Below are 144,179 nucleotides of genomic sequence, written 5' to 3'. Positions count from 1 at the left end.
ATCTTCTTCAGAAGTAGAGGTATTGGTGTACTTTACATAGATACATAGAAAATAGGTGCAGGAGTAGGCCATTCGGCCCTTCGAGCCTGCACCGCCATTCAATATGATCATGGCTGATCATCCAACTCAGTATCCCATACCTGCCTTCTCTCCATACCCCCTGATCCCTTTAGCCACAAGGGCCACATTTAACTCCCTCTTAAATATAGCCAATGAACTGGCCTCAACTACCCTCTGTGGCAGAGAGTTCCAGAGATTCACCACTCTCTGTGTGAAAAATGTTCTTCTCATCTCGGTCTTAAAGGATTTCCCCCTTATCCTTAAGCTGTGACCCCTTGTCCTGGACTTCCCCAACATCGGGAACAATCTTCCTGCATCTAGCCTGTCCAACCCCTTAAGAAATTTGTAAGTTTCTATAAGATCCCCCCTCAATCTCCTAAATTCTAGCGAGTACAAGCCAAATCTAACCAGTCTTTCCTCATATTAAACCACTTTCCAAATGTGCTGCTATCCCATCTTTAATAACTGATTCTAGCAGTTTCCCCACTACCGATGTTAGACTAACTGGTCTGTAATTCCCCGTGTTGAAAAATTATCACTAATTGATCCACTATTTCTGGAGCTACTTTCTTTAAGTACTCTGGGGTGCAGCCTATCTGGCCCTGGGGATTTATCGGCCTTTAATCCATTCAATTTACCCAACACCACTTCCCGACTAACCTGGATTTCACTCAGTTCCTCCATCTCCTTTGACCCGCCGTCCCCTGCTATTTCCGGCAGATTATTTATGTCTTCCTTAGTGAAGACGGAACCAAAGTATAGAATATAGTATGAGTATAGAAGTTGGGATGTAATGTTAAAATTGTACAAGGCAATGGTGAGGCCAATTCTGGAGTATGGTGTACAATTTTGGTCGCCTAATTATAGGAAGGATGTCAACAAAATAGAGAGAGTACAGAGGAGATTTACTAGAATGTTGCCTGGGTTTCAGCAACTGAGTTACAGAGAAAGGTTGAACAAGTTAGGGCTTTATTCTTTGGAGCGCAGAAGGTTAAGGGGGGACTTGATAGAGGTTTTTAAAATGATGAGAGGGATAGACAGAGTTGACGTGGAAAAGCTTTTCCCACTGAGAGTAGGGAAGATTCAAACAAGGGGACATGACTTGAGAATTAAGGGACTGAAGTTTAGGGGTAACATGAGGGGGAACTTCTTTACTCAGAGAGTGGTAGCTATGTGGAATGAGCTTCCAGTGAAGGTGGTGGAGGCAGGTTCGTTTTTATCATTTAAAAATAAATTGGATAGTTATATGGATGGGAAAGGAATGGAGGGTTATGGTCTGAGCGCAGGTATATGGGACTAGGGGAGATTATGTGTTCGGCACGGACTAGAGGGGTCGAGATGGCCTGTTTCCGTGCTGTAATTGTTATATGGTTATATGGTTAAAGTAGTTATTCAATTGGTCCGCCATATCCTTGTTCCCCATGATCAATTCACCTGTTTCTGACTGCAAGGGACCTACATTTGTTTTAACTAATCTCTTTCTCTTCACATATCTATAAAAACTTTTGCAAGTCAGTTTTTATGTTCCCTGCCAGTTTTCTTTCATAATCTATTTTCCCTTTCCTAATTTTATGTTCCCTGCCCTTTGTCTGCTGGTCTCTGAATTTCTCCCAGTCCTCTGGTAGGCTGCTTTTTCTGGCTAATTTGTACGCTTCATCTTTTGCTTTGATACTATCCCTGATTTCCCTTATTATCCACGGATGCACTACCTTCCCTGATTTATTCTTTTGCCAAACTGGGATGAACAATTTTTGTAGTTCATCCATGCAGTCTTTAAATGCCTTCCATTGCTTTCTTGGACATTTCTTCGATGTGGCTGGTCCAGGACAAATTGCTGGTAATATTTATTCCTAAGAACTTGAAACTACATCACTACTTCAGCACCATCAATGTATACAAGGGTATGTGTGCTGCTTTGCTTCCTGAAGTCGATGACAATCTCATGGCACCATGTTACGAGGTTCTCAATCTCCTTCTTGTATTCCGCCTTGTCATTATTTGATATCCAGCCCAGTACGGTTGTATCATCTGCAAATTTGTACTGGTTGCAATCACGGTCTGGTTCGGTCACCCGAACGCCAGAAAAGGAGGCGGCTACAGAAACTCGTCCACCAATTGAAGGGATCTATCGGAGACGCTGGTTCCAGGATCTTGATCACTGCACCACATTGGCCATAATCCGGCCTCAGCAACCATGGACTTTGCTTTGGTTGCGCTACCTATTTTAGTTGTGCACTATTATAACATGGCTACGTAGTATTACTGGTTAGTACTTTAGTGTATTACTGATCATTGTTATGGAGATCAGGTAGGTTCAGCGGACTAAGCGAAGGTATTCTGCGAAATGATCACCCAGTCTGTGTTTGGTCTCGCCGATGTATAAGAGACGACATCTTGAACAATAGATACAGTAGAAGAGGTTGGAGGAGGTGCAAGTGAACCTCTGCTTAACCTGAATGGACATGTAGGGGTCCCTGGACAGAGTCAAGGGAGGAGGAATAGCGACAGATGTTGTATCTTCTGCGGTTGCAGGGGAAGGTATCTGGGGAGGGGGTGGTTTGGGTGGGAAGGGATGAGTTAACCAGGGAGTTGCGGAGGGAACGGTCTCTGCGGAAGGCGGAAAGGGGTGGAGATGGGAAATGTGGCTAGTGGTGGAATCCAGTTGGAGGTGGCTGAAAATTCGGAGGATTATGTATTGTATGCGATGGCCGATGGGGTGGAAGGTAAGGACTAGGAGGACTCTATCTCTGTTGCAACTAGGGGAGGGGGAACAAGGGTGGAGCTGTGGGGTATCGAGGAGACATGAGTGAGGGCCTTATCTATGATGGGAGAGGGGACCCCCCGTTCCCTAAAGAATTAGGACATCTCGAATGTCCTAGTATGGAACACCTCATCTCGGGCGCAGATGCGGCGGAGACAGAGGAATTGGGAGTAGGGAATAGAGTCTTTGCAAGAAGCAGGAACAGGTGACTGGAACACAGCTTGTTGCATGTTAAAATACAGATGCTGCAAGAACACCTGGTGTGCTAATCTATTCCATCAAAGCTCCACTACAAATATTGCATGAATAAATGCATGCTTCTTTTTTTGTGCTTGTAATGACATTGGCAGAAAACAGATTCAGTTTTTTTTTTGTACAATTCGCAATGCCTTAGTAGTTATAAAAAAAGTCCAAATGGAGGGTATTCTAGCCCAAATCAAGAGGACTGTAGTTAAACATAGGAGCAGCATTAGGCCATCCGAGTCTATATTGCCATACAATACTGGCTGATCCATCTTTCCCTCTCAACCCCATTCTCCTGCCTTCTTCCCTTAACCTTTGACACTCCTACTAATCAAGAATCTGTCAATCTCTGCTTTGAAAATACCCAATTACCTGGCCTCCACAGCTGTCTCTGGCAATGAATTCTACAGATTCACCACCCTCTGACTAAAGAAATTCCTCCTCATCTCAAAGGTCAAAGGTCTTTTATTGTCACGTGTACCAATTAAGGTACAGTGATATTCGTATTCGTATTACCATACAGCTTGCTGCCCAATGCACTCAACAGTGTGGGAGGAACTAAGTCTAAGTAAGTCATACAAAAAAAAGCAACAAGACACACAACTACATAAAAGTTAACATACACATCCACCACAGCGCATTCCACATTCCTCACTGACCATAAAGTCTAATCTTCTTCCCCATTTTCCTCCCGCAGTCAAACCATACGTTGGGGCGATCGAAGCTCCCGCGTCAGGGCAGTTGAAGCTCGCAAAGTAGGTCTCTAACCAGAGACAGCGAGCCCCACAATGTTAAAGACAGCAGGCTCAAGCCGTTGGAGCTCAAAGGTCGATCCCTGGCAAAGGGATTGCCAGCTCACGATGTTTAGATCCCGCAGGCTCCCGTGGTAGGAGCTCCCGAAGTCAGTCTCCAGCAAAGGCCTCTAGCACAATGTTAGGCCGCAATGCGGTCGGAGATATGATACGGAAATAGATCACATCTTCGTCGAGGTAAGAGATGAAAAAATCTCTTACCTTGATCTCTTACCAAAATCTTGGCTGTTTTTCCAAGACAGTGTGAAGAGTAGATGGATGCAGAGGTGGGAAGTCTTACCTGTGTGATGGACTGGGCTACATCTACAACTTTCTGGTGTATCTGTAGAGGTTTGTGGAGAGATGCCTAATTTCCTCAGGAAATAGAAACATCGGTGTGCCTTATTGTTTATCGTAACAATACGTTTGGTCCATGACAGATCATTGGTAATATTAATGCCACGAATGCTCATTTGAGTATGAAGTTCACCATACTTCCTGAAGTCAATAACTAGCTCCTTCATCTTGTTGACATTGAAGAAGTTATTGTCCTGACTCATGTCCCGACCCGAAACGTCACACGTTCCTCCTATCCAGAGATGCTGCCTGTCCCTCTGAGTTACTCCAGCTTTTTGTGCCTATCTTCGGTTTAATCCAGCATCTGCAGTTCCTTCCTACACAACATGTCACTAAGTTCTTATCTCATTCCTGTACTCTGTCTCGCCATTGCATTGCCTGCATAGTTGTAGATGGAATTAGAGTTGAAGTTGGCTGTGCAGTCGTGACTGTCTAGGCAGTACAGTAGGGGACTGAGAATGTACGAGGTGTTGTTACCTGTCCTCACTGACTGAGGACTGTAGGTCAGAAAGTCGAGGGTCAAGTGGCATACAGAGCCAATTACCAGGTCTAGGAATTTGAAGATGAGTTTGGATGGGATTATGGTGTTGAAGGAGAGCTATGGTTGATAAATAAGAGTACAGCGTAGGAATCCTTGGTGTCTAGGTGCTCCGGAGATTACTTTAGGGCCAGGGAGATGGTGTCTGCTGTGGATCTGTTGTGAAGTTAAACAATCTACAATGGATCAAGTCTGGCTGGGAGGTTGATGTTAATGTGCTCCACCACCATCTCTCGAAGCACTTCATGATGGTGGGTGCCAGAGCTACTGGACAATAATCATTAAGGCATAGACACATAACTCAGCGGGACAGGCAGCATCTCTGGAGAGAAGGAATTGGTGACTTTTCGTGCCGAGACCCTTCTTCAGAATCATTAGGGCATGCTACCCTTATAATGTTTGGCACCGGGATGATAGTGGTCTTTTTGAAGGGGGTGGTGACCTCAGAATTTAATGTTAAAGGCAGCTGATCTTACATCTGCCAAAGTAACAGTTGGTACCCGAGACTATCGGGGCAGGTGGCATTCTACCACCGACCTTCAGTTCAAAGCGGGCATAGAATGGATTGTGTTCATTGGGGAAGGACCCATTGGTGCCACCGATACAGCCAATCTTCACTTGGCAGCCCGTTGTAGTGCATAAGCCCTGCCACAATCTATGGGTATCCATGCCATTGCCTCAAGACTCCAGCTTAGTCTGGAATTTCCTCTCCGTATTCTTAATGGCTCTGTGAAGGTCGTTGATAGATTTTTTAAACAGCTCTGGATCTTTTGACTTGAATTACTAACTGGTAGTGTATAATGAACCATTTTACATAAATGAATGGAATGCGAGGAATCTTTGTCAGCATACGTTTGAGCTAGAGTACGAAGGTTTTCACCAATGTTCTGGACACTGCCTACCCTCAACCCTTTTTAAGGGAATTTACAGTGCATTAATTGGCTGTCATGTTCCTGGTTTACAAAGCAATGTCACTATCGATGTACCCAGACTATTGTAAGTTTCTTTGGCACATCTTTAAGAAAATATTACATAAATGCAAAGTCAATGTGAATGTGGGTCAGATGAGGAAGCAACTTTTCCTCTTGGATTAAGAATAAATGACAATTCAGACGGATCAATCTGCTTTGGCAGTTTAAGCTTCCAATGGTAACTATTCCCTGCACCGAAAGCCCTCCTTGCGACACTGTAGCAGTGATCTCTTGTATTCACCAAGTTCAAAGAGATCTTTTGGTTATTCATGAAGATAATGTATGTAAATTTATTTTCTTGGAAAATGGGTTAGCTCAAAGTCATGGGAATGCAAGGTCTGCGAAAACAAAAATATTTGGCCAGTAGCAAACCTGACAAATACTTGATTGGAGGTACACAAAATTGCTGGGGAAACTCAGCGGGTGCAGCAGCATCTATGGAGCGAAGGAAATAGGCGACGTTTCGGGCCGAAACGTCGCCTATTTCCTTCGCTCCATAGATGCTGCTGCACCCGCTGAGTTTCCCCAGCAATTTTGTGTACCTTCGATATTCCAGCATCTGCAGTTCCCTTTTGAAATACTTGATTGGTATGGGTGTCAAGAGATCTGGGGAGAAGGCAGGAGAATGGAATTACCCAACCTGGCCAGTATCAAACCTGACAAATTCTTGATTGGTATGGGTGTCAAGAGATCTGGGGAGAAGGCAGGAGAATGGAATTGAGGGACAAAGATGGATCAGCCACGATTGAATGGCGGAACAGACTTTATGGGCCGAATGGCCTAATTCTGCTCCTATATAACTTATTTAGCACAAAATGCTGGAGTAACTCAACGGGACAGGCAGCATCTCTGGATAGAAGGAATCGGTGACATTTCATCTGAAGAAGGGTCTCAACCTGAAACGTCACCCATTCCTTCTATCCAGAGATGCTGCTTGTCCCGCTGAGTTACTGCAACATTTTGTGTCTATTTTCATTTTAAACCAGCATCTGCAGTTCCTTCCCATAACTTATTTGGCAAATGGGAAAGTCACCACTATAAAACCCAGTCGGCATGGATGAGTCAGGCGGAAAGGTCAGCTTCCGCGCTACAGCAGTCTAAAAAAGGGTCCTGAAACAACAGCTATCCATGACCTCCAGAGATGTTGCCTGATCCTGAGTTACTACAGTACATTTTTGCAAACCAGCATCTACAGTTCATTGCGCCGGTATGACTCGACATTTGAAATGCAACATTATCAGTATAAACAGAAAACATCTTCATCCACAGATGCTGCGTGACTCACTGAGTTCCTCCAACACCTTGCGTTTTGCTCAGCATTGATCACTTCGGATGTTAGGGGTCATGGGGAGAAGGCAGGAGAATGGGGTTGAGAGGGAAAGATAGATCAGCCATGATTGCACTTGATGGGCTTGTGCACAGATACAGGATACCGGTATCTAACATGAACTTAGTTACATACCGGTATCAGCAGTCTATTGCATCTCCATGTCAAGGGCAAGGGCAAAGCAGATGGGGTCGGAAAACATAGGATGGTGCAGCCAATCGACTTCATAAGTGAAGAGGAAAGAATTCGGCCATTCGGCCCATCGAGTCTACACCACCATTCACTCATGGCTGATCTATCTTTCACTCTCAACCCCATTCTCCTGCCTTCTCCCCATAACCCCTGACACCAGTATTGATCAACCCGTACTTCTCCCTCCCTCTACCACGGCATCGCCCCAGCCCCAGCCCCGGCTCTCACCTATTGGTCGCTGAAGGCCGAGGGCCTGCAACACCGCGGTCTCCACAGCGGCCCAGGAGCTCGATAACCGCCGCAGCCGCAACATCACCAGCATCGTCGCCGCCATTGCAGGGAGTCGGGACACTGCGCATGCGCTACCGTGGAGCCAGCTACTGCCCCACCGGAACTACATATCCCAGCGTCACCCGCGCGCGTTTACCGCATGGGACGAGCGCAGTCCCGGCCGGATGTTGTAGTTATGTCGCATCCGTGATTGGGCGGGGGGGTGGAGGTGAACAGGATGTGACGCAGCCCCAGAGCTGAGCGACCGTTGTTTCCCATCGCTCCAGAAGCGTGAGCGTGAGAGCGAGCGAGCGGCGGGAAGATGGCGGACCGCGGGTACAGCTTCTCGCTCACCACCTTCAGGTAAGCGGCGCTGGTGCTGCAGCCCTCAGTAGCACGGAGACCGGGTGTGACCGCGGTGTTTGTGCAGCTGCTCACATCTACAGTCTGGATGGACTGCGGCTTCTTCACCTGGTGCAAAGTGCAGCGTCACTGGTGCTCCTAGCGCCCTGGGCCTTGCCGTCTAAACCACACTCTGTAATGGGGTACAGGCTTAGTTTCGCTTTCGCTATGGAGACGGCACTGGTGGGGTTCAAACAGTTTTCAAAGAAAAATCAAGTCCCCGATTTGTGTGCGTTTCGTCATACATTGGCGAAACATTTTGAAATTGTCCAGATTCACTTTCTCTATTCCCGTCTGCAGATGGATCTCGGCCCGAAACGTCACTCATTCCTTCTCTCCAGAGATACAATACAAATTTATTGTCATTTGAACCTCAAAAGAAGTTCAAACGAAATTTGGTTTCTGCAGTCATACAACAAGAAAAGAACCAAGACACACAGCCAACACAGTTTATACAAACATCCATCACAGTGAATCCCCTTCTACAATACAATACAGTATTTATTACATGTCATTTGAACCTCAGTGAGGCTCAAACGAAACTCCGTTTCCACAGCCATACAAATAAAGACAATTTCCTACAGACATACACACAATTCAACTTACAGAAACATCCATCACAGTGAACCTCCTCCTCACTGATGGAAGGCAAAGTCTTTTATCTCCACTGTTCTCCATTTCCCCCCCGATGTCGAAGGCGGGTGATGATAAGTCCCACGGCCATTTTAGGCCGTGCCGGGCGATGTATGGCCCCGCTCCCGGTCTAAATGTCACAAAGTTGGAGCCCCCGTCGGGCGCTGGAATGTCCCGCGGCCATTAAGCCGCGCCGGGTCGTTCCAACCCCGCGACACGGGCTGGAGAAGTTGCGTTGCGGGAGCTCCGAAAAGCGGTCTCACCCGGACCCGCGAGCTCCCGATATCCCGACAGTCCACAGAAGCTGCGTTGCTGGAGCCTCCGAGCTTCAGAGTCGGACCGCAGCAGGGAACCACCACCGCCCCCCACGCTCCGAGGCCGGCCAGATGGTAATTCCGCAGGCTCCGTGACTGGAGCCCCCAAGTCGTTCCGGTTTGAGGCCGCTCCACGGTGCTAGGCCCCAACGACAACGGAGACCCGACAGGGAAAAGGTCGGGTCTCCAGTGCAGGGAAGATATTTTTTTTAAGTTTCCCCCTCCCCCCACATATACACAGTTAAAAACACTATTAAAAACACGAACAACTACATTTAACTAGACAAAAAAAAAAAAAAAAGACATACAGGCTGTAGGGGCCGCTGCAACAGGTGGGTCGCGCCGCCACACGATCAGGATATCTGACATTGTTCTCATTGTGATGGAAGGCAAAGTCTTATCTCTCCCCTGTGTTCCATTTCTTCTCCCGATGTTAAAGACTCCGACGGGCGATGGCAAGTCCCGCGGCCATTAAGATGCTACCTGTCCCGCTGAGTTACTCCAGCATTTTGCATCCACATTCTCTATTCCCGTGTTTTTTTTTCCGTAGGGTGTGTGACAACTTAAAGTACCGTTAAATTTAGCGTATGCTGCTAAAGTTCTGGACCATTGATCCAAGAGGTGTACGTGTATAATTATGAGCCTTACATTTAATTAATGCACCATTCAAAAGTAAAAATAAGCTAGTGTCAATAACAGCAATCTAAAAGTAGAGAGGAAGGAACATTTTTGATTCACTAATGTCATTTACGGTAGGAAAATGTACATGTCTTTGGTAATTCCAGGTCTACTAATGTATTGGTATTAGTTTATTATTAAACTACGGCCGCTCTTCGCCCTCTCTCTCCCTGTGCAGCCGCACTGTCACAGGCTGGGGTTTGGCAGCGCCCACACATATGGGGCCGGGCGGAGTGGGGTGCAGCTCCGGGCAGTGGACAAACGGGACCATAAACCTGGCAATGTCCCCGTCAGCTGCAGCAGAGTTGGGGACAGTTTGGTCCCTCCGCCCATCCAGAGTCACTGACCGCGCTCCACCGGCACCAGACCCCAACCCCCGGACCCCGACCCACACACGACACGGGGCAATTCACCCCGACACCCACCACCACATGGGGTGATTCAACCCCCCGACCCACACATGGGGTGATTCACCCCCCCAGACCCCGACCCACACACGACATACGAGGTGATTCGACCCCCACACGACACACGGGGTGATTCGACTCCCACGTAGGGGAACAGATGGCCCGTGGTCTGCGAGTGTGGAACCAGTCAGTGTGGAGTCCGGTTGCTGGGACAGAAGCCATAGTAAGCTGGCCCGCTGCACTGGCAGCCATAGTTAATGCTTACCTGACGTTCACCGCTTGTTCTCCAGAAGGCATTGCGTGGCAACAGTACGGGTCACGGGTCATGGCCTTGACTGCCGTGCAACCTCCCTATTGAAATAGTGGTAAAAGGTTGGTTTGTGTACTATCCAGACAAATATCACAAGTGTAGAATCATACTATACGTGAGTGCTAGAGGTGGTGCAAAGGGGGAAAAATACGCAGTATAGAGAAAGTGCACAATAAATAAAAAGTCCCAATGAAGTATGGTGGGAATACATAGCTTGCATATGAAAGCTTTTTTACCTTCTGCCCAACAGGAAAAGGGAGAAGAATGTGCTGCAGGCTGGGGTCCTTGATTTTTAGCTTTTTTTGAGGCAGAGTGAACTGTAGATAGTGTGGGGGGTGGGTGGGAGGCTGGCATGTATGGTGTATTGGGATCAGTCACAATTCTGCAATTTCTTGCGGTCTTGGGCAGAGCAATTGCCTCGCCAAGCTGTGGCATTTCCTAAGAATAATTTGAGATATGCTGAGGAATTAGAGGTGTTGATGTGCTTTGTTGGTTAAATTGGTGATGTTTACAAAAGGAACTTGAGGCTGACCATTTCAGCACCACTGATGTGTACTAAACCCTGTTTCCAAAAGTTGATGACCAGGTCCTTTTTTGCTGACACTAAGGGAGCAATAACTTTCTGGCGAGGATGCGACTTTCTCCAAGTCGCATCCTCACCCCCATCCTCGCGGCCTACCACTGGATCGGAGAGGCCTTTCCTACAGGGGAAACATCCCTCACAGTGGGAAACTTTGATTCTGCTGTGTGGGAATGTTTTATGTTGAACTCTATCGTGTGTTGTGTTCTTTATTTTTATTGTATGGCTTTATGGTGATCACATTTCACTGTGCCAACTGGCACATGTGACAAATAAATGTATCTTGTATCTTGTGATGGCTCAGCATCTGATCCACCAGGCAATGTTTCCCATGCTCACTTTGCCCCGGATCCTACATTTGATTTCCATTCACCAGGTTCTCTGGAATATTTATCATACTGTGTAACACTGAAGAAAAATTAATTTAATTGGTGGGGTGTTAATAGAGATAACATCTAAAGGTCCAGAATATTTGCCAGTCTAGCACCACCCAAGTCCCAAGTGTGCTGGATTTTAGTTTATATCGGACTTGAAAAGGGAAATTTGCAAGGAAACTTGGGAAATAAATAAATTTTGGATTCACCTATACTAATTTATACTTTATCTCGTAGTCCTTCAGGCAAACTTGTCCAGATTGAGTATGCTTTGGCAGCTGTAGCCGCAGGAGCTCCAGCGGTTGGAATTAAAGGTATGGACAGTAATATGACCTTTTTAACAACTTCAGGTTTACAGCAACTGTAAATGGATTTTGTTTTCTTATTTTTGATTCTTAACTGGGAAACAGGGCATTAATCTGATAGAACATACTAATGTACAGCACTGGAACAGGTTCTTTGGCCCACAATGTTAGTTGAACATGATGCCAAGCTTAACTGGTCTCATAAAGTTGCACATGACCCATTTATCCTCCATTCTCCACGTGGGGACTATTAGTGAGAAGCATTAGGAGCCATTCCCCCATGGATAGACACAACCGTGTACCTATCTAAATGCCTCTTAAACACCACTAGTATCTGCCCCCACCACCACCCCTGGCAGCGCGTTCCAGGCACGTTTCCACCTGCTGTGTAAGAAAAAATGTGCCCGCACATCTTTAAACTTTGAAGCGTTTATTTTAAAGTCATACCCTCTGGTCTTTACCATTTCCTCCTTTTGAAAATAATTCTGAAGTTCTACCCTATCCTAATTTTATATAGTTCTATCAGATCTCCCCCCAGCCTCCGACACTAGAGAAAACAATCCAAGGTTGTCAAACATCTCCGTATAGCTCACACCCCCTAATTCAGGCACTATGTTATCTTTATAGCTGATACCCTGTAATTGAGGCACACCCATGTCACTCCACTGTTGAAGCATTTTAGATGCTGAGTTTTAAAACGGCTGATTCTCTGGTTGCACTGTCCTGTGTTGCAGTTGTACTTTCAAATCCAATGCAGTGAGAATTTTACATCAACTGGTTTGAGTTGTATAGTGTTGAAACTATTGTCCAAAAAACATTAGAGTAGGTCCTCAAGGTGCTATACAAATAAACTTGCCTTGCCTTGCCTTACATTTAAAAATTAATTTGCTGAGATGTTCAGCGGGCATGAATGGTGCTAAATGCAAATGGATTTGTTCTATTGAAATGCAACTATCTACCGACATGCTCACAGTATTGGCATATCAAGTGTGTATGTATAAGACTTCTTAGCATTTATTTCTACAATTCTCTCCATTTTTTTCTCAAATTCTTAGCATCCAATGGTGTAGTTTTGGCAACAGAGAAGAAACAGAAATCTATTCTTTATGATGAACAGAGTGTGCACAAAGTGGAGCCGATCACAAAGCACATAGGAATGGTGTATAGTGGCATGGGCCCTGACTACAGGTAGGTGACACAAATCAGTAAATAAGAATGTACACAAAAATGCTGGAGAAACTCAGCGGGTGCAACAGCATCTATGGAGCGAAGGAAATAGGTGACGTTTTGGGCCGAAACCCTTCTTCAGACTGATAGGGGGTGGGGGGGGAGAAGGAAGGAAAAAGGGAGGAGGAGGAGCCCGAGGGCGGGGGGATGGGAGGAGACAGCTCGAGGGTTAAGGAAGGGGAGGAGACAGCAAGGGCTAGCAAAATTGGGAGAATTCAATGTTCATGCCCCCGGACGCAGCTACCCAGGCGGAATATGAGGTGTTGTTCCTCCAATTTCCGGTGTTGCTCACTCTGGCAATGGAGGAGACCCAGGACAGAGAGGTCGGATTGGGAATGGGAGGGGGAGTTGAAGTGCTGAGCCACCGGGAGTTCAGGTAGGTTCTTGCGGACTGAGCGGAGGTGTTCGGCGAAACGATCGCCCAACCTCCGCTTTGTCTCACCGATGTAAATCAGCTGGCATCTAGAGCAGCGGATGCAGTAGATGAGGTTGGAGGAGATACAGGTGAACCTTTGTCGCACCTGGAACGACTGCTTGGGTCCTTGAATGGAGTCGATGGGGGAGGTAAAGGGACAGGTGTTGCATTTCTTGCGGTTGCAAGAAATTGCTTATTTTTATGGAAAATAAGCAATCCATAGCTTTAATGGAAGACCATATAATAATAATGTTTACATGGCTTCCTAGAACAGTAAACTAATTTACTAAGTTATCTGAGATAAAGAATAAGAATGTTCTGGTCCTCTTGATGGATTCTAGAACAGTAGTTTTGGATTTCATGGTTTTGGATATTTCCATTACACTGACCAAAGAAAAGTGCTGTCACCAGCAGTTGCATGGTGATAAGACGTAGCAAGCAGACAGCTCATTTCAATATCATTAAAATGTAGTGTACAAGCTAGTGCTATCCTGAGACATTTATGTTTTTAGAGCAAATAACTGATATCTGTAGAATTTGCAGGTTCAATCACCGAATTGCTGTAGTTAAAAGACTGGACTAAATATGTGACTACAAATGTTTTATTTTATTAAAAGTCTTTGCTGAGAGGTATTTGCACAACATTTGAAATAGAGGCTATTTATTGAATGGATATGCACAGAAATATCTGGCTCAAGGCAATAACTGGATTTTTTTCTCTGAAGCAGTGTTGGCAGATGTCTAGTGTGTACAGCATCTGTCTGGCGTTCCCCAATCAGTTTTGGTTAAATTCTTCTCTCGGGTCCCAGGTTCTTGGGAATGATGATTCAGTTGTCGTATCCTTGCAGGAAGAACTCTTGATAACATTGAGTTACTTAGGTCGTGTTATGGTTGGTCAGTAATAAGGATCACAGTCTGTATTAAATGAAGGAGTAAACACAAAGGGCCGAGTGATCTATTCCTGCTCTTTTTCATGTTTAAGGTCTTGCAACTGTTGCACACAGGTCCTGAAACGGAAGTAAAATCCCTTGGACTGGTTACTCCTGGACTGTGTGGAGGACAGTTGATGCAGGCTGATGTGTAAATGGAATGGTGTGCATTATACTGAGAATTGGGAAATGTAAATTTATATATTTTTTGTATAAATTAATATTTTTATGGAAAATAAGCAATCCATAGCTTTAATGGAAGACCATATAATAATAATATTTACATGGCTTCCTAGAACAGTAAAATAATTTACTAAGTTATCTGAGATAAAGATTCAGAGAAGCCTAAGTTAGGGAATATGATTGCTTGTACAATGTCCTTACTGGGACTTCCTAATTATTATCTAAGGATAATGGATTATATGCGAGGAACAGCTGTAGATCCATACAAGCTATTTTAATTTGCTAACTCTGAGTTTACATTCCCTACAGGGTATTGATTCGCCGGGCTCGTAAGTTGGCACAACAGTACTACCTGATATATCAAGAGCCCATCCCCACGGCTCAGTTAGTACAGAGGGTGGCTTCTGTTATGCAGGAATACACACAGTCTGGGTAAGTCAGTGATTATGGCTATCCATATGCTCAAAGCAGATTACAATTGGTCACTAGAAGCATGAATCCACACTGGGTTTACTAACTTCCCTGATGGAATCTGTGCTTGTTGCTCGGAGAAATACATTCAAAATCTGCAGCCTTCTAAGGACTCAATGTGCTCTGACCATTGCCAATGAGATGAAAGCAGAAGTAGCCCATTTAAGGTGTACTATCTTTCAGTAAAATGGATGACCTTTTATCCTAGTGCCACTCTTCTGCATATACCGAGTGAGGCTCGAAGGCTGCCATGGGAGCATAATTTACTGTATTTCCCGGCAATGAAGACGCACCCCAATTTAAGTTGCTAAATTTGAAAAAAGGATTGCGGGACAGGATCAAGGGTTTGGTTTAGTCCAGAGATCGGCAACATTGCCTGCGTGCCCCGGGACTGTCTGCAGCTCCCAGATCCCTTGCGTCCACGGAACTGGCTACAGTTCCCAGATCACTGGAGTCCCTGGGACTAGCTGCAGTTCCCAGGTCACCTACGAGCCCCAGGACTGGCTGTAACGCCCAGGTCGCCTGCCCCGGGACTGGCTGTAGCGCCCAGGTCGACTGCCCAGGGAGTACCCGCCAACCACTACCTCCACCAGTTGCGCCTGTGCTGAAGGACACCTTGGCTGGCGGGCCGGCAGAAGGCGCTGCGGTGGCTGCTGGTTCAGCTGTCCGGTCCCGGTGGCTGCTCGCAGCTACTTCCCTCCCCAGCCACAATGTGGTGGCTCTGTGCCCGGAGCTTCACGGCAGTGGTGAGTGTGTGAGCTGCTGGCATGATCCCCGACCCCCTTCTTCTCAACGCTCCTGCCCCTCCCCGCAACCTCTGGCGGCCCAGTCAATTTGTGCTGCCCAGGCCGTACTGACCCGGGCCAGACTCCCCACGTACTGTGGAAGGAACTCTTCTTCCTTCCCCCTCCCCCCCCCCCCAGCGGCACAGTCCGTTTACAGCCGCTTCCCACTTTACAACAGCTTCCCATCAGCTGCCAGCAATGAGGGATAGACTTGGCTATCCCTCAGTACAGCAACATCGTTCTTGATGTTGCTGTACTGAGGGATAACCAAGTCTATCTTTCTTGGCTAACAACCTAACCTTCGGCCCCCAAGCCTCAGGTAAATTTTCGTGCTTTATTTTTGGGTGGAAAAATAGCGTCTTCATTGCCAGGAAATACGGTTTAAAAAAAAATTCTGATTGGAAAAAATTGCAGCTTAATACTTTTCAGTATCGCTAACCTTTTTTGAGGTTGTGCCTCCTGATTCTAGTAGGGCAACATCAATTCTGCATCTACACTGAAGCTATATGTAAGAAGTTTTCATGTTTCAATGAGATTACTTCTCATTCCTTCAAACTATAGAAAGTATAGAGTCAAGAGCTGCACAGCACAAAAATAGACCATTCGAACCACCTTGTCCATACAGACCAAGTTGCCATTCTATTTACTTGCATTTGGCCCATGGCCTTCTTACCCCTTCATATCCAAATGTCTTTTGAAAGTTGTAATTGTATCTGCCTCTCTGGTGGCTCATTCCAAATATGCCTACACTGAGTGAAAATGTTGCTCCCGAGTTCTCTTAGATGATCAAAAACATACAGCTGCATTATGATGTCCCAATATTTGTGCCAAATACTCATCAAAGTGAAGGCAAGTGTGCCAGATGTTACCTTCACCACACTGCCCACCTGATTTACCATTTCTATGGAATTGTGCAACTGCACTCTAAGATCTCTTTGTTTTCCAACACTCTCCAGTGATTTTGTAAACTAGCATCTGCAATTCCTTATTTCTAATGTTTTGAGACATTGAGAGAATATTGGCTTATTGGTGAGATTGACCTGTGAATTGTCACTTCAAGTACTCAAAATGTCCTCCTTTGTATTGATTGCAAGGCCTGTCTCCTGAGCATTAATGCTCATGTGTTTACTTTTAGTGGAGTCCGTCCATTTGGAGTGTCACTATTAATTGCTGGTTGGGATGAGAAAAGGCCATATTTGTTTCAGTCGGATCCATCTGTAAGTATTTTGTTTTCAATCTGATGCTTTTAATAAACTATAATTTCCATTACAACCAGTCTTTATTAAAGCTGCATTATTTGTATAAATAGCAAATGTATTTTACAACAACTTCCCCTAGAAATTATTGTATATTTAGTAAGAATTCAACATTTAAACATTGGTTTTCTGGAATGGTGTAGATTCTACTGCAGACTTTTGATTTTGGATCTTTAGTGCAGAATAAGACTAGCACAAACCTTCAACATTCTGCTAGAAGTGAGATGATAGAGGATGGTTAAGCCATTAGACTAGGGTCTCTTTTATCTTGCAGTTTCATCCCACGCTGATGTAATGAAAGCTTGGTATCCATAATTGCCACAACACCATATGAAAAGTTTAGTCTCATTTCCTTTTAAACTTCGGTATCAAACTCATAATTGGCTCATTATCTCGGGGAGAAACCAGACGCATCATCCATTGCAAAAGAACTGCAGATGTTGGAAACCTGAAATTAAAAAGTGACTCTTAGAAATGTTCATCAGGTCAGACAGCATTTGTACAGATGGAAACGGTGTTCATATTTCTGCAAATTAAATAATGTCAAAGAAAATCTAAGTGCTTGATTTTTTGCAAAGCTTAAAATAAAATCTCAGCTACAAATATGTAGTCTATATAGTCCATAATAGTTCATATCAGCATAATTAAAGTAAATATTTGTTCAAAATTCCAATTAGAGCAAGAATGTTTTGGGACATTTGTTGATACAGTTAAAAATCAAACATGAGAGAAGGGGAGAGTTGGTGATACTGAAAAGCATGTCTAATTACCAAGATAAACCAAAGGACCAAAATGGTGATCCTGCCAATGAAGAGGGGTAGTGAGGGCAAGTTAATTGTAGCTGATGAGAAAAGGAGAGTGAAAAGGTAAACAATCATGGAACTGAGATGTAGAGTGTTGTAGTTAATGCAAATATAAAGTTTGCCAAAGCTGAAAATACCAATAGGTCAAGCAGCATTTGTGGAGAGAGGAAAAACAGATTGATCTCGTGGCCACTTCTGATGAAAGGCCATCAACTTGTAACATTAACTGTTTTTCTCTGTTTTTTTAAAGTTTCTGCTTTCTATTTTCCCAAAAGGGTGCTTACTTTGCATGGAAGGCAACAGCCATGGGAAAGAATTATGTCAATGGAAAAACCTTCCTTGAAAAGAGGTAAAATAGCAATTTCATTTCATTTTGAATGTCCACATTGTGAAATGAGAGTGGGTGGGGAGGTGGAGGAATTGGGGCCAGGCAAACTGGAAAAATACCTCAAGATTCAAGTTGACAGTTTTTCTGGAGGCACAAGAGACAGCAGATGTTACAAACTGTTGGAGTAACAGTGAGTCATGCAGTATCTAGAGGCAGCGGGATGGTCAACATTTCGGGTCTGGTCTCTTCATCAGCACTGAGTGGCGAGGGACAGTACTCATAAAGACGAAGGGAGAATTAAAGCAGGGGCTGGCAGGTGGTGACGAGGATGGATGTTGAGCTGATGGAGCCAGATTGGGAGAGGAGAGCATGGAGTAGGAAGATGTGGTTAGTGGGTGATATGTAGAAATTCGTAAGGAAAGGAAACATGGGGAGCAAATGGAGCCAGGTGGTGGGTGGGTGGATGGATGGAGTTAAAGACAGTGGCTGAAATGTACTGTGGAGATACCCAAGGCTGCAAATGCAGGAATCTGGACTCTGCAGGTGATAAATGGAACCAGATAAGAGGGGTGATTTAAAAAAAATTAAAATCTCAGCGACTATGAGCTGAGCCAGCATTTAATTGGTGTGGGCTACTGCTTTGAACCTTTGCCGTCATTAATGTGTATCAATGCCAACAATGTTATTGGGGAGAAAGTACCGATGTTTTAAAAGCACCAATATATATATATATATATATATATTTATTTAGAATATATGTATATGGCTTGCAGGACAACTTCAAGGGTGGAGGTTGTGTGTTTGGAAGGTGCTGTTTATGAAGTTTTGGTGAGTTAGAAACATGGAAAAATAGGTGCAGATGTAGGCCATTCAGCCCTTCAAGCCAGCACCACCATTCAATATGATCATAGCTGATCATCTAAAATCAGTACCCTGTTAAAGTTGTTGCAGTGCATTTTGTAGGTGCATAATCTATTAGTACGGTCCATCAGTGGTGGAGTAAGTAAATGGTTGCGGATGGGCTGCGTACCAAGCAGACTACTATGTGGTGAGAAGCTTCTTGAGTGTTGAAGCTGTACTTATTCAGGCAAATGGAGAGAGAGTATTCCATCACAGTCTACACTTGTGCTGTTTAGATGTTGTAGAAGCTTTAGGGAGTTAGGCTATGAGTTACCCACTGCGGGATTTATCACCTCCGAGCCACATAGTAAACATGGCTCGTACAGTTTACAGTCAATGATGACCCATTGGATATTGATAGTGGGGGTTGAATGATGGTAATGCTGTTGATTGGCAAGGGGTGACAGCTGCTGGATATCGCCATTGCTTGGCACATCTCATGCTTGAATGGTACTTTCCCCAAACATCCCAGTCCTGGATACTGTTCCGGTCTTGCAGCATTTACTTGTGGATTGGTTCATTATCTAAGGAGTTGCAAATGATGCTGAACATTGTACAATTAGCAAGCATCTCCACTTCTGACCTTACGATTGAAAGAAGGTAATGATGAAGCAGCTGAAGATAGTTTGACTTGGGATACTGCCACAAAGAACTCCTGCAGATTATTGACCACCAATCACCACAACAATCTTCCTTTGTGCTAGGATTCCAGCCAGCAGAGCATTTTCCCCCTGATACCTATTGACTCCAGTTTAGTCAAAGCTCCTTAATGTCAGACTGGATCAAACAGTGCCTTGATGTCAAGGGCATATATTCTTGCTTCACTTCTGGAGTTCAGCTCTTTTGTCCATCTTTGGCCCAAGGCTGTTAGGAGCTGAGTGAGTTTGATGAAACAACCTTTCTGTGAATGGTTGTTGATGGAAATGATGAAGGGTGATGCACTGGATGTGGAGACTGAACATAGAATAGTACAGCACACGAACGGACCCTTCGGTCCACAATGTTTGTGCCGAATAAGTTACTGAGGTACCCTGAAAAGCTTTTGTTGCGTGCTATCCAGTCAGTGGAAAGACAATACATGATTAATGTTCCCTGTATTTCCATGTGCCTATCCTAAAGCCTCTTAAACACAACTATTGTATCTATCTATCTCGCAATAAAAGCAATCTTACTATATGCCTTCTTTACCGCCCTATCTACTTGTGTTGCCACCTTTACTGAGCTATGAACTTTGATCCATGAAATGAGAGGGTGAGACCAGGATGACCCACTGCACATTAATGCTATTAAGGGTCATGCCATTAACTTTGTATCTGTCTTTACATTCAATCTCCTAAAGTGCAACACATTGCACTTGCTCAGGTTAAACTCCATTTGCCGTTTCTCCACTCATTTCTGCAGCTGATCTATCTGTATCTTCTGACAACATTCCTCACTGTCTGCAACTCTTCCAATTTTGGTGTAGCCAGCAAACTTACTCATCAACCCATCTATATTTACGTCTGAAGAAGGGTCTCGACTTGCTGCGTACAAAGCAGTGCTGGCTATCCCTAATTAGCCCATTCTCTTCCAAATGGGACTAAATCTTAACTCAAAGAATTCTATCCACTAGCTTCCCTGCCACTGAGGCGAAGCTTATATAGTTCCCTGGATTCTCTCTGCTTCCTTTCAAAAACAAATAAATAACATTGGCCACTCTCCAGTCATCCGGCTTATGCCTAGAGAAGAAACAAAGATCCTCATCAAGGTCCCTGCAATCTCATCTCTTGCCTCTTTCAATAACCTGGGACAGATCCCAAGGGGCCCTGGAGACTTAATGTTCTTCAAGAGCCTCAACACCCCCTCCCCCTCGATCACAAACTGCCTTAGCATATTTGTACTCACTGACCTTGCTGTCCTCCTTGGTGCGTACAGATGCAAAGTGCTTTATTTAGTACTTTGCGTACATTCTCTGACTACAAGCATAAATTCCCGCCTTTAGCAGTCCTACCTCCCTGGTCTCCCTCTTATTTTTAACGTGTATAAAAAGTTTTGGGATTTTCCTTAAAGCTGAGATTATAATTGAACCATGCCTATTGCCATGTCAATCCACTTTCACTTGCGTGTTTACAACTTTTTTCAGAAAAGGTAATTATGCATTTTTGGAACTTTGCTTTGCTAATAAAATATAATAACTCTGGTGGTTGACAAATTTCTGGTCTCTTGAGATGTTAATATTAGGTGGTGATTATTTTTGTGTTTTTTCTTAAAATGGTCCACAATATATTGTGGATTTGAGCTTGGAACAAATTTTTTTTAAGCAATTATAAGTTTTTCTAAACTTTACAAATTGTTAAATGGATAATATTCTTCCAGGAGAAAAATCATTTAATGGACTTTGTGACTGTAGGTACAATGAAGATCTTGAACTTGAAGATGCCATTCATACAGCAATCTTAACGCTAAAGGTCAGACATCTTGACATTTACTGTCAATGTTAATAAAAGTTTTAACTCAAATTATTTGTATTGAGCATGCAGTACGATGCACTTACAGCCTGAAATATTTCTTTCATGAACAGGAGAGCTTTGAAGGCCAGATGACGGAAGATAATATAGAAGTTGGAATTTGCGATGAGGCAGGATTTCGCAGGCTCGCTCCAGCAGAAGTCAAAGACTATCTAGCCACAATAGTTTAACAAACAATAATTTTTTTTAATTTGGAAAAAATTTGGTCAGCCACTAATTACAATTTAACTTTTTATTCAATTCATCTGATTTGACAATGGTCAAAGTCGGTGCCGTGTAAAGCTGTAGCATGGGAAACTGATAGATCTCATTTTAGAAATGAAAGCAGATTTGCCATGGTCTGTTCATTTTTTTTGTTATGTGTATAAACAAAACAATTTATACATTTTATTGTCTATATTTCCACAATTTCACAATGCAGAATTTTTCTTAGGAAGGCCGCGGCTTTCAATCGGACACGTTCTGGTATTAGATTTATCTTTTGTAGGGTTTCATTAACACCATTTTTTGTAGCACGTTTTTTAAAATATGAGAAATTGTTAATGAACCCACATTGTTGTGCAAGATCAAAGGGGTCTGTGGATTAATCACTTGACTTCATAGTATATTCTTGCACTGAAATAGCTTTAACTGTTTTGATCCATGGGAGTGTTTGGGAATGGTCAGTAATCACCTATATCATTTTGCATTCATGTTGAACAATGACCATGTAAATTTCCTCTTCATTATATATTGACATCTGAATTATAATCTTTGGTCTAATTCTGTCCTGACTTCTGAATTTTCTGTGCAGTTGTCATTATTGCATACAGCATCACCTGTTGCTTGCTGGTAGCATTCTTGAAACAGATCATTTTTATTTGTTGGTTGATGCACTATACAATTTAATCCAAACTAGCATTCCAATGTAATATAAATGATCTACTGTACGATTAACAATACCATCTTTGAGATGTGTCTTTACATCACATTGACTACTGTTTTGATCCTGGATGTCGAGTTTTCCTATACTATAACTTAATTTGTGAAATTTACAATGAGCAAGGCCCACTTCATGCGAGTGGAAACACGAGTAGAACGGTTTAAGATAAACATGCCGAAAGCAAAAGGGGTAGTTAACAGGAAGACATTTTAAGAAAAAAGTAAATTTTATGCGCTGATATGATGCTAAACTTCATCCATGAATAATATAGATTTCAAAGAACCGTAGTCAAAACTCAACTCTTCACTCTCCATTCCAGCAGACCAATTATATGTTATATTGAGTTTTTTTAGGCCACCATTTAAGGTTTAACTTCTTGGTTCATTTGTATCACTTCAGTAATGACTGCAGAAATTAACTTTACAATAAAGAAGAGGGGTTATGTTATTCTGCAATTATTTTTGTACAGCTTGATTTCATAGAATCAAGGCAATTTATAGCTGTTTGGTACATGCAAGCCAAAAATAATTATTAGGTTAATCCATCTTTCCAATTTGCAAATCTGCACCTTATACGTTGGGCACTTCATGTTCAGATCCCAGTTTTATCTTTAAATATCATCAGTGTTTCTGCCTCCAAGTGATGGGTGGGCACAAAAATTCTCAACCTAATGTGTGTTCCATGGTTATTGATCCTGCTGCTAAGGGAAATAATTTCCGTTTTATATTTTTCCCTTGGCCTCAGTTGTTCCAAAGAAAACACCAAGAGTCTAGCCAATTTCTCTGAATTAAAAATTCTCCAAACCTGGCTCTGCACCCTATCTCATGCAATCATATCCGATCATGCAGTGGACAAAACTACGCAAAGAGCTTCAGGTACAGCTGATCTTATCTGTTCTAAAGTTCAAGTCTTGCATCTCTGCCCTTGCATTTGATGCTCAATAATGGCACGTCTTAAATCAACTTATTTCTGCAATTTGTGATGGCAATGTATTTAAAGTAATTTCTCCAACATTATTTGTGTTTTCATGTAAGCTTTAGTGAGAAGTCATTTGAAAATTCTGATATACAAACTTTAAATTTTCTACCACTCATGTCTTCTCAACTCTCCATTAAAAGGTTTGAAAATTAAGCAAACTAAATTTAGTTGATGCAAACATTCTTGTTTATGTGAAACATTTTTGTTCATTTTATTAATGTATTTATACTCTTAATCTCCCAAATGTATCTTGTTAGAAAATGTTGATAGCCCCTCAATATCCATGATTTAGTATTTTCCCAAACTTTTGTTTAATTTATTGCCCTGATAACCTTTTGTTGCATGCTGTCCAGTCAAGGAAAAGACTATACATGATTACTAGAGCCAGGATGTTTAGGCGCGAAAAATCTCTGAAATAGGCAGGCAAAAAGGCATAATAAAATTACAAAAAAGGCACGAAAAAGACATTTATTGACAAAAAAGGCATGAAAGGCATTTATTTCCACCACCAAAATATGGTTAATAATGATAATTATAAAGGCATACTACATTAAATGACCAAAGTTGCCTGGTTGCACATAACTACCTATATTTTTTCAAATTATCTGGTGTTAAACTATGCCGTCTGTCAGACAGAATATCCTACAGTTGTGAAAAACGTCTTTCTACCCCAGCTGAGGTCACTGGTGAATACCTGAAACAAGCTACAAACTCTACATTTATGTCGATATCTTGTGCATTGCAACTACCTTTGAGAACTTTAGCTATGTTTTGTATTTCTTCAAGATCTTTGTTAGCTAAAATCACCCTCTCAAACTTTCCTTGTATGTCTTCACCTACATCGCCAGGAACTTTAAGTGCAAAGTACAAGTGAAGATGTAAACAACTGATCAATAGTTCAGCTCTTTGATTTCTCCAATACGATGTCAAGAAATACTCCTTTGATGGATGACCTGCCTCCAGTGTACCAATGAGCACATTGGCAACGGATCTCCCCACAGCATCAGTTATCTTGTCTATTGAGATCCATATTTTGGTGCATGCAACTTCATCTCTAATTTTCTGCACAACAATGTTGAAGTTGCTGTCAAAATATTTTTTCCGTAATGATGACTCACTTGGTATATGTTCTTCTGTATTTCCCTAAAAAACCTCTGAGATTTGTTTGTCAATTTCCAGTGGAATTCCAGCATCAATGAATGCGTTGCACAGATCACTCAAACTCAGATTTGCGATTGGAGCCAGCAGTAAATGTTAACCACATAACAATTACAGCACGGAAACAGGCCATCTCGGCCCTTCTGGTCCGCGCCGAACACTTATTCTCCCCTAGTCCCATCTACCTGCACTCAGGCCATAACCCTCCATTCCTTTCCCGTCCATATACCTATCCAATTTATTTTTAAATGATAAAATCGAACCTGCCGCCACCACTTCCACTGGAAGCTCATTCCACACAGCCACCACTCTCTGAGTAAAGAAGTTCCCCCTCATGTTACCCCTAAACTTCTGTCCCTTAATTCTCAAATCATGTCCTCTTGTTTGAATCTTCCCTACTCTCAATGGAAAAAGCTTATCCACGTCAAATCTGTCTATCCTTCTCATCATTTTAAAGACCTCTATCAAGTCTCCCCCCCCCCCCCTAACTGTCTGCGCTCCAAAGAATAAAGACCTAACTTGTTCAACCTTTCTCTGTAACTTAGTTGCTGAAACCCAGGCAACATTCTAGTAAATCTCTACTCTTTTTTTTGGAAGTATGAATTTGTATTTGTAGTATTCTATTTCCTTTTTTTTTTATTAGAAGTACGGTAAATTACAATAACACACAACACATATATCTTAATACATTTTTTGTACCGCTTCATTTTTTTTTTTTTAAAGCTTTAAGAAAAAGATAGAAGTAAGGAAAGTAAAGAAGGTGCACAAGAGTTGTGAAGTGCAGGAGAGTGTTGGGAAAAGAAAGCCCCTTAGAAAAGAAGTTAGAGAAGGAAGTAAAGTAAGAAAGTAGACCCTAGAAAAGAAAGAAAAAGAAAGTAAGGACAATCGCTCTATTATAACATTAAACTCCGCAGAAAGACTACCAACCAAGTCTGTTTTTGTTGTTTTATCTCCCAATGCTAGGTCCTGATACCATTTATTTATTTATTTATTTTTAAAATTACTATTGCACCTCATGCTTGTAATAGGTCCATAAACGTAGACCACGTCTTTTGGAATTGGTTTGCTTTATCTGCTAAGAGGAATCTCATCTCTTCCAGATGTAATGTTTCAAACATATTTGATATCCACATTTTTATTGTTGGTGTGGGCGCATTTTTCCAGAATTTAAGTATGAGCTTTTTTCCCATTATTAGCCCGTAATTGAGTAAATTCTTCTGATACACGTTTAATTCAGGGATACCTTCCGATATCCCAAAAATGATCCATTCTGGTTTTGGTACCAGTTTTATTTTAATTAATTTTGAAAAAATATCAAATATTCCATGCCAGAATTTTTGGATTTTTGTACAAAAAACAAAAGAGTGCGCTATGGTAGCTTCTTGACACAGACATTTATCACAGATTGGTGAAACATTAGGAAAGATTTTATTTTATTTAGTTTTTGAATAGTATAGTCTATGTAATGTTTTGAATTGGATAAGCGTATGTCGTACATTGATCGAGCATTTATGCACCTGTAGTAAATGTTTATCCCAGCTCTCTTTTGAAATTTTTATAGCTAATTCTTGTTCCCAGTCTCTTCTAATTCCATCTGTTGTGGGTATTCTATTTCCATCAGAACCTTTCAAACATTTCTCCATGGTTGATTCTCTGAGAAAATATTGTTAGAGGTAAGGAATTGCAGATAATTACTTTGTAAATATTTCAAGGACGGCACAGTGATGCAGATGGTAGAGCTCTTGTTGCACAACTCTGAGCAACAATAAACTTGAGTTTATTGTCGCGTGTACAGAGATACAGTTTAGTTTAGAGATACGGCGTGGATACAAGCCCTTTGGCCCAGCGTCCGTGCCGACCAGCGATTCCCACACAATAGCGCTATTGTACATACACCAGGGGCAATTTACATTTGTACCAAGCAAATTAACCTACAAACTTGTACGTCTTTGGAGTATGGGAGGAAACCTATGCGGGCACAGGGAGATCGTACAAACTTCATACAGACAGCGCCTGTAGTCTGGATCAAACCCAGGTTTCTGGCGCTGTAAGGCAGCAACTACTGCACTCAGTGAAACATTTTTCTTTGTGGCGTGCTAGCCAGTCAGCAGAAAGACTGCATGATTACGATCAATCTGTCCGCAATGTATAGATACATGGTAAAGGGAATAATGTTATGTGGAAAATAAAGTTATGACTTTTGATCTAAAGTAAGGGGGCCTAAACTTACTTTAGAACAGAATACATCCGGTGTGGTCTCTGCAAGGCACCCACGTGATTACTACTGTTTAGATTCTAATCTCTTTCAGAGCTCCCTGAGACCTGCTTGGAGGAGAACACCAATTTGTCATCCTATGTTGTTGCTGTTTAACAGCCTTCATGGCCCCAAAGATTGCACCTATCCGGATGGGACTTGTCCCGGACAAACAACGTCCCCGCAAATGAGCCACCTGCAGCGGCCCACTGCGCAAAGTGCAAAAGCTGCACTCGAGCCAGGTCATCGTCTGCGAGACCTGTGCTAACATCCTCTTCCACCCAAACCAGCGAAGAGGAGTTGAGACCAATGAGATTACCACCTGAAATCATGCCTTGCAGATACCCGGTCCGGCGAGCCAGAGCCAAGAGGATCGGGAAATCAGCAAAGGAAGACAAAGAGGATGCGAACACGTCATCCCTGGAAGGCCAGGATCACAGTGAAAACATCCAAACCCAAACCTTCTACAGCCGGCTATTCAAGACCTCTGGCACAGAGAAGGAAAAGGAGACGACAACCGTCAGTAAGCCCACAGAAACAAGAACCACCGATGACAGTAACTATTACGAAAATGTAATCATACAGAAATCAAAGGACAATAACAAGCCACAACCAGTAATTATTCACTACCCAGTGGATGGACTATTTTGCTCAAAATGCGACGAAATCTACCACACAGTCGGATTATTCAGGACACACCTGAATAAGAAACACCAAATTAAAAGCTTCCTCACTGTATGTGGGAAGTGCAATAAAAAAGGAGAATTCCACGCCATTACATGCCACTACGCCAAATGTAAGGGTCCACCACCACCCATCACAGAAGGCGTTTTCCCCTGCGAAGGATGTGTACTACGGTTCACCACACCTAGGGGTCTCAGCCAGCATGAGAGGCACAAACATCCAGCAATAAGAAACAAGAAAAGGATAGCAGCAGCTAATCCTCCGAAAAACCCCCGGCAAAGCTCCGTCTGGTCGGATGAGGAAATAAAAATGCTTATCGACCTGGAAAAACGATTCCAAGGGGCCCGATTCATCAACGTCGCGATAAGCGAAGTTATGTCATCAAAGACCAATAAACAGATCTCAGACAAGCGAAGGGATCCGAACATCAGAAGGCTGGCGGCTGAAATCGAGGCCCAGAGCAGGAACATCCCCGAAGAAACGGGCAACGAAACGGAACCTGAGCCTGAAGCTGAGACTGAAGAGTTGGCCGCGTCCGAGCAGGGACACACCAAAACCACTGCCCGACCAAGGGAAAAGACGCATGGACCCCCAAAACATCGAGATCTAGCGGAACAGATCACCAAGGCAGAGGAACTACTGGGCGATGCACACAACAAAGATCGGTGCATCGAGATGGTCGAACAAATCACGGAAGGTTTGATCGATAAGTTCTCTCCAAAGCCTCATAAAAACAAGGGTCAGAAGGCGGGCAGCAATAAAAAAGAGCACAGAGTTGCAAACCACCCAAACTTGGGTGCAAGAAAACGATGGGCCGCAAAAAAACAGAAATACAAAACCACTCAGATCCTGTATCAAAAGGACCGAAGGAGACTGGCACGTCAAATCATGGGCGCGCCAGCCGCATCAAGCTGCCCTCTCAGAAGGGAGGAACTGGAGAATTGCTTTCGAGCAAAACTATCACAACCGAATAACAAAGCCAATATCAGCAAAATGGCACCGTATAATGGCACCACAAACATAAACCGGCTAATGGAAGCCATTGAGCTTGAAGAGGTCGAAATGGCGATAAGCGAGATAAACGAGAAAAGTGCAGCGGGACTGGACGGGATGAAGGTGGAACACCTGGAAAACATCATTGGTCAGGATGTGACAGTGATACCTCGCCTCTTCTCTCTATGGCAGAAATTGGCATTCGTACCAATAGCCCTGAAAAGGAGTCGGACGGTGCTAATTCCTAAAACGGAGGATGCAGAACTCCTCAAAAACATCGATAACTGGAGGCCCATCACAATCGGGCCGATGTTGCTCCGGCTCTTCACAAAGATCATCGCGAAGAGACTGTCGGAAGCAGTAACGCTTAACCCTCGCCAGAAGGGATTTATAGCGGCCACCCCAGGATGCAATGAAAACATCGCGATCCTAGAAAATATGAAGGGGGCAAAGAGCAACAGGAAGGAATTGGCGGTAGTCTTTGTAGACCTGGCAAAGGCATTCGACTCGATCGGTCACAAAATGCTCACAGTCGGACTCAAGAGGATGGGTATACAGAACAGGTTCATTCACCTAGTGCAGAGTCTCTATACCGGCAACACAACGGTCATAGAGGGTGATAGGACCGCAACAGAGCCCATACCCATTAAAAGGGGAGTCAAACAAGGCGACCCACTCTCACCACTGTTATTCAACATTACAATGGACCCACTGATATGCACATTGGAACAGGCACAGATGGGTGTCACGCTAACACAGAAGAACAGGAGAATCAGCTGTTCTTCGCTCGCATTTGCAGACGACATAGCAATCCTCAGTGACTCCTATGCAGGAATGACGGCCAATTTGAAAATCCTGCAGAACTTTTGCCAAAACACAGGTCTACAGATAAATACCAAAAAAACGGCCGGCTTCCACTGTAGACCATACAGGAAAACGTTCCTCTACAACACCCGGGAAAAGTGGAAGATCAATGGTGAACCGGTGAACCACATCGAACCGGGCGAGCTCGAGAAATATCTGGGAGCGCGAATAGACCCATGGGCAGGAGTAACTGAGGACAACTGGTCGGGAAAACTGAACACGTGGATTACGAGTCTGAGAGAGGCACAACTCAAGCCGACTCAGCAACTCGAAATCCTAAAAACACACATGATTCCGAGGATTTACTTCCACCTTATCCTCACGGAAGCATCGCAAAACACTGTCATAAAACTGGACAATATCATTAAGAAGGCAGTGAAAGAAATCCTACATCTTCCTGCTGACACAACAGATGGAATATTATATTCCAAAAACAAGGACGGGGGCCTCGGATTACCAAAACTCGAGGTGCAAATTCCATCTGCCATTATACGGAAGCTCGAGTCCCTGGAAAAATCAGATGATGCAGTCATCTCGGCATCGTTCCAGTTCCGAGGCAATAACAACGTGGAGCACATTAACAAACTGAGAAACCTCAAAGTGCTCAGAGAAATTGAAGAATTTCTCGAACCCGCCGAATCGAATAACAACGAGGAGGCGAGCCTCTCAACCATTGGTGAAATGGAAGACAGTCTACTCGGAACTGAAGGAAACGCCAAACCCGTAAACAAATATGCGGAATGGCGCAAATGGGAGTTCGAAAAATGGACCAAGCTTTTGGCCCAGGGCCCCGGTATCCACTACTACAAAAACGACCCGACATCCAACACATGGCTGTACGGACATCATAAGATGAAACAGTCTCTCTTCATTAAAAGACTGCTACTGAGGTGCAACTTATACCCCACAAGGTGCACCATTTCATACGGCCGCCCCAACATGGCCAAACTGTGCAGAAGGTGTGCAATGGCCAACGAAACATTGGCACACATCTCAGGACAATGTCTCGCAGTCAAAAACGCACGGATTAAGCGCCATAATAAGATCTTGGACAAACTGAAGGCGCAGGTTGCTAAACACGGATGGGCTGTACACATCGAACCGAGGTTCAGAACGGAGGACGGAAGATTATGGAAGCCCGACTTGATCTTTGTCAAAGGGCAGGAAGTGGCAGTGGTCGATGTGACAGTGAGGTACGAGAGCAACAATATGGAACTGGAGCGTGCGTGGAAGGAGAAGACCGAGAAATATGAGCATCTGAGGGGACAGATTGCGGAAGTGACGAAAGGGACGACAATCAAATTCTTTGGATTCGTTATGGGTGCTCGTGGGAAATGGCACGCTTGGAACGACACCCTAATGGAATACCTGAAGATCGACAAATACAAATCCTTTGCAAAAAATTTGGCGGATCTCACCATTGCCCTTACATTGGACATTTTGAGAATCTTTAATGATCAGTAATGGGCATACTGTCGGAACCATAAAAACCCTAACCCCAACCCTAACACTAACAGTTGGAGGGCACAATGACACATCAGATGATGTTACAAAGACGGCTACATGGACAAACACACTAGCCACTAGCCTCTCGAATGGTCGGCTCAGTTCCGTCACCCTTGCGGTGGTGGTCTTCCATGCTTGGTGAGCGATAAATTTCCAAATTGTCATATTCATACTGACTCATCACGATCGAGTCAGCTATAAGATCGAGCCTACCCAGACTGCGGGCCCAATCCTTGGTCCTGTGGTTTTCGCTACTAGTAGGAGTTTCTCCGTGGACGAGCCACGTAAAGACTAGAAAAATACACTTGTTTAATGGGGGCTCCCCAAGAGTGTTACCAGGTAGCCAAATGCCTCGTCATCTAATTAGTGACGCGCATGAATGGATGAACGAGATTCCCACTGTCCCTACCTACTATCTAGCGAAACCACAGCCAAGGGAACGGGCCTCTGGTTTCACAATGTGGTGTAATTATTCAATGACATCCTTAATCCTTGAACCATTTTTCACACTTGCCTGGCTTTGTCTGTCCCCGCCCCACTGCAACGCTACAATCAGTCTGAAGAAGGGTCCCTCCCGATCTGAAACGTCGCCTAAACACATCCTCCGGAAATGCTGCTCACCTGCTGAGTTACTCCAGCCCTTTGTCTTTTTACGATAATGTATCGGCCCAGAGTCACTTCTATGGCCACAGCTGTCTGTCTTTCCCCTTGTTGATTAATTTTCCATAAACATGGCAGTATCAGTTGTCGTCCTGTCCTCGTGTGAAACTGACCCCTATGTGGTTTCGCTCTCCCGCCTGTCTGAAGTCTGATGAGGAACAAACAGCATCCAGCCAAATAAGGAATTTGACACCATGTTTGTGAGGAAATAATTTTCAATTCAGGAATCAGTAAATAATACTGAATAAAAAAAAAAGGATGACATTTCACTGGTGAATTGTTTCTTATGTAAAAGGGCTTAGAAACTTCAATGGTGAGTTATGGAGCGAGGTGCTGCTATAATGTGTCTTAAATAAGTAAATAACAACAGATTCTGCAAACTAAATCCAGCTCGGTATTGCATTAAAAACACAAGTTGCTGGAGTTACTCAGTGGGTCTGGCAACATAGATTCATTGAGTAATACAGAGTGGAAACAGGCCCTTCACCCCAACTTGCCCACACCGGCCAACATATCCCAGCTGAGCTACACTAGTCCCACCTGCCTGTGTTTGGTCCATATCCTTCCAAACCTTCACGATAAAATACATCAAAGTCAGCATGGTTTTGTGAAGGGAAGATCCTGCCTGACAAATCTGCTGGAGTTCTTTGAGGAAGTTAATGGCAGAGCAGACAGAGGGGAGGCTGTAGATGTTGTTTACCTGGATTTACAGAAGGCTTTCGGTAAGGAGCTGCACGTCAGGCTCCTAGGGAAGATGACAGCCCATGGTATTAAAGGGAAGATACTAGCTCGGTGAGACCAAGCGTAGGTTGGGCGACCGTTTCGCCGAACACCTCCGCTCAGCCCGCCTTAACCTACCTTACCTCCCGGTGGCTCAGCACTTCAACTCCCCCTCCCATTCCCAATCCGACCTCTCTGTCCTGGGTCTCCTCCATTGCCAGAGTGAGCAACAGCGGAAATTGGAGGAACAGCACCTCATATTCCGTCTGGGGTCCTTGCGCCCTTATGGCATCAACATTGAATTCCCCCAATTTGGCTAGCCTGTGCTGTCCCCTCCCCTTCCTTCACCCTCTAGCTGTCTCCTCCCACCCTCCCATCCGCCCGCCCTCGGGCTCCTCCTCCTCCCCTTTTTCCTTCTTTCTTTCCCCACCCCCCATCAGTCTGAAGAAGGGTTTCGGCCCGAAACGTCGCCTATTTCCTTCGCTCCATAGATGCTGCTGCACCCGCTGAGTTCCTCCAGCAATTTTGTGTAGCTTGGATAGCAGGTCGGTTGGATGGCGGAAGGCAAAGAGTTGCAATAAAAGGTGCTTTTCAGGTTGGCTTCCAGTGACTAGTGGAGTTCCGCCAGGGTCAGTGCTGGGGCAGCTTCTCCACGTTGTATATTAATGATTTGGATGAGGGGATTGAAGGCTTTATGGCCCTGTTTGCAGATTGTATACATTGTTTATGCAAGCAAAGAATCTCAAATGTGCCAATAAAGTATTCCTATTCCTAGATGATGCTAAGGTAGGTGGATGGGCAGGCAATGTAGTGGGTCGTGCATTTTCCTACTAACAATAAAGGTGTAGATTATTTTCTAAATGGAGAGAGAATCCAGAAATTGGAGGTGCAAAGGGACTTGGTGCAGGGCTCCCAAAAAGTTAATTTGCAAGTTGAATCAGTAGTAAGGAAGGCAAAATTCAATTTGTATCAAGAGGACTAGAATACATAAACATGTAATGCTGACGCTCTATAAGGCGCTGGTCAGGCCGCATTTGGACTACTTGTCTGAGGAAGGATGTGCTGGCTCTGGAGAAGGTCCAGAGGAGGTTTACAAGATGATTCCAGGAATGAGTGGGTTAGCATTTGATGAATGTTTGACAGCACTGGGCCTCTACTCGCTGGTGTTTAGAAGCTTGAGGGGGGGAACCTCATTGAAACTTACAGGATAATGAAAGGCATAGATAGAGTGGATGTGGAAAGGATGTTTCCACTGGTGGAAGACTAGGACCAGAGGTCATAGCCTCAAATTAAAACTTGACTTGAAACATGTTCCCAATGTTGGGGGAGTCCAAAACCAGGGGCCTTCAGCCTCAGAGGGAGGCTGGTTCTCTGGATGCTTTCAAGAGAGTTAGATAGAGCTCTTAGGGATAGTGGAGTTAAGGGATATGGAGAGAAGGCAGGAAAGGGGTGCTGATTGTGGATGATCACATTGAAACATAGAAAATAGGTGCAGGAGTAGGCCATTCGGCCCTTCAAGCCTGCACCGCTTGAATGGCGGTGCTGGCTCGAAGGGCCAAATGGCCTGCTCCTGCACCTATTGTCTATTATATGTGGAGAGAACGGCATCCCCGGTTGTCCATGCCTGTGCCGCCATTCCTTTCTTGAGATACTGGCTGGCTGCCTGTCCCGCTTATTGCTCCAGCACTTCGTGTTTTGCTCAGGATTCCATCAATAGCAAAAGTTCATAAACTGCTGGAGTAACTCAGCGGGTCAGGCAGCCAACATCAGGGGTGGGAGGGTGGACATCCGGAGATGCCATTCCCTCCACGGTTGCTGCAGAACTGTGCCCATGCCCGTGCCGCTGAGTTGTACCTGCTCTGTGCTCAGCGGCTGCAGGGTGCATGCCCCGCTGGGTTGCACCAGCACTGGGGTGCATGTCCCGCTGGGTTGCTGCAGGGTGGGCTGCACCAGCCCTGTGCTGCGCTGTGTTGAGCGGCTGCAGGCGCCGCGGTGCAGGAGAGATCTTTGGTCCCCGGAGCGCGTGACGCCCGTCGCCATGGAGACGCGCCGCTTGGATTGTACACGGAGAGCGGGCGCGCCCAACGGCCCAGGAGCCGCCTCACACACACAACACGACACAACACACAGTGTCCACACACACCACAACACACCACAACACACGCCTTGGCCAGCGGTACCTGCACTGGAGGGAATAGGCGCACACACACACCGGTAAGCTATTGTCTACATTGGATTGGAATTACATGGATATGACGGGTTTGGAGGGATATGGACCAAACGCGGGCAGGTGGGACTGGTGTATGTAGAGGGGACATTGTGGGTCAGTCAGTGTGGGCAAGTTGGGCCGAAGGGCCTGTAAAACTCTATGACTCTCCAAGAGAGAAGCCATCCACTATGGGGGAGACGAAATATGTAGGAAGGAGCTGGTTCAAACCAAATATAGATACAAAATGCTGGAGTAACTCAGCGGGACAAGCAGCATCTCTGCAGAAAAGGAATGCGTGAAGATTCAGGGGGGAAGGTGACAAGGAGGCATGCAATCAGTAAAATAATCAGTAGGGCAGTGAAACTACTATGTGAGAGATACAGAGAGAGAGGGAAAGCAAGGGTTTCTTGAAGTTCGATAAATTAATATTCATGCCGTTGGGTTTTAAGCTGCCAAAGTGAAATTTGAAATGCTGTTCCTCCAATTTGCGTTGGGCCTCACTCTGAAACAATCCACAGTTGGAAATAACTAAACCTAAATGTGGGCAAGTAATAACACAGCTGAATCTGTGGCGAGGCCACAATCACAAAGCTATGGGCAGCTTTGCTCAAACTTACAAAATTCTTAAGGGGTTGAACAGGCTAGATGCAGGAAGATTGTTCCCGATGTTGGGGAAGTCCAGAACAAGGGGTCACAGTTTAAGGATAAGGGGGAAATCTTTTAGGACCGAGATGAGGAAAACATTTTTTACACAGAGAGTGGTGAATCTCTGGAATTCTCTGCCACAGAAGGTAGTTGAGGCCAGTTCATTGGCTATATTTAAGAGGGAGTTAGATGTGGCCCTTGTGGCTAAAGGGATCAGGGGGTGTGGCGAGAAGGCAGGTACAGGATACTGAGTTGGATGATCAGCCATGATCATATTGAATGGCGGTGCAGGCTCGAAGGGCCGAATGGCCTACTCCTGCACCTATGTTTCTATCTGAGTTGAGGGATACACTGGTACTGCTGAGGTTCATTCAGAAAAGGTATATTAGATTGATTCCTTCGATGAAGAAGTGCTCTGTGATTAAAAAAAAGTTGAGGAAATATGAGAGGCATAGATAGGGTAGACAGTCAGAACCTTTTTCCCAGGATGGAAAAATGAAATATTAGACGGAATAGTTTTAAGGTGAGGGGAACAAAGTTTAAATAAGATGTGTTGGACAAATTGCAACTTATTGGACGATGAGTGCTTGGAGTGCACTGCTGGGGTTGGTGGTTGAGGCAGGTACGATAGTGGGATTTAAGAGACCTTTGGATGGGCATGTGCATATGCAGGTACTGAAGGGTTATATGGATTATGTGCAGACAGGGATCTTGGCATCTGGTTCGGCACAGGTATTATGAGCCGAAGGGCCTGTTCTTGTGCTGAACTCTTCTATGTAGATTGGTTTGCTGGCTTTATCACCCAACCCTTGTTGAGCCTAATCGTCACAGGTTCCTGAGTAAGAACATGACATCTAGTCTATACTGTAGCGATGTGTATGGAGATGGGTGATTACACCAATCCTGGCTTGAATGTTCCTTCCACACAGGTGACGGAGGTGTAGGCATGCTGTAGGGACCAGTGGTTCTTGACTTGACTGGAGATTTGCTTTTTCTGTTTGCTGCCTCCATTCTAGCTTCCACATATGAACGTGCACCATTCTGTATTCTGTGAGGCATCCGTTAGTTGTTCCCAGTAGTGTGTGTCAAAGCTGGAACTCCTCAGGGATATTCTGAGAGAGTGTTTGAATTTGTTTTTCGATCCGCCACATAATTCTATGTCCTCCTCAATCACCTCTCTATAAAGTAGCATTTGTAGAATTCAGTCATCAGATATCCTGACCCACATGCCCTGTCCATCAGGTCTGTGAGTCTTTCAGCAATACGCTGGTGGTTTGGCTGGGAGAAAAGCTGTGTATCTGGAGTCATGTCTTACCACTTGATATTGTAATCGCCTCATGAGGCCCGGATAGAGTGAATGTGGAGATGTATCCACTAGTGGGAGAGTCTAGGACCAGAGGCCATAGCTTCAGAATAAAAGGACATACTTTTAGAAAGGCGATGAGAAGAAATTTCTTTAATCAGAGAGTGGTGAAACTGTGAAATTCATTGCCACAAGAGGCTGTGGAGGCTAAGTCAATGTGGTTTGAGTCGTCTTCTTAAATTGCCTCTGCCCTTGTGGTGAAGGCAGTGATGTTCGGCAGGGTTTAGACCAAATGATGACAAAAGGCCAGCAATATATTTCCATGGATAGGACAGGTTGAGAGGGATCTGGGCCAAACATAGGCAGGTGGGAGTAGTATGGATGGGACATGTTGGTCGGTGTGGGCAAGTTGGGCTGGAGGGCTTCTTTCCATTCTGTATGGAAAGATATAGAATGTTCCATTCTATGACTCTTGGAGGGGAACTTGCAGGTGGAAATGTTCCCAGGTGTCAGCTGCCTTTATCCTTCCTGGTGGTGGTTTCCACAGGTTTGGGATATATGTGCAAGTAACTGCAGTGCCTTTTATGGATGGCAAAGTTTAGGATGGTTAAAGGAGTGTCAATTAAATGGGCCATGTTGTCCTGGAGAGCATCTCGCTTCTTGAGGTGTTAGTGGTGTACTCATTAGGTCAGGTTCATTTGCCCATTCCAGCTCCAATCTCTTTTTCCCTTTTATAAATATGTATGGAAACCAGCTAATAGTTTACACAATACAGCTAAATAAATGTATGCAATGATACGTATGCAAGTCAAATTCATGGATACGTAAATAAATAATATACACTCTGGAAGTGAATAACTGTACAGCAACAAGAAATATGAATTCCAGAGATGAATAACTGTATACAGTGTTTAACAATAGAAGTAAATAACCACAATAACATAATGAATACTTTGTAACTTTGACCGCCCTATTTCTTGATTTGTGCAGGTGTCAGAGGTTATGGGGAGAGGAGAATGGGGTTAGGAGGGAGAGATTGATCAGCCATGATTGAATGGCGGAGTATACTTGATGGGCCAAAGTCTTCTCCTATCACTTATGACCTATATGTGGTGACTCTCCTTGTGTACAGTATGCAAAACAAAGAATTGTACTGTGACATGTCACGTGTTATTAAAGTATCAATCACTCATTACAATTATAAGCAGTATATTTGATGGAGATAAATATGTGCACTGGCAAACAATTATACTCATTAGAAATATTAAATATGTATAATACTAAACAATGGGGGTATATTGCCAATTACATGAGTATGTTGGAGACAACCAAATGTAAATATTGATAAATAATATGTACACTGGAGATATTTTTCCCTTCATTCTATCTTGTTTGAACTGATTGTATCTATGTATGGTATATCTGGCCTGTTTGAATAGCATGCAAATCAAAACCTTTCACTGTACCTCAGTACATAGAAAATAGGTGCAAGAGGAGGCCATTTGGCCCTTCGAGCCAGCACCGCCATTCATTGTGATCATGGCTGATTGTCCACAATCAGCAACCCATGTCTGCCTTATCCCCATACCCCTTGATTCCACTAGCCCCTAGAGCCCCATCTAACTCTCTTTTAAATTCATCCCGTGAATCGGCCTCCATTGCCTCCTGTGGCAGGGAATTACACAAATTCACAAATCTCTGGGTGAAAACTTTTTTCCTCATCTCAGTTTTAAATGGCCTCCCCTTTATTCTTAGACTATTGCCCCTGGTTCTGGGCTCCGCCAACATTGGGAACATTTTTCCTGCATCTAGCTTGTCCAGTCCTTTTATAATTTTATATGTTTCTATAAGATATCCTCTCATCCTTCCAAATTCTAGTGAATACAAGTTCAGTCTTTCCAATCTTTCCTCATATGACAGTCCCGTCATCCCGGGGATTAACCTTGTGAACCTACGCTGCACTCCCTCAATAGCAAGGATGTCCTTCCTCAAATTGGGAGACCAAAACTACACACAATACTCCAGGTGTGGTCTCACCAGGGCCCTGTACAACTGCAGAAGGACGTCTTTACTCCTATACTCAAATCTTCTCGTTATGAAGGTCAACATGCTTTAAGCTTTCTTCACTGCCTGCTGTACCTGCATGTTAAACCTAAACTTAAGATAACAATGGAGGTCAATGTAATCATGCATGGAGGAGAATTGGGGCAGGGCAACATTTAGGTTGGTTAAGAAATATATGTTCTAGGGAAAAATAAATGCAGTGGACAACAAATGTAAATAAATTAAACATGACTCAATTGATAACGTGTACAGATATATGTAATATCGACAAGAGAAACATAATTGTGGAGAATGGTAAGAAATAAAACTAAATGCATAGATATAAGAAAAAAACTATTGACAACTAAACATATTGAAATGGTAAGAGTGTTAAGATACAATGGTTGCATTTTGTTCTAGAAACATCTAGCCTGATGCACCAGCACACCTAGCTGCATTTTGAAGGTGTAATCATATCTAATAATTAGGGAAATAAAATGTTAAAGAAAAAAATATGTAGAATAGGAAACTATAGATAAATAAATTAAAATAGGAATTATATGAACTTCGATTACCTATAAATATTTATTTAAAATATTCTCAAAGAATTAATTGAATAATATATTTAGAGAAGAATATTGAAATATAGAGATATGCACATGAGCATAATAATGTTTAAACACAAATTATAATTTTATATCAAAGAATCCAACATTATACGTCTGAAGAAGGGTCTCGACCCGAAACGTCACCCGTTCCTTCTCTCCAGAGATGCTGCCTGTCCCCCTGAATTGCTCCAGCATTTTGTGTTTATCTTCGGCAAATATCCAGCATTTGCAGTTCCTTCCTATAACTATTACACATGATTGTTGCCAACAAATAGTATGTGCTGTGCTATACTTTAAGAACATCATAATTAAGAGAGCACAGATAGGCCATCTAGTTCTTTGCACTTGCTCCATCATTTACTGTTTATGATCATGGCTGATCTTCTGCCTCACCTGTATTTCCCTGAACTACATGTGTGGGGAACATGGGGGAACATTTTCACTTTGAGGGTGATGGATACAAGGAACAAGCTATCCTAGGAGGGAGATGAGGCAGATACTTCAACAGCATTTAAAAGGCACTTGGACAGGTAGATGGATAGGAAATATTTGGAGGGATGTGGACCAAACACATGCATTTGGGTTGGCTTAAATGGGGCATCTTTGTCAGCACGGAGACTTTGAACTGAAGAGCCAGTTTCCGTGCTGTATGACTGACTCTATAAGACCTTTCATGATAAATGCTCTGCTGACACTTATTTTTGCTGAAGACAAGGGCATATGAGAATTCTGTGCACAATGCAAATCAGTAGTTTTTCATTTTTAAATTATTTGTTGTTTGTATCTAAAAATCTGAATGGTTAGCCATCCATCCCTAAAGACCAACCACTGCCCTAGGTATATAGACGATGGACAGAACTAGAAAAATGTTAAAGAAAAGTTTTCACATAAACATAACAGAAAGGAAATCACTCTTTCAGTTCAGTGATGTTTATTTTACATATCGTGTTTTCATCATCATCAAACATCTGAAAATAATTTTACAGCAAATAACACATTGCTTGTACATTGTTGCTCATATTTATGCCAGACTAAAATAATTTGTATCCAAATTATATATACAAAATAAATACATTAATATTAAGTAATTTTTTTAAAAAACATTGAAACAATGTATGTAAAAATCAAGAAAATTATTTGCCATCAAATTAACTGATAGTAAACATTCCAGAGCACCAACAGAAACTTAAAAGTTGCTGAGCAAGTTTGATCTTTGCGTTCCGATCCTTTAAGTATTAAATAACTTCCCTCCTTATCATTAAAGCAGATTCCACTAATTAAATGGCTACGTGAATTTTCAAAATAAATTCTGCAAATTTCACTTTTACTTCCTCCCCCAAAATAATACTTTTACTTTTGTTCTCTAGAGCTCCTTGCAAGAAACAAACAAATGTCTTCCTCTAGTCAGTTTAGTGACTGTGGTAAGTCATTTCCATGATGTTCCAATTATGTTAAGTTAAATTTAAAAATTGGATTTTGTGAAATGGACTGCATTTGATTTTAGTTTTCCTGTTTTGAATCTGAGATCCTATGGTGACACAATTAAGAAGTGATTCAAAGTTTGCATGCTAATACAGGTGCACAACCTTTTATCCGGAGTTCCGGAAACCGAAAAACTCCGAAAACCGGCCATTTTTTCCAGGATGTCGTCTGCACACCAAAGCTCGCGTTTGGCGCCAAACTTGACCTGAAACGACCCACGGTCAACCCAGGTCTGTACTACTGTAGCGGCTGCCTCCTCCCCCGAGACCGGGGAGACACTTAAACATCTGTAAATCATTGCTTAAATGTTAGTCAGTTAGTTTGGAGGGCTTTTATGTGAAGGGGGAAACTTTAATTCTTAGTCCCCTACCTGGTTGGAGAGGCGGGGAGCGGTCAATGTCTTACCGGGTCGCCGTGCAGTAAGCTCCGGAGCGCTGTGGCCGCCAACTCCCAGCGGGGGCTGCGGGCGTGCGGGGGCTGCGGGCGTCCGGCCGCGGGCGGCGCCGGTTGTAGCTCCGACCCCGGCAACTCTACCCCTGGCTGCGCAGCGCTCCAAATCCAGCGCCGCCCGCGGCCGGACGCCCGCAGCCCCAGCTCCGCGATGTTGTGTGTCGGCGGCCACAGCGCTCTGGAGCTTACCGAACGGCGACCCGGTGCGGCATTGCCCGCTCCCCGCTGGTATCCCAGCGCTGCGACGCCGCAGACTCCCAACATCGCGGAGATGGGGCTGCGGGCGGCGCTGGATTTGGAGCGCCGCGCAGCCAGGGGTAGAGTTGCCGGGGTCGGAGCTCCAACCGGCGCCGCCCGCGGCCGGACGCCCGCAGCCCCAGCTCCGCGATGTTGGGAGTCGGCGGCCATAGCGCTCCGGAGCTTACTGCACGGCGACCCGGTAAGGCATTGCCTGCTCCCCGCCTCTCCGACCAGGTAGGGGACTAAGAATGAAAGTTTCCCCCTTCAACCCCCCCCATAAAATCCCTCCAAAATAACTGACTAACATTTATGCAATGATTTACAATGATTCCCCGGTCTCCGGGGAGGAGGCAGCCGCTCCAGACTTTTCAAGCCGCCCGCGCTACCTACCTAATCTACGCTAAAAATCTTCCATTCGGAAATCCGAAAAATTCCGAAATCTGACAAGTGTGTGGTCCCAAGGCTTTCGGATAAAAGGTTGTGCACCTGTAGTAGGATTTCTTAATGCTGTTGTGCATTTTGAATTATAGTGGAACTAAAACACGTATGTGCCCAAGCTATACCTGCCTCTTTGTAGACTACGTCGAGCAATCTTTGTTCGAGGCGTACCAGGACCTTATCCCCAAACTCTACCATGGGCACGTGCATGGGCCCAAGCTATGCCTGCCTCTTTGTAGGGTACGTCAAACAATCATTGTTCGAGGCGTACCAGGGCCCTATCCCCAAATTCTACCTCCGCTGCATCGACGACTGCGTTAGTGCTACCTCCTGCACCCACACATAACTAACTGACTTCATCCATTTCATCACTAAATTCCATCCGGCACTCAATTATACCTGGACCATTTCCGACATTTCCCTACCATTTCTAGACCTCGCTATCTCCATTGCAGGTGATAGACTACTGACCGACATCCACTATAAACCCGTTGACTCCCATGGCTATCTGGACTACACTTCTTCCCACACTGCTTCCTGTAAGGACTCCATCCCCAACTCCCAATTCCTCCGTCTACGCCGCATCTGTACCCAGGATGAGGTGTTCCACACCAGGGCATCGGAGATGTCCTCATTCTTCAGGGAACGATGGTACCCCTCTTCTACTATAGATAAGGCTCACACCAGGGTCTCTTCTATACCCCGTAACTCTGCTCTCACTCCCCATCCCCCCACTCGTAACAAGGGCAGAGTCCCCCTTGTCCTCACCTTCCACCATACCAGCCGTCACATACAACATATAATCCTCCAATATTTTTGCCACCTCCAACAGGATCCCACCACTGGCCACATCTTCCCAGCTCCTCCCCTGTCTGCTTTCCGCAGAGACCGCTCCCTCCGTAACTCCCTGGTCAATTCGTCCCTTCCCACCCAAACCACCCCCTCTCCTGGCACTTTCCCTTGCAACCGCAGGAAATGCTACACTTGTCGCTTTACCTCCCCCCCTTGACTCCATTCAAGGACCCAAGCAGTCTTTCCAGGTGTGGCAGAGGTTCACCTGCACCTCCTCCAACCTCATCTATTGCATCCACTGCTCTAGATGTCAGCTGCTCTACATCGGTGAGACCAAGCGTAGGCTTGGCGATCGCTTCGCCCAACACCTCCGCTCGGTCCGCAATAACCAACCTGTTCTCCCGGTTGCTCAGCACTTCAACTCCCCCTCCCATTCCGAATCCAACCTTTCTGTCCTGGGCCTCCTCCATGGCCAGAGTGAGGCCCACCGTAAATTGGAGGAGCAGCACCTCATATTTTGCTTGGGCAGTTTACACCCCAGCGGTATGCACATTGACTTCTCCAATTTCAGGTAGTCCCTGCTTTCTCCTCCTCTTCTCAACTCTCCCTCAGCCCACTGTCTCTGCCTCTTCCTTTCTTCTTCGTGCCTTCACCAGCCTCAAATCAGTCTGAAGAAGGGTCTCGACCTGAAATGTTGCCTATTTCCTTTGTTCCATAGATGCTGCCTCACCTGCTGAGTTTCTCCAGCATTTTTGTCTACCTAATATTAGCAGGAAATGTCTTTCTGTGGGTTACTTTTCTGTTATCTGTTGTGGCATCAATGATTGCAGATTGTTAAGTTCGGATTTATCTTTCCAGTCCATGTACCTGCTTTTAAATGTTACTAGACTAAGTGGGACCCGTTGGTCCGTGTCATGCAGGAGGCTTGGTCCCCCAACTCAATATTCCACCACTCACCCATAGCCCACAACTGCACAGACGCAGCTCATTTCCCCTCATCCTTAGCACTCTCTCCCCCTCCTCTTCACCCTACCTCTTCTTTCCCCTCTCCTCCTCCTCTCCCCAATCCCACCCTCACCGCTCTCTCCCCTACTCTGTCACTCCTTCTCTCCCTCCGTAACTCCTCTCTCCGCCCTACCCCCCACCTATCCCGCTATCCCCCATCCCCCACCACCCCAACTCCTCACCTTCCCCTATCCCCCCACTATCCCTCCTCACTGTCCTCCTCTCCCGCTATTCCCCACTCCCTTACTCCCCTCTCCTCTATACCCCCCCTCCTCTCCCTCTATCCCCCCCTCCTCGCCCACTCTCCCTCCTCACCTCTCTCTTATTTTCCATCTCCTCCTACCCTCCCCAATCCCTCTCCTTTCCCCTACCCTCAGTCACTCCCTCCCTCCCTCCATAACTCCTCTGCCCTCCCTACTCCCCTCCTCTCCCTCTATCCCCTCTCCTCCCCCACACTCCCTCTTCACCTCCCCAGGATCTCGAGGATCCTGGGCTCGGCCCGGAAGCACCAGCAGCTACGGCCGCGTTGGCATGTGGGTGAGGGGGGGGGGGGGGGGGGGGGGGGGGGGGGGGGTGGAGAGCTCAGAGAAAAAAACAGGGGAAGATTCATGGGGGAAGGGGAGTATCACGGGGGAGGGGGGGCAGAAGCCAGCGATGGAGACCAGACGGGAAAGGGAGAGAAGGAGTGACAGAATAGGGGAGAGAGCGGTGAGGGTGGGATTGGGGAGAGGAGGAGGAGAGGAGAAAGAAGAGGTAAGGTGAAGAGGAGGGGGAGAGAGTGCTAAGGATGAGGGGAAATGAGCTGCGTCTGTGCAGTTGTGGGCTATGGGTGAGTGGTGGAATATTGAGTTGGGGGACCAAGCCTCCTGCATGACACGGACCAACGGGTCCCACTTAGTCTAGTAACATTTAAAAGCAGGTACATGGACTGGAAAGATAAATCCGAACTTAACAATCTGCAATCATTGATGCCACAACAGATAACAGAAAAGTAACCCACAGAAAGACATTTCCTGCTAATATCAGGTAGACAAAAATGCTGGGGAAACTCAGCAGGTGAGGCAGCATCTATGGAACAAAGGAAATAGGCAACATTTCAGGTCGAGACCCTTCTTCAGACTGATTTGAGGCTGGTGAAGGCACGAAGAAGAAAGGAAGAGGCAGAGACAGTGGGCTGAGGGAGAGTTGAGAAGAGGAGGAGAAAGCAGGGACTACCTGAAATTGGAGAAGTCAATGTTCATACCGCTGGGATGTAAACTGCCCAAGCAAAATATGAGGTGCTTTTGGGACTCATGCGGGCGCTGGACGCTCTCCTCCACTGGGATCAGCCTCTCCGCTTTCCGTTTGGTGACAGCTCCGGCGCCGGGCCATGCGCTTCCGGTCCCACCGAAAATTGTGTCCAGTTGGATACCTCCGCCGGCCACCCACAGCGTCCCTCAGCTCCAGTAAAGACGCGATGACGCAGGAAGGGGCGGACCATCCCGGGGAGTGACAGGAGAAGAGACCAATCTGCGCGGCGCTGACTGGCAGGAGAGGAGATCGATCTGCGCACGCACGGTTTTTAAGATTTTTAAACCTCTTGAACTTTTACAATATAGTACCGATTAGTACAAAACTTGTTGCACTTGCAGCACAGGAGAACGGCGAGTGAGCTGATGAAAAATCGTAGCGTTATCGCGTACCATTTTTGCGCAAATAGAAAAACCGCACACAAGATCAGAGTTTTAGTTATGTATAGAATAGAATAGAATAGTATGATTAAATGAGAACTTACCAGTTTGAAGTTTGATCGTTATTTTATGAGGAGTAACGTTGAGGGAATACGTGAAGAACCCCGCCAGGACGCATGCGTGTCATTCTTCAAAGCAGCGGTATGAAATCACAGATAACTGTAATGACTAAACATAGTAAGATTAGAGAAGAGATACCAGTTGAGTATATGATCAAGGGTGGGAGCGGAGGGCACGTATTCCCTCAACGTTACTCCTCATAAAATAACGATCAAAGTTCAAACTGGTAAGTTCTCGTTTAATCTTACTATTTTACTTCGGAGCCACGTGAGTGACTGCGTGAAGATTTTAAAGCTGTGATTTCATGCCGTGGAAACGAGTCCATGCATCACATCTGCCTTGATTATGGGGAGAATAGAGTTAACATCATTAGACATCAATACGATATTGAAACCCAACGATAAATATATTAACACCAATTATTGCCCCTATTTATGGGGTAAATTATAGATAGATAGATAGATAGATATAATTTATTGCCACACAACCAGGGTTGGTGGAAATTTGGGTTGTCAGCAGCAGTACAATAATAAAGAACACACAATAAAACTGTAACACAAACATCCACCACAGCATTCATCACTGTGGTGGAAGGCACAAACATTTGGCCAGTCCTCCTCCATTTCCCCCCCATGTACAGGACCAGAGTCCAGTCAGTCCAGGATCGGCTCTTCCTCACCGGAGACCGCGGCTTTAGATTGTTGTAGGCCGCAGGCCGGCGGACGAGATTTAAAGTCCCCGCCGCAGCCAGAAGCACCGTAGACTGCAGGGCCGGCGGTCGAAGCTCCCCTCCAGGGGTGATGGTAAGTCCATGCCGCACCCGCGGTAGAAGTTGGCCGCGGGCCGGCAGTGATGGCTTCTTCTTCCCCCGGGTCCCCCACGAGGGATGCCGGGCTGTAGACGCCGCACCAGCTGGAGCTCTGCAGACCGCGACTTCAGGCTGCGGCTTCAGGCTGCCGGCTGCCCCGGGCCAGCGAAACGGAGCGCTCCCCTCCAGCGAGCCCCAGCGAGGGTCGCCCGCTCCACGCCGAGAGTCCACGCTGCGCCCGCCGCTGAAGCCCCGGGCATGTCTCCGGGAAAGGCCGCGTCGATCCTTGATGTTAGGCCACGGGGGAGGCGACCTGGAAAAATTATATTACAGAACTTAAATTTGTTTCTGCAAATGTTCCAGGTTCAATGACTGGTTTGTTATAAAGTCGTTGGAAAGTTTCCTCCGTTGACCATCCTGCTGTCTTGAGGATTTGGTCCATAGGAACGTCCAACTTCATAGCTGCCGATGTAGCTGCAGCCCTGGTGGAGTGAGATTTAAAAATGCTAGTGTCTACTCCAGCCTTTATTAGGGCCTTTTTTTAGCCATCTAGAGATGGTCTGGACTGTCACTGTTTTGAGTGGCTGTTTGTAGCTGATTAAAGTGACATTTCTTTCCCTCTGATGATCTTAGTATACTCCATATATAATAGTAAGTGTGTTACAATACAGAGACGACCATCTGTCGGGTAGGCCCTGAATTCTGTTTTTAGGCCTGCTGACCCCTGTCTGTTCTGTTTGACTATTTCATTGATGTGAAAAGTTAAATTTCCAGATGAAATAATCATGTTGTCCAGCCTTAGTTTCTGTAGTGACTGGACCCTTTGTGCCGTGACCAAGGCCATCAGCATGACTGTTTTCATAGTCAGTTTCTGTAGGGACAGAGCTGTAGCTGGAGACCAGTTTCTTAACATGGTCAGTACAATGCTCACATCCCATATTTGGGAGTACCTGGTTCTTGGGGGATTAATATTAAAATGCCCCTCATGAGTTTGGTTACCAGGGTGTGTCCCAACAGAATGCCGCTCTGTTCCTTGCCACAGGTATGTTGACAGAGCACTTCTGGCGCAGTTGATGACACTATGACTGAGCCTCTCATCGTAATAGAGGCTTGCCAGGAATTGCAGAACAGACGGGATGTTCATAGATCTGTGGGTGATGTTTATTGTTGTGACAGTACTTCCCATTTCTTGATGACACCAAGTACTGTTTTTTGGTGGACTGTCTGTGGGCCGCTGAAATAATATCCACTGTTCGGTCCGTCAGTCCCAGGTGTAGTAGAGGTGCTTTCAACTCTATAAATTAATAGGTTTATATAATTATGACATGGGTAACTTACCCCTTGTTGCGGGAAGAACCAGTAAATTAGGTCTATGATGGATGGTGATGCATGGTTCTAAAACCATGTAGTGTATCACCGGGACCCATGGTTGAGTAGGCCAATCGGGTACTATCAAAATACCAGACGCGGAGTCTACTGTTTATTCCTAAATACCCGACTGATGAGGCAGAAGGAGGGAATGCATAAATGAATAATCCCCCAATGCAGCGAAAATACATCTGTACCACTGCCCCAGGTTCTGGTTCCCATGAACATAATTCGATAACTGGTGAGAGCATGGATGCGAATAGGTCGATATCTGGTGTTCCATACCGTGCTGTAATTTCAGCAATACATTTTTAATCCAACATCCATTCAGTGTTTTCATAGAATTAGCGTGACCTGTTGTCTGCCACTAAATTCAGTTTACCTGGTAAGTAGGTAGCTGATATCCAAATATCTCTCTCTGGATACACTATTGCCAAATTGTGTTGGCCAGATTGTCACATGATGTCGATATGTTTCCACCCATATGGTTGATATATGCTACCACGGTGGTGTTGTCAATTTGTAGTCTAACATGCTGGTGATATAACCCAGAACAATATGACTTAAAGCCATGGAATGCACTCAACATTCCCAGGTAGTTTATGCCCAGTGTTTGTAATAATGATGCCTCCTGTGCATTCCATCTCCCCCACAGCTGGAGATGGAATTGGTAGCATCCCATCCAAGTGCACTGGCATCAGTATGTAGTTCCATAGACGGGTAGCTGATAATGTTTGGATCGGAACAATGCCTAATGTTATGTTTCCACCATTTTAGTTCCATTGTGGCCTCTGTTGGTAGCTTCACTGGTCTGTCAGAATGACCCCCATAATTTTTGAGTGCACGAATGTTTGCACTCTGTAATTTTTGATAATGTAAAGGTCCGATTTGTGTGGCTGGAAACGCAGCCACTATAATGCCAATTATTCTTGCTACCAGTCTGATGGATGGTTTTGTTTTGCTGCAAGCCTCCATTAAGGCTGTAACCTTTTCTTTCGGCAAAGTCACTGACATGTGAACTATGTTAAGGGTGTACCGCAGATGATCCATTGTGTTAAATAACATCTGTGGTCACCTCTAATGAGTACTGTATAGTAAGCATCTTTTAATACGATGCTTGCCATGTAGTAACCTAGGAATCAATTGCTTAGCAGTAACAAAGGTTCCCATCTAGTAATGAATATATAGTATGAAAGTATTCAAATTAGTCAAATCTATGATGATGTGGCATCCGCCATCTAGTTTATGATAAAGATTTTGGACACAAATTCCTGTGATTCGTGTTGGATATCCTCCATTACTCCTTTTTTATATGGGCACTGTAGTTCAGCATGCGCTTTTGATTTTTTTTTTTTCTTTGCCTGTAAGCACGAACATTCGGTTCGGTACATGCTGAACTGGAGGATTATGTTTTGTATAAATTCTATGGTATAACCCAATACTTCTGAAAATATAAGTGTCGGTAGTTAATTTATTCCATGCATCCAGATAGAATTGTAATCTCCCACCAACCTCGTAAGGAACCAGACCCACCTACCTCCATGGTTACTATTGGTAGGTTTGTTACTTTTTCGGCATCCTCCGTGGACGTTGAGGTGCCGGTGTCTGGATCAGTAGTTGGGTCGGTGTTGAGGGTTAGCGCATTCCCCAGGAAGTAGTTTTTAGACGTTGCTTTAAAGAGCCCCAGGGTTTTACCCTCTTTGTCAAGTTCTTTTACCTGTTTTGATAAGTTGCCTCCAAATAGTAATATTGGTGGTTTGGAGGTTCCAGGTTTGCATTGGCCTGCAAATTAGGGTCTAAAGCCGGTTGGATGGCACTTCTTCTAATGCTGTTTACTCGTATTGGTAGTTGCAAAATAAAGCCAGTGCATCCTGGTGATCTTGTGTCATGTCTTTTTTGTTTATTGTGCGGGCGAAACCCGTAATTCCCGCTGTTAGGACTTTCAGAACTTTCTGTTGTTTCAAGTCCCTGGCTCTGCCATGTTTTCAAATACATTGGTTGACACTGGGATCATTCAGTGTTTTGCAGTTCCCTGATGATAAGCGTCTTCCAATAGGTTTTCTTGCACCCCATGTGCACTAGGGGTATGTTCTGCACCCCTCTTCAGATTCAGCCCAGAATTGACCCCCTATACTCCCCTCTGATGAGGGAGAAACACTGTGCAGCCCTACAAGAGGTACTGCTGTAGGACTTACTAGCTGCCCCCTGTGACTAGTCTCCATCTCCCGGAGCCTGCCACTTATCTGCTCCAACAGCCGCTCCAGCTGGCTCCGATGCTCTCGGGCACTGGCCACTCGCTGCTGCTTCAGTTCCTGCAGCCGCTCCAACCGGCTCCAATGCTCATGGTCACTGGCCGTCGTGGCTGCTCCTGAAGCCGCTACTCCTGAAGCCGATCCTGCTCCAGTTCCTGCAGCCGCTCCAACCGGCTCCAATGCTCACGGGCACTGGCTGTCGCGGCTGCTCCTGAAGCCGCTCCTGCTCCAGCTCCTGCAGTCAGCCCAGGATTGACCCTCCGTGCTCCCCTCTGATGAGGGAGAAACACTGTGCAGCCCCATAAGAGGTACTGCTGTGGGGCTTACTAACTGCCCACTGTGGCTAGCCTCCATCTCCCGGAGCCTGCCACTTTGGAGTATTTCCTCCAGCAGCCGCTCCAACCGGCTCCAATGCTCACGGGCACTGGCCGTCATGGCTGCTTTGTTCCCCGCTCCCAGCCGCTCCAACCGGCTCCAATGCGCACGGGCACTGGCCGCTTGCGGCTGCTCCTAAAGCCGCTCCAACCGCTCCAATGCGCACGGGCACTGGCCGCTCGCGGCTATTCAGAGTCGGACTCATCGGAGTCAACGACTCTGTTGGTTTTCTGCTTCGCTCTACCGCCCGGCCGTGGCCGGTGCGGGAGCGAAGTCGGGCACAGCTGTTCCCATTACGGGAGATTGGCGTGCCGTTGGCTGCTGCTGCCGGCTGCCCGCAACTCTGCGGTTCTCCCCCGCCAGCTTTCCCGCAGCCTTCGTGGATCTGGTCCATGTCTCCACCTGTAAGGTAAGTGGAAGGAACGCAGAGTCTCCTTACCTGCTGTTCCCGACTTTCAATCTTTGCCGCTAAGGGGAACGTCGTTCCCCCTGCTGTGACTCGTTGCAATGCGTGTAGCGATATGGCACGCATGCGTCCTGGCGGGGTTCTTCACGTAGTCACTCGCGTGACTCCGAAGTAAAATAGATAGATAGTACCTGCTTCAACTACATACTCGGGCTGCTCATTCCATTCATCCACCACCTCTGGTGTGAAAACATTGCCTTTTGAGTTCCTGTTACATTTTTCCCCTCTCACTACAAACCTATGTCCTCTGGTTCTTGATTCCCCTTCTCTGGGTAAAAGACATAGAAACATAGAAAATAGGTGCAGGAGTAGGCCATTCGGCCCTTCGAGCCTGCACCGCCATTCAATGTGATCATGGCTGATCATCCAACTCAGTATCCTGTACCTGCTTTCTCTCCATATCCCCTGATCCCTTTAGCCACAAGGGCCACATCTAACTCCCTCTTAAATGTAGCCAATGAACTGGCCTCAACTACATTCTGTGGCAGAGAATTCCAGAGACTCACCACTCTCTGTGTAAAAAATGTTTTTCTCATCTCAGTCCTAAAAGATTTCCCCTTTATCCTTAAACTGTGACCCCTTGTTCTGGACTTCCCCAACATAATAATATAATATAACAATAATATAATAATTACAGCACGGAAACAGGCCATCTCGACCCTTCTAGTCCGTGCCGAACACATAATCTCCCCTAGTCCCATATACCTGCGCTCAGACCATAACCCTCCATTCCTTTCCCATCCATATAACTATCCAATTTATTTTTAAATGATAAAAACGAACCTGCCTCCACCACCTTCACTGGAAGCTCATTCCACACAGCTACCACTCTCTGAGTAAAGAAGTTCCCCCTCATGTTACCCCTAAACTTCAGTCCCTTAATTCTCAAGTCATGTCCCCTTGTTTGAATCTTCCCTACTCTCAGTGGGAAAAGACTTTTCCACGTCAACTCTGTCTATCCCTCTCATCATTTTAAAAACCTCTATCAAGTCCCCCCTTAACCTTCTGCGCTCCAAAGAATAAAGCCCTAACTTGTTCAACCTTTCTCTGTAACTTAGTTGCTGAAACCCAGGCAACATTCTAGTAAATCTCCTCTGTACTCTCTCTATTTTGTTGACATCCTTCCTATAATTAGGCGACCAAAATTGTACACCATACTCCAGAATTGGCCTCACCAATGCCTTGTACAATTTTAACATTACATCCCAACTTCTATACTCAATGCTCTGATTTATAAAGGCCAGCACACCAAAAGCTTTCTTTACCACCCTATCTACATGAGATTCCACTTTCAGGGAACTGTGCACAGTTATTCCCAGATCCCTCTGTTCACCTACATTCTTCAATTCCCTATCATTTACCATGTACGTCCTATTTTGATTTGTCCTGCCAAGATCTGGAACAATCTTCCTGCATCTAGCCTGTCCAACCCCCTAAGAATTTTGTACGTTTTTATAAGCTCCCCCCTCAATCTTCTAAATTCTAGCTCGTACAAGCCGAGTCTATCCAGTCTTTCTTCATATGAAAGTCCTGACATCCCAGGAATCAGTCTGGTGAACCTTCTCTCTACTCCCTCTATGGCAAGAATGTCCTTCCTCAGATTAGGAGACCAAAACTGTACGCAATACTCCAGGTGTGGTCTCACCAAGTACCTGTACAACTGCATTAGAACCTCCCTGCTCCTATACTCAAATCCTTTTGCTATGAATGCTAACATACCATTCGCTTTCTTCACTGCCTGCTGCACCTGCATGCCTACTTTTAATGACTGGTGCACCATGACACCCAGGTCTCGTTACATCTCCCCTTTTCCTAATCGGCCACCATTCAGATAATAGTCTACTTTCCTGTTTTTGCCACCAAAGTGGATAAGCTCACATTTATCCACATTATACTGCATCTGCCATGCATTACCCACTCACCCAGCCTATCCGTCATCTTGCAGCCTCCTAGCATCCTCCTCACAGCTAACACTGCCCCCCAGCTTCGTGTCATCCGCAAACTTGGAGATGTTGCATTCAATTCACTCGTCCAAATCATTAATATATATTGTAAATAGCTGGGGTCCCAGCACTGTGCCTTGCGGTACCCCACTAGTCACTGCCTGCCATTCTGAAAAGGACCCGTTTACTCCTACTCTTTGCTTCCTGTCTACCAGCCAGTTCTCTATCCACATCAATACTGAACCCCCAATTCTGTGTACTTTAAGTTTGTATACTAATCTCTTATGTGGGACCTTGTCGAAAGCCTTCTGAAAGTCCAGATATAACTCATCCACTGGTTCTCCCTTATCCACTCTACTAGTTACATCCTCGAAAAATTCTATAAGATTCGTCAGACATGATTTACCTTTCATAAATCCATGTTGACTTTGTCCAATGATTTCACCACTTTCCAAATGTGCTGCTATCCCATGTGACACTAGCAGTTTACCCACTACCGATGTTAGACTAACTGGTCTGTAATTCCCCGTTTTCTCTCTCCCTCCCTTTTTAAAAAGTGGGGTTACATTAGCTACCCTCCAATCCTCAGGAACTGCTCCAGAATCTAAAGAGTTTTGAAAAATTATCACTAATGCATCCACTATTTCTGGGGCTACTTCCTTAAGTACTCTGGGATGGAGCCTATCTGTACCTGGGGATTTATCGACCTTTAATCCATTCAATTTACCTAACACCACTTCCCGGCTAACCTGGATTTCACTCAGTTCCTCCATCTCATTTGACCCCTGGTCCCCTGCTATTTCCGGCAGATTATTTAAGTCTTCCTTAGTGAAGACAGAACCAAAGCAGTTATTCAATTGGTCTGCCATGTCCTTGTTCCCCATGATCAATTCACCTGTTTCTGACTGCAAGGGACCTACATTTGTTTTAACTAATCTTTTTCTCTTCACATATCTATAAAAACTTTTGCAGTCTGTTTTTATGTTCCCTGCCAGTTTTCTTTCATAATCTATTTTCCCTTTCCTAATTAAGCCCTTTGTCTTCCTCTGCTGGACTGAATTTCTCCCAGTCCTCTGGTAGGCTGCTTTTTCTGGCTAATTTGTATGCCCATTTTTCTTACTAATTTGTATGCCCATTTCAAGACCCATTGCATTCACCCGATCTATCCCCCTCATGATGTATACATGATTTTATTAGATTAAGTTCAACTTCCTCAAGGTGTTTCCTGCCAGCTTCACCTGATGGGAAAACCATAATGGTTTCCTCATTCACGACAATGGTTTTAAAAAGAACAGCAATCATAACAGAATATGGTACAACAGACCAGGCAGCTTTTTGGAACGAAAACCAGAGTTCTAAAGACTCTTTGACTCAAAATGTTAACTCTTTTTATTTCCACAGATGCTGCCAGACTGTTGTGTTTTAAGCATTTTCTATTTTTATTTTGGATGTCTGGCATTGCAGTATATTGATTTTCATTTATTATTAAATAACTCCATCAATGGAGCAATTATATTCCATTTTATTTGTTTAAAGATGAATCTGAATAGATCATTTTGCTAATGGTTTTACAATTGAAGACTGGAAGAAAATGGTACTGTAACACACATCTCCCTGATGATTATAACATCCCCTCTCACTGATCAATTTGTACTCTGAGGTAAAATTAAACTTGTCTTGATTTGGAAAATACTTGGCCTTTCATATGTATTGCTTTTGTTAAATTTTCAAATAAATGTTGATGAATATTTTTTTAAGGAAAGTTGAGAGGTAATCATGCAAGCTGCCAAGCATTCATTGCATTTGTTGCCTGGCCTTGTGTCAGAGGGTACAGGTGCATGCTTAGCACATCTGGAAGCCAATTCTGTGATCCATGCCTGATCTAGTTTGTTGCATTGGGTCCATTAAGAAAATAATTACTAAATATTAGCAATATTTATCAAAATTAGCAATAATTGCACATATGCTTCCAAGATGGCACCCAACCCTAGCGACTATTTACGTGCTAGCCACAGAAGCAGATCAACAAACTCATATTACAATCACTCCACACTCTTAAATCTCTATTCCTACAGCAACTATTCTCAATTTAACTATGATTTATACCCTATTAATGAATCGATTGTAATCATGTACCACCATAGTGCCTGTGCCCTAACTCCAATCCCAATGAAGTGCTTCGAAAGGCTGGTCCTCTCCCACATCAAATCCAGCATCCCCGCCTCACTGGACTCTCATCAATTTGCATACAGGGCAAATAGATCGACAGGCTCTTCACACTGTCCTGACTCACCTGGATAGACAGGGCACGTACGTGAGGATGCTCTTCATTGACTATAGCTCTGCATTCAATACGGTCATCCCCACCAATCTCACCACCAAACTCCACCAGCTAGGCCTCAGCTCGCCGATATGCGATTGGATCGTGAACTTTCTGACGGAGCGACCGCAGGCAGTGTGACTGGGCCAGCACCTGTCCTCCACTATCACCCTGAGCACCGGCACACCACAGGGCTGTGTACTAAGCCCCATGCTCTACTCCCTCTTCACTCACGACTGTGTTCCTGCATTCGACACCAACACCATTGTGAAGTTTGCAGACGACACAACAGTGATTGGGCTGATCACCAACGGTGATGAAACAAAATACAGACCGGAGGTGCAGAACCTGGCGGACTGGTGCGCACGTAACAACTTGTCACTAAACACCTCCAAGACCAAGGAGCTGATTATTGACTTCAGGAGGTCCCATAATGGAGAATACACCCCAATCTCCATTTACGGGGAAAGTGTGGAGAGAGTGTCCAGCTTTAAGTTTCTGGGCACTCACATTTCAGAGGACCTCACATGATCCACCAACACCGCTGCGCTGGTCAAGAAGGCACAGCAACGACTGGTTTTCCTGAGGACATTAAAAAAGACTGGTCTGCCCCAACAGCTACTGACAACGTTCTACCGCTGCACCACAGAGGGCATATTAACGTATGGCATCTCTGTGTGGTATCTCAGCTGCACGGAGAGGAGAGCTCTTCAGCGCGTCGTCCACAGAGCGCAGAGGATTATTGGGACACAGCTACCAGCCTTGGAGGGCATCTACCACACACAATGCCTCAGGAAGGCCGTCAGCATCCATAAAGACTCCTCACACCCTTGTAACGGACTGTTCGAACTACTTCCCTCTGGCAGACGTTACAAGGCCTTCTACGCCCGAACCTCCAGACTCAGAAACAGCTTTATTCCCGGAGCTATAGCGGCTCTGAACCGGCCCTGCTGACTGCCCCCCATCCCCCCTGGACTGTCTCCCTCAGATGGTCACGTCACACAGTTTATTTATTTATTTATTTTTTGCTTCGGTTGGAAGCTGCATACTAAATCTCGTTGCACTCATGTGCAATGACAATAAAATATATTATTATTATTATTATTATTATTATTATTGTCTTTCTGCTGACTGGTCAACACGCAACAAAATCCTTTCACTGTACCTCGCTACACGTGACAATAAATTAAACTGAAAAAAACGATCTATAGAGATATATCGTTGTGGAGTTGTTGCTGCATTTTAGATCTGTATTCTTCTGAAAAGTTATGTTACTCGTATATTATTTCATTACCTAAAAGCTTCAGTTGTGATAGTATCTCTCTCTGCTATGTTCATAGCTTTATTGGCTATGTCCCATACCTCCATGATTTATCCGGCTTACTTCACTAATTTCCTGTTTTGGTCACTTTTTGGGAGATGGACCACGATAATTACCTGGGATGATAACATAGAAACATAGAAAATAGTTGCAGGAGGAGGCCATTCGGCCCTTCGAGCCAGCACCGCCATTCATTGTGATCATGGCTGATCGTCCCCAATCAATAACCTGTGCCTGCCTTGTCCCCATATCCCTTGACTCCACTAGCCCCTAGAGCTCTATCTAACTCTCTCTTAAATCCATCCAGTGATTTGGCCTCCACTGCCCTCTGTGGCAGGGAATTCCACAAATTCACAACTCTCTGGGTGAAAAAATTGTTTTCTCACCTCAGTCTTAAATGGCCTCCCCTTTATTCTAAGACTGGACCCTGGTTCTGGACTCACCCAACATTGGAAACATTTTTCCTGCTTCTAGCTTGTCCAGTCCTTTTATAATTGTATATGTTTCTATAAGATACCCCCTCATCCTTCTAAACTCCAGTCAAATCAAGCCTAGTCTTTTCAATCTTTCCTCATATGACAGTCCCGCCATCCCAGGGATCAATCTTGTGAACCTACGCTGAACTTCCTCAATCACAAGGATGTCCTTCCTCAAATTGGGAGACCAAAACTGTACACAATACTCCAGATGTGGTCTTACCAGAGCCCTATACAACTGCAGATGAACCTCTTTACTCCTACACTGAAATCCTCTTGTTATGAAGGCCATTGTTAAGCAGCTTTTTCACGGGGCGACTTGACGCAAGAGTTAACCAGAGTTTAACATCGTGGGAACCTCGTGCGATAACAGTACGGCATTCGTGGACCACCGTGGACCACCGTGGCGCTAACGGCAGGTAATCGTGTAACTTGGTGACTCGGGAGAAAATTCAAGCAAGTTTGAATTTCTCCAAGAGTGACTTGTACACTTGTGGTTGAGCATTGCAACATTATATGAACGTAGTGGCCCGTGCGATATCCGTAATAACTCTTGCTGTTACCGTGGGAACTCCTGCGAACGGTGAACCCGGAAGCTGGACAGAGGGGACAGAAGGTGAGTAAAAATTGTCTTCTGTGGGATTGAATTTAAAAAATAAAGATTTGCATCCGCATATGGACATCAACTTATTCATGAGTTATGTTAATGAGATTCAAGAAAATAACTATAATCTTTAAAAGGGACTTTACTGAAAGGTCCCGCATTTTTATGGTCCGTGAGAAATTTTTCACATGTACTTCTTTGAGAGATACATCTCGGAGTCCTCGCCGACTAGCGATCGATGCCTTTCCGAAGCAGGGTCCGGAACGCTACCAATCAATGTTCTCCAGAGACCCGTGTAAGGAGTGAACTGCACATGCTGGTTTAAACCGAAGACAGACACAAAAAGCTGGAGTAACTCAGCGAGTCAAGCAGCATCTCTGGAGAAAAATAGCTGATGTTTCGGGACGAGACACATCTTCAGACTCAATTCCGATTAGGATGTCTGAAGAAGGGTTCCGATTCGAATCGCTACCTATTCTTTTTCTCCAGAGATGCTGCCTGACCCGCTGACTTACTCCAGCTTTTTATGTTTTTCTTCCCAGATCTGACTTACCTGCTGAGTTACACCAACATTTTGTGTCCTTTTGTGCGTATTAACCAGCATCTGCAGTTCCTTTAGACATTACCTAACTTCAGATTTTAGAGATATAGCGCGGAAACAGGCACTTCGGCCCACCGAGTCCGTGCCGACCACCTATTCTTATCCGGCTTCAGAACGGTTCTTCCTTCCATTCGTTTGGGCACTGACCCGACCTACCAACCTACCTCAATGCGGACATTGGACTTTTCCCCCCTGGAACTGTCCTGAACACATATATTCTGAACTCTGGTATTTTCCTCTTCACTCTACCTGGTGTTCTTGTGCATGTGTCGGAAGGCACAGCAGATGCCGGTTTAAAGAGAATGCTGGAGTAACTCGACGGTTCAAAATGCTGGAGTAACTTAACGGGACATGCAGCATCTCTAAAGAGAAGGAACGGGTGACGTTTCGGGTCGAGGCCCTTCTTCAGACTGTACGTGGCTTGGTTATATTCATGTATAGCATTATCTGATATGATTGTATAGCACGCAAACAAAAGTTTATTCCCTGCATAGAATCATACAGCGTAGAAACAGGCCCTTCGATCCAACTTGCCCACACCGACCAATATGTCCCATCTACACTAGCCCCACTTGCCCGCGTTTGGCCCATAACCATCTAAACCTATCCTATCCATGCTTCAGTCTAATGCGTCTTAAACATTGCGACAATACCTGCCTCAACTACCTTAACGGATAGCTCATTCCATACACCCACCACCCTTTGCGTAAAATAGTTACCCCTCAGGCTCTCATTAAATCATTCCCCCCGAACCTAAACCTGTATATGCTGGTTCTCGATATGAGACAATAATAACAAACCAAAGCGAGTTAGGACATCAACGGGGAGATCCTGGATAAACCCAAGGTAGCCACAAAATGGAGGAACTCAGCGCAACAGGCAGCATCTCTGGGGTGAAGGAATGGGTGACATTTCGGGTCGAGACCCTTCTGAAATGCTGCCTGTCCCGCTGAGCTACATGTTGTGTCTATCTTTGTTTTAATCCAGCATCTGCAGTTCCTTCCTGGCCGAACCCGATTGAAAGATGAGAGGCTGGGCGATAGAGCACTGGGTGTGACAAGGATCAGGCTTCAGTAAGCAAAGTAAAGAGAGGTGGCAACGTTATGGAAATGAAGCGGGTAATCCGAGTGATGGCGAGACGGTATCCTCTAATGTGTAGGAAAGAACTGTAGATGTTGGTTTGCGCCGATGATAGACACAGTAATACTGGAGACAGACATAACATCATGGACGGGCAGCATCTGGATAAAAGGAATGGGTGACGTTTCGGGACGAGACTCTGAAGAAGGGTCTCGAACCGAAACGTCACACATTCCTTCTCTCCAGAGATGCTGCCCGTCCCGCTGTGTTACTCCAGCATTTCGTGTCTATCTTCCGTATGCTCTGTGATGGTCATCTCGGAGTCAAGTGGCAACTCTGGTCTGTAGACACGAGGAACTGCAGATGCAGGAATCACGAGCAAAACACAGAGCGTTGGACGAGCCTGACCCTTTGAGTTCCTCCATCACTTTGTGTTGGTCAGGTCTGGACATTGCTTGGCTCAGTCTCAGGCGCCGGCTAACTAGGAAGGTCGAGTCAAAGTCCAGCACTAACACTCAAGAAATAACGTTTGCGGCCTGATGTTCCCAATATTTAATTGAAATCATTAATAAAGTAAATAAATAGATACCGGTCTAATCAGTATCTACGGGATTGGACAGGCTAGATGCAGGAAGAATGTTCCCGATGTTGGGGGAGTCCAGAACCAGGGTCCCAGTTTTACAGTCTACCGTGGGAACTCTTTAACTCAGTAAAGTAAAGTAGCCTTTATTGTCATATCAGCGCACAGGCAGCAGTTGATTGTTGCTCTATTCAGTTTCCCAGGGGGTCGGGACGGGACTGGAGTTGGGAGGGAAAGGTGGGGGAGTCGAGGGAGAGGAGGGGGAGACAGATGAGGGTGTCTTCATTTACTGGCGGCGGGTGTCTGTCACTGAAACAGGCAGGTGAGATTTCACATCCACCTTGTGTGTGCCTCTCTCTCTCTCTCCCTCCCTCCCTCTTACACAGGCTGAGAGACTCTGCCTCTGTGAGTGTACGTCTCTTTCTCCCCCTTTCCCACACACAGTAAGACCGAGGTACTGTGCTCAGTCCATCTGTGTCTCCCACATACACAGTAAAACATGTCTCCAAATGAGCCAATTCAACCAAGGGAGGATATTTATAGTGTGTGAAAAAAAAGTGACATCATTTGTGCCACGTGATGATTTAACAACACTTCACAATGTTCATTCAAGATTTAACGGGAAAGCTCGGGAGACGGACAAGTCACTCGCACAAATAACAGAAATGCCGAGTACCGTGGGAACTCTTTATCTACCCCCCGTTATATCATGTGATATCGTGCTAGACCACGACCACTTCACTCTGGTTACATCTTGCGTCAAGTCGCCCCGTGAAAAAGCCGCATTATGATGTCCCAATACATGAAATGCAGAATTTTAGAAGATCAAATGGTACTGCTTACAAACAATATTACAGTACATGTGATTTTGGAATTGTTGTTAATTTGTGAAAATGGGTGTGGTGGGTTGTTTCAGGGGTTCATATTTTAAAAATCTAGAATTATATCAAAACCCACTTAAACCTTCTTGCATGTGCTTTTAACAGTGGCCATCCAACCTACTCTTTATACTTAATACTTAAACATTTAACTCCATGTTTAAGTTTCAGGCTTTTATTTCAATAGTCCTATTTTCACTAAGTGGCCCATTTACTGCCAGGGAAATCCATACAGGTGAAAAGAGACGTGAAGGCCAGAATCCAGATACAAGTGCATTTATAGCTTGATGTTTGTGTTGGGAAGATCTTGATCACATGGGAGTTGATGTTCATTTTGTTAGCTTTATTGCCAAGATACATAAATCCCATTCAGTTTTACTGAGAGTGATGAAGCCAAAACCGGGCTCATCTCTTTGATGTGGGGGATTTAACCCCCCCCCCTCCCCCCCTCTCTCCCCCTCTCTCCCCCTCCCCCCCTCCCACATGCCAACGAGTTACTGAATAACTAACCCCTGCAGCTGAACATGTTATTGAATAACCAATCATTGCAGCTCAACAAGTTACCGAATTACTAACCAATGAAGCTCAACAAGTTACTGAATAACCAATCATTGAAGCAGAATTGCACATTCCTTAGTAACCAGCAGGATCCCCTAATTATCATTGGAATGTCTCCTTTATTTTGATTTATATCTGCTTCTTCCTTTCCCTATGATGGGGCATCTCCTGACAACCCCACCCCTATTGATCATTATTGGTTGTTGCATCTCCCATTCTCACCATTAGGGCCTCGCAACCACCTCTATTCCAACCATCATCAGGCTGAATGCTTCCTGCAACGATCTATTGGAAGATCAGGCCACTGGACTCAATCTAAATCATCACATGACCTATTCTCTACAATTTGGTTCTTATCCCTACCATCCAACCTCACAACCTGAGAACTATTGTACCCCCGTAACTGGATTGTAACCCAGACCTCGTGATCACCTCCATCCCAACTTCTCCCAGCCCAGCTCCCTAATGGATCTGTGCAATAAGAAATTAATGGAGAGAATCTTGAGACTGCCCTGAAGTTAAAATCTGCTGGACTTGCTGGAAACTAGAATTTTCTGAGCTTGGAGTGATACTACTTGCAGTAAAGCACCTTCATCATTTACAATGTATTTATAAGTGGACCTCCATGATAGGGCGCTATTTAATGTTAGTAAAGTAAAGTATCCTTTATTGTCATTCAGACATTTCAGTCTGAACGAAATTGTATACCTTGCAGTCATAACATAGAATAAAATAACAAAACACACACTTAACAAAGTTTAACATCCACCACAGTGCGTCTACCAGGCACCTCCTCACTGTGATGGAAGGCAAAAGTCTTAAAGTCTTTGTCTCTTCCCTCCTCATCTCCCTCTGCGTTGAGGCGATCCAGCTTTCGATGTAGGGACCCCGCCGGGTGATGGTAAGTCCAGCGGCCGCATCCGAGCTCCGCAAACGGGCTGGTTCAAACTCCGCGGCCCGTGGCGGTCGAAGCTGCCGAAGCTGCCACCCTCCAGTCCTGCGGACGAAGCTGTCGTTGCGGGAGCTCCAGAAAACCAGTCACCAACCTGGGACCTGCGAGCTCCTGACGTAGTGGCTGCTAGGGGCAGTATTAACCTGCTGCCATTTTTAAATTTATGTATTTTTCATATTATTACATCTTAATTGGGCCAAGTTCAACACATTGTAATTCCTAATTCGAGGATTGATTTGTTTGCACAATATTGTACTGGCGTATTGATTTATGTGCTACAGTCTTCTTTTTATCGAGTCCACACGCAAGATTAGAAGTGTTCAGCTAGAGCTGAATACACTTCTCGGCATCTGCGTACAATGGTGTCTGTCTTGTCGCTTCTTGTGCTTCTTGTGCTTCTTGTGCGTGGTGGTGGAAAGATTGGTGGAAACAGGGCTGCGACGTGAACGCTCTTTCCTTGACCCCTGTGCTACAGTAAGCAGTGGAGAAAGACATATGTGGGTTTCGACCCGAAACGTTGCCTATTTCCTTCGCTAGTCTGAAGAAGGGTTTCGACCCAAAATGTTGCCTATTTCCTTCGCTCCATAGATGCTGCCTCACCCGCTGAGTTTCTCCAGCATTTTTGTCTGACATATGTGGCAGACTTGCGTTCTAAAATTGACTGCTTCTTAATCATGATTATTCTTTTTATTTAGGTTATGATTGAAACACACCTTGGTGACAAAGCAAACACCAGCCACAGCAAATGCCTCAATTACACCCTAACAAGTGAAGTACTGATTTCCAATTGTCCTGTCCTGCTGTGTGGTTGTCTTTGGGAAATTTACATTCTTGTAAAGATGATTAATAATCAAAATTTGTGAAGTTACAAATATTCTAGGTAAATTACACAGCAGCGAACCTCCTAATTTATTCTACAGATTCCCAGGTATTGACAATTCTTTAGTTTTGGAATACTGTTTGGCAGGTATCGGTTGTTGCAAGCATCGCCAGTTGAGCTCCATTCGGCGCGGCCCTGTCGGCTCCGGAAGCCACGGTCTCGAGTAAGGAGGCCCGACTATGGGTGGACATGGGGATGGGACTGGACTTTGTGCAGTCTTTGGGGGGATGTTTTGATGTTGAAACTATCTATTACTGTCATGTTGTATTCTTTTTTTATGTGCTGCATGGCAAAAAGAATTTCACTACACCTAAAGGTGTATGTGACTAAATAAAATTTGAACTTGAACTTGAACTTTAAAGACAAACTATCATCTTGCTTGATCACTGGAGAAAGCCGAATTGATGCTTAAGTTGCACTGTGTTACACTTGATAGGATTGTTGCCTCACAATTCCAGTGAGCTGATTTCAATCCTAACCTGGTGCTGTCAGCATGGAGTATGGATGTTCTCCCTGTGACCGTATGGGTTTCCTTCCACATATCAAAGATTTGTAGGGCTATTGTAAACTAACCCTGGTGTGTGGTAAATGGTAGAATCTGAGGAAATATGGGCAGACTCAAATAGAATTAGTGTAAATTGGCACGATGGTTAATTCTTAACTTGATGGTTGCTGCTAACTTGGTGGGCTGGATGGCCTGTTTCTATGCTCAATGATTTAGCATTTTGCATGTGACAGTTTTTTCTTCTTCCATCCTTGTGCCGTTGCACTTGGCACATCGACATGTAAAAAGAATCGTATTCCGACAACAATTTGTATTTTTCGGTCTTCTATGATGATAAAATGCACATGATTCATCTTTGCTCCTCCAATAATTCACTTCACATGCAGAGAGTCATAAAGTCGTAGAGTGATGCAGTGTGGAAGCAGGCCCTTCGGCTCAACTTGCCCACACCGGCCAACATGTCCCAGTTACACTAGTCCCACCTGCCTGCCCGCGTTTGGTCCATATCCCTCCAAATCTGTCCAATCCATGTACCTGTCTAACTGTTTCTTAAATGGTGGGATAGTCCCTGCCTCCTCTGGCAGCTTGTTCTATACACCCACCATTCTTTGTGTGAAAACGTTACCCCTCAGATTTCTATTAAATTTTTTCCCCCTTCACCTTAAACCTATGTCCTCTGGTCCTCGATTCACCTAGAGACTATGTGCATCTACCCGATCTATTCCTCTCAAGATTTTATACACCTCTATAAGATCATCCTCCTCCAGCGCTCCAAAGAATAGTCCCAGCCTACGCAACCTCTCCCTATAGCTCAGACACTTTAGCCCTGGCAACATGGACTGAATGCAACAAAGACGATGAGACGATATTCAGCCTGGGAAACTGAAGGGTTGCACTTTAGAATAAGCTGCATTTCTAGCCTAGTAGAGATATAGCTTATCTCCAGCTACAGTGCTGGCATCCAGCTGATAATGCGGAAAATTGCCCAGGTATATCCTGTAACAGGAGAAATCCAATCCAGATGCTGTCACTTACACTACACTCAATCAGTTATTGATGGAAGGCATCGTTGACAGTGAGTGTCAAACAGCACTAATGTGCTTACCGATACCTAGTTTGCATTTCACCAGAAGTACTTGACTCCAGGTCTCAATCACAACCTTGGGCCAAGCATGGAGTACTAAAGTCTAAATGAAGCATAGTTCTGAATTCCAGAGATGAGTTGAAAGTGACTGTCCTTTATGTTAAGGCAGCATGTGACTGAATGCGATATTGAAGAACCTCAGTAAAACTGGAAAAAGGGAAAACACATCTTAATAATAATAATAAATTTATTTTATTTTTATTTATCTTTTTTTTTTTTAATGGGCGCCTTTCAGACATCTCAAGGACACCTTACATAGTAATCGGAATAAAAACATATAATCGGAATAGAACAGGTAAAAAAGACATCACAGAGACACAAATTAAAAACAGAATTCAATCCAAAAACAGAAAATCAAAAACACAGTGTGAAGAGAGAGCAGCGGCTGCCAAAGCGCGCCAGCGTCCACTCTCTCTTCATGGCAGCCATCTTGGACACAGACCTACAGGACTACAATTAGACAAAAAAATCATCCCCCCACAGTGGATAGCACTGTGGGGGAAGGCACAATGTCCAGTCCCCACCCCATGTTCACCCCAAAGTCAGGCCTATTGAGGCCACCGCAATTGCCTCTACGGAGGCCCGATGTCCCTGGCCGTTCTCACCGGGTGGTCATGCCCCGGCGTCGGGAGACTCCTTTAAACGGCTGGGCCACCTGGAACGGCCGCTTCCTGGTTGGAGCCCGCGGCTGCCGAAGCCGACAAGGCCGTGCCTTGTCCACACCTTGTACACATGTACGCCTTGTACATCTTGTACACAGCAAGATGATTGTGATTGTTGCAAGTCAATCTTACCCAGCCTGGGACATCAAGGCAGCAGGTCCTCAGAAAAGTCTCGGCCAATCCATCTTAAATTGACCTCCCTTTGATTTGTAAGGTCAGAAGTGGGGATATTTGCTGGTGAATGCATAATGCTTAGTTCCTTTTGCAATTCTTCAAAAATCGAAGCATTATATGCATGCAGGAAACGTAGGTGACATTGATGCATGAGCTGACATGTGACAGTTATGTTTACGCCACAAGAATACCAGACCATTATCATCTCCATTGGGATGTTTAGCCACCTATACTTGATGTTCAAGGACATTAGCTGAGTCTCCCACAATCAACATCCTGGAAAAAAAGAGACAAAGTGTTGGAGAACGTAGATATGTGATGTTTCAGGTCAGGACCCTTTGTCAGACGTACAATGTTCTCCAGAGATGCTCCTGACCCAATGAGCTGCTCCAGCCCCTTGTGTCTTTTTTTGTCAACAAGCATCCTTGTTCCTACATCAACATCCTGGCAATCACTTTCACCAGAAGCTCATTTAGACATATATATAAATTCTGTGACTACAAGAGCATGTCATAGGCTGGATATCCTGTACCAAATTGCTCCACCATTTCCTGCTGAGGTAATGTAATGCTGTTCCTTCATCACTTGATCAAAGTGCCAGAACTCCACTTTGATAAAGGACCTTGGGGTTAATGAGCCATTAGGAGGCAGTGACCATAACATGATCAGGTTTAATCTACAATTGGAGAGGGAAAAGGGTAGATCGGAGGTGTCAGTGTTGCAGTTGAATAAAGGGGACTATGGGGCCATGAGGGAGGAGCTGGCCAAAGTTGACTGGAAAGATACACTAGCAAGGATGACAGTGGAACAAAAATGGCAGGTGTTTCTAGGAATACTACAGAAGGTGCAGGATCAGTTCATTCCTAGGAGGAAGAAAGATTCCAAAGGGAGAAAGGGACGACCATGGCTGACAAAGGACGTCAGGGACAGTATAAAAATTAAATCGAAGAAGTACAACGTAGCAAAGATGAATGGGAAGCAAGAGGATCGGGTAATGTTTAAAGAATAACAAAAAATAACCAAAAAGACAATATGGGGAGAAAAGATGAAGTACGAAGGTAAGCTAGTCAGGAATATAAAGCAGGATAGTAAAAGCTTCTTTAGGTATGTGAAGAGGAAAAAAATAGTTAAGAGCAAAGTTGGACCCTTGAAGACCGAATTTATTATGGGGAACAAGGAAATGGCAGATGAGTTGAACAGGTACTTTGGATCTGTCTTCACCAAGGAGGACACAAACAATCTTCCTGATATAGTCGTGGCCAGAGGATCTGGGGTGACGGAGGAACTGAAGGAAATCCACATTAGGCAGGAAATGGTGTTGGGTAGACTGATGGGACTGAAGGCTGATAAATCCCCAGGGCCTGATGGTCTGCATCCCAGGGTACTTGAGGAAGTTCTATAGACTCAGGATCAGTTCCTGTGGATTGGAGGGTAGCTAATGTTATCCCACTTTTTAAGAAAGGCGGGAGAGAGAAAGCAGAGAATTATGGACCAGTTAACCTGACATCGGTGGTGGGGAAGATGCTGGAGTCAATTATAAAAGATGAGATAGCCGAACATTTGGATAGCAGTAACAGGATCGGTCCGAGTCAGCATGGATTTACGAAGGGGAAATCATGCTTGACTTATCTTCTGGAATTTTTTGAAGATCTAACTAGGAAAATGGACAAGGGAGAGCCAGTGGATGTAGTGTACCTGGACTTTCAGAAAGCATTTGATAAGGTCCCACATAGGAGATTAGTGGGCAAAATTAGGGCACATGGTATTGGGGGTAGAGTGCTGACATGGATAGATAAGTGGTTGGCAGGCAGGAAACAAAGAGTAGGGATTAACGGGTCCCTTTCAGAATGGCAGGCAGTGACTAGTGGGATACCGCAAGGCTCGGTGCTGGGACCGCAGCTATTTACAATTTACATCAATGATTTGGATGAAGGGATTCAAAGTAACATTAGCAAATTTGAAGATGACACAAAGCTGGGTGGCAGTGTGAACTGTGAGGATGATGCTATAAGAGTGCAGGGCGACTTGGACAGGTTGGGGGAGTGGGCAGATGCATGGCAGATGAAGTTTAATGCGGATAAATGTGAGGTTATCCACTTTGGTAGTAAAAACAGGAAGGCAGATTACTATCTAAATGGCATCAAGTTGGGAAAAGGGGAAGCACAACGACACCTGGGGGTCCTTGTACATCATTCTATGAAAGTAAGCATGCAGGTACAGCAGGCAGTGATGAAAGCGAATGGCATGTTGGCCTTTATAACAAGAGGAATCGAATATAGGAGGAAAGAGGTCCTACTGCAGTTGTACAGAGCCCCAGTGAGACCACACCTGGAGTATTGTGTGCAGTTTTGGTCCCCTAATTTGAGGAAGGACATTCTTGCTATTGAGGGAGTGCAGCGTAGGTTTACAAGGTTAATTCCCGGGATGGCGAGACTGTCATATGCTGACAGAATGGAGCAGCTGGGCTTGTACACTGGAGTTTAGAAGGATGAGAGGGAATCTCATTGAGACATATAAGATTGTCACGCTACAGGCAGGAAACATGTTCCCTATGTTGGGCGGATCCAGAACCAGGGGCCACAGTTTAAGAATAAGGAGTAAGCCATTTAGAACGGAGACGAGGAAACACTTTTTCTCACAGAGAGTGGTGAGTCTGTGGAATTCCCTGAGGGCGGGTTCTCTGGATGCTTTCAAGAGAGAGCTAGATAGGGCTCTTAAAAATAAGTCAGGGGATATGGGGAGAAGGCAGGAACAGGGTACTGATTGGGGATGATGAGCCATGATCAAATTGAATGGCGGTGCTGGCTTGAAGGGCCGAATGGCCTACTCCTGCACCTATTGTCTATTGTCTATTTCCTTCGCTCCATAGATGCTGCCTCACTCGTTGAGTTTCTCCAGCATTTATGTCTACTCATTCACACAAGTTCTGTTATCCCACTTTCCTCACCCATTCCCTACACATTAGGGGCAATTTTACAGAGACAAGTTAACCTACAAAGCCAATGCGTGTTTGGGATGTGGGAGGAAACCCACACGCTTGCAGGGAGAATGTGTACATTCAACACAGACAGTGCCAGAGGACAGGATTAAACACAGATCTCTGGCGTGAGAGGCAGCAAGTCTACCAGCTGTGCCACTATATTTTGGTCTCCAACATACAGAAAATTATACGTTGATAACTTTGCTTACTAAAAAAAATGAAAATATCCATTTTCAGTCTTAAATCTCCTGCACCTATTGTCTATTGTCTATTGTCCACCTAAAATTAGTCTGGTGAGGCTTTTCACCAGAATACCTGCATCATTAGGAAGATGCCTTACCATCATGTTCACATGGATTTTTAGAATGCACGGTGACGCAGCGGTAGAGTTGCTGCCTTACACAGCGCCAGTGACCCGGGTTCGATCCTGGCTGCGGGTGCTTGTCTGTATAGAGTTTGTACGTTCTCACCATGGACCTGCATGGGTTTTCTCCGAGCACTTCGGTTTTCTCCCACATTCCAAAGACATACAGGTTTGTAGGTTAATAGTAAGATTAAACGAGAACTTACCAGTTTGAAGTTTGATCGTTATTTTATGAGGAGTATGTTGAGGGAATACGTGAAGAACCCCTCCAGGACGCATGCGTGTCATTCTTCAAAGCAGCGGTGTGAAATCACAGATAACTGTAATGACTTAAACATAGTAAGATTAGAGAAGAAATACCTGTTGAGTATATGATCATGGGTGGGAGCAGAGGGCACGTATTCCCTCAACGTACTCCTCATAAAATAATGATCAAACTTCGAACTGGTAAGTTCTCGTTTAATCTTACTATTTAACTCCGGAGTCACGTGAGTGACTACGTGAAGATTTCAAAGCTCTGTGATTTCATGCCGTGGAAACGAGTCCATGCATCACATCTGCCTTAATGACTGTAGGAGGAATTGTGTCAACATATTTTAGACATGAATCCGACATTGAAATCCATGAATTGATTAACACAAATTATAGCCCCTATTTATGGGGTAATTAAATTACAGAACTTAAATTGTTTCTGCAAATGTTCCAGGTTTAATGACTGGTTTATGATAAAATAGTTGGAATGTTTTTCCCCTGACCATCCTGCTGCCTTGAGGATTTAGTCCATTGGTACATCCAACTGCATAGCTGCCGATGTAGCTGCAGCCCTGGTGGAATGAGATTTTTAAATATAAGTATCCATCCCAGCCTGTATTAGAACCTGTTTCAGCCATCTTGAGATGGTCTGGACCGTCACTCTTTTGTGTGGTTGCTTATGGCTGACTAAAAGTGCCTTCTCATTGCCTCTGATGATTTTCGTGTTCTCCATGTATAACGACAAATGTCTTACTATAGAGACTATCATCTGTTGGGTAAGACCTAAATTCTATATTGAGGCCTGCTGATCCCTGTCTGTACTGCTTTACTAATTCATAAATATGAAACGTAATATTTTCAGATGAAGAAGTCATGTATCCAGTCTTAATTTATGTAATGACTGTACCCTTTGTGCCGTGACCAATGCCATTAGCATGACTGTTTTTAATGTCAGTCTAAGTAGGGACAGAGCTGTTGCTGGAGACCAATTCCTGAGCATCTTCAGGACAATACTCACATCCCATATTTGGGAGTACCTGGTTCTTGTGGGATTGGTATTAAAAATTCCCCTCATATGTTTTGTTACCAGTGGGTGAGTCCCAGCAGAGTGACGCTCTGTTCCTTGCCATAGATAAGTTGATAGGGCACTTCTGGCGCAGTTGATGGCACTATAACTGAGCCCCTCATCATAATGGAGGCCTGCCAGGTATTCCAGAACAGACGGGATGTTCATATCTCTGTAGGTGATGCTGTTTATGTGACAATACATCTCCCACTTCCTGATATAGACCAGATACTGTTTTTTGGTGGACTGTCTGTGGCCCGCCGAAATCATGTTCACTGTTCGGTCCGTCAGTCCCAGCTGTAGCAGTGGTATTTTTAAACTCTACAAATTAATAAATTCAAATAGTTATGGCATGGGTGGCTATCCCTTGTTACGGGATGAACCAATAAGTCTGGTCTATTCGGGATGGTGATACATGGTTCTAATACCATGTTCAGTATCACTGGGAACCATGGTTGAGTAGGCCAATCGGGTACTACCAAAATACCAGACGCAGAGTCTTGCTGTATTTTCCTTAATACCCGACTGATGAGGCAGAAAGGAGGGAATGCATAAATAAACAATTCCCCCCCCCCCCCCCCCCCCCCCCCCCCAATGCAGCGAAAATGCATCTGTCGCCGCTGCCCCAGGGTCTGGTTCCCACGAAACATAGTTTGATAACTGGTGATTAAGCCTGGATGCGAATTTTATTTATTTTATTTAACCTTTATTTAACCAGGATAAGTCTCATTGAGATTAAAAATCTCTTTTACAAGAGAGTCCTGGCCAAGACAGGCAGCAGCACAGTTCCACAGTTACAGACAATAATTTTAAAAAAAAAACAACAGAGAACATATAAATAGAGTCACAGTCAGATTCAAATTCAGCAGGGGTATTAAAATTAACAGCAGACTCAGCAGAGCCAGGGACTTGGTTAGGTTGAACATTCCTTGAAATCATATTTGTAAAACAAACAGACACAGTTAGAGACAGGAGGAGACGTGTGCTGCCATCTTGGATTTTTGCCACAGAAGATGTCGAGACGGTGCAGGTTTGGAATTCCTCCCACACCACACAAAAGCCAGACCGGCCCGGTCAGCACCGGCGAGGCAGTAAGGGGGGGGGGGGGGGGGGGCTGTTCTGGATGCAGGTGTCAAAGTCCAGAAAGATTTTCTCCCCTCTTTTGGTGCGCTAGTTTCATGGCAGGTTGCCAGCCACAGTTGTGGGAGCTCGGCAGTTAGTTGATAAGACTGCTCGCAGTCCCAAAACAAGCAGAAACTTTTAAAATAAATCTCTGCAGCGTCGCAGCGATACTCCAAGATGTTAAAGGTTCCGCTGTGCCTCCTCCGAAGTCCAAAAAGATGTTTAAATTCCCTCACTTTTGTGTCTGGACGGGAGCTCCGCAACACCACACCTCTCTGCTGCCACACCTCAGAGATCGATATCTGGTGTTCCATATCGTGCTGTAATATCAGCAAATACTTTTTATTCAACATCCATTCGGTGTTTTCATTAAATTTGCGTGACCTGGTGTCTGCCACTAAATTTAGTTTACTTGGTAGGTAAGTAGCTGATATTCAAATATCTCTCTGGATACACCACTGCCAAATTGTATTAGCCAGATTGTCACATGATGTCGATTTGTTTCCACCCATGTGGTTGATATATGCTACCACGGTGGTATTGTCAATCTGTAGTCTAACATACTGGTGATATGACCCAGTACAATATGACTTTAGGCCATAGAATGCACCCAACATTTCCAGGTAGTTTATGCCCAGTGTTAGTAATAATGATGCCTCCTGAGCAGTCCATCTACCTCCACAGCTGGAGATGGAATTGGTGGCACCCCAACCAAGTGCACTGGCATCAGTTTGTAGCACCATAGAAGGGTTGCTGATAATGATTGGATTGAAACAAAGCCAAATGTTATCTATCCACCATTTTAGTTCCATTATAGCTTTGATTGGTAGCTTCATTGGTCTGTCAAAATGACCAGCATTGATTTTGAGTGCTTGTATTTTTGCTCTCTGTAAATTTTGGTAATGTAAAGGTCCAAATTGTGTGGCTGGAAAAGCAGCCACCATTTTGCCAATTACTTTTGCTACCAATCTGATGGACGGTTACTGATGTCAATGAGGTTATTGCAAGCCTCTATTAAGTCTATAGCCTTTCCCTTTGGCAAAGTCACCGACATGTGAACTGAGTCAATGGTGAACCCCAAATAGTCCATAGTAGTGGAAGGCGTTAATTTAGATTTAACTGGATGGATAATAAACCCCAGTTTTTCAAATAACTGTTTTGTGGCTGTTACAGTTTGTTTGGCCAATTCCAAAGTTTTGCCCACAATAAGTATGTCATCTAGATATACCATGACCATGTGTTTTCGTTTCCGTAGAAACACTAGGGCTGGTTTCAAAATTTTAGTGAACAGCCTGGGGGCTGATGTTAACACATTTGGCAGCGCTCTATACAGCCAAAGCTGTCCCATCCAGTTGAATTTTAAGTAACATCTGTGGTCACCTCATATAGGCACTGAATAGTAAGCATTTTTTAATCGATGCTAGCCATGAATTAACCTTTGGAAATCAATTGTTTAGCAGTAACAAAGGTTTCCATTTTAAAATGAATATATTGTACAAATGTATTCAATTTGGTCAGATGTATGATGATGCGACAACCACCATCTTTTTTGATTTTGGTAAAGATATTGGACACGAATTCTAGCAGTTCGTGTTGGGATTTTTCAATTACCCCTTTTGCGTAAGGCCGCTCCAGTTCAGCATGCGCTTCTGATTTTTCTTTACCGGAAAGTACGAACATTCGGTTCGGTATATGTTGAACTGGAGGGCTGTACTTGTGTATAATTCTATTGTATATCCCTGGATACTGCTTAAAATATAAGTATCGGTAGTTAACATACTCCATGCATCCAGAAAGGAGAGTAATCTCCCCCCCCCCCCAACCTCCGTGCTCCCTGCAATTTGTAGGGAACCAGACCCACCTACCTCCATAGTTACCAGTGGCAGGTTTATTTCATTTTGTAAATCCTTCATTGATGTTGAGGCGTCGGTGTCTGGGTTTGTGGTTTGGTTGATGTTGGAGGTTTGCGTATCTTCCAAGAAGGCCGGTCTGGGCCATGGCCTAAGAAAGACTCATGTTTGGTGTACCGGACCTTCGAGCTTTCACCAGTCGGTCTTGATTACTGGTGGGTGCGTAAGGGTGCTGTCTATGGCCGTGTGTTGCAAAGCAGTGCCAGTGCATCCTGTTGGTCCTGCGACATGTCCTTCTCATCCACTGTGCGGGTGAAAGCTGTTATCCCCGTTGTTTAGGAGTTTCCATATACAATTATATACTACAGGAAACATTCCGGGATATACAGTTACCCGGTGTCAGGTGTCCTCCAGGTTTTGGCCAGTCTGGTCTGGCTGTATGAAGGTGGACACCATGTCCAGTAGATTTTCACGTTCCTGCACCCCCTGCACACTTGATTTCTGTTCTGCAAACCCCTCTTCAGGATCAGCCCACAACTGACCCCCAGTACTCCCCTCTGACGAGGGAGAAGCACTGTGCAGCCCTACAAGAGGTGCTGCTGTGGGTTTTACATAGTGCCCACAGTGACTAGACTCCATCTCCCGGAGCCTGTCACGTTGGAGCAAATGCTCCACACACCGCTCCATCCGGCTCCAGCGCTCACGGTTGCTGGCCGCCCGCGGCTGCTCAAAGTCGGACTCATCTGAGTCCACGACTTTGATGGTTTTTGTTTTGCCTTACCGCCCGGCCGCGGAGTGGATCTGGCCGGTGCGGAGGCGACATCGGGCACAGCTGATCCCATTATAGGTGATTCAAGTGCCGCTGGCCGCTGCTAGCCCACCAGCTTTGTCGCAGCCCGTTGGTTTCTCCACCTGTAATCAGCATGGGAAAACACAAAAAGACCACAGCTCTTACCTGCAGGTCCTGGTTTAAATTGTCACTACGGGGGAACGTCGTTCCATCCCGCCTCCTGCCGTTTTCGACTTGTCAAAAGTCGACAGCCCCATCTGAATAGTCTCCCGCCCGGCCGTGGTGTTCTGGCCGGCGCGGGACCAAAAGTCGGCACAGCTGATCCCTTACGGGGCTTGTGCCTTCAGCTGCTGCTGGCTCCCGCAACTTCGCGGTCCTCCCCAGCCAGCTTCACTCGCAGCACTTGTGGACACTATTTTGTCCAGCTTCCCGTCCTGTGTAAAAACAGCGCGGAGACAAAAACTACCGCAGAGTAAATCACTTACCTGCAGGTCGCGGTTTCAAACTTACCGCTGCGGGGGAACGCTCCACCCCGCCTGTCGTTTCGCAAGCGTGAAAGCGATATGACACGCATGCGTCCTGGCGGGGTTCTTCACGTAGTCACTCACGTGACTCCGAAGTAAAATTGGCTTGGTGTCAATGTAAAAGTTGTCCTTAGTGTAGGATAGTGCTAATGTGCAGGGATCACTGGTCAGTGTGGACTTGGTGGACCGAAAGGCTTGTTTCCACGCTGTGTCTCTAAACAACACTGAACTAAATTAAACTGCTGATCTTGCAAATGTACTCGCATCTGAAAAATTTGAAAATAATGGGCTGCTGACTGTGCAATGTCTTATGAATGATTGAAGCAGGACTCCAACTGTTTGGTAGAATGGACAGTGCCGTAACATGTCCACATGCACCTGCACAGCCATTATCAGAAAGTTGCACTATCCAATCCCTATAAATAGGAACATAAGAAACACGAGCAAGAGAAGGCCAGTTTGTCATTTCATTTCATAGGATCGTTGCTAATCCTATCTTAACCTCTGTGCCACTTAGTTCAAGATACTCCGACTCGGGAAAACAACCTCTTGGCATCTACCATGTTAATCCTTCTCAAAATCTCACATGTTTCAACAAGATCACTTCTTGTTTTTCAGTGCAAGAACAGGTCATTGGGACCACAATGTCTGTACTGCACATATGTCAAGATCCACTCACATCTGCCTGCACATAATCCATATATGTGGCTCACACCAGCACCATCTCTATTGTGAAATTCTACATCCACTGGAATAAAGGCCAACATTCCAATAGCATACCTAAAGTCTTGCTATACCTTCATGCTATCATGTTGTGTTTCATGTACAAGGACCTGTCGATCACTTTATCACTACAAAATGTTGTAGTCTCATTTATCTTTGCAAAGTTTCAATTAATATAAGTTAAAGCGAGTAATTATTTCACAGCAGATATTGTAGCAACATTTTCAAGTGATCAGCGTAAAATGGGTCCTACAAAATGGGAATTTAATAATTATCAGGACCTGTTTCAGTAGTGTTCATTCAGGAATGAATTTTACATCACAAAAAACTCCCCTATTCTTCTTCTAATAGTGCCATGAGAATTGTTGTTGTCGTCTTCAGAAGGTAAGTGACTTCAGTTTAATACCTGAAGGGTGTCAGCTGAAAGAGTGCAACACCGCCTTCAAACATCATTGCACAGGTGGCGACCTGTATTTTATGTTCAAGGCATGAAGCTTGAATTCATAATTTCAGAAGGGTAGGGTGCTGTGAACTGAGTGATGGTTAGAACAATAACAAGATTGTTTCAAAATTGACAGGGCATCATTAATATAGAATAATTATTGCAATAACATTTTAATAATGGGATACTTATTTTCAATGCAACAGCGATTGATGAGTTGGTGTACCAACCCTGATAGTACATTCCACAGCAAACAGTTAATTATACAATGTCAATGTTTCTCAGCATTATCTATCCATCTATCTATTATTATATAAAACTCTCGCCCCAGATTCCGAAACGGAACTCCGTCCGGCTGCCTGCCTGCCTTTCGATTCGTTCCCGCCGTGCGATGTCACAATGCCCGATGCTCGCAGACGTCCAATCGCGATGCCCGAGGCTCGCAGACGTCCAATCGGAACGGATCCATTTACATGTACGGCTTCCGGCCTGGCTTCCGGCCACATTTCTTCCATTGATTCCCTGCAACTCCGAAACCGGACGCAGAATCGCCGACATCTTTTCCATTTCGGTAGAGATTTCACTTTTCTTTCTAAGTATCCGCTCCTCATTACATTCCGTCGTGTTTAAGTACACGTTTTTAATCAAATCCTTCCCCCCCCCCCAAATATTTCAAAACTAAACTGGCTTCTCACTCATAGATTCAGATTCAGCACCAGCCCCTGCTGAACGTTCCATCGTGTGATGTCACAATGCCCAATGCTCACAGATGTCCAATCGGAATGGATTCATTTACATATGCCTATGCAGGAGCCCAAGCCCATGGTGAACGTTCCATCGTGTGATGTCACAATGCCCAATGCTCAAATACATTATTGCCATAGAGAGGGATTACAGAGAAGGTTCACCAGACTGATTCCTGGGATGTCAGAACTTTCATATGAAGAAAGACTGGATAGACTCGCCTTGTACTCACTAGATTTTAGAAGATTGAGGGGGTATCTTATAGAAACGTTTAAAATTCTTAAGGGGTTGGACAGGCTAGATGCAGGAAGATTGTTCCGGATGTTGGGGAAGACCAGAACAAGGGGTCAAAGTTTAAGGATAAGGGGGAACGCTGAATCGCCGACATCTTTTCCATTTTGGTAGAGATTTCACTTTTCTTTCTAAGTATCCGTTCCTCATTACATTTCGACGTGTTTAAGTGTACGTTTTAAATCAAATCCTAACCCCCCCCCCCCCCTCCCCCAATATTTCAAAACTAAACTGGCTTCACACCCACAGAAGCTTCACCAGCCCCAGCCCCTGCTGAACGTTCCATCGTGTGATGTCACAATGCCCAATCTTCACATATGTCCAATCGGAATGGATCCATTGACATATGCCTATGCAGGAGCCCCAGCCAATGGTGAACGTTCCATCGTGTGATGTCACAATGCCCGAAGCTCAAAGACATCGTTGCCATAGAGAGGGATTACAGAGAAGGTTCACCAGACTGATTCCTGTTATGTCAGAACTTTCACCACTTAAAAGTGTAATGCCCCAACGCAAAAGTGTAATGCCTCCTCCCCCCCCCCCCCCCCCCCCCCCCCCAGTTTTTCAAATAAAAACTGGCTTCTCACCCATACAAGCAGCCATTTCGGTAGACATTTCACTTTCCCTTCCAGCTATCCACTCCTCATTACATTTCGTTATGTTTATGTACCTTCTCCTCCCCCCCCCCCCCCCCCCACTCATTTTGTCGCCTCCTGCTGGCCAGCGACCATAACGGTTGCTGGCGCCCACAGCACAACCACACGCAACGCTATTTAAAAACGGCCTTTCGGGAACTGCTCTACTTCGAGGACCACGTCTCCCGTGGGGGCTGCGGGTAGGCAACGGCTGCGTTGGGGCATTACACTTTTAAGGCTCTGTGTGTGGGGATGCTTCGTGTGTGTGATGCCGCCCCGCCACCCCCCCCACCCCCCCCCGAGTTGCCGAGACGGACCCGACTTCGACGACTTCAAGATACGCTATTTTAAGACGGCCGGGACCCGACTTCGACGACCACGTCTCCCCATGAGGGCTACAGGTTGGGAACGGTGTTTATACACTTTTCCAACTCTGTGTGTGGGGGTGGTTAGTGTGTGTGATGCCGCCCCCCCACAGTGGGGGCTACGGGTAGGGAACGGCTGCGTTGGGGGATCAGACCCAACGGGTTTGCCATTGGTCGTCGTGTTTAAGTGCACGTTTTTAATCAAATCCTTCACCCCCCCCCCAATATTTCAAAAATAAACTGGCTTCTCACCCATAGAATCAGCACCAGCCCCAGCCCCTGGTGAACGTTCCATCGTGTGATGTCACAATGCCCTATGCTCACAGATGTCCAATCGGAATGGATTCATTTACATATGCCTTTGCAGGAGCACAAGCACTTGGTGAACGTTCCATTGTGTGATGTCACAATGCCCAATGTTCAAATACATCGTTGCCATAGAGGGAGTACAGAGAAGGTTCACCAGACTGATTCCTGGATGTCAGGACTTTCATATGAAGAAAGACTGGATAGACTCGGCTTGTACTCGCTAGATTTTAGAAGATTGAGGGGGTATCTTATAGAAACTTACAAAATTCTTAACGGGTTGGACAGGCTAGATGCAGGAAGATTGTTCCAGATGTTGGGGAAGTCCAGAACAAGGGGTCACAGTTTAAGGATAAGGGGTAAATCTTTTAGGACCGAGATGAGAAATACATTTTTCACACAGAGAGTGGTGAATCTCTGGAATTCACTGGCACAGAAGGTAGTTGAGGCCTGTTCATTGGCTGTATTTAAGAGGGAGTTAGATGTGGTCTTTGTGGCTAAAGGGATCAGGGGGTATGGAGAGAAGGCAGGTACAGGATACTGAGTTGGATGATCAGCCACGATCATATTGAATGGTGGTGCAGGCTCGAAGGTCCGAATGGCCTACTCCAGCACTTAATTTCAATGGTTCTATGTTTCCCTCTCCGCACCCCTCTCCCACCCATCCCTCTCTTCCCCACCCCCCTTCCCTCTCTACGCCACCCCCTTCCTCCTACCCCTCTGTCCCTCTTCCATCACTGCCCCTACCCCTCTCCACCTCCCTCCCCACTCTTCCACCTCTCCCCCTTCCCCCTCCACTCTCCCTCCCCACTCTTTCCCCTCTCTCCCCCACCCCTCTCCCCCTCCCTCCCTCCTCCCCTACCTCCCCATCCTCCCCCTCCCCCACATCTCTCTCCCCAATCCCCCTCTCTCACCCCCTACCCCGCTCTCCTTTCCCACCCAAATCTGTCCCATTTCCTCCACCTCCTCTCCCCTCCCTCCCCTCATCCCATCCCCCCACCTGTGTGTTTGGGGGTTGGTTAATATGAGTTTAATGCCGCAGCCCCCCCTCCCCCCTGCAAAACGCCGTTGGGGAAACAGACCCAACGGGTCTGCACTTGGTCTAGTATATTATTAAAACTCTCGTCTTGTTTGGACGTTTGTCTGTCTGTCTGCGTGCGTGCGATCTCAAGGAACTATGCCAAAACGGTACACAATAGTACAATTTATTTTGCACCACTTTACTCACCATTGACCTGTGGTTGTTTGTATCAAGTTTTGTTCAGATTGATATATTTCACAAGTTATCACATTTTTAAGTTTACTAAATCCACTTTGATCGTCACTTCAACACTTCAGTGCTGGCAGTTGCTGCTATGACATCACAATGGGATCTCACAATCCTCCATCTGACATTTGCAACAATGTTGCCATCATAGAACACTTAGTCCTGGTCCTTGGGGAACGGGCTGCATTGGGGGACCAGGCCTCCAATGGGGGATATGGTTGAGTGGTGGAATATTGCGTTGGGGGGACGGGTTGCATTGGGGAACCAGGTCTCCCGTGTGACTGGGACCCAACGGTTGTTTGTATCAAGTTTCGTTCAGATTTCACAAGTTATATTTCATAAGTTATCACATTTTTAAGTTTACTAAGTGGTGGAATATTGCCTTGGGGAACGGGTTGCATTGGAGGTCCAGGCCTCCCGTGGGGGCTATGGGTGAGTGGTCGAATATTGCTTTGGGGAACGGGTTGCGTTGGGGGACCAGGCATCCCGTGTGACAGGGACCCAACGGGTCTCACTTGATCTAGTCTTCTTTAAAAAGCAAACAAAATGGAAACTACATCAACTTATTCCAATTAAGTAGGATAGTCTCTCCAGAATAAAACCTGATTGGAAGATGATTACTTTTATGTACATAAAATCAACGTGATTCATGGCCAAAATACCAAACTTATCCTTCCATTGTGGTTGGTTAACCTGACATCACTATGTACACCCATCTGGTAAAGCTATTTATGAAGTTGTTTTAAGTGTGTAATAAATGAGTTAAAGAAGAATTCTGACAACATCACCACAACCTTGTAATGCCCTTTGTCTTTTGTAGATTGGTTTTACCATGTTCCTCAGAAACCAAACAAAAGTGAAAAGAGCCAAGTGCAGCTTCCACCCACTTCCCAGATCCCAGGTTTGAATGAACTTGTGGAGCCTCACAAGGAGGCCAGTGTTGATGGTCGCAAACTGTGGATTAGGGAAACCGATTCGGACTATGTAAAGTTGGCCAAACAAGGAGGCAGGCCAGGTAAGAAGGGAAGCCATTTTTAAAAAAAGTTTAACTGTGCAATTGTTTAACCTGCTTGTGACATGGCTGCAGAGCTGTACTTCATTTATTGTATTTTCATGGTTGGAACTTCATGATGATTCTTAGATTCTTCACACATCATTTGGTGAAGAGCCGTTGTATGCTAATTCAGTATGTGAAGATTGATGAAACGTTTTCTAAAGTTGTGACAAATTGCATTCGCCAATTCTAAAAATACAAAATATTGAATTTTATTTATTCATTCTGAGAATTTAATATTTCACCATTGGTTGTATTTTGCAATATTTTTAATCTGTATACAAAAAGCTTGTGATCCTCATAATTATATAGTAGGTTCATTGTTGTCAATAAACTATGTACATAATTCTAAATTATACTAGACCAAGTGCAGACCCGTTGGGTCTGTTTCCTCAATGGCGTTTGCAGGGGGGGTGGGGGGTGAGAAGAGGGGAGGGAGGGAAGAGGAGGAGGAGGAAATGGGATAGATTTGGGAGGGAAAGGAGAGCGGGGTAGGGGGTGAGAGATGGGGAGAGAGATGTGGGGGAGGGGGGATGGGGAGGGAGGGAGGGGGAGAGAGGGGAAAGAGTGGGGAGGGAGAGTGGAGGGGAAGGGGGAGAGTGGGGAGGGAGGAGGAGAGGGATAGGGGGGAGTGATGGAAGAGGGACAGAGGAATAGGGGGAAGGGGGCGGGGGGCGGGGGAGAGAGGGAAGGGGGTGGGGGAGAGAGGGATGGATGGGAGAGGGAGAGGGGTGAGGAGAGGGAAACATAGAAATTAAGTGCAGGAGTAGGCCATTCGGCCCTTCGAGCCTGCACCACCATTCAATATGATCATGGCTGATCATCCAACTCAGTATCCTGTACCTGCCTTCTCTCCATACCCCCTGATCCCTTTAGCCACCAAGGCCACATCTAACTCCCTCTTAAATATAGCCAATGAACTGGCCTCAACTACCTTCTGTGGCAGAGAATTCCAGAGATTCACCACTCTCTGTGTGAAAAATGTTTTTCTCATCTCGGTCCTAAAAGATTTACCCCTTATCCTTAAACTGTGACCCCTTGTTCTGGTCTTCCCCAACATCCGGAACAATCTTCCTGCATCTAGCTAGTCCAACCCCTTAAGAATTTTGTACGTTTCTATAAGATCCGCCCTCAATCTTCTAAATTCTAGCATGTACAAGCCGAGTCTATCCAGTCTTTCTTCATATGAAAGTCCTGACATCCCAGGAATCAGTCTGGTGAACCTTCTCTGTACTCCCTCTGTGGCAAGAATGTCTTTGAGCATTGGGCATTGTGACATCACACAATGGAACGTTCACCATTGGCTGGGGCTCCTGCAAAGGCATATGTAAATGGATCCATTCCAATTGGACATCTGTGAGCATCGGGCATTGTGACATCACACGATGGAACGTTCACCAGGGGCTGGGGCTGGTGCTGATTCTATGGGTGAGAAGCCAGTTTATTTGTGAAATATTGGGGGGGGGGGGGGGTGGGGGGGGTGGGGGGGGAGAAGGATTTGATTAAAAACGTGTACTTAAACACGACGAAATGTAATGAGGAGCGGATACTTAGAAAGAAAAGTGAAATCTCTACCGAAGTGGAAAAGATGTCGGCGATTCTGCGTCTGGTTTCGGAGTTGCAGGGAATCAAAGGGATAAAGGCGGCCGGCAGCCGTCCATGTAAATTGATCCATTCCGATTGGACATCTGCGAGTATTGGGCATTGTGACATCACACGATGGAACGAATCAAAAGGTAGAAAGGCAGCCGGACGTCAGGCGGCAGCCACAGACTTTTATATATTAACTAGACCAAGTGCAGACCCGTTGGGTCTGTATCCCCAACGGCGTATGCGGGGGGGGGGGGGGGGGGGGGGTGGGAGGGCTGTGGCATCACACTCACAATAACCACCCCCCAAACACACAGGTGGGGGGAGAGGAGGAGGAGGAAACGGGACAGATTTGGGAGGGAAAGGAAAGCGGAGTAGGGGGTGAGAGAGGGGGATGGGGAGAGAGATGTGAGGGTGGGGGAGATGGGGAGGGAGGGGAGGAGGGAGGGAGGGAGGGGGAGAGTGGTGGGGGGAGAGAGGGGAAAGAGTGGGGAGGAAGAGTGGAGGGGGAAGGGGGAGAGGTGGAAGAGTGGGGAGGGAGGAGGAGAGGGGTAGGGGGAGTGATGGAAGAGGGACAGAGGGGTAGGAGGAAGGGGCGGGTGGAGAGAGGGAAGGGGGTGTGGTAGAGAGGGAAGGGGGGTGGGGAGAGAGGGATGGGTGGGAGAGGGAGAGGGGTGACTAGAGGGAAACATAGAAACATAGAAATTAAGTGCAGGAGTAGGCCATTCGGCCCTTTGAGGCTGCACAACCATTCAGTATGATCATGGCTGATCATTCAACTCAGTATCCTGTACCTGCCTTCTATCCATACTCCCTGATCCCTTTACCCACAAGGGCCACATCTAACTCCCTCTTAAATATAGCCAATGAACTGTCCTCAACTACCTTCTGTGCCAGTGAATTCCAGAGATTCACCACTCTCTGTGTGAAAAATGTTTTTCTCATCTCGGTCATAAAAGATTTACCCCTTATCCTTAAACTGTGACCCCTTGTTCTGGACTTCCCCAACATCTGGAACAATCTTCCTGCATCTAGCCTGTCCAACCCCTAAAGAATTTTGTACGTTTCTATAAGATCCGCCCTCAAACTTCTAAATTCTAGCGTGTACAAGCCGAGTCTATCCAGTCTTTCTTCATATGAAAGTCCTGACATCCCAGGAATCAGTCTGGTGAACCTTCTCTGTACTCCCTCTATGGCAACGATGCATTTGAGCATTGGGCATTGTGACATCACACGATGGAACGTTCACCAGGTGCTGGTGCTCCTGCAAAGGCATATGTAAATGATTCCATTCCGATTGGGCATATGTGAACATTGGGATTGTGACATCACACGATGGAACGTTCACCAGGGGCTTGGGCTTGGGCTGGGGCTGCTTCTATGGGTGAGATGCCAGTTTTTTTTTAAATATTGGGGGGGGGGGGGGGGGGGGGGGGAGAGGGATTTGATTAAAAACGTGTACTTAAACACGACGAAATGTAATGAGGAGCGGATACTTAGAAAGAAGTCGGCGATTCTGCGTCTGGTTTCGGAGTTGCAGGGAATCAAGGAAGAAAGGTGGCCGACAGCCGTCCATGTAAATGGATCCATTCCGATTGGACATCTGCGAGTATTGGGCATTGTGACATCACACGATGGAACGAATCAAAAGGCAGAAAGGCAGCCGGACGGCAGGCACACAGTTTTATATATTAACTAGACCAAGTGCAGACCCGTTGGGTCTGTTTCCCTAACGGCGTTTGCGGGGGGTGGGGGCTGCGGCATCACACTCACATTAACCACCCCCCAAACACACAGGTGGGGGGAGGGGAGGTGAGAAGAGGGGAGGGAGGGGAGAGGAGGAGGAGGAAACAGGACAGATTTGGGAGGGAAAGGAGAGCGGGGTAGGAGGTGAGAGAGGGGGATGGGGAGAGAGATGTGGGGGAGGGGGGGATGGGGAGGGAGGGGAGGATGGAGGGAGGGGGAGAGGGGTGGGGGGAGAGAGGGGAAGGAGTGGGGAGAGAGGAGGGGGAAGGGGGGAGAGAAGAGGAAGAGTGGGGGAGGGAGGAGGTGAGGGGTAGGGGGAGTGATGGAAGAGGGACAGAGGGGTAGGGGGAAGGGGGCGGGGGAGGGAGGGAAGGGGGTGGGGTAGAGAGGGAAGGGGGTGGGGGAGAGAGGGATGGTGGGAGAGGGAGAGGGGTGAGGAGAGGGAGACATAGAAATTAAGTGCAGGAGTAGGCCATTCGGCCCTACGAGCCTGCACCACCATTCAATATGATCATGGCTAATCATCCAACTCAGTATCCTGTACCTGCCTTCTCTCCATACCCCCTGATCCCTTTAGCCACAAGGGCCACATCTAACTCCCTCTTAAATATAGCCAATGAACTGGCCTCAACTACCTTCTGCAGCAGAGAATTCCAGAGATTCACCACTCTCTGTGTGAAAAATGTTTTTCTCATCTCGGTCCTAAAAGATTTACCCCTTATCCTTAAACTGTGACCCCTTGTTCTGGACTTCCCCAACATCTGGAACAATCTTCCTGCATCTAGCCTGTCCAACTGAAAAAGCTACTTTTCTTAACAACTAAACCAGGTTCGCTTCTTAATAAACAGACACCACACAAACTGTTTGGTAGACCAGTTCAAAACTTTACTTAACATCGGCCGATGGAAGGGAGGGAGAACTCAAGCTAAGTGACCAATATAGACAATCGACTGTCCTCAGTCCCCTTCTCTGAACAACAGAATTACATTGCATTATATAGGTTTTTTTTGTCCCCATAGCACATTTCACAGACATTAGTCATGGTCAGAGGTACAGGAAAAGATTTCCACAGAATGCATCACATCAAAGGCCTTTTGTTTACATGTTACAAGATAACATTGGCCATTTGGTTTACGACATTTTATCTTTCTACTTCACTGGTTCCTCTCTCGTCCTTCATAAACATTGGCCATTTGGATAATGCCATTTTATCTTCACAGAGATCACCCTAGCTCTTTCGCTGCTTCCTCGCTGTCATTTGGTCCCTCATAAACATTGGCCATTTGGTTTATGGCATCTTACTTCAAAGATGTGACTAGCTGTTTCTTTCTCTGTCACTTCCTCACTTGGGAGACAATGTTATAGGATTTATTATCTCACACACCGCAACCTGAGGCAAGCCTAATTTGACACTAAATATAAGCTGTAAGCTAGCCCAGAAGCCAATTTAATATCTTCTTATATTTTAACTAAAATTCGGCTTCATCACAACCCCTTAAGAATTTTGTAAGTTTCTATAAGATACCCCCTCAATCTTCTAAAATCTAGCGAGTACAAGCCGAATCTATCCAGTTTATTCATATGAAAGTCCTGACATCCCAGGAAACAGTCTGGTGAGCCTTCTCTGTACTCCCTCTATGGCAACAATGTCTTTGAGCATTGGGCATTGTGACGTCACACAATGGAACGTTCATCAGGGGCTGGGGCTGCTTCTATGGGTGAGAAGCCAGTATTTTTTGAAATATTGGGGGAGGAGGGGGCTGCGGCATCACACTCACATTAACCACCCCGCAAACACACAGGTGGGGGTAGGGGGGGTGAGAAGAGGGGAGGGAGGGGAGAGGAGGAGGAGGAGGAGGAAACGACAGATTTGGGAGAGAATGGAGAGCGGGATAGGGGGTGAGAGAGGGGGATGGGGAGAGAGATGTGGGGGAGGGGGGGATGGGGAGGGAGGGAGGGGGAGAGGGGTGGGGGGAGAGAGGGGGAAAGAGTGGGGAGGGAGAGTGGAGGGGATGGGGGGAGAGAAGTGGAAGAGTGGGGAGGGAGGAGGAGAGGGGTAGGGGGAGTGATGGAAGACGGACAGAGGGATAGGGGGAAGGGGGCGAGGGGAGAGAGGGAAGGGGGTGGGGTAGAGAGGGAAGGGGGGTGGGGGAGAGAGGGATGGGAGAGGGAGAGCGGTGAGGAGAGGGAGGGGGGAGGAGAGAAGGGGGAGAGAAGTGGAAGAGTGGGGAGGGAGGGAGGGGTAGAGGGGTAGCGGGAGTGGTGGAAGAGGGACAGGAGAGTGGTGGAAGAGGAACAGAGGGGTAGGAGGAAAGGGTGGGGGAGAGAGGGAAAGGGTGGGGAAGAGAGAGGGGTGGGGGAGGGAGAGGGGTGGAGTAAGGGGAGAGAAGTGGAAGAGTGGGGAGGGAGGGGTAGGGGGAGTGGTGGAAGAGGGACAGAGGGGTAGGTTGAAGGGGGCGGGGGGAGAGAGGGAAGGCGGTGGGGTAGAGAGGGAAGGAGGTGGGGGAGAGATGGATGGGTGGGAGAGGGAGAGGGGTGAGGAGAGGGAAACATAGAAACATAGAAATTAAGTGCAGGAGTAGGCCAATCGGCCCTTTGAGCCTGCACCACCATTCAATATGTTCATGGCTGATCATCCAACTCAGTATCCTGTGTAAAGACTTCCAAACTCGTGATGTCTTCACTACATGTTTTATTATAGATACTGGTATAAAACACACACTGTGCCCTAGCTGTCCGTGGTCTGTCACTGGAGCTAGAGAGCGAGAGAGATGTGGGGAGGCTACAGTTATACTGAAGATAATGGGGAGTGGTTAGTAGTGGTGAGGTCACTATGTTAAAGGAGCATGCACTGATCTACATCCTTCCCCTCGGAAAACAAAGTATTATAGCAGTGACAGTGCGACCACGACTCATACGCTAGAAACACCACCCCCCCGCGTACACCGGCAGGAAACAGTTAACACATTCACGCAAACTCCCCGTAACGTACAGGCGGCTTGACCAACCGCTCGGTGCGGATGCGCAGCCCACCCTCCCCCCCCTCCGCAGGAAGAGCAGGGACGAGAGCCGGGGCGGCGACAGGGGAACGGGCAGGAGGACTTGCCGCAGAGGGAGGACGAGGAGAGCGGGGAGGAGAAGCGGGAGAAGCGGACACGGGAGCGGGCGAGGAAGGCAAAGGCGGACTGGGAGGAGCCGGGGGAGAACGGGGCACACAGAGCTGAGATGGCAGGGTCCTGGGCATGCGAGGAGTGGAGGGCAGAGAGGAAGGAACCGGAGGGGCAAAAGGAGCTGCAGGGGGTGGAGCGGGCTCGTTGACCAGGAGCAAATGCTGCCGGGTCCGGCGGTAGATGGTACCCTCGTAGTCAATGAGGTAAGACTGAGGAGAGCCCGCAGAGCCGACGACCACGGCTAGCCGGTAGTGGCCGGAGGGGGACCGCATCCGGACCACCTGATTCGGGAAGAGACGCGGAAGGGGACGACAGGACTTGTCGTGGGAGCGCTTCTGGATGGCCTGTTTCTGGGCAAATCGCTCCTGGACGGTGGCAGGGCTGAGGACGGCGGGCTGCAGAGATCGCTGGGAGACAGGGATTGGAGGGCGTGTGGTGCGGGACATGAGCCGCTGAGCAGGCGAGCCCAGGGCAGGGTCACGGGAAATATTGCGGACGTTGAGGATGGCCAGGTAAAAATCCGACTGTGAAAGTCTGCAATGCTCCAGCAACTCCTTTGCACTGCGGACGGCGCGCTCAGCAAGGCCGTTGCTCTGCGGGTACTCGCGGCTGCTGGTGATGTGGCGAAAGTTCCAGGATGCAGCGAAGGCGCTGAACTCCGCACTGGAGAACCGGCCACATCTGACACCATGTAAAGATACCAAACTCGTGATGTCTTCACTACATGTTTTATTATAGATACTGGTATAAAACACACACTGTGCCCTAGCTGTCCGTGGTCTATCACTGGAGCTAGAGAGCGAGAGAGACGTGGGGAGGCTACAGTTATACTGAAGATAATGGGGAGTGGTTAGTAGTGGTGAGGTCACTATGTTAAAGGAGCATGCACTGATCTACATCCTGTACCTGCCTTCTCTCCATACCCCCTGATCCCTTTAGCCACAAGGGCCACATCTAACTCACTCTTAAGTTCCGATTGGACATATGTGAACATTGGGCATTGTGACATCACACAATGGAACGTTCACCATTGGCTGGGGCTCCTGCAAAGGCATATGTAAATGGGTCCATTCCGATTGGACATCTGTGAGCATCGGGCATTGTGACATCACACGATGGAACGTTCATCAGGGGCTGGGGCTGGTGCTGATTCTATGGGTGAGAAGCCAGTTTATTTTTGAAATATTGGGGGGGAGGATTTGATTAAAAACGTGTACTTAAACACGACGAAATGTAATGAGGAGTGGATACTTAGAAAGAAAAGTGAAATCTCTACCGAAATGGAAAAGATGTCGGCGATTCTGCGTCTGGTTTCGGAGTTGCAGTGAATCAAAGGAAGAAAGGCGGCCAGCAGCCGTCCATGTAAATGGATCCATTCCGATTGGACATCTGCGAGTATTGGGCATTGTGACATCACACGATGGAATGAATCAAAAGGAAGAAAGGCAGCCGGACGGACGGCAGGCGACAGGAACACAGTTTTATATATTAACTAGACCAAGTGCAGACCCATTCCCCAACGGCGTTTGCGGGGGGGGGGGGGGCTGAGGCATCACACTCACATTAACCACCCGCCAAACACACAGGTGGGGGGAGGGGGGGTGAGAAGAGGGGAGGGAGGGGAGAGGAGGAGGAGGAAACAGGACAGATTTGGGAGGGAAAGGAGAGCGGGGTAGGAGGGGAGAGAGGGGGATGGGGAGAGAGATGTGGGTGAGGGGGGGGGGGGGTGGGGAGGTAGGGGAGGAGGGAGGGAAGGGGAGAGGGGGGGGTGGAGAGAGGGGAAAGAGTGGGGAGGGAGAGTGGAGGGGGAAGGGGGAGAGAAGTGAAGTGGAAGAGAGGGAGGAGAGAGGGATGGGGAGGGGAGAGAGATGTGGGGGGGAGGGATGGGGATGGAGAGGAGGAGGGAGGGTAAGAGTGTGGAGGGAGGGGGAAGAGTGTGGAGGGAGGGGGAGAGAGGTGGGGGGAGAGGGGGGAAAGAGTGGGGAGGGTCAGAGGGGTAGGGGGAAGGGGTGGGGGAGAGAGGGGGGGGAGAGGGAAGGGAGGGGGAGAGAGAGGGGTGGGGGAGGGAAAGGGGTGGGGTGAGGGAGAGAAGTGGAAGAGTGGGGAGGGAGGGGTAGGGGGAGTGGTGGAAGAGGGACAGAGGGGTAGGGGGAAGGGGGCGGGGGAGAGAGGGTAGGGGATAGGGTAGAGAGTGAAGGGGGGTGGGGAGAGAGGGATGGGTGGGAGAGGGAGAGGGGTTGGAAGAGGGAAACTTAGAAACATAGAAATTAGGTGCAGGAGTAGGCCATCCGGCCCTTCGAGCCTGCACCTCCAGTCAATATGATCATGGCTGATCATCCAACTCAGTATCCTGTACCTGCCTTCTCTCCACACCCCCTGATCCCTTTAGCCACAAGGGCCACATCTAACTCGCTCTTAAATATAGCCAATGAACAGGCCTCAACTACCTTCTGTAGCAGTGAATTCCAGAGATTCACCACTGTGTGTGAAAAATGTTTTTCTCATCTCGGTCCTAAAAGATTTCCCCCTTATCCTTAAACTATGACCCCTTGTTCTGGACTTCCCCAACATCGGTTTCTATAAGATCCCCCCTCAATCTTCTAAAATCTAGCGAGTACAAGCCGAGTCTATCCAGTCTTTCTTCATATGAAAGTCCTGACATCTCAGGAATCAGTCTGGTGAACCTTCTCTGTACTCCCTCTACGGCAAGAATGTCTTTGAGCATTGGGCATTGTGACATCACACAATGGAACGTTCACCATGGGCTGGGGCTCCTGCAAAGGCATATGTAAATGGATCCATTCCGATTGGACATATGTGAACATTGGGCATTGTGACATCACACGATGGAACGAATCAAAAGGAAGGAAGGCAGTCGGCAGCCGGACGGACGGTCGGCAGGCGGCAGCCACAGACTTTTTTATAATAAAATAGAAGATAGATAGATAGATAGATAGATAGATAGATAGATAGATAGATAGATAGATAGATAGATAGATAGATAGATAGATAGATAGATAGATAGATAGATAGATAGATAGATACATAATTCCCTAATTATACAAATAATTTATGTGAAACTCCATTTGCTAAAGATATTGCATGTGTAAATAGCCTCGAGAGCTAGTTCTCCCTTACTTTCATATGAAGAAAGACTGGATAGACTCGGTTTGTACTCGCTAGAATTTAGAAGATTGAGGGGGGATCTTATAGAAACTTACAAAATTCTTAAGGGGTTGGACAGGCTAGATGCAGGAAGATCGTTCCCGATGTTGGGGAAGTCCAGAACAAGGGGTCACAGTTTAAGGATAAGGGGGAAATCTTTTAGGACCGAGATGAGGAAAACATTTTTCACACAGAGAGTGGTGAATCTCTGGCATTCTCTGCTGCAGAAGGTAGTTGAGGCCAGTTCATTGGCTATATTTAAGAGGGAGTTAGATGTGGCCCTTGTGGCTAAAGGGATCAGGGGGTATGGAGAGAAGGCAGGTACAGGATACTGAGTTGGATGATCAGCCATGATCATATTGAATGGCGGTGCAGGCTCGAAGGGCCGAATGGCCTACTCCTGCACCTATTTTCTATGTTTCTATGTTTCCAAATATGACTAGAACTCTACCCCCACTTTAATGAAGCAACATTATTCACGAAGGAGAATTATTTATTTTAAAGATTTGAGAGAATGTGTTGAAGTTTACATGAGGCAACTAATGGTAACCAAATTTGATATATAAACTCATGTGACATCATGTTTCAAAGCATTTGGTACTTAGAGGATGTGGCGATGAACCACATTTCATGAGTTTCTAATCTTATCAGGGCAAATTAATGAGAGGTGAAGTTTGCTTCTTTGCAGATTGATGTTGAGGTGCCTGCCACCAATGCAAACTCATTACTTTTTAATTAGTTAGCCAGTTCCATGTACCTTAGGTGTGTAAATATAAGATTTGACTCCTGACCTGCATCTCCTGCAACTAAAAGTTTGTCTTATATGGTCCTCATACTTGAAGTCATTTTCAATGAGCATGTTGTTCCTCTGCTGCTCATGCATTAAACATCTATGCCGTAGAAATTTAAAAGCAATTGAATGATGGCCAGTTCAAGGAAGAACTAGGTATAGTATGTTGGTAGCTTGTAAAATCAAAGTTCTTTCTTTTGCAGTTTGTCATGGTAGAAGAAGCAAAGGAAAACGTGTTTGTTCAGAAATCGGTAGTGAAGTGGGTGAGAGAAGCTTAGAGTAGAGAGGGGGGAATGGGGGAGGCAGAAATTAAAATAATGTTATTGAACAATCAGAAGGTAGATGGGTCAGAGTAAAGTTATACTGCAACAATGGGTGGGGATTGTAGTAATGTGGGGAATCGTGGTCAGGATTGATGACGGAAGTCAGGTTAGCACATTGGTGAGTAGGAGGAGGGTCAGGTTGGGTGACACGTTAGCTGGTGGTGGTCATTGAGGCTCGCCAATTTTTTTTGCATGGGGGTTTGGGTAACGATGTGCAAGTGGGTGAAGATAGTAGGGAGGGGGATAGGTTACAGCCACAAATATGGGAGGTGTTTTTGAGGGCAGGGGTGTGATATGTGTTGTGAAGGCCTGCATCTGCCTGAGTAAAAATCCCAGAGATTAATGTGATCATGTGAACAAAGAGGTTTCTAGTTTTATCTAAATCTGTGAAGAACTGAATTTGCCAATAAGCGAGTTCGGTATTCTGAAAAATGCAAGGAATCATGGGATTTGTGAAAGGTCATTCGCGATAAACCCCCCCGGCAACCGTGCCACCGCATGCTCACAGACCCGCTCCCCATCCGCAGCCAGGATTGCAAACGCCGCTGAACCGCCATGGACCGTCCCCGAGCGCCCATTCCCATCCAGGGGTGGCCGGAGACGCCCGGGACGACCCCGGATTGACGGGACACCGACCAGTGGCAGCGGCGGCCCAGGCCCACAGCCAGCGCGGAGAAGAAGCGCCAACTCCAGCTGAACTATGCCTATCCCGCCGGGTTAAAGGCCAGCCCTGGACTGAGGGGACTCCGGCCCGGAGCAGTGGAGCTAGCGCTTCTTCCGCGCGTCGGCTGCAAGCCCGGGCCACCACTGCAACGGGCCGACGCCCCGCCAGTCCAGGGCCGCTGGTCAACCCAGCGGGACAGGCAGATATACGAGCCGGAGCCAACGCACTCCCCCTGCGCCGGCTGCAAGCCCGGGCCCCCAGACAGGGACGGGGACGGCCCAACAGCAACTCAGGAGCGCTGGAGACCTGGGTCCGATCTCGACCACGGACGAAACGCAGGTCTGCACCCACGCAGCAGCACAGCCACCGAGAATGTTTATCGCGAGTGACTCATGACCTGGGCATGCGCATTCCGAATACCAAACTCGCTTATTAGCAGAATGTGTACAAATAAAACAAACGTTCCTCCAAGGAGTGTCACGTGCAAGAAGGATCCGGAAGGAAAATTGTGCATTTCTGTCGCTTACAATAATCACTTGATTTTCTGAATTAAAAAAAAACGTCAAAACTGTAGCATACAAAAATATGGTTGTGGGCCATTCAATTTCCAAGCATCTACATTTGTCTATTAATTAAAAGTTTCAAAAAAGGCACATATTTTGTATTCCTGACAATGAGTGTATGCACATAATTAGTTATTCAAATTATTGTTTACTTTACTGCATTTTCTTTGTTAGATGTCCATTTTGTTTTTCCGAGAAACTATCTAATCTGTGCTGCCTTAGCGATAAAGCAGGACAGTCTAAATGAATTGCCTGCTGCACATAGAATTGGGCAGGCTGATATCACCAGCTGGTGGATCCCAACATGTCACTCAAAGGAACAATGCGGATGAGCATTATTTTTGGGTTACACAAGCATCTGCAGTGATTCAGCATTTGGCAAAGAGAGAAACAAAAAATTGAGCAAAGCAGAAAGTGCAGGAGGAATTCAGCGGGTCAGGTAGTATTTGGGGAGGGAAACGACAGGTGACTTTTCAGGTCAGGACTCTTCTTCAGACTCTTCAGTCTGAAGAAGGGGTTCAACCTGAAATATTGCCTGTCCATTCCATCCCATCCCGCTGAGTTCTTCCAGCACTGTATTTTGCTGACAAAATAGTATCAGACCGAAAATGTAGGATTGTGATAGAACTGCATGTAGATTTCTCAGCCAGCAGATGGCAGAATTGATCCACTGAAACCAAGGTAATTTTTTTTGTTCCCACTAGAATGTGAAAACAGAAATCTTTGTGTAAAATGCAGAGGATCAAGGAATTATGATTCATTGCTTTTCAATCATATAGATGCTTATGCATTTTTGAGATGTAGCTTCAGTACATCAACAATCTGCGAAGCAAGGAGCTGGGGAAACTTAATATGCACAACTCCGAGAGACACAAGGGATTGCAGATGCTGGAATCTGGAGAAACAATGTGCTGGAGAAACTCCACAGGTCAAGTGCCAGCGACGGGTGGGGGAGGAGGAGCAGAGGAAATGTCAATGCTGTGATTCAAAACCCTTTGGGGCTTTGACTGGAAATGTCGACAATTCCTTCCCCGATCAGATGCTTCTCGATCATCCGAGTTCCTCCAGTAGATTGTTTGATACTGAGAATGGTATATGATCCTAATTTCAGTGCCAATAGTGCTTTGGTCCCTACAGTATGTGAAGTTAGATGAAATGGAAAAATGTAGAACCAAAATCCACGCCCCCCTCCCCCCCGAAGTCCGTTCCCCTCTTCGTACATCTCTATTCCTTCTTTGCATATCTTTCATTCATTGTTCTGTATCTCTCTGCATCATTGTCTATAACTCTCGTTTCCCTTTCCCGTGACTTTCAATTTGAAGAAGGGTCTCGACCCAAAACGTCACCCACTCCTTCTCTTCAGAAATGCTTCCTGTCCCGCTGAGTTACTCCAGCTTTTTGCGTCTATCTCCTATTCCTGAGTCCCTCATTTCCCAGGATGAGGCGTTCCACACCAGGGCATCTGAAATGTCCTAATTCTTCAAGGAACGGAGGTTCCCCTCCTCCACCATAGATGAGGCTCGCACCAGGGTCTCTTCCATATCCCGCAACACTGCTCTCACTCCCCATCCCCCCACTCGCAACAAGGGCAGAGTCCCCCTAGTCCTCACCTTTCACCCCACCAGCCGTCACATACAACAAGTAATCCTCCGTCAGTTTTGCCCCCTCCAATGTGACCCCACCACTCGCCACATCTTCCCATCTCCCCCCATGTCTGCCTTCCGCAAAGACCGCTCCCTCCGTAACACCCTTATCAATTCTTCCCTTCCATCCCATACCACCCCCTCCCCGGGCACTTTCCCTTGCAACCGCAAGAGATGCAACACTTGTCGCTTTACCTACCCCCTCGACTCCATTCAAGCGCCCAAGCAGTCGTTCCAGGTGCGACATAGGTTCACCTGCATCTCCTCCAACCTCATCTACTGCATCCGCTGCTCTAGATGTCAGCTGATTTACATCGGTGAGACCAAGCGGAGGCTTGGCGATCGTTTCGCAAAACACCTCCGCTCGGTCCGCAATAACCAACCTGACCTCCTGGTGGCTCAGCACTTCAACTCCCCCTCGTATTCCGTATCCGACCTCTCTGTTCTGGGTCTCCTCCAGGGCCAGAGCGAGCAACACCGGAAATTGGAGGAACAGCACCTCATATTCTAGGGAGTCTGCATCCTGGGGGCATGAACATTGAATTCTCCCAATTTTGTTAGTCCTTGCTGTCTCCTCCCCTTTCTATCTCTCCCTCAGCCCTCGGGCTCCTCTTCATCCTTTTTCCTTTCTTCTCCCCGACCCCCCCCCACCCCCCATCAGTCTGAAGAAGGGATTCGGCCCGAAACGTTCCCTATTTCCTTCGCTCCATAGATGCTGCTGCACCCGCTGAGTTTCTCCAGCATTTTTTTTTTGTGTACCCTCATTGCTCTTGTAGCCTTCCTCTTTCTCTCATCCCCTTCTTCTCTTCCACCCATATCCCCTTTGTCCAGCTTTACATTTCATTCTTCCTCTGCTTATCTGACACCTTTTTACCTTCTTTCCACCTCTTAGCACATTGCCATTTACTCCACCCTTCTGCCAGTGAAACCCTCCTCACCCATGTCCTGCCTGCACTTCTCTTTTTCAATTGCAGTTGTTGTTGAAATGCTTTCTTATGGAAGACCCTACAGAAAATTAACCACTTTACATCTAAGATGTTTACAACATTACAATACAAGTTCAATATTGTCTGCGGGAGAAAGATGTTTCATGAAATGATTAACCAAGGTGAAATAATGGATATTTTGTAAGATCAAATGACCATAGTTATCTGTTGAATGTCTGCACTGACCATTGAATTACTTGTCTGGAGCAAAACAGGAGTTATCATGAAATACAGAAGAAGAACATTGGCAGTCTAAAAGATGTTCAAGTGTGTAGATGAAATACAAGGAGTACCTATGCTGCATTTGTATCTCTAAATCTTGCTAATGAGAATCAATTATCTTCCTGTGGACTCACAATAGGTTATTTTGGTTAAAGGGGGAAATTAGGTGGTGTCAGCTACTAAGACATGGTTGTTAATTAATTAAGGAATTAACTTTAATGGCAATTGCCGAATACCATATTTGATCTTGATTATACAGTCATTTGCATGTTTAACATTCAGAAAAAGACAGTGCTGGAATAACTCAGCGGGTCAGGCAGTATCTCTGGAGAATGGATAAAGTAACATTTCGGGCTGGGACATTCATTCATACTGACTGCATTGGTGGGGAGGAAACCTGGAAGAGTGGTGGAGCAGAACAAAGTCTAGCAAGTACAGGTGTGAAGCCAGAGGAAGGGATTTAGGTGGACGGGAAAAGGGAAAAATGAGTGTGTATCCAGGTGAGGTACAGGAAAGGGAGAGGGGGGTGGGATAGAAGCAGAACAGAGAGGGTGATGACAGGCTAGTTGCCTAAAAATGGAGAATTCATTGTACATACCATTGGATTGTAAGCTACCCAAGCGGTATATGAGGTGCTATTGCTCCAGCTTGCATGAGGCCGCACCCTGGCAATGGAGGAGGCCCAGGCCAGAAAGGTCATTTTGGGAAAGGGAAGGGGTTAAAATGCTTTTCAACCAAGTGATCCAACAGACCCTGCACAGTTCTGCATTCAGCTGGCTCTGTTCCTACCTTTCCAACAGATCCCACTTCATCTCTCTCCATAACCACACCTCTGCTACAGCCACAGTCACTCAAGGCGTTCCCCAAGGCTCCGTACTCGGCCCCCTCCTCTTCATCATCTACATCCTCCCCCTTGGTCAGATACTCCGCCACTTCAACCTGGACTTCCACTGTTACGCTGATCTACCTCGGCACCAAATCCCCCCACAACCCCCCCCCCCCCCCTCTCCCATATCAACTCCTGTTTGTCAGTTATAAAAACCTGGATGCAACATAACTTCCTCAATCTCAACAGCGATAAAACAGAATTCCTCCTCATAGGCTCCAAATCCACACTCAGCAAAATGAATAACCCCACTCTCACCATCGACGGCACCACTGTCTCCCCATCTCCCCAGGCCTGCAATCTTGGCGTGATCTTTGATTCCACCCTCTGCCTTGAGCCTCACATCCGCCATGTCATTAAAACCTCCTTCTTTCACCTCCGCAACATCGCCAAAATCAGACCCTCTCTCACACCTCCCGCTGCTGAAAGACTCATCCATGCCTTCATCTCCTCCCGACTGGACTACTGCAACTCACGTCTCCTTGGCATCAGCTCCACCTACATCAACCGACTCCAACTGGTCCAGAACGCAGCTGCCCGACTCATCACCCACACCAAATCCTGGCATCACATCACTCCAGTCCTCAAACAACTTCACTGGCTTCCCATCTCCCACCGGATCACCTACAAAATCCTGGTCCTCACCTACAAAGCACTCCACCATCTGGCCCCCCCATATCTCACTGACCTCCTCTCCCTCTACAAACCCTCACGGTCCCTCAGATCCACATCAGCCGGTCTCCTCTCCATCCACAAATCCAATCTCCGCAGTTTTGGGGACAGAGCCTTCTCCAGGGTAGCTCCCAGGCTCTGGAACTCCCTCCCCCAACTGATCCGCAATTCCGTGTCCCTCACCATCTTCCAGTCCCGCCTCAAGACCCATCTCTTCACCTCTGCCTATCCTTAGCCCCACGTCCCCGTCCCTTTTCATCTATGCTTGAATTGCCTCATATTGTGTTTTGAATTGAATTCTGTCTTTAATTTGTGTACTAGTCATGTTTCTACTATTTATTTCATTCCGCATACATGTTTTTCCTCTACTTGCTACATTTTTGTAAGGTGTCCTTGAGACTCTTGAAAGGCGCCCATAAATAAAATGTATTATTATTATTATTAGACCCAGGTAGATTAAGCACAAATGTTTGGTTAAACGGTCACCTAGTCTACGCATTGATTAGTTACAATTTCGGTACAAACAGTAAGCAAGTTCGGTATCCTGAAAAACACAAGGAATCATGGGATTTGTCAACGGTCGAATGCTATAAATAAAAATCGAACAAAGCGCTATAGATTCAGTGAGTATAGAATGAGTCAGCTTTTTTTGTTGTCATTTTTCAGTGGGGGAACGGGGAGGGGGGGGGGGGTGGGGCGAGAAGACCGGGAGGGGGGCGGGAGAGACGGGGTGGGGGGGGGGAGGCGGGACCAGCTCTCATCCGCAGAACCACGCCTCATCCACAGCCAGTATCAAACCCGTGTCCCCGGAGCCGCATGTGCCGCCAAACTGCCACTGGACCATCCCCGGTTCTCTCCCCCCCCTTCCACTCGAGTGTCCCATCCCGGCCCGGGGGGCGTCCAGAGACGCCCGGACCAACGGGTCACCTGCCCCCAGGTCCACCGCCAGCGCGGAGAAGCGCCAACCCCGGCTCACTTCCGCCTCTCCCGCCGGGCCAACCGACAGCCCCGTCCGACGACACCAACTGCCCCAGACCCACAGCCAGCACGGAGAACCCACAGCCAGCACGGAGAAAGAACCCACGGACCCACAGCCAGCGCCAACTGCAGCCCAACCCCGCTTCAACTCCAGAGAAACCTGCTCCTCAATGGGCTGCTACGGCGACAAGTGCCAGTTCGTCCACGGCCTGGCTGAGTTGCGCTCCCTCAGCCGCCATCCCAAGTACAAGCCGTACCTTGCACACCACCGGCTTCTGACCCCACGGTACCCGCTGCCACTTCATCCACAACCCCGACGAGGAGCGAGGGCCCCGGCCTCGCCTGCGCCAGATGCCAGCATAGGCTTCGTTTCCTCCAACCCGGCGCTAGACTGTGCCGCGCTGCGGGCTGCCTTCAGCCCCGACCTGGAGATGGAGCTGGCCCGGACTCTGGGCTTGGGGCTGGGAAAGGGAGGGGGAGGAGGTTGCAGGGTGCTGCCAGCACCGCCAACAGCACCAGCAGCTCCAGGGGACGCGCGGCCTGCCCATGGCCGACAGGCCGGGCGTGCCTTTTCAGAATGGCAGGCAGTGGCGATTGGAGTGCCGCAAGGCTCGGTGTTGGGGCCACAACTGTTTACCATATATATTAATGATTTGAAAGAGGGAATTAGGAGCAACACCAGCAAGTTTGCGGATGACACAAAGCTGGGTGGCAGTGTGAATTGTGAAGAGGATGTTAGGAGGTTGCAGGGTGACCTGGACAGGTTGAGTGAGTGGGCAGATGCGTGGCAGATGCAGTATAATATAGATAAATGTGAGGTTATCCACTTTGGTGGCAAAAACAAGGGGGCAGATTATTATCCTACACATAACAGCATGTTTTGGGAATAGCTCCATCCAAGACTGCAAGAAAATTCAGAGTTGTGGACGTAGCCCAGACCATCACGCAAACCAACCTCCCGTCCATTCACACCATCTGCACTTCACACTGCCTTGGCAAGGCCACTAGCATAACCAAGGACCATTCTCGCCCCAGTCACTCCCTTTTCTTCCCTCTTCCATCAGGCAAGAGATACAGAAGTTTGAAAATCTTTGAACTAACTATCTTTAATTGAACTTTATCTTGCACTAAATGTCATATCCTTTATCCTTTGTACACTGTGGACAGCTTTATTGTAATTATGTACAGCTTTTTCTTTGACTGGGTAGCACACAAACAAAAGCTTTTCACTGCACCTCTGTACATGTTACAATGATAAACCAAACTAAACTACTTATCTGTTGAAAGGGCAGCCAGAATAATGACCATGCCATTTTAGAAAGGACATTGGTATCTAAAGGGGAGACAAAGGAAAGAAGCACAATGTGGTGGTTATAATGGAACTTAATAATTAAGGAGGACAAGCAGCATCCTTTGTAAGTAGGTTTGAAAATCCCAGAGGGAATGGTATCAGGATGAAAGATATATTTCATCAGTTTGAAAGGATGTTGAAGAGAGAAAGGGAGAATCTATTCTCTGGGAGCAGCGGAATTGAAAGCAAGATGATTCCTTTCAAGAGTAACAGGAGCTAGGAACAGTGTGTTCTCATCTATAAATTTTACCTAAGTCATGTATAAATGGACGGTGAAAGAATGTATGGGGAAGAAGGAGTATATGGCTAAAGGAGTGATGTGGTGAAAACTGGCTCCTTTTAGAATTTCATGCTCATAGGACACTGCCTCTAAAACTGGAGGGGAAGATGTGGTATTAATTATGTTTGAAATTACTTTAATGATGATAGAGGATGTAACCAGAGGTAATCAGGCACTGAAGACTAAGTAGATTTTATTTTAAATAATTGAAGTGTGTAGCAGTTGAGAAACGTTAGAATTTCTGCTTCTCACATTGCCCTGTAACTCATCTGGACCTCTGTTTACAGGTTCACTGTAAAATTCATTTTAATAACATGTTACATCTTTAAAGGAAAAATAATTACAAGCGCATTACGAAATTAATAGGAATGTCATCCAACAGTCCTGAAAATCTGTCAGTGTGGCATCATCAAAGTCTCATGCCTGCTGGATTATTGGAATTTTACTGCAGAATCAACTGCAAACTTATTTTATACATTTTATGGAAATTAATGTTTAGGTTAATGAAGGCTTTAGAAAATGGGATATGAAAATAAATAAATGGTCAACTTATTAAATAATTACCATTCATCAAAATTTACAACAGAGGAAGAGAACTGCACGCCATGAAAAAGAAAAAAGAAGAAAAAAATTAATCAGAGATGGGCACACACCAAAGCTAACGAGTAAAAGACAATAAATCGGTTCATTACTAAATCCAAAATGGGCTTCCTCCTTGTTGATCTGGAATAGATTTTGTCGAGGAGTATAATTCAAGGGATTACAGCTATGGAAGACCCTGATTAAACCACAGAATGGTTAATCCTGAGCATTAAACATTAATAAGGATCTGTGTAGGAAGGAACTGCAGATGCTGGTTTGCACAGAAGTTTGACAAAAAGTGCTGAACTCAGCGGGACAGGCAGCATCTCTGGAGAGAAGGAATGGGTGATGTTTTGGGGTCAAGACCCTTCTTCAGACTATGACCCAGTCTGAAGAAGGGTCTCAACCCGAAAAGTCACCCATTTCTTCTCTCCAGAGGTGCTGCCAGTCCTGCTGAGTTACTCCAGCTTTTTGTGTCTATCATCAATATGGATCTATTGGTTTTGGAAAGACCACAATTTAGTTCTCCCAGTATCATGCATGTTCTCTGGGTTAAATTACTTATTGAAGCTAGTGTTATATTCCGTGAAGGTTAATGGATTATATGGTTGATGTATTCAAGATATTAAGAAAAAACTTGAACAGAAAACTGTTTGCATTGGTCGAGGAGTCTAGGATTACTAAATATAATCCAAAAATGAATGTCAAGTCATTTAGGAGTAAAGTCAGGATGCACTCCAATGTGTGAAAACTTATGGGTACAGAGATTTATGGTACAGAGGGAGACCATTTGACCCATCATTTCTATATTGGCTGCAAAACACGTTAATCCCTCTCTCTCTGTGCCATTATAGGTTCTTCTTTTTAAATGCTACTCGGGTTTCTGACATTCCTTCAGGCAGTCATTTCCCAACTCTCACCAATCACTAGGTGCAAAGTAAAATCTCCTCAACTAATTTTTCTACGAATTAGTTTGAATCTGTAGCCTGTGTCTTGACCTCCATTTAGACTTTCCATTATTTTATAGATCATAATTAATGCTGCTCTCAGTCTCATCTTTTCTAAAGAAAATAACCTGTCATTCTAAATTTTCCTTGGTCTTCTTCAGAACTGGTAACTTCTTCATACATTACTGTACCTTTCTAATGCCACCACATGCTTTTACAGATGTGCTACCAGCACATATGAACACACAAATTAAATCAGGAGTAGATTGAGGCTCAGTTAGAAATTGCGGGAATTACAGGGAATTACAGAGACATGGCTGCAAGAGGGCCAGGGCTGGGAACTGAATATTCAAGGCTATACATCCTATCGGAAAGACAGACAGGTGGGCAGAGGGGGTGGGATAGCTCTGTTGGTGAAGAATGAAATTCAGTCCCTTGCAAGGGGTAACATTGAAACGGGAGATGTGGAGTCAGTATGGATAGACCTAAGGAATTGTAAGGGTAAAAAGACCCTAATGGGACTAATCTACAGGCCCCCAAACAGTAACCTGGATATTGAATCAAGATTTAAAATTGGCATGTCGTAAAGGTAATGCTACGGTTGTTATGGGAGATTTCAACATGCAGGTAGACTGGGAAAATCAGGTTGGTACTGGACCCCAAAAAATGGAGTTTGTGGAGTGCCTCCATGATGGATTCTTAGAGCAGCTTGTACTGGAGCCTTCCAGGGAGAAGGCAATTCTGGATTAATGTTGTGTAATGAACCGGATTTGATAAAGGGAACTTGAGGTTAAAGAGCCATTAGGAGGTAGTGACCATAATATGATGTTTTTATCTACAATTTGAGAGGGAGAAGGGTAAATCAGAGGTGTCAGTATTACAGTTGAACAAAGGGGACTATGGAGGCATGAGGGAGGAGCTGGCCAAAGTTGACTGAAAAGATACCCTAGCAGGGATAACAGTGGAACAACAATGGCAGATATCTCTGGGAATAATACAGAAGGTGCAGGATCAGTTAATTCCAAAGAGAAAGAAAGATTCCAAGGGGAGTAAGGGCCAACCGTGGCTGACAAGGGAAATCAGGGACAGTATAAAAATAAAAGAGAAGTACAACATAGCAAAGATGAGCGGGAAGTCAGAGGATTGGGTAATGTTTAAAGGGACACTCGAAGATAACTAAAAAGGCAATACGGGGAGAAAAGATGAGGTACGAAGGTAAGCTAGCCAATAATATAAAGGAGGATAGTAAAAGCTTATTTAGGTATGTGAAGAGGGGAAAAATAGTTAAGACCAAAGTTGAACCCTTGAAGACTGAAAAGGGTGAATTTATCATGGGAAACAAGGACATGGCAGATGTGTGGAACAGGTACTTTGGATCTGTCTTCACTAAGGAGGATAAAAACAATCTTCCTGATGTACTAGCTAGAGGACCTGGGGTGACGGAAGAAATGGTGTTGGGTAGACTGATGGGACAGAAGACTGATAAATCCTCAGGGCCTGATGTTCTGCATCCCAGGGTACTTAAGGAAATGGCTCCAGAAATCATGGACGCATCGGTGATCATTTTCCAATGTTCTATAGATTCAGGATCAGTTCATGTGGATTGGAGGGTAGCTAATGTTATCCCACTTTTTAAGAAAGGCGGGAGAGAGAAAACTGGGAATTATAGACCAGTTAGCTTGAAATTGGTGGTGGGGTAGATGCTGGAGTCAATCATAAAAGATGAAATAGCTGCACATTTGGACAGCATTAACAGCATCGGTCCGAGTCAGCATGGATTTACAAAGGGGAAATCATGCTTGACTAATCTTCTGGAATGTTTTGAGGATGTAACTAGGAAAATGGACAAGGGAGAGCCAGTGGATGTAGTGTACCTGGACTTTCAGAAAGCATTTGATAAGGTCCCACATAGATTAGTTGGCAAAATTAGGGCACATGATATTGGGGATAGGCACACACACGAAGCATCCCCACACACAGAGCCTTAAAAGTGTAATGCCCCAACGCAGCCGTCGCCTACCCGTAGCCCCCACGGGAGATGTGGTCATCGAAGTAGAGCCGTTCCCGAAAGGCCGTTTTTAAATGGCGTAGCTTGAGGTTGTGCTGCGGGCGCCAGCAGCCGTTATGGTCGCTGGCTAGCAGGAGGCGACAAAATGAGTGAGGTGGGGGGGGGGGGGGGGGGGGGGGGGGAAGGATTTAATGAAAAAAATGGACATAAACATAACGAAATGTAATGAGGAGTGGATAGCTGGAAGGGAAAGTGAAATATCTACCGAAATGGCTGCTTGTATGGGTGAGAAGCCAGTTTTTTTTTGAAAAACTGGGGGGTTGGGGGGGGGGGGGGGAGAAGGAATTGATTAAAAATGTGTACTTAAACACGACGAAATGTAATGAGGAGCGGATACTTTGAAAGAAAAGTGAAATCTCTACCGAAATGGAAAAGATGTCGGCGATTCTGCTTTACCCCTTATCCTTAAACTTTGACCACTTGTTCTGGTCTTCCCCAACATCCGGAACAATCTTTCTGCATCTAGCCCGTCCAACCCCTTAAGAATTTTATACGTTTCTATAAGATACCCCCTCAATCTTCTAAAATCTAGCGAGTACAAGGAGAGACTATCCAGTTTTTCTTCATATGAAAGTTTTGACATCCCAGGAATCAGTCTGGTGAACCTTCTCTGTACTCCCTTTATGGCAACGATGTCTTTGAGCATTGGGCATTGTGACATCACACGATGGAACGTTCACCATTGGCTGGGGCTCCTGCATAGGCATATGTAAATGAATCCATTCCGATTGGACATATGTGAACATCGGGCATTGTGACATCACACGATGGAACGTTCAGCAGGGGCTGGGGCTGGTGAAGCTTCTGTGGGTGAGAAGCCAGTTTAGTTTTGAAATATTGGGGGGGGGGGGAGGATTTGATTAAAAACATGTACTTAAACACGACAGAATGTAATGAGGCGCGGATACTTAGAAAGAAAAGTGAAATCTCTACCGAAATGGAAAAGATGTCGGCGATTCTGCGTCCGGTTTCGGAGTTGCAGGGAATCAAAGGAAGAAATGCGGCCGGAAGCCTTACATGTAAATTGATCCGTTCCGATTGGACGTCTGCGAGCGTCGGGCATCGCGATTGGACGTCTGCGAGCATCGGGCATTGTGACATCGCACGGCGGGAACGAATCGAAAGGCAGAAAGGCAGCCGGACGGATGTCGGACGGATGGGGCGAGAGTTTTATAGAATAATAGATAGATAGATAGATAGATAGATAGATATATATATATAGATATATATATATATATATATTAAAGATTTAGGTGAAGGGATTCAAAGTAACATTAGCAAATTTGCAATGACACACAGCTGGGCAGCAGTGTGAACTGTGAGGAGGATGCTATGAGAATGCAGGGTGACTTAGACAAGTTGGGTGAGTGGGCAGATGCATGGCAGATGCAGTTTAATGTGGATAAATAGTAAGATTAAACGAGAACTTACCAGTTTGAAGTTTGATCTTTATTTTATGAGGAGTAACGTTGAGGGATTACGTGAAGAACCCGCCAGGAAGCATGCGTGTCAATCTTCAAAGCAGCGGTGTGAAATCACAGATAACAGTAAATGAACTGATCATAGTAAGATTAGAGAAATAGGATACCAGTTGAACTTTATGATCGAGGGTGGGAGCGGAGGGCACGTAATCCCTCAACGTTATTCCTGATAAAATAAAGATCAAACTTCAAACTGGTAAGTTCTCGTTTAAACTTACTATTTTTCTTCGGAGTCACGTGAGTGACTACGTGAAGATTTTAAAGCTCTGTGATTTCATGCCGTGGAACGAGTCCATGCCGCACGTCTGCCTTAATTGACTAAGGGAGGAATTGTGTTAACGTATTCAAACATGTATCAGTCATTGAAAAATCATGATGAATTTATTAACAAACAAAATTATAGCCCCTATTTTATGGGGGTAAATCATGATACAGAACTTAAAATGGATTCTGCAAATGTCACAGGTTTGACCACTGGTTTATTGTAATATAGTTGAAAAGTTTTCTCTTTTGACCATCCTGCTGTCCCCAGGATTTGGTCCATAGGTACCTCCAATTCCATAGCTGCCGATGTAGCCGCAGCCCTGGTGGAATGAGATTTGAATATGTTAGTATCCACCCCAGCAGCCGTCAAAACCTGTTTCAGCCATCTGGAAATTGTTTGTACAGATACCCTATTATGGGGCTGTTTGTGGCTGATCAGTAATGCCATCTCATTGCCTCTGAGCTGTTTAGTGATCTCTATGTATACTAATGAATGCGTCATAATGCATAGACGATCATCTATTGGGTAAGCTCTGAATTCTATTTTGAGGCCTGACGATCCCGGTCTGTTCTGTTTAACTAATTCGTGGATGTAAAAGGTTATTTTACTCGTTGAAGTGGTCATACTATCCAGCCTTAATTTATGTAATGACTGAACTCTTTGTGCTGAGACCAATGCCATCAGCATGACTATTTTATGAGTTAGTCTTTGCAGGGACAGAGCTGTTGCTGGTGACCAATTCCTCAGTAGCGTAAGGACTACACTCACATCCCATATTTGGGAATACCTTGTCCTAGGGGGATTAATATTAAAAATCCCCCTCATAAGTTTAGTTACCAGGGGGTGTGTCCCGACAGAATGACGCTCTGATCCTCGCCACAGATACGTTGAAAGGGCACTGCTGGCGCAGTTTATGGCACTATAACTGAGCCCCTCATCATAGTGGAGGCTAGCCAGGAATTCCAGAACAGACGTAATGTTCGCCGTACAGTAAGTGATGTTGTTCCTGGAACAATATATCTCCCACTTCCTGATGTAGACCAGATATTGTTTTTTGGTGGACTGCCTGTGAGCCGCTGTGATTATATTCATTGTTCGGTCCGTCAGCCCCAGATCCAGAAGTGGTTTCTTTAGATTCTACAAATCAACAAATTTGTCCTGTCATGGCATGGATGGCTTTCCCCCATTACGGGATGAACCAACAAATCTGGTCGTTTCGGAACGGAGATGCATGGTTCTAAAACCATATCGAGAATCACGGGGAACCATGGTTGAGTAGGCCAATCGGGCAAAATACCAGACGTCGAGTCTTGTTGTATTTTGCGTAATACCCGACTGATGAGGCAGAAAGGAGGGAATGCATAGAAAAACAATTTCCCCCAATGCAGCGAGAAAGCATCCATCGTTGCTGCCCCAGGGTCTGGTTCCCAAGAAACATAGTTTGGCAACTGTTGATTAAGCTGAGATGCAAATAGATCGATATCTGGTGTTCCATATCGTGCTACAATATCAGCAAACACTTTGCGGTCCAACATCCATTCGATGTTGTCATTAAATTTTCGTGACCTCGTGTCTGCCATTGTATTGAGGTTACCTGGTAGGTAACTAGCTGATATCCAAATATTTTTCTGAATACACCATTGCCAAATTGTGTTAACCAGATTATCACATGATATCGATTTGATTCCACCCATATAGTTAATATATGCCACCACGGTGGTGTTATCAATCTGTAGTCTAACATGCAGGTGATGCATTTCTGAACAGTATGATTTTAGACCATAGAACGCACCTAACATTTCCAAGTAGTTTATGCCATGTGTCTGAAGTAATGATGCCTCTTGTACATCCCATCTACCTCCACAACTAGAGATGGAATTAGTAGCACCCCAACCATGAGCACTGGCATCAGTTTGTAGCACCACTGAAGGGTTGCTGACAATGATAGGGCTGGAACAATGCCGAATGTTTTCCCTCCACCATTGTAATTCCGTAATTGCTTTGATTGGTAGCTTCATTGGCCTATCGAAATGACCAGTATTGATTTTGAGTGCTTGTACCTTTGCCCTATGTAAATTTTGGTAATGCAAAGGTCCAAACTGGGTGGCTGGAAAAGCAGCCACAATTTTGCCAATTACCCTTGTTACCAGTCGAATAGATGGTTCACTGATGTCAATGAGGTTGTTGCAGGCCTCAGTTAAGTCTGTTACCTTGTCCTTAGGTGAAGTCACCGACATGTGAACTGAGTCAATGGTGAACCCCAAGTAATCCATAGTGGTGGAAGGCGTCAGCTTAGATTTAACTGGATGGATGATAAACCCCAGTTTCTCAAACAATTGTTTGGTGGCTGATACAGCTATTTTGGCTAATTCCAAAGTTTTCCCCACAATTAATATGTCATCTAGGTAAGCCATGACCATATGTTTTTGTTTCCGAAGAAACGCTAGGGCTGGTTTCAAAATGTTGGTAAATAGTCTGGGGGCGGATGTTAAACCATTAGGTAGTGCTCTATACTGCCAGCACTGCCCCATCCAGTTAAACTTTAAATAACGTCTGTGATCCTTCCGTATAGGCACCGAATAGTAAGCATCTTTTAAATCGATGCAAGCCATGAAGTAGTCTTTGGAAATCAATTGTTTGGCAGTAACAAAGGTTTCCGTTTTGAAATGAATATACTGCACAAATGTATTCAGTTTGGTCAAATCTATAATGATTCGGCATCCACCATCTTTTTTCTTTTTTGTATAGATATTTGAAACGAATTCCAGAGAGTCGTGTTGGGTTTTCTCAATGACCCCCTTAGCATATAGCCTCTCTAGTTCAGCATGCGCTTCCAGTTTTTCTTGTCGTGAAAGCACGAACGTTCGGTTCGGTACATGCTGAACCGGAGGATGGTTTTTGTGCACAAATTCGATTGTATATCCCTGAATACTATGCAGAATATAAGTGTCAGCAGTTATTGCACTCCATGCCTCCCAAAAAAAGTGTAACCTACCACCAATTTGTGTATTATTTACACTTCCTGTTTTTTGGAAGGAACCAGACCCACCTACCTCCATGGTTACCAGTGGAAAGTTTATTTCTTCCTGTTCTGTCGCCGTAGAGGTTGAGGCGCCGGAGTGTGGGTTTGTGCATCTTCCACGAAGGCCGGTCTGGGCCATGGCCTAAAAAAGACCTCTGTCCTGTTTGCCCAGCCCTTGAGCTTTCACCAGCTTCTGTGTGTCTTGCTCTGCTGGTGGGTGCGTAGGGGTGCTGTCGCCGTGTATAGGAGGTCCTTCCCGTTGCCGCCTTTATGAGCCCGAAGGTTTTAGCCTCCTCGTCGAGGTCTTTTACCTGTTTTGACAGGTTGCCCCCAAATAGTAATATTGGTGGTTTAGTACCTCCAGGTTTGCACAGCCCTGCAAACTTGGGGTTTAAGGCTGGGCGGATGGCGTTCTTCCTGAGACTATTAATCTCGTACTGCGTATTGCAGAATAATGCCAGAGCGTCTTGCTGTGGTTCCGACATCTCCTTTCCATCCACTGACCGGGCAAATGCTGTGATCCCTGCAGTCAATAGTTTTAGGATTTTTTGAAGCTTGACCTCCTGGCTTCTGACTCCCGCTCCAATGTATCCCCAGATAATAATAATAATAATACATTTTATTTATGGGCGCGTTTCAAGAGTCTCAAGGACACCTTACACCTTACAGATGCAACTGTTCACCACGGGAACGTTGAGAGATACACAATATTTGGCAGTAGTGTCCATTACAGCCTGTTCTTGTAGTAGTTTAAATGAGAGGTAGTCAATACTGGATGCTAATTTTAGTTCTAATGGCTGTCCAGTCTGCTCTGGTTGTACAAATTTGGACAACATTTCCAGCAGGTTTTCTTGTTCTTGCACCCCCTGCACACTAGTTGTTTCTTCAGCAAACCCCTCTTCAGAGCCAGCCCATAATTGGCTCCTAGTGCTCCCCTCTGTCGAGGGAGATGCACTGTGCAGCCCTGGATAAGGTGCTGCCATGGGTATATTATAAGACCCATGGTGACTAGACTCCATCTCCCGGAGTCTGTCACGGTGGAGCATCTGCTCCAAAAGCCGCTCCATTCGGTCCCAGCAATCAATGTGGCTAGCCGCCCGCGGCTTTCCCTTGCAGTCCGACTCGTCTGAGTCAATGGCCCTGTCGGTCTTCCGTTTGGCCTTCCCGCCCGGCCGTGGTGTTGATCTGGCTGGTGCAGGTCCCAAGTCGGGCACAGCTAATCGCACTATAGGTGATTCTGGTGCAGTCGGCCGCTGCTGGCTGCCCGCAACTCCGCGGTCCTCCCCAGCCAGCTTTATCGCAGCCCTTGTGGACTTCTTCGTTTTGTCCATAGTTTCCCCCTGTAATACAGCACAGGAAAACAAAACGACCGCAGAGTAATTCACTTACCTGTCGGTCTCCGTTTTAAACTTACCACCGTGGGGGAACGCTCCACCCCGCCTGTCGTTTCGCAATGCGTGAAGCGATATGACACGCATGCGTCCTGGCGGGTTCTTCACGTAGTCACTCACGTGACTCCGAAGTAAAATGTGAGGTTATCCACTTTGGTAGCAAAAGCAGGAAGGAAGATTATTATCTAAATGGCGTCAAGTTGGGAAAAGGGGAAGTACAACGGGATCTGGGGGGTCCTTGTTCATCGGTCAATGAAAGTAAGCATGCAGGTACAGCAGGCAGTGAAGAAAGCGAATGGCATGTTGGGCTTCATAACAAGAGGAGTTGAGTATTGGAGCAGAGGTCCTTCTGCAGTTGTACAGGGCCCTAGTGAGACCACACCTGGAGTATTGTGTGCAGTTGGTGAGGGAGTGCAGCGTAGGTTCACAAGGTTAATTCCCGGGATGTCGGGACTATCATATGCTGAGAGAATGGAGCGGCTAGGCTTGTATACACTGGAATTTAGATGAGTGGGGGGTCTTATTGAAACATATAAGATTATTAAGGGTTTGGACACACTAGAGGCAGGAAACATGTTCCTGATGTTGGAAGATTCCAGAACCAGGGGCCACAGTTTAGGAATAAGGGGTAAGCCATTTAGAATGGAGATGAGGAAACACTTTTTCACACAGAGAGTTGTGAGTCTGTGGAATTCTTTGCCTCAGAGGCTGGTGGAGGCAGGTTCTCTGGATACTTTCAAGAGAGAGCTAGATAGGGCTCTTGAAGATAGCTGAGTCAGGGGATATGGGGAGAAGGCAGGAACGGGGTACTGATTGTGGATGATCAGCCGTGATCACATTGAATGGCGGTGCTGGCTTGAAGGGCCGAATGGCCTACTCCTGCACCTATTGTCTATTAGTTGGCCCTTGAAGCCTGTTTACTATTTAATACAATTATGGCTGCTCTGACTGTAATCCCAACTCTGCATTCATATCAACTCTTGGTAATCTTTTATCATGTTTCTCTCTACCACTGCCTAAAATATATTGGAAGTGTCTGGTTCTGCTACCTTTGTGGAGCAGAGTTCAAAACACTCATTATTCTCAAGAGTAAATATTTTGCTTCATCTTAAATGGGAGACCACTCATTTTGTAAACAGTGGCCCCTAATTTTAGATGTTCCTTCAGGAAGAATCTTCAGTCCTGATACAGGATTTTGACGCGTTCATCCATTCCTTTCCCTGCCAACTGGTGATTTTTAAAGTCATGGTCTTGCAGCACTGAAATAGGTCCTTCGGCCCAACTCATCAAGGCCGGTGCAAATATGATCTCTGAACTCTTACATTTTTCTGCTTCAGGTATTAAATAAAATACTCCATACACCTTCTCGATATCCTTCTGAGATTTATGGATATGCATAAAATGACTCTCCCCTTCTCAGTTTTCCCTTACCTTATTTGTTCCCTGTGCATACAATAATTCACACGTTGGTTTCACTTCCATTTATCACTTTTCTTCCCGCTTAATAGCTTTCTCTAATCCCACAACACATTTTCTTGTCATCTGGAAATTTCTGAATAAGCCTTTATTTTTTGGACAAGATTTTAGACCTAGGTATTGACTCTTCCCCCCCTCCTGCCACTGGATCCTCAACTTTCTGATCCACAGCCCTCAATCAATGAGGATAGATGACAAAACGTCCTCCACAATAATTCTTAACATCGGTGATCTGCAAGGATGTGCTCTCAATTTCCTACTAGATTCCCTATACACTTACGAGTGCATGATGAAATTTGGCTCTAATTCCATCTGTATGTTTGCAGATGACACAACTGTCGTGGGCTGAATCAGGAAAAATGACGAGACTGAGTACAGGAAGGGATAGGGAACTTAGTGACAGTGTATCAAGTCCATGCCACAATCAGCATCAATGGGTGCAGAAGTGGAAAAAGTTGAGATATTTAAGTTCCTTGGTGTTAATGTTATCAGTGATCTTTCGTGGACCAACCACAATGATGTGACAGCCTAAAAGGCACACCAACGCCTCTACTTCCTGAGGAGACTGAGGACATTTGGCATGTCTCCAGGGCCTCTTACAATCTTCTGCAGATGTACCAGAGAAAGCATAATGTTGGGCTGCATCACAGCTTAGTTTGAGAACCCTCTGCCCAAGATCACAATAAATTGCAGAGAGTTGTAGATGTAGCCCAGTCCATCATCGACCAGACTTCCCACCATTGTGCCCATCTACACTTCATGCTGCCTCGGGAAAGCAGCCAATATAATCAAAAACTTGTTCCACCCCACTCATTCCTCCTTCTCCCTGCTCCCATCTGGCAGAAGGTACTGAAGCTTGAAGGCATGCTCCACCAGACTAACCCAGGAATAGCTTCTTCCCCTCTGTTGTCAGGTTTCTGAATGGTCCTTCCATAAGCTAGGAGAATGGGGTTAAAAGGGAAAGATAGATCAGCCATGTTTGAATGGCGGAGTAAGTTTGATGGGCCGAATGGCCTAATTCTGCTCCTATCACTCATGAACTCATTCAATTCACCTCTACCTCGTTGTGAAAATTGGACTTTGTGTATGGAACTAGTGTGCCTCAATGATGAGAACTATATTCTGCACTATATCTACCCCTTGCTCTATGCTCTATTGTGTTCTCTGTCCCCTCCTATAATCCCTATACACTCACGACTGTGGCCAAATTTGGTTCGAACTCCATCTACATGTGTGGTGGGTCAGATCACAAATAAAGAAGAGAATGAGTACAGGAAGGAAATATTGAATATGAAAAAGTAAAATAAAAAACCACAAGAGACGAGATTTTTCTTTTAACTTTAATCACAAAGGAAAATGATGCTAAATATTGTGCAATGCAATTTAAAACTAGAATTACATACCACATAAGCAAAACATCTTTTATTACCTGTGCACATGAATTAAAACATGAAATATACCAGAGAAATTGTAGAGGAAATTATGGGAAGTGTTGGATAGTGGTTGGATATAGTATTAAAATTGTAGACCATTTGTAGAACAAAGGAGGACCCGACGAGGGGGGAGGACCCGACGAGGGGGAACGGCCGGAAGGAGAGTTGAGGGGGGGGGGGGGGGGACAAAGGAGGAGCTGGCGCAAGATACTTTGTCAGCACCCTTTATTTGGTGACTATTTGCATACCTTGGGCATGCAAGCAACAAATTTTACTGTGACTTGTCATACGTGACAATAAAGCATTCATATCAACTGACATATTTCTCGCAGTTCTGGGATGATTTTTACCTTCATTTGCAACCTAACTTAGCACTCTTCAGTGACAGAGCTTTGCATCCACATTCTTGCCAAAGAGAAGGAGGTTCACATCTTCACTTTATTTGGTATGCACTTTGATTTTGTGCACTCTTTTAATAGCAATGTTACAAAATGTTGAGATTTTAAAAATCAAGTCTGCAATTTATCCCATCAGATAAAGCATAAAAAGAAGTTTAATTTGACACCTAATTCACTTTCATATCTTCAGTATTAAAAAAGTTATGGACATTTTCATACTCTGAAATTAGCATCTTGTTCCCTATTGCTTTTCCATTGACTTAACACAAAAGCTGTGATCGAGGACAGTCAAAAGCCCATAACTTTCTTAAAAATTAAGAGAACTGAATGAAATTTTCAGTTATTATAGATTGAAGCATTCTGAAACAAATATGAAACAATCTTACTTGGATGACCTGAAATTAAAGCATATAATTAGTTACCTAATTGTAGCTAATTACAAAATTCAATTACTAGATCTAAACATCTATCCATTTCTTAAGAAAAGGTTAACATTTTTAAATAGCCTAAGTGTCCAAATAACATTCACACAATAATTCACAATATAACATGATTTTAAAATCTCATTGTCATGAATTTGGAATATGCCAAATGGAAGGAATTTAATGTTTAATTCCCGTAAATTAATGGGCATTTTAATCATCTTGCGAGTGGGTTTTTGTGGAACGCGATCGATTGGAAAGTTGCGGTTACAGTGAATTTGAGCCCCATATCGTCAGGAAAAACACTGCCGATTCATATGAGGCCAAAATCACATTTTCGCCAATGAAATTTGGATTAAAGTCATCCTAAGAAGCAAGTTTATATGTAAAATAAACGACTTACCTTATGTTTTGTCCCGTACGTGAGATCCGTCCCGTTGTCGGCATTGACGGCGTTAGAAGTAGCTTTTTATTTTACTCCAGGGATTAAATTGTCCCACGATTTAAAAAAAAACTTCAGAGAACAGAAGACGGAACGATTTTTCTGCAGCAGCTGAACAGCCTGAGAAAGTTCGACTCCGATAGGCAGGAGAAAACGGCATTTTAATCCCGCCAGTTTCTATGAAAGACATCCAAAGAAAAATGGGAAATTATTAGCAAGGGCAAAAAGTTAATGTTACTTACCGAGCAAAAGAAAATGAGAGCACAGATTTCCTTGAAGTAATGGATTCTCAAAAGAAGAACACCAGGAAGAAAGAATCTATCCAAATAGTTTTTGATTAATTAATAGGATGAAAACTGGCGGTTCTTTCCTATGGCTGTTTGATTTGCCCAGAGATTCACACTAGCTAGATGTTGAATCCAGATTTCAGTTTCTCATCAAAAAAACTAAATTTAAGAAGTGTTTTTCATTTTTTAAATAGTATTTTTGCTTTTAACTAATTTTTTTTTCTATACATAAAAAATACAGATTTGCTGAGGCACTATTCTCCTCCTCCAAGGAAGTCATCTCCAGTCTCCTTCTTACAACCAGAATGGTTCACGCATGCAGCACCACCTGCCAAGAACAAAGAGTAAGTATACATGTGTATTCATTTGCAGTCTTTGAATATGAATTGTACACATTGTGGAGTTCAGAATATGTATCAAATGAATGTTCATGTATCTGTACACTGTGGATGGCTTGTATATAATCATGTATTATCCTTCCGCTGACTGGTTAGCATGCAACAAAAACAAAAGTGTTGGGTTATGGGGAAAAGGCAGGAGAATGAGGTTTGGAGGGAGAGATAGATCAGCCACGATTAAATGGCAGAGTAGACTTGATGGGCCGAATGGCCTAATTCTGCTCCCATTACATGACATTTCATGTGACAATAAACTAAACTCAACATCAAAATATTGTGCATGTGAAAAGGTTAATAAAATATAACATTAAGATAGGTACTTAATGATTGAATAATAACCTTTTTCTGATAGTTTTGCAGATATGTGTAATAATATACATAAAACTCACCTTGCTCACGATTGCCACATAGCATTGCAAAGCATGGCATAAGTTATAAAGATGGACATCACCCCAAATAAATTACTTATCACATATCTTTCTATCTTCCTGCTTGTTGGTACGGATGGTGCACTAATACAAATTAAGATATAAACATGGTAATTCTGTAACAAAGAAATAGATGAATTAAATAGTCCAACATCATTGTATCAATGATTGTTATGGTCGAGGGTCGACCACTGCAACTTCCAATATGCTCAAGTCTCAAGACTTAGGGACCAGAGGTCATATAGATGAGCAAGGTAGCAGGATATTGAGCGGTGGGGAAGCAGTCTTCCTTTAAGACTGGAACCTGTGAGCAAGACCTGGGCTGGGGGGGCTATGTCTGAAAACAAGATCAATGTTAGAAATGGAGTCTGCAAGATCAACCCAATGCAGGGTCTGGAGGCAAGGTTGTGTGAGTAGAGGAAGAGCTGGGGGAGGGGGTATAGAATGGTATATCTATCATGGGTCTGGGCTTCAGGTGGTCAGGGGCATACTGTAGATTTAGAGCCTGGTTCTTGGAAGGTTGGACTTGATCCTCAATCTGGAACAAGAGTGGATGCTCAGGGCGTTAGTCTCAAAAGGTTGGAAGTGATAATAGAAACCAAACACAGTTGGGAAATGGTGGTGGAGGAGAGGGATGTGGATTCAGAAGGATCAAAGTAACTATGGAACAAAGATCCCAATCCAGCCGATACTATAAATACTTAACTGTACGAGGAGTATACAGGGATGGGTACATTGATGGGTGTCATGATAACTTGGTCTAATTTCTCCTGTGTTTTATAAATCAAGGAATTATATCATCTCATATGGAAATGATGCACAAATGGTATTAGATGTGCAAGAATGAGTTGCCTCGGGTCAAATTTCCAGAGTGATGAGAAATGATCTGAAAATGATTGTTATTGCCTTTAACTCTGGGGAAAACAAAATTTTAATTGCTCAATGCTATATCGTTTTATAGCATCTCCTGCAACATCACAGGTGGGATTTAATCAATGGGTCCAAGAAAAAACAAGGTCAAGTCTATTGTTAAGGTTTTGCACAACCCAGGCAATTTTTATATTTATACCAAGCCGATTAACCTACAAACCTGTACGTCTTTGGTGTGTGGGAGGAAACCGAAGATCTCGGAGAAAATCCACGCGGGCCACGGGGAGAAAGTACAAACTCTGTACAGGAAGCACCTGTAGTCAGGATCGAAACCAGGTCCCTAGCGCTTCAAGGGAGCAACTCTATTGCTGCGCCACCGTGTTAACTTGTATGAAAGCTCTAATCTTTGATAAATCCATGGGTCCAGGTTAATCTGTTTATAAGCTATCCTTCTCTACTCAAGAGTTAATTTTAGTATTACAGAAACCAGAAACAAAACCCTGCTTATTAATTTTCCACAGTTATACCTTTCCTGTGAGAGTTTTTACTTCTCCATTTCACAGTTTAAATCTAGGAGGATAATTATTCACAACAAAGTAAGTTGAGCATTGGACCGTGAAACTGAATAAGGCCAATGACAACACCATTGTATTGTTCAGCAGTTATGTACATAATTCATCTATGGTTAAAAATTGATTTTTGTTCATGCAGTAAAACTTTGATAATTCGGCATATTCGGCTCTGCTAGTAGTAGAATAGCAGATTTTCTGGCCCATTATTATCAATATGATTTTTATTCATACCCCTACACACATATAGTTACACTTTATAAACAATGTTATACGGCATTGTAATACTATTTCCAGTGCAACAGCTTCTTTTATCCAGGTTTGTCAATGGCTTGTTAAAGGGAACACAGGAACAAAGTCCCTGTGCATTAAAGGGATTGCAGGATCTGGGGCCCCAGTCTGTTTATGGGAGTGCATGAATCATAGTCCCAATGTGTTAATGGGAATGCAGGAACCATGACACAAGTAAGTAGAAACTGAAGCCCTATACTTCACCTGGTGAGTCAGGTGCCAAACCATCAAGATTTCTGATTAATCAGCAGATTATCGTCATTTGACTGTATGTCTTCTTAAGTGAAACTTTTTGAAATCCTCTCCACCACCCTGGTATTTTCCTCAGGTTTTACATGGGTTCAGCTATATCTTTTGTTTTTACATGGTACACTATTTACCAAGACTAGGTACCCAAGTATGTTTCATAATTTTTTTTAAATTGTTCTCCTATTTTAAAGGTAAACTGTAATGCTGGTCAATTACTGTCATTAAATGTTGGTATGTTAGTTAGTTTAGTTTATAAAGAATATAAAGCAGGATAGCAAAAGCTTCTTTAGGTATGTGAAGAGGAAAAAAATAGTTAAGACCAAAGTTGGACCCTTGAAGACCGAAAAAGGTGAATTTATTATGGGGAACAAGGAAATGGCAGATGAGTTGACCAGGTACTTTGGATCTGTCTTCACTAAGGAGGACACAAACAATCTTCCTGATATAGTAGTGGCCAGAGGATCTGGGGTGACAGAGGAACTGAAGGAAATCCACATTAGGCAGGAAATGGTGTTGACCAGACTGATGGGACTGAAGGCTGATAAATCCCCAGGGCCTGATGGTCTGCAACCCAGGGTACTTAAGGAAGTGGCTCTAGAAATCGTGAATGCATTGGTGATAATTTTCCAATGTTCTTTAGACTCAGGATCAGTTCCTGTGGATTGGAGGGTAGCTAATGTTATCCCACTTTTTAAGAAAGGCGGGAGAGAGAAAACAGGGAATTATAGACCAGTTAGCCTGACATCGGTGGTGGGGAAGATGCTGGAGTCAATTATAAAAGATGAAATAGCGGTACATTTGGATAGCAGTAACAGGATCGGTCCGAGTCAGCATGGATTTACAAAGGGGAAATCATGCTTGACTAATCATCTGGAATTTTTTGAAGATGTAACTAGGAAAATGGACAAGGGAGAGCCAGTGGATGTAGTGTACCTGGACTTTCAGAAAGCATTTGATAAGGTCCCACATAGGAGATTAGTGGGCAAAATTAGGGCACATGGTATTGGGGGTAGAGTGCTGACATGGATAGAGAAGTGGTTGGCAGACAGGAAACAAAGAGTAGGGATTAACGGGTCCCTTTCAGAATGGCAGGCAGTGACTAGTGGGGTACCAAAATGTTCGGTGCTGGGACCGCAGCTATTTACAATATACATCAATGATTTGGATGAAGGGATTCAAAGTAACATTAGCAAATTTGCAGATGACAGATAGCTCGGTGGCAGTGTGAACTGTGAGGAGGATGCTATGAGAATGCAGGGTGACTTGGACAGGTTGGGGGAGTGGGCAGATGCATGGCAGATGAAGTTTAATGCGGATAAATGTGAGGTTATCCACTTTGGTAGCAAAAACAGGAAGGCAGATTACTATCTAAATGGCATCAAGTTGGGAAAGGGGGAAGCACAATGAGATCTGGGGGTCCTTGTACATCATTCTATGAAAGTAAGCATGCTGGTACAGCAGGCAGTGAAGAAAGCGAATGGCATGTTGGCCTTTATAACAAGAGGAATTGAATATAGGAGCAAAGAGATCCTTCTGCAGTTGTACAGAGCCCTAGTGAGACCACATTTGGAGTATTGTGTGCAGTTTTGGTCCCCTAATTTGAGGAAGTACATTCTTGCTATTGAGGGAGTGCAGCGTAGGTTTACAAGGTTAATTCCCGGGATGGCAGGACTGTCATATGCTGAGAGAATGGAGCAGCTGGGCGTACACTCTGGAGTTTAGGATGAGAGGGGATCTCATTGAAACATATAAGATTGTTAAGGGCTTGGACACGCTAGAGGCAAGAAACACGTTCCCGATGTTGGTGGAGTCCAGAACCAGGGGCCACAGTTTAAGAATAAGGAGTAAGCCATTTAGAACGGAGAGGAGGAAACACTTTTCCTCACAGAGAGTGGTGAGTCTGTGGAATTCTTTGCCTCAGAGGGCAGTGGAGGCAGGTTCTCTGGATGCTTTCAAGAGAGAGCTAGATAGGGAAATAGCGGAATCAGGGGATATGGGGAGAAGATAGGAACGGGGTACTGATTGGGGATGATCAGCAATGATTACATTGAATGGCGGTGTCGGCTCGCAGGGCCAAGGCCTACTCCTGCTCCTATTGTCTATTGTATATTGTTTATTGTCACATGTACCGAGGTACAGTGAAAAGCTTTTGTTGCGTGCTATCCAATCAGTGGAAAGACAATACATGATTATAATCGAGCCATAGAGACATGATAAGGGAATAACGTTTAGTGCAAGGTATAGCCAGTAAAGTCTGATCAAAGACAGTCCTAGGGTCACCGATGAGGTAGACAGTATTTCAGGACTGCTCTCTAGTTGTGGTAGGATGATTCAGTTGCCTGATAACTGAAACTGTCCCTGAATCTGGAGGTGTACATTTTCACACGACTATACCTTTGCCCGATGGGAGAGGGGGGAAGAGGGAGTGGCCAGGATGTGACTCGTCCTTGATTATGCTGCTGGCCTTGCCGAGGCAGCGTGAGGTATAAATGGAGTCAGTGGAAGGGGGGTTGGTTTGTGTGATGGCCTGAGCTGCCTCCACAATTCGATGCATTTTATTGCGGTCTTGGAGGGAGTTGTTCCCGAACCACGTTGTGATACATCCTGATCAGATGCTTTCCACGGTGCATGTTCATGGTTCATGGTATGGAACTGATGATAACTTTAAAGTGTAGAGCAAATTTAAACTTTAAGAAGACACTTGCTAATTTTATAGGACAAGATATCTAAATCATTGTTTACTACCCCCCGAATAAAGTTTAAAAATATAGAGAAACAAAGTGGTTCATAGAGCTCTCATGTCAGCTAGTTAAATTTTACTTTACTTACAGGGTCACTAAATGGTATTTGCCCGAGTACATGGTTCATGAGGAGTTTATTCCAAGCCCTTCTAATAACAAATCTAAAAAAATATTTCATGACTCTGACAAGACAACATTGGAAAAGGAGTCAGAAGACAATGAGAAGGAAAACGAAGAAAAAGTAAAGGTAACCAGTAGTTAGCAGCAGGTTCCATGATAATGTTATCATCTATATCTGCTCAAATTATTAATAACTCATATTTAACTGAATAACCAAACTGAAATGAATTAGGAACATGGATTCATTTGTGCTATCATAGTACAGACTGTCACTTCCATTATTGATCAGCTGAGATCCTAACATGCTAATCTGGTCTGATATCTAACAAGCAACTGCTCAGCACACAGATGGCAGTGACATACACTAGATTGCTGCAAGAATGATCTGCCTTTCTTAATATGTCATCTTTGGTATATTTTATTTTCATGATTCATGCCCGCATTTATTTCTCAAATGTAGAAATTAAGTATTAATATGTTCAATCCAACCCAGCAAACAAAAAAATAGGATCAAATTGCCTGTCTGTTTGATACTCTACTCCATTTTACTTTCCGTTGAAGTCAATGGGGAGTAACATCAGATGATATACAAAGACATCGTACACATTCCTTTTATGAGCTTTTTTCCATTCAACTATTTACTGGATACACACTTTCAACATAATAATTATTAACATTTATTTGCCATAAATTTCAACCAACTATTCTTTGGTTAGCACAACTCCAACATTAATATTATTGTTCAAAGGTATCAAAATGTTACATTACTAGCTCCCAAATCTATATAAACAGGTGGACTCAAACACCAATGGCCTTGGCCTGAAGACTTTGAAACAAAGATGTTTCAAAATATGATTCATAAACTCTGTCAAACCATGTATAGTGAATGTAATGATATTATTGACTATATCTAACCCGAGTATATAGTAAGAACCACTACTTGTCAATACAAAAGTTCAAACTATATTTTGAAATGGATTGTTATCAACAATCTGCACTGGTTGAATCACATTAAAATACATGTTTAGAAGCAAGGAACTGCAGATGCTGGTTTATCAAGATAAGATACAAAATAACTCAGCAGGTCAGGCAGCATCCACGACACAGACACAAAAAGCTGGAGTAACTCAGTGGGACGTGCAGCATCTCTGGAGAGAAGGAATGTGTGAAGTTTCGGGAGGGGACCATGGATTTGTGATATTTTGGGTTGGGACACTTCTTCAACACATGCATAGGTCAGAACCCACCCACAGGATCATGGACAGATGACGTTTCGGGTCGGGACTCTTCCTTAGCCATTTTTTTTAAATGGAACTGCAGATGCTGGTTTACCAGGAAAAAGACAAAATACTGGAGTAACTCAGTGGGTCAGGAAGCATACCTGGAAATAAATATCTAGTTTGAAAGAAAAGTCTGGGAGTTGATGTTATATTACATAACTGGCACATAAATAGACGGAAGAAAGTAGGGTCATTGTGCCTGTGTCATTTCTCTGAACTTGCTGCTAATGCAGGCAGTGGAATCAATTACAACTACTATATTTAAAAGACACGTGGACGGGCACTAAAATGGGTAAGACTTAGAAAGATATGGACCTAATGTGTGAAAATGGAATTGGTGTAGAGAGGCAAAAACATCCTTGTGGACCTAGTGGGCTGAGGGGTAAGTGCTGTACTACTATGACTCTTATATACATTTAATACTATGCTGTATTATATTTATAAAAGACATTGCTATAAGAAATGAGATACTAAAAACAATGCTTGAAGTAAAATTTATAATTGGCTTTAAAAGGGAATTATACAAATTTGTATGTAAAAATTGTCTGGTGACAACACACAAAGATGAGTCGAACTGATTAGTGCTTTCAGTGCACTGGCACAACGGACCAAAGGGCCTCATTCCGTGGAAACATTTGATGCTTTTTGCTGGGTGCTTATAACCTTTTTCTTTATATCCTCGATTTGTCTATTTTAAACTCTTTCGATGCACATTACGGATCATCTCTCAGACTTATTTCATCTCACCTAAATTTTCTAACGTAGTATAATTCAGTTCAGCTCTGTGATGATCTATTCCTTCAAGCCACTAATCTTCATGGATTGGATGTGCATATTGGAAATTCAAACCTATTTCAAAACCTGCATGAATTCCTGGCAGTAAAGCTTAATCATTGGATTATAAATCAGAAATATATATCAATTCCTAACAGGCATTCCTCACGTACAAAGTTGTGCATCAAAAGTGTTGGAAATATTAGTGCAATATTATACTTGCCTGTTAAATGCCCTCATTTACTCAACTACTGTTTTTGATGCGCTCTCATTATATTTTCACTAAAATGCCACTAATAATTTCACATATATTTTCTTTTTCATTATTGCAAGCAAATGTACTGCCTACAAATAAATTATTCTAATAAAAACAATATATTTTATACACTAGCTGAAGTTGCCAGAGATAACCGACAAGAGGCAAAGAGGCAAATTATTTACGAGGAAAACTATAGAGAGTGAAAATAAATTTCCAACTATGTAAGTTCTAATATACAGTGCGTTATTTTCATGTCGTTCATAATATTTTATGATTTTTAATGAATGCCAATGTTTTGATTGTAAAATGTTTTATGATTTAAGGACAGATGTTACGTCCTTTGTTAACACGTGCTCGGCTCGCCAAGGCCTGCTAGACTAGGCGCAAATTTATAGAATCTGCCTCTGATCCCATGCTGTCCTGCAAGCAGAAATAGTTTTGCTCTAACCTCATAATTCTTCCTAATAATTCTTCCTAATATTTTGAAATCATTCTAATAAATCCACACTGTACTCCTTGCAGTCAGAATATCCAGCTTAAGTATGGTGCCAAGACATGCTCACAGAATTCTAGGTGTGGTTTAACCAGGCCTTTGCAAGGCTACATCTTAACTTCTATCCCCAGGATATTAATATTCATAATCTATATTCTAATATTCCTAGACTTACTGATTAATTTCTGTATCTATCTGCCACACTTTAATAATCTAGCTGAATCAATGCCAAAGTCTTCATGGATCTTCAAAAACTTCCCACTATTGACTGTACTTTGTTCTATCCCTTTCATGTACAAAGGTATTTCTTCAAGATTGGATCCCAAGCCATTAATATGCATGTCTTTTAAAATAAATCTGTGACCTATTGCATTCACAAAATACTGTCTTTCTTCTTGGCCCAGGGCTGATGTATGCAAAAGATGGACAGAATTTTTACATGCAATCTCTGAAGTTTCATTGCCATCTACGTTATGCACAGAGTCCTCATCAGTCCCTGGCTGAACTTGATCAAGTGCTTCATTCTGCCATCAACAGGTTCTAATGAATCAACCTCAAATGTTCAATGTTTCTCTTTCCACAGAGAGAATGCCTATTTCCCAGCCTTTTCTGTTTGGTATTACTACCTACAGTAAATAAGTGGAGTGCATGTACAGGGAAGAGCAGATATTAGTGACATTATTGTTGTGGTTTGCCAAAATCTTTTTTTTAAATAATTTTCTATAAACACATTAGAAAATATAATTGTGCATCTATCTGTTGGAAGATGGCATTAGGACTGCCTGCCAAGTTTAAACTCTTATCACAGGGAAATGTTAAATGGATCTCAGCTCATATACTTGCCAAAGGACTATGGAACAGACCTAAAGGCAATCTGGACTAATTGAATTAATCTCAACACTAAATTACAATAATGTTGTATGTTATTGCAGGAATTGCAATTTTGTAAACTCTTATAAATAAAACACAAGTAAAACATAGCCTAACAATGTGAATATCCTGAAGCACAACTGTAATAAGTAAACTTTTCATTTAGGTCTTTACCGGGAAAAAATGAACCCATAAATTTCACCAAATTAATGACAAATGGATATGCTGACGACTGGATCCAGCAGCAAAAGGAGTGGAAGAAGAACATGCCACCACAGATTAAAGAACATGCAGGTACTGACTTTCAGACATTTTCATAGGCATTTGTGAAAAGATACAAATTTAGTTATCGCGCTGGGGAGACAGTAAAACAGTTAATGAACTAGACTACTTGCACGTTTCTTCCTGTTAATTAGTAAGTCACATTGGCAGGGACTGGAAAACAGACCAGGATTAATATTCAGTCAAAGAAGGGAAAAATAAATGCAATGATTATAAATGTGATAAGCAGCAGACTAATGGACACATGCTAGTCCTACAAAGTGGATTTGGAAAAGATCAAACAGGGCATCAAATGGATTTCATGGAGGTCAGTTGAAAATAGAATAGAAAATGTTCTTGGGTAAAGTTACATGCTCATTGCTAATATTTCAGGATGGAGATGATTTATTCCAGAGATCTCCCATGTAATCATACAATTGTGTTGTTAGCAGGGAAATTGGACCTCTATATTTAAGGCAATCTGCAGAAGCCCTTCTGCATTTAATATTATTTGAAAAACGTTACAGAGGATACAACAACACAGCTTTATATACTTCAACACTTCCATTGAATACCTGCAATAACAAAATGGCTATGAGCTTAAGAGAGGAAAGAGGGAAATGAGAGGATAGAGAGGAAAGAGGAAAAGTGGTGTTCTCCCTGCTAGCTGTTCCTCTGTCAAAGGTTTAAGGATGACTGAGCCACTGGGACTAACCTGAGACCACCAGCGCTACTGTGTGGTCAAGAATAGGCTGCCGGGAAGAAGTCCTAGACAGCCAATGCCTCCACTGGAGCTACGACTGAGTGGCCAGGGCAAGCTTGAGATGCCAGTGCCTCATGGACAACGAGGGACTGCACCTACACACTTGAAACTGCAAAGGCTGGAATAAAAAGCAACTGGAATACTCAGTAGATCATGTATTCATCAATCCCTTAAAATGTTTCAAAGACCGCTTTCACTGGCTTTTAGGAATGAAAATTCCAGACTCAGAACCCACTGAGAGAATAAAATGATTTGGTAAAGACCCTAATTAAAAGGTAATCGACTGAAATGTTAACTCTATACTCTCCACTCTTTCATGGCGGGATGGCGGGACTGACATATGATGAAAGAATAGATGGACTGGGCTTATATTCACTGGAATTTACAAGGATGAGGGGATCTTATAGAAACACATACAATTTTTGAGGGATTGGACAGGCTGGATGCAGGAAAAAAATTCCCATTGTTGGGGGTGTCCAGAACCAGGGAACACAGTTTAAGAATAAGGGATAGGCCATTTAGCACTGAGATGAGGAAAAATCTTTTCACCCAGAGAGTTGTGAATCTGTGGAAGTCTCTGCCATAGAAGGCAGTGGAGGCCAATTCACTGGGTATTTTCGAGAGAGAGTTGGATGTGGCTCTTCGGGCTAATTGAATCAAGGGATATGGTGAGAAAGCAGGAACGGGTTACTGATATTGGATGATCTGCCATGATCATATTGAATGGCGGTGCTGGCTCAAGGGGCTGAATGGCCTACTCCTGCACCTATTTTCTGTGTTTCTCAGATGTTTTTTGAGTATTTCCAGAACTTTGTTTTTATTGTAGTACTTCTTAATGATCTAGACCAAGATTTAGAAGTAATTTACAATACTTCATGAGGCAATCTCCAAACTTCTGGCAAGTCTGCGTGTCTCTGATGAGATATCCCAAAGCTTTTTCACCTTGAAATTCCGGCTGCTGAGATTGGCAGCCTTTTTTATATTTCCTATGTTCAAAAAGTAAGAGCTACTGAATAATTCCAAAAGATCAAGTGATAAATGTCCTTCTGAAATTTTAGAACCCTGCAAATGGATCGGACAGGCTTGGTACATAGACAGGACAGGTTTGGAGGGATATGGACCAAGCGCAGGCAAATAAGACGAGTGTAGCTGGGCCATTGTTGGCTGGTGTGGGCAGGTTGGGCTGAAGGGCCTGTTTCCACACTATCACTCACTGACAATGACTAAAAATTCCATAAAAAAGAAACGCTTAAGGTAATAACAGTGCTTCGAGCTATTCAAGCAATGAGGTCAAAACTTTGCTGGTTCTAGATACTGACAGAGTTGTTTACTGCTATTTCACCTTCTCAGTGTAGCTCATTTCACATGACTACAATTGAATACCTGTTTGGTTACTTGTATATGTGAGCATTTTTAGACTTTAGAGATTTAGCGCGAAAACAGGCCCTTCGGCTCACCGAGTCCATGCTGACCAGTATTGCCTCGTACACTAGCCTGCATACCAGAGACAATTTACAATTTTTGCTGGATCTAATTAACCTGCAAACCTGTACGTCTTTGGAGTGTGAGAGAAAACTGGAGCACCCGGGGAAAATCCACACAGTCACAGGAACACTTTTTTTAGAGATGTTTGGTCAACTTGGCAACTATTCTTTCTAATTTAGGAACGTAGCATTATAGCAAATTAAGAGCATTGGGATCATCCCAGATTATGATGTGTTCAGAATATCGAGGAGAAATGTTCACATGTCACCAGATTAACAGAATCTTTCAGAGACTTGATACTTCTGTTTAAGAAAGATCATAAAAGCAAAAGAAAAGGCATATAACATTGCAAAGATTAGTGGGCAGCCAAAGGATTGGGATGATTTTAAAGAACAACAAAAGGTAACTAAAAGGACAATACGGAGCGAAAAGATGAAGTACGAATGTAAGTCAGTCAATAATATTAATGAGGATAGCAAGAGTTTCTACGGATATATAAAGAGTAATAAAGAGGCAAGAGGGCCGCTGGATAATGATGCATGAGAAGTGATATCGGGAAAACAAGAAATGGCACAAGAATTGAGTCACTTTTTTGCATCAGTGTTCACAGAGGAAGACACCAGCAGTGTGCCTGCAATCCTAGAGAGTCAGGGGGTGGAAGTTAGTGGAGTGGCGATTACTAGGAAGGTGCTAGTGAAACTGAAAGATCTGAGGGTGGATAAGTCACGTGGACTGGATCGGATGGAATGCACCTCAGGGTTCTGAAGGAGCTGACCTCAGAGATTGAGGAGGCATTAGTTGTGATATTTCAAGAATCACTAGAGTTAGCAGTGGTTCCTGAAGATTGGAAAAGTGCAAATATCACTGCGCTGTACAAGAAGGGAGCAAATCAGATGAGCAGAAACTATAGGCCGGTTAGCCTGATGGTTGGTAAGATTTTGGAGTCAATTATAAAAGTTGAGGTTACACAGTACTTGGACGTTCACGATAAAATAGGCTGAATTCAGCATGGTTTAGTGAAGAGAAGATCTTGCCTGATGAATTTGCTGGAGTTCTTTGTGGACGTTAATAGCAGGACAGACAGAGAGGAGGCTGTATATGTTGTTTACCTAGATTTTCAGAAGGCCTTCGATAAGGTGCTGCACATCAGGCTGCTAGGGAGGATGAGACCCCATGGTATTAAAAGGAAGATACTAGCATGGATAGTGGGTTGGCTGGATGGCAGAAGGCAAAGAGTTGCAATATAAGGCACTATTTCAGGTTGGCTGCCAGTGACTAGTGAAGTTCTGCAAGGGGTTGGTGCTGGGGCCACTTCTCTTCACGTTGTATATTAATGATTTGGATAAGGGGATTGAAGGCATTGTGGCCAAGTTTTCAGATGATGCTAAGATAGGTGGAGGGGCAGGCAGTGTAGAGGAAGCAAGGAGTCTGCAGAAGGACAGGTGAGGGGAGTGGGCAGAGAAGTGGCAGATGAAATTCAGTATAGCAAAGTACTACATTTTGATAATAAGAATAAAGGCGTAGATTATTTTCTAAATGGAGAGAGAATCCAGAAATCGGAGGTGCAAAGGAACTTGTGAGTGCTGGATCAAGACCCAAAAAGTTAATTTGCGAGTTGAATTAGTACTAAGTCAATGCTAGCATTTATATCAAGAGGACTGGAATACAAAAACAGAGATGTACTGCTGAAGCTCTATAAGGCGCTGGTCAGGCCATATTTGGAGTACTGTGAGCAAAGTTGTATTGTATTGTATTCCTTTATTGTGATTCAGACTTTTCAGTCTGAACGAAATTTCGTGCCTTGCAGTCATAACATAGAATAAAATAACAAAACACACAATAAACACAGATTTAACATCCACCACAGTGAGTTTACCAGGCACCTCCTCACTGTGATGGAACGCAAAAGTCTTAAAGTCCTCGTCGCTTCCCTCCTTGTTCTCCCTCTGCGCTGAGGTGATCCAGGCTTCCGATGTTGGGACCCCGCCGGGTGATGGTAAGTAAGTCCCGCGGCTGAATCCGAGCTCCGCAAACGGGTTGGTTCAAACTCCGCGGCCTGGGGCGGTCGAATCTGAGGAAGGATGTACTGGCTCTGGAGATGGTCTAGAGGAGGTTTACAAGAATTATTCCAGGAATAAGTGGGTTAGCATATGATGAGCACTTGAAAGCACTGGGCCTCTACTCGCTGGAGTTTAGAAGGTTGAGGGGAACCTCATTGAAACTTACAGAATAATGGAAGGCATAGATAGAGTGGATGTTTCCACTGGTGGGAGAGTCTAGGACCAGAGGTCACAGCCTCAGAATTAAAGGGTGCTCTTTGAGAAAGGAGGTGAGAAGGAACTTCCCTAGTCAGAGGGTAGTTAATCTGTGGAACTCATTGCCACAGAGGGCTGTTGAGGCCGTCAGTGGCTATTTTTAAGGCAGAGACAGATCATTGATTAAGATGGGTGTGAAGGGTTATAGGGAGAAGGCAGGAAAATTGGGAGTAGGAGGCAGAGATCAGCCATGATTGAATGGTGGAGTAGACTCGATGAGTCGATTGGCCTAATTCTACTCCTATAACTTGTGAACTTGTGAAGAAAGATCATGAGTCGTACAGAAGTTGCCAATTATTCCAGTTGCCTGGGATTTATATAAACCCCTATTGTATTGCTGCTCCAGCAAAGATGGCCTCAAAGGTCAATGCTTATCCATTGTGGAGAAGTAGCTGGTCAACATTTTTACTGGATTTGATGTAATGCTTCAATTACTGAACTTCCTTATTTAACCTGATGCTGATAATGACCACTTCCTGCATTGACAAGGTACCCACGTGTTAAGCATGTCAACTCAAGTATGATAAAAGTAGATAACATCTATAAAATGTAATTGACTGAAATGTTAATTGTATACTCTCCACAGATGCTCCATGACCCTGCTGAGTATTTCTCTATCTTCAAAGTCAAAACTAACACTGTTTGAGATATTTATAAACATTCACTGGCAAGTCAGTGTGTCTGATCAGATACTTCCATGCTTGTCTAGTATGTCAGCAAGTAAAATGGGACTTATTCTCAGTCAGCTAGGAAACCTTGCAGTTTGCCCAACAGTGTATGCATAGCACAACATCTTGCTGTGTCATAGAGTATGACAACAGACTTATTCAACTATATAGGAGTTAAGCCTGATGGGTAGAGGCACGTCACCAGTGTAGGTGCCAGCTCTCAGGTAACCTGGCCATATAGGTTACTGCTTTACTTGACATTTGTCAGAAAATTTGAAAAGAACTGCACTAAACTCTGTTCACTTTTGGTTCTTCTTGGTTTCTTGGTCCTCCAAAATATTCCAAATGGAATTTAAACTGGAGGTGGACATGCTTTTCATGCTTTATGACATGCTTTACATTGTACTGCACAAAAGTAGGAACTATAGGGTGGTTAAGTGAGTGCGATGTTAATTGTCTACACTACCATGCACGTAGCTTCCTGGTGCCATTACCCTTGAGTCAACTGTAAAGTACAAGTTCAAGCAGTAGACCAGGACTCTTGCCTGACACAGAAGTACACAATATGTGAAAGGAGATATTAAATAAAGACCTTATCAATCTTTCTCTTGGGTACTAATTATACTATAGCAAAGTTAAAGGAAAAGAAGAAAGATCCCTTTGGTATCTTGGTCAAGGTCTCCCAATACAACCTGCTATTGTACTAATTAACATGATTTTCAAAGGACTCGCATTGCAAATTTTCTTATGCACATGGGTCACACGTGTATCCTTTTCGGAGTAACTATACAATATTACAAAACAAATGCAAATTTTATCTGCAGACCTTATTCCTCACAACCAGTTCCAGGAGGAGTTTGGAAAAAAAGAGCTTCCTCGAAATGCAAAACCAAGGGGAAGAAAATCTTTTTCCACTAAAATGGGCCAAAAGGTATCCTTCAGAGACCCTGGAAATGATCCCATGGCGAAAACGTCACTTATTCTGAACAAGTAAGTCAGCCTTGCACAATCTAAACAATCCTCACTGATCTTTTAGAATAGCAACCCTTGTTATTCTGAGCAACAAGTTCAAAAACTTGCCTTTGTTAATATCAAGATATGAGGGCAGACTTTTGTGAAGTCTCTGTTAATGACAGATAGAATTACTATTTTTAAGGAATAAGAATGAATCTTTATATTTAGCAGGGATTTCAGAGATGTTGTTTTAGTTCCCCAATGGCATCCTAAACTCAGTTATACCTTTATGGGATGAGTCATGCCAGAAATCATATCTGTCGAAGTGTTGATGGCACACAGCATATCCCTGCTGGTATAGCATTTTAGGAAGGTCTGTCGTTAATTTGCTAGTCTTTTCTTTGACTGTATAGCACGCAGCCAAAAGCCTTTCACTGTACCTTGGTACGCGTGACAATCTATATACCTATAAAAGTCTCATCTTGTATGTATGTATGCGTGTGTGTGTATGTTTTTCTACCTTCGTCAAAACGCTATGCACTAGAGTTGACATTTTTACAGATTATTATTACTCACATTAACCCGGTCGACGCAATAAACAGGTTCCCTTCACATTTCATGCTATATTTCAACATTTATTCGTCATGAAAGTTAAAAAAAAAGCCAAAAACGGCCTTTCAAACAACTCACAGATTCTTCAAGCAGCTTAGAATGACGTTACAATGCCCCCGCAAGGGAAGAGGGTCGCCGCCCTCTCCACCTCCCCAACTGTTCTAACTTCATAAACCATGCTCCCTCCTCACCACCCCTCCCTCCCACAGCGCGGCGCTCCCTCCTCACCGCCCCTCCCTCTCTCCCACATACTTCCCATCGCGGACCAAATAGGCCAACTCTCAACGCCGTGGTAAAGGAATTCAATCCCATTTACAGACCAGCTGCCAATAAAGTTATTCAATGTCATTCTCCAACTTCACATTCCTGACAACAGCTCAGAAACCACAGAGACTTCAATGCACATAGTTCTGACATTTGCTCTGAGCAAGAGAGGGACCAAAATTGCAGCCATAAAGTTATCCCTCCCCCCCCCCCCCCCCCCCCCCCCCCCCCCCCCCTCCCTCTATGACTACTGCAACCTTGGACTTCCTAGAATTATCCTCTTTATTAATATGTACAGATTTTATGGCATGTTATGAGGTCTTTGTTTTGACTTGGCATATTAAGATGATACCTCTGCTATCTGGACCACTCTGGAGAAGCCCTACAGAACTCAGTGGAGAAGCTGACAAGATTGATGGTGCATAACAATGACATAATGCACATTGCTTGCAGCATATAGACAGCTAGAGAGCAGGGGAGAGGGGAAATAAAGGAAAGAAGCAATTTAGACAACTCCTATCAGACGAGACTGTAAATAACATCTAAGCCAGTTTGCTAAACATTAATGGAATACTCATTTCATTAACACTCCTACACCTTACATTCCTTCTGTTAATTATCTTCACAGCATCTGCTGAGCTACAATGCAGAAATAAATGCCAATACAAATGAAGATCTTAAGAGATTTATAATTCAGATTTTACAGCCTTCATATTTTTAAATGATCCCATTTTCAAAGTACTTTTATAATAATTCCTCAACATAATTCATGAGGGCCCACTGCTGATTCCTGAGGTACTATAGTCATATCACTATGTAAAGCTGAAAACAGATCATTTATTCTTCCTTTTTATTTGCCATCCATAAGCGATCCTTGATCCATAATTACTATATTCCCCTTTCCCTCCTCCCAAACCCATTTTTAATATAACAACCTTTTGCTTGGGTCCTTGTCAGCTGTGTTTTTTTTTTAAAGTGAAGATATACTAAATTTACTGATTTACCCTTATTAGATGATAGATTTTTCCCTTTATAAAATCATATTTGCCTTGTTTATTTTATGTTAATCTTTTCAGCAAATTTTGTATCACTTCACTTGGAAATTTGGACAGATAATTCAATATTCTTTCAGCCAAAAGTATTGATTCATATATTGTCAAAATTAATACCCAAGCAAAGATCCATAGGGGAACCCCAGAGGTCACAAATAGCCAATCAGATAACATTCACTTCATCCCAACTCTGTCATTCCTATCATTCAATATTACTTAACAAGTCCACATTTTCCTTCTGATCTATTATAGTACTGGCTATGCGGTTTTAATTGATCTATTTCCTCACAACAATTGTTTTCTCCAAATACTGTGCAATTTATTTGGCCATCATGGTTGAACTAGATCAGGACATTCCAACATATCGAACATTCCAATACTCAATTTCACCTTCACATTTAATAGTGCTACAAATCTATTGCACTGTATACACACTGTCTGCTGGTTCAATGGTAATTGCCACATCACCCAAACAGGTTGTATGATAAACTTATCCTGTTAAACTGATAGATCTGGTCTCTTCCTCGCTTCTTTATTAAATATTAACAATTTCCAAATCAAAGCTCCCATTTCCTGCTACAATATTGTTGCACCTTTTAAACTATTCTTACAATATGCAACCAAATTCCCCAAACAGATTGCACGATACTGACGCGATGCTTTCCTGTGGTGGGTCTATGGGATGCACCTCAGCTGATAGCAGGAATTAGTAGCCTGGAGGTAGGAATGCTATTGTCTCCAAAATGGTTTGGAGAAAATATAATGTTAGATATTATAGGGACAAAATAATCAAAGATGATAGAATCCTCAAACAGAATCATCATTACACATTGCATCTTTCCCTCAAATGCCATTAATTTCATGTCAAGGCTGCGGATGGTGCAAGTGTGCATCTATTAATCCTCCCCCCCACCCACACACACACACACACACATCACAGACTTATCCTTGTGCCTTCGTCATTGTTGATAACCAAGAACTACCATATACAATGATGATGAAGATAGCAAAACTCAAATGTACACTCCCAGTCCAGGACTGAGTACTGACATTGTGCTTAATTTAGAGGGGAGTGTACACAAAGTCTACATTTTGGGGGCTGTCAAGCATAAGTTGTCTGTTGCTAGAACACAGTGGAACAATAACACAGGTGCCAACTCACTGCCTCGATGCAGACCTCAAATGAAGAGCTCTATAGGGATGGCGAAGATGGCTGATGGGACTGCCACTTGAGGCTGCTCGAATCCTTCCTGTGTTTGAAGTTGGTGCTGTCAGAAGAACCTACCCGAGTAATGCGTATGGATTTTTAAATTGCACGCACCACATTCACGACATGACAGTGGTGGGAGGTATAAATGTTGAGAATTGTGATGGAATGTTGATAACGTTATCTGCCATTCACTAGCCAATATCCCAGGTGGCGTTGAATTTCTTTCGAGTTGTTAGGGGTCATTATCCTGATATCCCCTGCAGATGGTAGAATAATATTGGGGTGACTGGATGTAAGTCACCTGCTACAGGATACCCAGTCTCTGACCTATTCATATAGTAGGTATGTTGCAAAGCCTACCTGAAGCGTCGTTGAAGATCTGCTGCTGAGGGTGTGCGCGATTTTGGCGCCGTTTAGAGGGGGCGGGTTTAAAACGCGATTTTCTCTAAGCTGTTCCAATCGAAAATGTTCAGCCTAGTTAATTATTAACGAAAAATCGCTGGAAGACCCCGTCGCAAAAGCTATTATTAGGTTTAAAGGCCTTGAATAATAGTTATAGTAGTTTAAAAATCAATCTCTAAACCCGCGACCGTCAGCAACCGCAGGGTCTCATAAAGCAAATAGCAGAAGTTAGGTTGTATATTTTTACATTAAAAAGGGCTTCTAAAGATCCCTTTATACTAAGTTTAATATTGCGAGTAGCTCAATTTGGGCCCATTATATCGCGCAGTATTTTTCTGGGCATTTGGGGCACAAATCTACCGCAATGTGAACGTTCTAAACCAGCGCGTTCCACAGGGACCCACTGGAAAGCTGATTTAAATGGGCATTTATTTACAGCAATTAAACACTAAATTCCTTCCATTTGGCCTATAAATTAATGTAAATGAGATTTTAAAATCATGTTTTATTGTGAATTATTTGTGAATATTATTTGGACATTTAGGCTATTTAAAAATGTTAATCATTTATTAAGAAATGGATAGATGTTTAGATCTAGTAATTGAAGTCTGAAATTAGCTACAATTAGGTAACTAACTAATTATATGCTTTAATTTCAGGTCATCCAAGTAAGATTATTTTATATTTGTTTCAGAATGCTTCAATCTATGATAACTGAAAATTTCATTCAGTTCTCTTAATTTTTAAGAAAGTTATGGGCTTTTGACTGTTCACGATCACAGCTTTTTTGTTATGTCCATAGAAAATCAATAGGGAACAAGATGCTCATTTCCCAGTATGAAAATGGCCATAACTTTTTAAATACTTGAGATATGAAAGTGAATTAGGTGTCAAATTAAACTTATTTTTATGCTTTATCTGATGGGATAAATTACAGACTTGATTTTTAAAATCTCAAAATTTTGTAACATTGCTACATATAGTCACTGCATTATGTAGCTGGTCCAGATGAGTTGCTGTCCTGGGATGTTGATGATGGGGACTCTGAAATAATAACATCAAACGTCACAGGTTAGAATATCTCCGAATGGAGATGGTCATGTCCTGGCATTTTTCTAGTGCTAATATTACTTGGTACTGAAAAGCCCATGCAGATAATTATTTGTGCATTACAAATAATCTGTTCAAAGGAATGGAAGTTGTTGCTGGTAAGGTAATTTAATGGGAGTTATAAAGCAAATTGGCAGGAAAGATTGCACCTTGGATCTTGGAGACTCTTAGAATTTAAAGTGAAGAGGCAAGATTGCAATCTGAAGGTAATAATATTGACGGAATTCTCAGAATGGTTTAGGAAGGACAATCGAAGGATGTCTTGTAACTTCGATGTCTTGTAACTGATGGCTATTCTCATTACTGTTTTGCTCTAACGAGTCAAGGGATATGGAGAGAAGGCAGGAACGGGGTACTGATTGTGGATGACCAGCCATGATCACATTGGCTCGAGAAGGGCCGAATGGCCTACTCCTGCACCTATTATCTATTGTCTATTATCAGAGTATGAATTTTACAGATCTTCAGTAAGGTTTATCAGTCACTTGATAATTTCATTGCAGTGTAGCTAAAATTATGGAGATCCTTTGGGGCTGTTATATGTTTTTCACACAGAGAGTGGCGAATCTCTGGAACTCTCTGCCACAGAAGTTAGTTGAGGCCAGTTCATTAGATGTATTTAAGAGGAAGTTAGATGTGGCCCTTGTGGCTAAAGGGATCAGGGGGTATAGAGAAGGCAGGTACAGGATACTGAGTTGGATGATCAGCCATGATCATATTGAATGGCAGTGCAGGCTCAAAGTGCCGAATGTTCTACTCCTGCACCTATTTTCTATGTTTCTATGTCATCCAGAGCCATGAATGTTGAAGGTACTTATCACCTTCACAGCTAGTTCATAAGTTCTAGTAGCAGAATTAGGCCATTTGGCCCATCAAGTCTACTCCACCATTCAATCATGGCTGATCTATTTTCTCTATGATAAATAAGTATTAAGAAGAGGAGCATGCACGGGATCATTGCAGCAGATTCTGAAACAGTGGATAGCGGTAGACGTTAGATTACTTCTTTGGTGAAGCACATCTTTGTACATACCTTCTTCCTGACATGCTCATTTAAGATTCCATTCATTGGGAATGAGGTAACATCGGATGGAGTTCATCATCACTGACAGGTTTCTAACTTTTATATGATAATGACTAAGTGGGTATGCAATAGCTGTGACAGATTGTGGAGCCAGTTTAATGATGACACATGGAATAATTCAACCTGTTCAAGTCAAATCTCCAGAAAAGATTTCTCAGTAAACATATTTGGGCCCTTCTAACAAAATGTCATGTCTGGATCTGATATAACCATGTTGAAAGGTTACAGACTTCCATAATACACCTCCCCCAGCCCCCTCATTTAAATCATATAATTTTACCCATAGAATTATGCATTTTATATTTCTCAGATATGATTATTATAAAATGGGGATGCCAGACAAAGAGGGGTAATAATGCAGAGAGCTGTGTTGCTGAGCAATTTTTCTTTTCTATTCACCCCGATTTTTTTGATTTTTAAAATTTCAAAATATACTTTATTCGAGAAACAAATATATACAATACATGATCCTTACAAAACGTTGTGACGGTGCAGGAAGGATCTGACTGGGAGAGCTCCCGTCACCGTCAGGAGAGTACCTCACACCTGATGACCACATTCTTTCCCATTATAGAGAGGGAGCGCTGCTTCCACAGCTCCAGTTTCTTCCCCACCTTGGCTTGAAATACAGGTACAGCAGGCAGTGAAGAAAACTAATGGCATGTTGGCCTTCATAACGAGAGGATTTGAATATAAGAGTAAAGATGCCCTTCTGCAGTTGTACAGTGCCCTGGTGAGACCACATCTGGATTATTGTGTGCAGTTTTGGTCTCCTAATTTGAGGAAGGACATCCTTGCTATTGAGGGAGTGCAGCGTAGGCTCACGATGTTAATCCCCGGGATGTCATATGAGGAAAGATTGGAAAGACTGGGCCAATATTCACTGGAATTTAGAAGGATGAGAGGGTTCTTATAGAAACATATAAAATTAAAAAAGGACTGGACACGCTAGATGCAGGAAAAATGTTCCCAATGTTCGGGGAGTCCAGATCCAGGGGCTACAGTCTAAGAATAAAGGGGAGGCCATTTAAAACTGAGATGAGAAAAAACTCTTTCACCCAGAGATTTGTGAATTTGTGGAATTCTCTGCCACAGAAGGCAGTGGAGGCCAATTCACTGGATGAATTTAAAAGAGAGTTAGATAGAGCTCTAGGGGCTATCAGAATCAAGGGGTATGGGGAGAAGGCAGGCACGGGTTACTGATTGTGGGTGATCAGCCATGTTCACAAAAAATGGTGGTGCTGACTGGAAGGGCCGAATGGCCTCCTCCGTCACCTATTGTCTATATTTCTATGTATCCGCTCCAACCATTTCTTGTCACACACCTAAGTCCGCCCGAATCAGATTCTCAGAACCTTCAAGGTCAGGCTTGATGCTGAAGGGGACGGAAGATTGGTCGGGCCAGTTGCCAAAGAACATGGCCTCGCTCTTCCTGCGGTTCACCCTGGCTCCCATGGCCATCCTAAACTGGTTGCAAACGCTAATCAACTGCAGACCAACCCTGGATCCAAGCAGAAGACGGCGACATCGTCCATGTACAGGGAGGTTTTGACTTGAGTGTCCACACTGCCTGGCAATGTCACTCCTATTATGCTCACGTCGTTCTTTTCGGACTCGGCAAAAGGTTCAATACAACAGACGGACAAGAGGGCAGCCTGCCTGACTCCAAGCCTGACGGGGAAGCGATCTGATTCCCACCCATTGATTTGGACTGCACTACAGCAGTTGGATCTGATTCCTGATTCCCTCCCCAAAGCCCATTTTAGAGAGCACGTCCCTCATGTACGTGTGTGATATCCTGTCGAAGGTCTTCTCCTGGTCCAAGCTGACTAGGCAGGCATCCACCCGTCTGTCCTGCACGTAGGCAATGACATCTCTCAGCAGCGCTAGGCTGTCTGAGATTTTCCTGCCAGGTACAGCACAGGTTTGGTCTGGGTGGATCACCTGTCCCAGAGCAGACTTGACCCGGTTGGCGATGGCCTTAGACAGGATCTTGTAATCAACATTCAACAATGCTATGGGTCTCCAATTCTTTATATCCTTCATCTCCCCCTTCTGCTTGTAGATTAGGGTGATGCTGCCCTTCCTCATGGAGTCTGACATGCTGCCGGCTAGAAGCATGTCGTTGTACACTTCCAGCAGGTCAAGTCCCACAGAGCCGAATACAATTCGGCCCGTAAGCCATCGCTTCCAGGAGTTTTACTCGAGTCAAAGGGACGGATAGAGCCAGACAGCTCCTCTAGGGGCAGTGGTTGGTCCAGACTCTCCCGCTTGCTGTCCTCCAAGACCTCCGTGATAGAGGACAGGAAGATCAGGGAGGCCGTGCTATCTGTGGCCTTACCTGTGTACCAACCTGTATAAAAGGATCTGCAGATCCTCAGCCTCCGTCTGCAAGGATGTTACCGAGCTGTCCTCCTCCCTAAGGCTGTTCATCACAGAGCTCCCCCTGTGAACATTATGGAAGAAGATGCGTGAGCACCTCTTATCCTGCTCCACGTGGCGGACCCTGAATCGGAAGATGATCTTGGAGGATTCAGAGGTAAAGAGCAGAGTTTGCCGGCCCTTCAACTCTTTAAGTTCCTCCTTCACATCCACCCCCCTCGACTGCAGAAGGAGCGGTTGCTGCAAATCTGTCTGGAGTTGGCACAATTCCCTCTGACTCTGTCTTGCTCTCTGAACCCCTTTAAATATGAAGAACCTCTTGATGTTCTCCTTGGTTGCTTCCCACCAGTGTGCCTGGGAGTCAAAGAGGGGCTTCACAGTTCTCCAACATGCATACGCCATCTTTATCTCCTCGATGTTCTCTATTCACGCAGATTTTTTTTTTTTTAAATTTAAATTTCAAAATATACTTTATTAGAGAAATAAATATATCCAATACATAATCCTTACAATACTCCATCCAACATTCTAGGCTATATATACATTCAATAGTGTTTACACACATTTATCCCCACCGTTGGATGTGGCCCACTGGCGTGGAATCCCTTCCCTTATTTTTGAGGGGCGTCTCCACCACACCCTGCCCCCCCCTTGTCCAGCAGCGAGCAGAAGGACCCTATGCCCCAGATCTTGCGGAAGGTTGACAGTGGCAGACAGAATGTCTAGAGTGTTTTATCTTGCTGACATAAGAAAAATGACTGCACTTTGCAACTGTGGTGAGGAGAGGCTGAATTGCAGAAATAAGAATAGGGATTGAATTGTCAGAGCACTCAGAGGGAAATGGAAGGCATGTCACTCACTATCTCAAAGTTAGCATGCATGTTTTAAAAATATATGTAACATTACAGGAGGCTTCAAAACCAGCAAGTTTTTGTTGTTACTGGAAACTGGAATGTAAACTGGAAAGTTAACCTCTTCTCGTAAAATCAGAAAGATTGAATATGACAGATTAGGATCTCTTTTCAATCCAACCTCCCATAATGTAATTTTCTTGACAATTCTTTATAATGTACTTAGCAAAAATTAGACTATCGAGTAAAAATAAATATCATGGGTAGGAGCAATTGCCAATAGGTGCATCCTTTTGTAACCAGCACCATTATGCAGGATCACTTGGGCATTCGATGCTTTTCTTGAGAATTCAGTGATGAGCCACAATACAGGTTTAAGTTTGGAAGTTGCAGAATTAGATTATGATTATAAGGCTGGATTCTATTTTTTCCTGAGATGAGGGTGAGGCTAAAAAAACAACACATTTGCTCCTCATTCATAAATGCCTTAAAAAGAAAAAATGATTATTTTTGTTCCCCTGAATTGCTAGTCCCTGTGATGATGTTGATGATGGTCCCGCAGTGGACTTTGAATGATAATGAATCAATATGTCAGGAAGGTACAGAAATGAATGAGGTAGACCATGTTCCCATAATCTTGAGTGTTTTAGCATGCAGAAGGTACAATGCATATGCCCATTCTCTCTCACTCTCATAAACATTCGCCATATGATCTGCTTCTTCTGTCTCGTTACTGCGACTGCCTGTTATTTGCACATTCCACATGAAACATATAAAGACCTAGCACAGCAGATTCTGTCCTCTTTCCCTGTCATTTGCAGCTGAGCATTCATTCTTTAGGTGCTGTGGGTAACAAAACCAACAAAAGAAACCATCATGTTTTTTTAAATCTATCATTTTAAAATTCAATTTAAATACATAAATTGACTGAACATGGTTTTTGATTATGTGAAAGCAACTGCTGAATTTCATTGATTTCCAGTTTTTCTTTAATGTTGTAAGTAGTATCCATTTAGAAAAATATTGATATACTCTACGTTTAGTCAACAACTGGTATTCAATAAAACATGTTTTACTGTTGCGGAACAGTGGTAATTATCAGAGCCAAACATTCCCACCAGTGGAAACAAACCTAGCTTACTGGTGAAATGTGTTAATGTTATTTCAAGAATAATAGTCCAAGAATAAATAACAAATTGGGCTTTCCAAATATAAACAAAAAAAAATGAGAGAATGATGACACAAAGAACTGCAGATGCTGGAATTTTGCACAAAACACAAATTGTTGGAGGAACTCAGTGGGTCAGGCAGTACCTGGAGGGGGAAATTAACAATCCCAGTCAAAAGAAGCATCCCAACCCAAAACGTTGCTGTCTATTTCCCCCTCCAGGTGTTGCCTAACGTGCAGAGTTTTAGTTTAGAGATACAGCACGGAAACAGGCCCACCAAGTCCGTGCCGATCAGCGATTCTCCGCACACTAACACTATCCTACACACTAGGGACTATTTACAATTATACCAAGCTAATTAACCTACAGCCCTGTACGTCTTTGGTGTGTGAGAGGACACTGGAGCTCCCGGAGAAAACCCATGCAGGTCACGGGGAGAATGTACAAACTCTGTACAGACAGCACCTGTAGTCAGGATCAAACCTGGATCTCTGGCGCTGCAAGGCAGCAACTCTACTGCTTTTCCACCATGCTGATCTTTTGTCTGTGACAATGATGTCACTTTTTTAATTATTGATGTTACTATGGTTTATGCTACATAGAGTAATATCATAAATCCTTTTTCTTTCATTTACATTTCTAGATTCAAAGACATGCCAGCTTGAGCTGAGGACAGCAGATCAGATGTGAAAATGTTCACATCATGAAGAAGTATACCATCACAGGACTAAATAAATGCTCTTAATGAAAAAGGGACAGCTGCAAGATCATAGTGGCTATTTATCAGCTGGGCATTGAAATGTTATATTTTTGTATAATTATATGTATCCCTTTCAATTACACCAACTTTGTTTCAATGACTTTACACTTAAAGGAGACAACATCTTATTGTTAATTTAACTATGTATAATTAGCCACTTTTCGACAAAGGATTAAAGATCGATTCGAGTACTAAGTTTTAACAGCTATTTACATGATACAGAGGAGCCACTTTCATGAGAATGGAATGTTTTTCACACTAACTGAATAGAAATATTTAATGTCCTACTACATGTCAATGAAAATTTATTAAAGAACAGAAATTCCTCACCTCCCAAATCAGTGAAAATTTGTAGGTAGCATTCATTTTATATTTAAAGGCAATTAAAAAATAGATGTTCATGAAGTGATTCATTGATTTTTATTGTTGTGTCATTAAAAAATGCATTTGCTGTTTTTTTGCTTAACTCTTTTCACTTTTGAAAACCAGAGGATCGGATTTTACATTGTAACAATTAGCAGGATAACATTTAGATTTAAAGGAGATATGGAGATTTAAAAAAAATGTTTCCTCTATTTTAATAACAAATTATTAACCAATGCCCCGCAATACACAATATTTATTATTTTACTATTAACTGTACATATGTGTATTGGTTGTCGTGTTGTATTTCTTTTAACGGAGGAGAAGCAAATGGAATTTTGTTGCTCAGTTTTGTGCAATGACAATAAACATATTCAATTCAATTTAATAGCATACCATGTAAAGCAAGCTATCAACACTGGATGAAATCACTTCCATGGGATTTTCCTTTCCTATTGCTCTTCTCTTCTTTCTCTCGTTTGTCATATCACACTATGTTTGCATATTCTGTTGTGCTGCAGCAAGTAAGAATTTCATTGTTCCATCTGGGACATACGACAATAAAACACTCTTGACTATATTATTGAGATAAAATGGCTGCATAGTAAATGGATCAAATTACCCTAACTCCATTCCCCTGTTCAATTTAAATGACACTATCCTACAAAGATTTATTTTATCTGTATAACCTTTTTCCAACTCAATACTACATAAGCATTATACATCATTTTGTGGATCTTATGAAAGCAATCGATTCCTTCAGCGGACGCAGCCTCTACCAGGTACAGTAAAAGATTGAATGTCCACCATATCTTCTGAACCTGATTCAGTCCTTCCGTGAGAATATACATGGTATAGTGCAATTTGATGGCGCTACATCGCACAGTTTCACCATAAGGTCGAATGAAGCAAGGTTGCGCCCCAGCTCCCACTGTTCAGCATTTTCCTATCTGCCCTTTTGTCCTTTGCCTTCCTGACAGACAAGGAAGGAGTGTATCTTCACATCAGAAGCAAGGGGAAGCTCTTCCTTCTAGCAAGGTTGAAAGCCACGACAAAGGTGAGATCTGCTTATAAGGAACTTCCTGTACGCTGATGATGCTGCATTTATCACCCCAATGGAAGAAGAACTTCACGAGCTGATGGACACTGTTTCGTGCTTGCAATGAATACCGACTGACAATTTTACTTCGGAGTCACGTGAGTGACTACGTGAAGAACCCGCTCAGTGCGCAGGCGCGGCATTACGCCAGCAGTGCAACAGCGGCTTGCAACGGGAGCTAGGCACTCTCGTTACAGCATGAACCGGACCGTCAGGTGAGTACCCTGAGGTCGGGTTTTCTTTTACAGGTGAGCCTTTTTCTGCTTGTGTTTTACAGGCAGAGAAAAAGGCTCTGGAACAAAACTGTCCCCCGTTTTCCCGTTGGGGAGGGGGGCAGCAACGGCGGTAGGAGCGTTACCCGGTGTTCCGTAATTCCCCGACACCGTGCCGAGGCCAGCCCGCTAGTACCTGAAGCAGCGGGCTGGACGCATAGCCACTCGAGAGGCATCCGGCAGGTGTTCCCGATGTCGGACGGGACGTCTCTCCACCCGCACGGGGGGAGAGAGAGCCGCCTGAGCCGCTGGAGCGGCTCACGGAGCAGATGCCTGCGAGACGCGCTGCTTGAGAGGCGCTCTCGCTACACAAGGCACAAAAGCTCCAGAAGAACCTGTCCCCCGCTCGACTCCAGCGGAGGAGCGTTCCATTGCAAGGGGGGCAGCAACAGGCGGTAGGAACAATAACCGGGCGCCCCGCTATCCCCATCACCGCGCCGAGCCCAGTCCCGCTAGTGCCTGAACTGCGGGCTGGATGTCTAGCCATCCGAACAGGCATCCGGCCGGTGGCGTCCGATTCGTCGGACGGGGACATGTCTCCACCTAAATGGAGGAGAGACAGCCGCCTGAGCTGCATCCAACAGCAATTGGAGCAGCTCCAGCGAGATGCGCAGAAAGAGCGCTCTCGCGGAGGGAGGTCAGGCACCCCCTCCACAGTGCCTCATGCACTGCCCTTTGCTCCCTCATTACTGGAGGCTAGCATTGGTGACCAGGGCTGGGCTGGTCTGGAACAGGGGCAGGCGGACGAATTCGGGAGTATGCCAGGGGTGCAGGAACATGAAGAGCTGTTGGGTGTGATGGACCGCTTGTAGCAACCCCACGGGCTGGAGCACCGCTGGAACCAAGAATGGCGGCCAGCATCAACCATTACTGGAAAAGGTGCTCGCTGAGGTGCTGAAACAACACAGCACCAGAAAACGGTGAGGCCCTCAAAGTAAAAAGTGTCAACAGCCAAATCTGGGGGCATGTGGGTCACACATCCAGACCCAAGAACTCAAGCTACAGCGGATCCTAAGGCTCCTGACGTCAGCCATCACAGCCTTTGCTCGTTCCGTGGAGACCACGGAGATGGATACCTGCCAGCAGGATGTGCTGGCATTAATGTGTACCACACAATTTGAGATCAACAATCTCCGGAGGGAAACATAAGACCTGCCCTCAATCCCAAATTTGCTGGCTTGTGTAAAGCCCCAGCTGCGGAGACGGACGCGCTGCCATTTGGGAAATATTTCAATAACAACTGAAGGAGATGCAGGAAGCATCAAAAACCTTCGGCCTAATGAGGGCAGGCCCCGGGACGAGCAAACCAAGACCTCCGATACCCAAGTGGCAGCACCCCACGGCATCCACCAGTCGACGTCCGCAATATGGGACTGGTGAACGCTTGGGGTCCGCACATTATCCCCAAAGATCTTTCAGATCAGGGCCCGCAGCGGACCCTCTGGAAAATGCGCCTCCCCCCAACATCGCCAGCACGTCAGAACAAAATCTTCAGGAAAATGAAGAAACAGAATCGCCAATAACCATGGAGGTAGGTGGGTCTGGTCCCTACCGGCATATAGAGAATAAGGGTGCTTTATTAACAGGGGGGAGATTACACTTGTTTAAAGAAGCATGGGGTATGGTCACGAGTGACAAGTATATACTCAACAACATTACAGGATATAAAATACAATTCATGTCAGAAAAAACGCCGCCAGTTCAACAATGGCCCCAAAGGGTATTTCTCCCTCCGTCAAAGAGAAACGTGAGGGACAAGCTGAACTGGTGAGACTTATCACAAAGGGGGTCATCAAAAAGACCAAACATGAACCTTTGGAAATTGTATCGAATATATTCACTAAAACCAAAAAAGATGGTGTCTGTCGCATCATCATTGACTTAACATCACTAAACAAATTGTTAAGTATATACATTTCAAAATGGAGACATATGTTACTGCCAAACAACTGAATTCCAAAGGACACTTCATGGCAAGCATTTATCTTAAAGATGCTTACTATCTAGTACCCATATACAAGGATCATCGCAGATACCTAAAATTTATCTGGATGGTACAAAGCATTGCTCTATGGGCGAACTTCAGCCCAAGATTATTCACCAAAATATTGAACCCAGCCATGGCAATACTAAGAAAACAAAAACATATTGTCATGGCATATCTGGAGGATATTCTCATAGTAGGGAAAACGATGGAATTGGATGTGGCAGCAGTATCAGCTACAAAACAGCTCATCGAAACTCGGGTTCGTCCTACATCCAGATAAATCTAAGTTGAAGCCATCCACTATCATGGACTACCTGGGCTTCACAATTAACTCAGTCCATATGACTGTTACCTTGCCAAAGGCAAAAATGGTTGAATTAGCACAATCGTGCAACAAATTAATGGTCAACGAGCGACCAACTATTCGACAAGTAGCAAGAGTAATTGGGGAAATGGCAGCAGCATTTCCGGCTACACAATTCGGACCTTTGCACTATCAAAATTTTTTACAGAGAGCAAAGGTACGGGCAATAAAACGACATACAGGTCACTATGATCGTGTCATGAACTTAACCACTGAAGCAATATCAGAGCTACAGTGGTGGGCAGAAAATGTTTGGCATAGTTTCAGCCCTATCTTTATCACTAACCCTACTTTAGTTATTCAAACAGATGCCAGTGCTCAAGGCTGGGGAGCGACTAACTCCATATCCAGCACAAATGGTAGATGGACTAAACTAGAGTCATC

The 144,179-nt window shown here is 44.6% G+C and overlaps 3 protein-coding genes across 4 annotated transcripts in view; 2 read left to right on the top strand and 1 right to left on the bottom strand.

Annotated features, from left to right (window-relative positions):
- Positions 1-7,597, bottom strand: part of mrpl32 (mitochondrial ribosomal protein L32) — a 41,646-nt gene extending 34,049 nt beyond the window's left edge. The window contains exon 1 of the mRNA XM_033017175.1: positions 7,469-7,597. Coding sequence (XP_032873066.1) covers positions 7,469-7,574 — 106 coding nt within the window. The 5' untranslated portion in view covers positions 7,575-7,597. The remainder of the gene's footprint in view (positions 1-7,468) is intronic.
- A 116-nt stretch (positions 7,598-7,713) lies between these two features.
- Positions 7,714-23,375, top strand: psma2 (proteasome 20S subunit alpha 2). Its single transcript, XM_033017174.1, has 8 exons — positions 7,714-7,873; positions 11,446-11,522; positions 12,569-12,701; positions 14,577-14,699; positions 16,659-16,740; positions 17,858-17,931; positions 21,200-21,257; positions 21,371-23,375. The coding sequence occupies exons 1-8, from the start codon at positions 7,833-7,835 to the stop codon at positions 21,485-21,487; spliced, it is 705 nt and encodes a 234-aa protein (XP_032873065.1). The 5' UTR covers positions 7,714-7,832; the 3' UTR covers positions 21,488-23,375.
- Positions 23,376-34,147: 10,772 nt separating this feature from the next.
- Positions 34,148-140,165, top strand: LOC116970516 (uncharacterized protein C7orf57-like). 2 transcript variants are annotated; one of them, XM_033017160.1, is made up of 9 exons: positions 34,148-34,270; positions 40,232-40,285; positions 79,550-79,744; positions 113,268-113,370; positions 118,663-118,819; positions 121,138-121,226; positions 122,535-122,662; positions 128,685-128,850; positions 139,594-140,165. In XM_033017160.1, exons 2-9 carry the CDS (start codon positions 40,255-40,257, stop codon positions 139,613-139,615), a joined length of 891 nt encoding a protein of 296 aa, XP_032873051.1. In that variant the 5' UTR covers positions 34,148-34,270; positions 40,232-40,254; the 3' UTR covers positions 139,616-140,165. The 2 variants fall into 2 exon arrangements, with proteins under 2 accessions (XP_032873051.1, XP_032873057.1); XM_033017166.1 differs by lacking the exons at positions 34,148-34,270; positions 40,232-40,285 and adding an exon at positions 60,047-60,087.
- The last annotated feature ends 4,014 nt before the right edge of the window (positions 140,166-144,179 follow it).

This window comes from Amblyraja radiata, chromosome 2 (genome assembly GCF_010909765.2).
Source record: "Amblyraja radiata isolate CabotCenter1 chromosome 2, sAmbRad1.1.pri, whole genome shotgun sequence".
Classification (NCBI taxonomy): Eukaryota; Metazoa; Chordata; class Chondrichthyes; order Rajiformes; family Rajidae; genus Amblyraja; species Amblyraja radiata.
The sequence above is the reverse complement of the archived record's forward strand: the minus strand, read 5'-3'. Positions and strand labels throughout refer to the sequence as shown.

Coding starts and splice junctions, on each gene's coding strand:
- psma2 (XM_033017174.1), top strand. CDS start 7,833: ATGGCGGACCGCGGGTACAGCTTCTCGCTCACCACCTTCAG. Junction 12,702..14,576: donor GGCATGGGCCCTGACTACAG/GTAGGTGACACA, acceptor CATTCCCTACAG/GGTATTGATTCGCCGGGCTC. Junction 16,741..17,857: donor TGTTTCAGTCGGATCCATCT/GTAAGTATTTTG, acceptor TTTTCCCAAAAG/GGTGCTTACTTTGCATGGAA.
- LOC116970516 (XM_033017160.1), top strand. CDS start 40,255: ATGTCTTCCTCTAGTCAGTTTAGTGACTGTG. Junction 40,286..79,549: donor TAGTCAGTTTAGTGACTGTG/GTAAGTCATTTC, acceptor TGTCTTTTGTAG/ATTGGTTTTACCATGTTCCT. Junction 113,371..118,662: donor CCACCTGCCAAGAACAAAGA/GTAAGTATACAT, acceptor CTTTACTTACAG/GGTCACTAAATGGTATTTGC.